The 144,179-nt window shown below is 37.3% G+C and overlaps 2 protein-coding genes across 2 annotated transcripts; both read left to right on the top strand.

Moving 5' to 3' along the window:
- The first annotated feature begins 36,409 nt into the window (after window positions 1-36,409).
- On the top strand, window positions 36,410-37,342 carry LOC131047866 (mitogen-activated protein kinase kinase 7-like). The gene has a single exon (XM_057981658.1). It carries the CDS (start codon window positions 36,410-36,412, stop codon window positions 37,340-37,342), a length of 933 nt encoding a protein of 310 aa, XP_057837641.1.
- Window positions 37,343-39,881: 2,539 nt separating this feature from the next.
- Window positions 39,882-128,539, top strand: LOC131047865 (vacuolar iron transporter homolog 5-like). The gene is made up of 3 exons (XM_057981657.1): window positions 39,882-39,890; window positions 119,962-119,978; window positions 127,973-128,539. Exons 1-3 carry the CDS (start codon window positions 39,882-39,884, stop codon window positions 128,511-128,513), a joined length of 567 nt encoding a protein of 188 aa, XP_057837640.1. The 3' UTR covers window positions 128,514-128,539.
- The last annotated feature ends 15,640 nt before the right edge of the window (window positions 128,540-144,179 follow it).

Here is a 144,179-nt window from a genome sequence, read left to right as displayed (position 1 = left end):
CTTCATCTTTAAATTCTTAATGGTTTAGTTGCTATAGGTTTTAAAAAGTAAATATCTGATGCAAAATGTTGATTTCAGTGTCAAGTTTGGCCAAAAAGTGTAGCCCAGTTTTATGGAATCACCCTTTGGGTAGAAGGGTTTTTTAAGAGAGACTATTTGCAGGACCACGTTCAAAAAATTGCAACGTAGTGTCATCTATCTTGACCTCTTGTTTTATTTCTCTGCAATCAGTTGATAATTTCATGATAGATGAACGTGTTTGTTGTAAGAGCTTTATTGCTCTGGAACAAATAATCGATGACTCTGCAGTTAGTAAATATGAGATATGTGGTTGTTTGAAGGGCATTGATGGTGAAGAACAAATGTTATTCAATGAAAAGTTGTTGGAGGTTCAAGTTCTCTATCAACCAAATGTTCCATTCCCTCTAAATTCCTTTTTTGATTACACCATGCCATTGAGGAGAATGTTATAGCAGAGAGATTGTAGTCAAACTTAGAATGAATTTGTAAAGATATTCCAAAAATTCAAAGAGTTTTGATTTTTTTTTGTATTTTTTGCCCTTCTTCTATATTAGCATATATTGTGTTTAGTTTCTTATGTTACGCTACTCTCATAAAAACTCATGTAGAAAGTAGCAATATTATGACTATGATGTATCCTGGAAAGAATAGAGCCAATATTGGATAAGATAGGAGTTTGTTATTTTTGATGAATATGGTCCATACTTATAATATTCACATTGAATAATGGTGACTTGCAAATGATGCACATGAAAGGGTCCATGATGAAAACATAAGTCCAAAGAGTTAGATGTTAGTTCCAACCAAAACAAACACAATCTAAATGGACAAAAACCTCAAATGCATACCAAAAGATATTAACAAGCATGTTTAAATGAAGCATGAAAAAAAATGAAGAGAGAAGAGACTCCCTTAGATGGTCCCAAGGATAGATCTCCCTTGTCTTTCTCCTCTCCAAGATCCAAATGAGTGTAGTTATAAGTTTTTAGCACTAACCATGGATGTCAAAAAGATATTTTAAACGGTTGAAAATGATGCTTCCTATTACTATGCAAATGCTAGAATAAGATTGATATGAGAAAGCTTAAGTGTTTATGCTAATGCAAGTATAGTAATGTAATTCTCTAATGTTTTTCCTTCTTTGCTTGAGGAGTGAGGTTCTATTTATAGGCAAAATAGAATATTGGATGGTCAAGATTGATTGGGCTTGTGAAGGGCTAGGATTGCATGAGAGGAGCATGATCTTCAATCCATGTGACACTTTCAACCAATCTAGTTATGACAAGTGTCACCATGAGAGGGCTTGAGAGGAGAGGGAAGAAGCATTTAATGCTTGAGATGACATGAGGGTTACATGGATGGTTGGGGTTATGGGATAAAGCTTTTATCCGAAGGATAAAATCTTGTGCAAGGGTTAAAGGGATAACCATGGTCAAAGCAATGAATCCTTGAAGAGATCCATGGGTTAAAAGGATGGTTAAGTTAGAGAGATAGTCTCTAGCTAAAGGTCAAAGGTAAGTTAACCATTAATGGTTATGTAAGAGCCTTACATGCTTTGGAAGACTTTGGAGGTTAACTTGTTGAAGAAATAAAGTCTTTAATGCTTTATGAAGGCTTTGCATGTTTTTGAGAAGTGAGCCCTTCTTAAGGAATGTACAAATGATTTGGAGGGGGATTAGGCCAATTAGCATGGATAAGAATATTCGAGAAGAATGGATTAGTGTCCAAGTGGATTTGTAGGGGAATGCAAGTGAGGGGATTTTAGGATTTTTAAATAAATATAAATTTATTTAAATGTGTGCAACTTGCATTTTGATACATATTTAAATAAAAGAAGGATATTTTGTTGTTCAACAAATGGTCAATCAAAATGCTCCTCATCATGCCTTTTTGTTCTATTGGAATAATTCAGTTTTACCTAAAGCTGGTGTTTTTTCCTAACTCGCGCTGCAAAATATAATTTTGACTAGTGACCATTTAGTCAAATTTAATATTGCAGCCTCCTTTTCTTGTGTCTTATGTGGTAAAGCTCTTGAAGATGTCAATCATCTTTTTCTTTATTGTGAGTTTGTGAGTAGTTGTTGGCATTTTGTCCTCCAGAAATTATCTCTTTCATTCCCTTTACCTTTATCTTTATGGGACATGTTTCAGTCTTGGCCAGTTTTGTATTCATCTTCTCTATTTGCTTGTTTGTGGTTTATAATTCTCTCTTCAGTCATATGGGCCATTTGGTGGGAAAGAAACAAGCACATTTTTAGATGTGACTCATCGGATTTATTGGTTGTTCTTGATATTTTGGAAAGAAGTATTATTGAGCAAGTTAATGCTCATGTTCAAAAATATTTTAATATGAATTTAGAGTTCTCTTCCTGGGACAATTTTATGATTTCTTCTTGGAAAAGTATCATTATTCCTCTATCACCCACCTTTCCAAGGATTCGGAAAACACCTGTAGACAGAAATTCCATAAAATGGCATCCTCCTAATGCCCCTTTTTGTAAATTGAATTTTGATGGTTCCTCCCGTGGAAATCCTGGTGATTCAGGAATATGGATAGGTTTTTGAGATCATTTGGGTTTTTTATTAGCATTAAAAGCTATGCCAATTTCTTCTGGCACAAATAATATGGCCGAGGCTTGTGCTCTTTTAGAAGGTCTTGTTATGGCTAAGGATTTTAATTTCAAATACCTTCATATTGAAGGTGATTTGGCTATTGTCATTAATGCTTGCAAGGCAAGAAAAGCTGATAATTGGCATTTCTGGTATATTCTTGAACAAATATGGACTCTTCTTGATACATTTGGGCACCTCATCATCTCACATGTTTACCATGAAAGTAATGCATTGGCTAATTGCCTCGCTAATATGGGGTGAAAAAACTGTTATTGATTCCTCTTGATTGGTGTGTGATTTGATGAGCTTCCCAAACCTATTAAGTATAACATGTAGAGAGTTGAGTATTTAATCTTTCTTATTATATGATTGCTTGTTTATACGATTTGATATTCTCTTCTCTTGGTGAGGTATTTCTTTTCATAATTCCATTTGGTTTTGATTTGAGGAACTTTGCTTTACTCAATCATCACTTGGCATTCATTACTAATGAGTTCATTGTTATTGATGTTGTTCATGTGTTTGGTACTCTCTTCTGGTGCAAAATTTGGAGATATTTATTTTCACATTAGGAATCCATCCTTCATATGCCATTTAAAGTTTGGCGTGGTGTTGTTTTCATGATTATCTCTGTATGCCGCTTCTTTTGGTTTGTCAGATTTTTTATGATATATCTCATCTTTCTTTTCATTTACGACATAAAAACTTTGGGCTTCATTTCTCTCTAGCATTTCCACATTCACCTCTTCTCCTTTGACATTTGTCTATAATGGCAGACCGTAGATCTCATGTCATTGGTGTCAGTCATGTTTTGAACCCTTGTGTTTCTTGTAAATTCTTTGTGTTCTATAGTATATATATATATTGGTTGCAGGTATTTTTTGGTGCAGGGGCATGTCAATTTTGGTTGTGGGAGTTCTTTTTGCAGGGCCTTCAAGATATCCTAGGAACTTATTTTGTAAATAAGCTTGCATGCTCCTATTCTATAAAATGAGCTTGCATGCTCCTATTTGTAAATGAGCCTGCATGCTCCTTTGTTGATCTCTATTTTGTAACTAGCTCTAGCTAGAAGATTGTTCACTACTTCTCTTCTGTAGCCATGTTGATGACCAATGATTGGAGTTTTTCTTGCTGGTTCTTTTCTTTGGGAGCTCAGTTTGAATCAGTTTTTAAATATATTGTAAAAATTATATATTATTAATAAAATATATCAAGTGGCATTGCCACCTTGACAATATATATATATATATATTTAAATGTGAGAGTGATTTAATTAAATGTGAATTTAATTAATTGTCAAAGGGAGATTTAATTAAATAAATAGGCTTAAGAGGACTCTAGAAGGAAGTCATTAAATACTTGAATCTACTTTGAGGGAAACCATTAAAGGCTTAAGCAGACTCAAGAAGGAAACCATTAAAGGCTTGAAGACTTTGAGGGAAACCATTAAAGGTTTAAGAACTTTAAAGGAAGCCATTAAAGGTTTCAAGTGGGAGAGGACAAATAGGATTTTAAATAAATAATTCATTCATTTAAAATAGTGGTGCTTTTTGCATTTGTAGGACAATGCAAGTGGATGGGGAGTTTTAAATAAATGTTAATTTGTTTAAAAGGGGATTTGATTTGGGTTTTTAAATAAATATTTAATTTATTTAAATAAGAGAAAAGGGGGATTAAATAAATTTCATAATTTATTTAATAATTTCGACTATAGTTAGCAATTAAATAAATTTATGCAATTTATTTAACTAGAATAGAAGAATAGGCTTATATGAATTAATTAAATATAAATTTAATTAATAGAGGAATATTAGTGCATTAAATAGATATTAAATATTCATCTAATTCATGGACAAATTTATATGTCTACAACAAAGATAGATGTAAATGTCATCAATGGTTTCCCTCCATAAAAAGAAAATAGTAATCACATATTTGAAGTAGAAATGGTTAGAGCTCGTGTTCACACATGATACCCAAATAAAATCCAAAGGCGAACACGGAATAGAATTGAAATAATTTGAGATCTATGAATGATACGCCTCATTTTGAGTCACTCTGGAGCTGTTTACTTTGAGTGATGTAAAAGAGCAAAATAGGCCTGAGTAGGAAAGAACAAAGCAAAGGATGAATTGGTGTATGTATTAAGTAGCCTTAAGAAAAACATGGACTTAAATTGATATAATTTGAGTTTTGTGAATGTTATGCCTCATTTTGGGTCTCTCTAGAGTTGTTTTCCTTGAGTGGTGTGAAAAAGAAAAATAGAGAAAAGTAGTAAAGAACAAAGTAGAGGAGAAATTGGTGTATGTATTTAGTAGCCTTAGGTGGCAAACGTAATAGTATGATTGAGAAAATTCAAAGCACAATTGTTGTTATTTTTTGTTATGTAAAAAGGATATTTTGTGAACATGCTCTCAAATCATGTGAACTCTGGTTTAGCCTAGGTTGAGAATTGCTCCCCTATTTTTGTTTTGTAACACAAGAAATTTTCTACCTCAAGGATGATGAATCCTACAGAATAAATTGACTCTCTGATACCTCACTTGAACTGGCACTAAGGGCAAGATAGGAGATGAAAATAACAAGTTAGACTAACAAAACACAACCTGAGGCTCTCAGATGGCTTTGTCAAGCCTCTATCTAGAGGACGAGCGTAGAGGTCCAAGACACTAGCGCGGTGTGTTGTTGTCCTATATAGACAAGGTACAAAACCTATACAGAGAGTACCAAACATGGGGATAACACGATAGAAACACAACAAACAATGAAACCAAGCTAGTAGATATGGAATACAAAATGAATAAAATAAAGTAAAAGGGAAAAGATGAAAAGAGCTCACAACCGGTCCACGATTGGAGCCTCCCACAACAAAATAGCTCTCCCATGATTATGAACTTGCATGCAAGCAAGAAGGGAAAATGTTGGAGGTTGTGTTTTAGAGTTTTCCTAAGTCAAACCCTCATCTTGTTGTTTCCACCTCTACAGACAACCCAAATAAAGACATGGGGAAATATGTATTGATAAAGATAAATAAAAATAAAATAGATTTCAAAATAAATGAATGTAAATGAGCAACAAATCAAGGAAAAGGCAAGGCAACTCCCCTTCTAAGATTCCTGAATATAGTGCTATGAGTTTCTTGAAGGATTGCAACAATGGTGGAATGTAGAGTGCTCGAAAATTTGTGATTATCACTCAAGAAAGTTACCAAGAACTCCAACTTGCAAGAAGAGATCTCAAAATGCCAAAAGATCCTCAAAATACCATCAAACCGAAGAGATATAGGCACTAGATGAAAAACTGATGTCGATGGGCACATGCAAGGGCGTTACCATTCCTTCCAGGCATAGGTGTAATGCTCAAATGACCACCTATAGGTTGTGAGATTCATGGGACACTAACGCACCGCGCTAGAGTCCTAAAGGTGACAGTCTGACAAAGTTGGTAAAATTGTAGTTTGAAGCTGACAAAGCGGTCCCGATGGACAAAAGGACAAAGATGTCGGCACCCGACCTCCGATGATATGGAGGAAAGTGCCACTTGTCACATTGCATAAGGTGCGACTTTTTATATTACACATTTCTAATCATATTCTTCTATCAATATACACTCTTTGCATTTTGATTAAAAAAAAACTATATTTTGAACTTAAAAAATTATACTATCTAATTTAATTGGTACATGCATAAAGATATTATATTAAACTTTAGATATTTCAAAAAAACATATTTTTAATTCAATTTTAAATTTTATGTTTGATAGCTACCTTTTAATAACTTTCTAAAAAAAATTAATTAATGCCTTACATCATTAGGTTAGGGTTAGTGTTAAATTTATAGAATAAAATTTGGGATCAAGGTTGCAATTAGCATTAAGGTTAAACTAGGGTTTAGGTTCAAGGTTAATTAAGATTAGAAGTAGAATAAAGGTTGTCATTACAATTAGTGTTAATGTTAGAATTAAGGTTAAGTTAGGGCTAGGGTTAAATAGGATTAGGTATCAATTAGGATTATAGAAGAAATCTTTGAGCTAGGGTTAGGACTAGGGTTAAGTTATGATTAGGGTTAGGGTTATATTATGAGTGAAGTTTTAATAGCATTAGGTTTAATATTAGATTAGGGTTGAGGTTAAGGTTAGGATTAAATAAGGAATAGGTTTAATGTTAGATTAGGGTTAAATTAGGGGAAAATATTTTAATTACAATTGGTGTTGAATCAAGGTTATCTTTAGGGTTAAAATTAAATTAGGGTTACCATTAAATTGGGGTTAAGATTAAAAACCAAGGTTATCATTAGGGTTCAATTAGAGTTAGATTCAATGTTAGACTAGGGTCAAATTTGGGGCTAGAGTTAGAATTAGAGATGGGATTAGGATTAGGGTTAAATTAGGTTGAGGTTTTGATAAGGGTTATGGCTAAGATTAAGGTTACTGTTCAACTTGAGTTGTGGCTTAACCAAGTGTTAAAGTTAGGATTCATTATTAGGATTAACATTCAATTAATGTTATTGATAAAGTTTAATTATGATTAGGGTTCAATTAGTGTTAGAGTTAGGGTTGTGATTCAATTAAGTTAGGATTTAGTTAAGGTTCAAATAGAGTTAATGTTATAGTTAAATTAGGGTTAAGGTTAGAATTAAAATTAGAGATAAGAGTTTCACATAGGGTTGGCGTTTAATTAGGGTTTTAAGAGAAATCTTAAAGTTAGGGTTAGGGTAGTGTGAGATTAGAGTTCAATAAGAGGTAGGGCTAGGGTTCCAATAGGGTTGGGATAAAATTATGGTTATAAGAAAAATATTTGATTTAGGGTTAAATTATGGTTAGGGTTTAAATAGGCGAAGGTTAGAGATTAATTATGGTTAGGGATACTATTAGATTAGAGTTTAAATAGGGTTAGCACTAGGGGTCAATTAGGGTTAGATTTCATATTAAATTACGGTTCAAGTTAGGTTTAGAATTAGAATTAAAGATAGGACTAGAGTTGGGGATGGATTAACATTAGGATATATGTTATATTAGGGTTTAAATAGGGTTAGTATCTATATTCAATTGGGGTAAAATTTAATAGTACATAAGGGTTAAGGTTAGGGTTATAATTAGGATCAAAAATACATTTAGGGTTAGATTCAATATGGATTAACTTTACACTTTTTTTTTGGAGAAAATAAATATATATATTATTATATCATTATAAATCAATTGTTAAATATTCATATTTTGAATTTTCCTTCAAGTAGTCTAAAGGATTTATTGAACTATTTCACATCAATCTCATTATAATAAACTCTTTACTATTATTTATGATTTATTGAACCATTTCATGTCAATCTCATTACAATAAAATCTTTACTATTTTTTATGAATATGCATACTTTACTTATATTTTCTAAAATATAGGCATGCTAGTATTATCCCCAAGGGCATCAAATTTATCCATTCCGAAAAATTATAAAAAGTGAATCTATTATTGTGACAATTTGATAGACATGGATTCTTATCCTTCAATAATCATTCAAAATCTTATGACATTCAAGAAATATTCGATATGATATGATGCCTTGACTTGATGCCTTAGAAAAAATGATATTTGCATTAGAATTAATATCTTAAATCACTCACTTTCTTGTTATTGTCCACATTTACCAAGGAAATAAGCCAACTATTTATGAAGATTGACTAAAGAGATCCCTTATCCCAAGGACCCTTATCACTCAAAATCTTATGACATTCAAGAAATATTCAATATGATATGTGATGCAAGGAAAAAGGGGCACAAGGCACAAACACAAGTTCAAACATTAATAGATTAGTTCCAACCAAAACTAAACACAAATGAACTCAAAAACCTTAAGATGCATACCAAGAGAGATATAAAGAAAACAATAAAGAGCATACATAAACGAAAGAGACTCCCAAAGATGCTCATAGATGTTTCTCCTTTGTTCCTCTCCTCTCCAAGTCCCACATGAGTCTAGCTCTTAGCTTTCAGCACTATCCATGGATGTCATATGAAGATTCAAGATGGTTGTAAATGAAAAAAAAGTGCTTATGCAAGTGTAAATGATTTTCTAAGAGAAAGATTCTAATTAATGTCTATGTGAATCTTAGTATAGTAAAAAATGCAAAAATGATTCCTCCTTTTCTTGAGAAATGAGGTCCTTTTATAGGGAAAAATGTTGATTGAATGGCCAAGATTGAGTGGGCTTGTGAAGGGCTAGGATTGATGGGTTTGTGATCCATGTGATGGCTTTCAACCCAATCCCACGATGTTAAGTGTCAAAATGAGATGGCTTGAGAGGAGAGGGAAGAAACATTAAATGCTTGAGATGACATGAAGGTTACCCTAGGAGGGTTTGGTTAGGCTTGAGTTAGTGGATAAATATTTTATCCAAGGGTAATGCTTTTATCCAATGGATAAACTCTTGTGCAAGAGTTTATGGAGTCAAAGCAATGAATGCTTGAAGAGACCCATGAGTTAAATGAGGGTTGAGTTAGAGGGAAAGCCTCTAACCATGTGGGTAAGTTGAGTTAACCATTAATGGTTATGTAAGAGCCATAAATGCTTTGAAAGACTTTGGGGGTTAACTTGTTGAAGAATGAAAGCCTTTAATGCATTTCAAAGACTTTGAGGCATTTTTGAGAAGTAACCTTTGTTTGGGAATGTGCAAATGATTAGAGAGGGGGATTAGGCTAATTAGAGGGGGGCTAGAAGAGTCTAGAAGGGGGTTAGTGAGCAAGTGGGCGAGGATAAAAGAAGATTTTAATTAAAATAAAATTCATTTATTTCAACTAAAATTGTGCAACTTGTATTTGTAGGAGAATGCAAGTGGGAGGGTTTTTTAGAGATTTAAATAAATATTTATTTATTTAAATGAGGAAAGGGGTTAATTTAAACAAATATGCTTTATTCATTTAATTAATTGTTAGAGTATGGTTTAATGAATTAATTTAAATAAATTATTCAATTTATTTAATTAATAGAAGAAGAGGTTTAAGATGAATTAATTAAATATCAATTTAATTAACTGTTGATCGATGGTTAAATAATCAAATAAATATTAAATATTCATTAAATTTAGTGGGTAGTATGCCCCCTCAAGAGATGGGCCAAAAAAGTTAATTTAGTGGGTAGTATGCCTCCTCGAGAGATGGGCCAAAAAAGTTTGAAAAATCAACCGATCTCTCGAAAAAGAGAAAGAAGTTGGGGGGAGGTAGAATAGAAGAAATTATAAATAATGGTGAAAGAATGAGAGAAGATGGAGTGAATACAGAGAAATGAGAGGCTTTTGAAGTTCACAGGGACCACGACGCTGAGTGGGGTGAAGTAGGGTTAGGGATGGGGGGTGTATAGTTGGAGGGGAAGGGGTAAAACTGTCTTATTTGCACCTATCTCCCTAGTAGTTTGGAGCTCTGATAGTGACCTTATGTGAAGGAGTGAGCAACATTCATCATGATCATGTCTATAGCAGATCACTAATTAGAGCAGATCCGTTGATACCAGTGGCGAGAGGACTGGACCGCCGGTATGCAAATGTTTAATTTTGCTTTTGATGCATTTTTAGCATGTTTTGCCAAGTGTCAAAGTCCAAGGAAGATAATAGCGCTAGACCTGTGTTTTAGCGCTTTTGTCCCATAAAGTAGCACTATGGTGCCGCAATGGTGCTTTTGCATAGTCGATTTAGCAATTTTGTTAGTGTAGTGCATTTGTACCATAGGTATAGAATTTTTGTAGTTCTAGCACTTTTGTGTGGTTGTTGTGGCACTTTTGTTACGAAATAGCGCAATTGTATAGTTTTGGTAGCAATATTGTCAGCAGAGTGGCGCGATTGTGATAGATGCCCCAGTGTTAGATAAAATATCACTTGATGCTCGTGTTGATTGATTGATTGGTTATTTTGGTGAATCATAGCAGCCTCGTTGAGACTAGGTCATTGTGATAAATGATTGTTGTAGTCTTGGATTGCCATTATTGATTACCTATTGAGACCTGAAGATACTTGATTAAAAAGTATATGTTGATAGTCTAGATTGAAACTTAAGAAATTTTGTAGCAAAACAACTAATATGTGTTGATATGTGTAGGAGGATCTACCCATCTTAAAGATGCGAGAGCAACATGCAACTACACAACAACTGCGTGAGAAGTTGTTCGAGTTGGAGATAGATTGTATATGTGCAGCCAGGTTATATGATATGATGCACCTACCCATGATTCATATGAATCATAGATTACTGACAACATTGACTGAGTGATGGCACAGCGAGACATGCTCCTTTCATTTGGCGATGGGAGAGATGACTGACACTGGAGGACATTTGGAGGATACTGCATATCCTGATTAGAGGGGAGATCATGACGTATGATTACCACCTAGGGACAACAGCCATACAAAGGATATTTGTCGAGGATATATATATTGAGGATGGCTATGTGGTGTAGGAGGACATAGCAGCGCTCTATGAGCCACTACCATTAGTACTAGTAGGTATTGTCGGGGGTTTGCTTTGCCCTGATCGACGTTCTCATGGATTGGCTATTGGTTGGGGCTAGGTTCTAGAGTAGATGGTTACAAAGGGGACCCATTATGCATGGGCTTCATGTGTGTTGGCACACCTGTACAAGTATTTGCATGAGGCACTGTATCAGGAGAGTAGATCACTAGGTGTAGGGATCACTTTGTTACATACTTGGGCTTGGGAGCACTTGCCAATCACACAACCAATGTGTATGAGGTTTAGGGTGATAGATCGGCCCTATGTATTTATGTATGGAGGTTTGATGACCAAACCCCATTTGGGGAAGTTAGATTTTTGGCGGCATGCATTAGATGACTTATATATGGTCATATGGAGGCCTTACACTGATTGTGAGCCCTAGGAGGATGATGGAGAGGCCTTACTGTATGTATATGTGACTCAATTTTTGATTGGTCTCACATCCCATATTGTGGAGAGATAGTTTCCAGGGAGAGTGATGAGACAGTGTGGGCGGAGGCAGAGTATGTCGAGGGGTTCAAGGGAGTATGCACGGGTAGTGCGAGAGAGATTTCAGTGGGGGTCAGTTTTTCCCTATGATCAGGCCCTTGTGGAGTTCCAGACATCACAAGTGAGACCATGGCAGATGAGGCCACAGATTGCAAATGCGGGGGTGACATAGGAGTATACACAGTATCGCGCATCGCTCAAATGATTCCATAGATCATAGATCCAACAGAGCCTAGACCATCGTTTGAGGATGATAGAGCACCGCGATAGGGGAGGAGAATGAGATTAGGTAGGGGTGGCAGAGGTTTTGGAGGAGGAGGAGCAGGTCGAGGAGGAGTAGGTGAGGGAGGTTTTGGAGGAGGCGAATGGTTATAGAGGAGAGGTAGAGGTGGGAAGCCTTTACGAATGTCATAGGGTTTTCTAATATAGGGAGTAGCAAGAGAAGGAGTGAGAGATGTTTATGGTGGAGAGGGTGGTGATGAGGTGATGGAGATGGGATAGGGAGTCATAGGTGGTGGAGAGGCGCCGATGGAGATGAGACAGGGAGTCGTTGTTGGTGGAGAGGAGCCGATGGAGATGGAACATGGAGCCATAGGTGGGGGAGAGGGAGACTTGCGAGATTTTATGATATTAAAATTGTAGACTCACCTGACAGTAGCTGAGGCACAACTAGACGACAAAGATGTAGAGATTGCAACTAGGGATGCCCATCTTTTTGTACAGGAGGTCGAGTTGACTACAGTTGTGCGAGATAGAGATGCTACAATGGATAGAGTAAGGGAGTTGCAGGATAGAGTGTGAGTTATGGCGGGAGCACAGGGACAGGGTCTGATAGGGGAGGTGCTAAGGGAGATGCAGTGGGCTCAGGAGGAGATAGATTACTAGAGGGGATTATATGAGTAGGTGGTACTGAGTAATCAGCGAGCGGTGAGATTTTTCCTGGATGTGGCAGGCGAGATCAGAGCAGTCTCAACAGTGGTGGTGTGATGGGTCCTCCTCAACGAGATGGTAAGGGTGGTGGGGGAGCGACATCTGGACAAAGTGTTATTTGAGGTGTTTCTATGCATTGTTACATTGTTATTAGACTGATACTTGAATGGCTCTTGGTAGCTGATATTTTTGGTACATCATTATATTCTAGTACATGTGTTCTTTTTGATGCGATATATGATGAGATCTCAGTTATAGCGACGATATGATATGTATCCATGTGATGATATGTTTTCCTTTATGCAGGATAATGATATGATTTATGTCTAGATACATGATATGGAGATGTTTTCTTTCTAGATGTACATGATGATATGATTTCCATATGTATGATATGAATGATTTGCTAACATGTGGATGCAGGTTAATAGATGGATGATTTTTTTTTGTAATGATATTAATATAATGAAATGATGATGATTTAAGCTAAATGATGAGATTAGATAATGAATAATGATATTTGATAAATAATATTGTATATGTTGAAATGATGAGATAATGATACGAGTAAACTGTGCATTTTTTCAAGATGAATCTAAATGAATGAAATGTTTATAAAAATGTCATGTATGTTTTTAAATGAATGCACTAGATGGATAAATGAATGCACTTTATGATGAATAAACAAATGCACTTAAATGAGTAAATGAATGCACTTATTGATTTGAATACACTTAATGCAACTAAATGAATGAAATGATTTGAAATGCATCTAAATGAAGGAATGAATGCACTTAATGAATAAATATGCTTAATGCAAGTAAATGATAATGAAATGTTTTGAAATGCATCTAAATGAAGGAATGAATGCACTTAATGCAAGTAAATGATAATGAATGAAATAATTTGAAATGCATCTAAATGAAGGAATGAATGCACTTAATGAATAAATGCACTTAATGCAAGTAAATGATAATGAATGAATACACTTAAAGCATCTTAATGGTTGAAATGCAACTAAATGGTAATGAATGCACTTAATGAATAAAATGCAACTAAGTGATAATGAATGTACTTTCATGAGTAAATGAAAGCAACTTAATGATTGAAATGCAACTAAATGGTAATGAATGCACTTAATGAATAAAATGCAACTAAGTGATAATGAATGTGTTTCATGAGTAAATGAAAGCAACTAGATGATAATGTCACTCTTACATGATATATGAATGTCAAGTTGGTGGGAAAATGTAGATATGTAATGGAGATGTGAGATGATGTATCAGAGAACTCCATTTTGATTGTACCCAAGACAAAGTTTATAGGATTAGCTTTCTCATAGAAACATGAATTAATTGCATGCGAATGATATATATGAATAATGAATGAGTAAATGAATGGGTGATATGCAACGAAATGCAAGATAAATAGATGAGATGAAATGGCAATCCATGGCTTATTCACAGTGCTTAATTTTCATCATCAAACATGGTAGTATTGATCTTGGCCGAGGTAGCAGAAACCAAGGGTGAGCATTTCACCTGTAAGAAAAACATTGTAGATAAGGAAAATTCCCCTCCATTCTGGTTCATGTACAAATGGTCGAGGTATACGTTGTAGTCAATAAGCCATAGTGATCCATGACTGTATTTTGCATAGGATCACGTAGCTTAGTGAACTTCCCACATAGACACCATTAGTATATGCCCTAGAAATTCATTGGAACAATCTATAGATAGCAAACAAAGAAAAAGATATCATGAACCATCCCAACTACTCTAATCATTTGTGGATATCCTGGAGTAGCATAGGAACCTGATATACATAAATAAATAAATAACCGACAAGTACTTATCAACCAAACAAAATTTTGTTGTCAAAGAAAATGTTACTATGTCGTGTTTGTGGGGAAGGATGTATCCTTCTGAAGATGGTTGTGTGCAAATGTTTTGATTGGTTGGTTGATTTGATAGGTGGTCATCGTTTGAGTAGCTCAAAATGTTGTTTTGTGTCTTTTGCGATGTGTATGTACAAGGAATAATATACTTTGAAATGTTTTTGATTGATGCTAATGTTTTTGTCATGTTTTTGGATTTTTTGAATGTCGTAAATGTTTTTGGTATTTTTTCTAGGACATTTTGCAAATGTTTTTGGATTTTTCTAAGATTTTATGAATGTTTTTGTTATTATTTCAAGAAATTTTTGAATGAGAAACTCAATGAATCACAAGCAATGGAGAATCCACTCCCATCAATATGTTAAGAACATTGCCCCCAGTTAGATATCGCTACGAAAGCATAACGCGGGATACATGAAGTAATAACTCTGATTGGAGATAAATAACAAGCCATGGTATAAATGATGGATGAATGGATGCAATGGATATGATTGCTACAAGTCTGAAAGAAAATGGAGCCATAGCCTTTACGAATGGCACCTCTTTACCAGGTTTTCACCATCGTACTTACCTAAGGCGCCACCGAAGTGGTTTTCACCGTTTGGATGAATGATTTTTCTTTACTATTTTCTTGATTTTTCTATTTTTTGTATTTTGTTCAAGACTGTTTTCTGAATGTTTTTGGTATTTTCTGATATTGGATGATCCTGATGCTCTGTACAGCTTATGTATGCAACCTTTTTAGATGCATTTTGTTTATTGGATTTGCTAGTGGTTCTCCTTCTGAAGTTGCTAATTGATATGCTCTAGACCCAAAGACGACAATGATGATATATGGACCCAGCCAATTGGATTCAAATTTTGCCCTGATGTTCTATGTTTGGTTGATTGCAAGGATTCTCCCTGAGAACAAGATCTCCTACTTCAAATGTGCAAGGTTTGACCCTATGATTGTAGCTTCTTCTCATGCACTTATGATAGGCTTTTAGGTGATTGTAGGCAGCTTGTCGCTTTTCATCAAGCAGTTCCAAGTCCTAAAGATGTGAGACTCGATATTCTTCATCATTTATTAGATTGTGAAAGGAGGCCCATAGAGATGGTAATTCAACCTCAATAGGCAAGATGGATTCTGCTCCATAAACCAATGAGTAGGGGGTTGCGCCTGTAGGGGTTCAAATGCTATTTTGATATGCCCTTGGTGCTGGATTCAAATGAATGTGCCAATCATGGTCAGCATCATTGACTGTCTTTTTGACAATCCTCAATATATTCTTATTGGATGCTTTTTCTTGACCATTGCCTTGTGGGTAATATGGGGTGGAAAAACGGTGTTGGCTATGAAACTTCTCACAGAGTTCACAAACATCTTGATTTTTGAAAGGGAGCCCGTTATCTATGATGATGGACATGGGTACACCATACTGATAGATGATGTAATTGAGGATGAATGAAGTGATCTGCTTGCTAGTGACTTGGGTGAGTGAAACAACTTTGATCCACTTGGTGAAGTATTCTATGGTGGTAATGATAAATTTATGACCGTTGGATGAAGATGGATGGATTTTACCCACAAGCTCAAGTCCCCATTCACAAAATGACCATGGTGTTGTGATAGGTTGTAATTCCTATGTTGGGGCATGTATCGGATATTTGTGAACTTGGTACTTCTTGCACTTTTTGAAAAATAATAGGAGTCCTTCTCCGTGCACAGCCAATAGTATCCGTCTCACATGATTTTCTTTGCTAGTGAAGGACCACTTGAGTGAGACCCATAAATTCCTTCATGTACCTCTTCCAAGGTTTTTGTTATCTCATCTTGTTCCAAACATCAAAGGATAGTACCATCAAGACTTTGTTTGTATAAGGTTTTAGAAATGATGGTGTATTGAGTGGTTTGGCAGATAAAGGCTTTTCGTTGGTTGTTTGATTGGTTAGGGGGAAGTCTATGGTCATGTAGGCAAGTGAAAAACTCATCGTACCAAGGGGAGTCGAAACTGATAAGGTGACATATCATTTTAGATTTAGGGATATCATAAGCAAGGATCCAAAGCTATTCCACCAAGAACTCATAGCATGTCAAATTTTGTGGAAGATCCAAGAGAGATGCGATTGTAGCCATTGTGTCGGTAGCTTGATTATGATCTCTTGGTACTTGCTTAAATGTGATAGTTGTAACTGATTCTTTGAAACTATCCACCATCCTTTTGTACGACATGAGCTTATCATCCTTTATTTGGTATTCATTAGTGACTTGTCAGATGACCAGTTGGGAATCTCCATATACTTGTAGCTCTTTTAGATTCCATTGTATGGCCAATTTGAGTCCTGTAATCAAGGCCTCATATTCTGCTATATTATTTGTGCATGGAAAAGTAAGTCTGTAGGACTTTGGGATACTATCACCTTGAGGTGTGATAAAAAGAATACCTACCCCTGAGCCATGTCTGGTGTATGAGCCATCAAAATATAGCTTCCAGGGTTGTGTAGCTGTGATCATGAAAATTTTCTCATCCAAAAAGTTGGAAATAAGAGGATGGTCACCTTTGAGTGGTGCACCAACCAACTGATCTGCAATAACTTGTCCCTTGATAGCTTTGTGGTCCACATACTCAAAATAAAATTCACTTGGGATCATAACCCATTTGGCCAAGCGGTCTGTCAATGCTGCCTTGCTGAGTAGGCACTTGAGTGGATCTATCTTGGAATTAAGTTGTACTTTGTACATTAACATTTGGTGGCTGCCAAGATAACTGTTAGGAAAACTCACTCAATAGGTGTGTAATTAAGTTCATAGCCTACCAGTGTTTGAGAGATGTAGTAGACATCACATTCTTTTCCTTTCGCATTATGTTGTGTAAGAAATACTCCTAATGTCGTGGTTGTAGCTGAAATATATAATAATAGAGGTCTACTTGGATCTGTTGGAATCAACAATGGTGTATTCATTAGGTAGTCTTTAAGCATTTGGAATGCTTGCTGGCATTTTGCATCCCATTGAAAGCAAATATTTTTATGTAACAGATGGGTGAAGGGATGACATTTATGAGCCAATTGTGCAATGAGCCACCAAATGGATTGTAGCCACCCTTGTAATGTCCTCAACTGACTAATATTCTTTGGAGGTGGCATTTCCATTATCGCCTTGACTTTCGTAGGATCTACCTCAATTCCTTTACTTGAGACAATGTATCCTAAGAGCTTCTCAAAAGTTACTCCAAAGACACATTTCTTTGGATTGAGACGAACATGGTATTGTTCCAATCTGTTGAAGATTTTATCTTGTACTCCAAGATGACCCTCTCTTGTTAATGATTTAGCTAGTAGATCATCCACATAATCTTTCATTATTGCGTGCATCATGTCATGGAAGATGGTAGTCATGGCTCTTTGATATGTTGCCCCTGCATTCTTTAGACCAAATGGCATTACATTCCAACAGTATGTTCCCCATGCACATGTGAAAGCAGTATTGTGTTGATCCTCTGGAGCAATTTTAATCTGGTTGTATCCTAAAAATCCATCCATAAGAGAAAGCATCACGTGACCTTCTGTTAGAACGACAATCATGTCGATGTTTGGTAAGGGAAATTCATCTTTAGGACATGCTTTATTTAAATATCTGAAATCCGCACAAATATGGATGCCCCCATTAGGTTTAACAACAAGTACAATATTGGAGATCCACTCTACAAAATCAAATGGTCTAATGAAACCAACATCCAAGAGTTTTTTAAGTTTAGCCTTGACAAGAACGATAATCTGTGGGTGCATCAATCTGAGCTTTTGTTTGACAGGTTTAGCTCCTTCTGCTATAGTTAGGTGATGCATGACCAAATCTCGATCTAAACTAGGCATGTCTGCATAAGACAATGCAAAGTTGAATTGGCGCTTCTGGAAGAATTACATAAATTTTGGCTCTTCTTCAAAAGTTGATAGAGATGCCAAATGTATTTTGTGAGCCATCTCAGTGGTCCCCACATTGAATTATTTTGTTTATTCTATTAGGATGGTTGATCTCTCCTAATTCATACTAAAGGGGAGGATGTCAAACCTTTCATCCTCGGGCGCCTCAGAGAAGTTTTCACCTTTGGATACGCTCTTTGTTTTTACTCTTTTAGGATCCAAAAGTGCCACCGTGCGGTTTTCACTAGAAGATCCATGCTTTATTGTAATATTTTTGCAGTTGAAAGGTTTGGCATCTGCCCCAAAGTATGCTACGTTGTTAAGTTCAATGGAAAACCCAGCTTTATGATCTTTGCTTGGTATGTTATCCCGTAATTCTAGAAAGTCTATGAGTGCCTCGTCGTTTTGGAAATGGTCAAGGCATGAGGGATTTGGTTGGTTCCATTCAATGAGTTTGGGATTAATGATAGGCATTACTTCATCAATTAAGTTGAGTTCATAGGAGGCATCAGTGAGGGTTAATATGGAGGCATGAATTTCATCGATGGTACTCTCCTTGTCAGATTCAGGCATAGGATTTCATGTAGGGCCTGTGGAAGTTTCTTCTAGCTTAGGAACCCAAAAAATTTTAATCCATGCTTCTCCATAAACTGGTATATCCTTACGAGGTGGAGGAGGTGATGTTTCCTCTTCATGTGAAATATTTAAATGCACTGAATCGCATTCCCACTCATGTGAGTCTGTCTCAGAATCACTGTCTAGCATCCAATTACTGTACCAAAGTGGGATGTCATTTGAATTGAATAGTACATTAGTTACTAGTTTATGTACTATTGGAGGTGGGGTTGCTGGTACTATTGGTGTTTCAGATATATTCAATGATTGCATACTTGGAGTAATTGGCTGATACATAGATTTGTCAGGTTTTCCTTTGAATCGAAGCTTAGGAACAGATTCTCTTTGAAAACCTAGTCCAGTTTTATCTCTTGGTTTCAAATCAGGTTGTAAGGGCTCTTGTCATCCTTTCTTGCAAGGTCCCAAAGCATTATGGCCATCATAGCCTATTCTTTGGATTATAGTGAAGCCTTTGTCATGTTTGTCAATGGGGAGCTTAGCCTTTGGGATTTCTTTATTGAGAGGGTCTGTGTAGATCCATTTTGCCAAGTCTTCATCCAGGGGTGAATTGTGTCAAAGTGCAAGTTCTTTTGGCCAGTGGTGATTGAAGTAAATTTTGGGGTTTGTCATGAGTCTTAGGGGGTGTGAGTAACTTCCCAACACAAAAGAGTTGGCTAAGATTATATCCATCAGGACCTTCCTCAACCATTTTCATTTTTAATTTCTCCTATTTTGGTGTAGGGGTTGTTAAGCTAGAAAGAGGGGTTGGTTTAACATATGATGAGGAAGTGAAAACTTCCTTGTTGTTAGGTATGGTGATCTCTGGCTAATGGTGAATATTATTACAATATGCAAATGGATTAGCATCACCGAGGATTGTAATTTCCACCCCATTATGTGGAAACTTGATACATTGGTGATAGGTGGATGGGATGGCTTGCATGGCATGTATCCAAGGTCTCCCTAACAAGAGATTGTATAGCAAAGGAAGGTCTAGAACCTGGTAATATATATGCTTCACCACTAGCCCAATCCTAATGGGTAATGTAACAACTCCTCTGGAAGAACGCTCTGCATCATCATATGCTTTGATGGTTATCTTCTTGCTGACATCCACTAATTTTGTTGCATAACCCAATGTTGTAACTAACTTCAAGGTGCATATGTTTAAGCCGACTCCATTGTCAATCAAGACTCGCTTGATTCTATGTTGGTTTACGAACCCTTCAATATGGAGGGAGGCATTATGGGTTTTTCGAAAGAATGTTTTGTCACTTTCGATAAAAGTGAGACATGGTGATGATTTTAGACTACCAACCATGGCTTGAAACTAATCAGTGTTGAGGTTGGTGGGGACATACGCTTCTTGGAGAGCTTGGTGCAAGATTGTTTTATGTGAGGGTGATAAGCGTAAAATCTCTAATATGGAGATGACCGTTGGTGTCTTATCCAATTTATCTACAAGATTATAGGTATGTGCAAGATCATGGGGGGGCAAAAAGTGTCAATAGAGAAAAAAATGTGTTTTAAACCTTTCCAAACATGCCAAAATCGGCTTTGACTTTTTGTTTGGGTTGGCCAAAATTTGAATTTAGTTTGGTAATACTAAACCAAATTGGATCTCCGTTAATATCAAATATCTGATTTATGATGTCATACTTTTTCTAATCGGATATCCATTTTTCTCAACATAAAAAGTATAGTTTAGTAAAATGGGCATAACTTTTGCATTTCTTATCAAAATTTTGCTTTTTTACAGGTGTTGGAAAGGTAATTCAGAAACCTATAAAATGGATAAGGTAGTTATATGATATTATAGACCAAAAATTAATTATAATCATTTGAAGTTATTCCTTCAATTTTAAAACTTTAAATACTCATAAATTTTGCATACAAAGTCTCATTTTTTTCCTATCACCTCCTTTATCTATCACTTGTTTATATATACTTATATAAATATATTTTATCTATCTCTTTCTTCTCTACTTATGTCACTTATTTTCTCATCCCATATAGATAAATAAATTCCCAAGTTACATGCATCTCTGCATATATCTCCATCTTTCTATTCCTATCTCTCCCTCTCCTACTCCATCATTGTCACTCCTTATTTCTATATTTCTCTCTAATAATCTCTCTTCTCTCTATTTATCGCCCTCCTCTACCTTATCCTACCTATACTTATATATTATGTATCTCTATCACCTCCTTTCTCTCCCTATCTTGTCCCCTCTATCTCCATGTCCCTATATATCTATCTTCATGTATATTTATATCTCATTATCTCTAAATCTCACTTATTCACTCCATCTCTCCCTCCATTTGTCTTACTCTCGCTATCATTTTCTATCCATATCTATCTCCATCTCCATCTTCACATCTCCATCTCTTTCCCTATCAATCTCTCTTTCTATATGTTCCTCTATCTTTATATATCTTCCTCTATACATGATTAATCTACTTCGATGTATCTTCCTCTATCACCCTCTTGAAGTATCTTTCCCTTTCTCTACCTTTATCTCTTTATTTACTCCATCCTTATATATATCTCTGGCTCTCTCCACACATCCTTCTCTATAGTGCCTTTATATATCTATATATCTCCCTCTTTCTCTCTCTCTCCCTCTCTCTCTATCCCTATCTATAATCTCTATCTCTCTTTCTCACACTCTTGCACTATCTATATCTCTATCTCTTCATTTTTTCATCTCACTCTCTTTACCCCTCTCTATCCATTTTTATCCATCTCTTTATATATTTATCTTTATCTTTACCTCTCTTTATCTATATCTATTCATCTCCCTCTCCCTTTATCTTCATTTTTTATCTCTATCTTCCTCTCTCCTTTTCAATATCTAGATATGTCTACCTCTTCTGTCCATCCTTGTCCTTTAGTTTTTCTCCCTCTCACTTCATACTCCTTAATATCTATATCTCTATTTATGTCCTTGTCCTTTAGTTCTTCTCCCTCTCTTTAGCTCTTCATCTCTCTTCACCCTTATATCTCTCCTTATTTGAAACTTAGTACATATGGTCTCCTAAGAGGTTATATGGTGTCCTAAGGGGTCATAGAACATCATATGACCCCTTAGGACACAATATGACCCCTAACAGCACCATATGGTCTCCTAAGAGGTCATATGGTGTCCTAAGGGATCATAAAAAACCATATGATTCCTTAAGACACAATAAGACCCCTAATGATACCATATGGTATCCTAAGGGGTCATAAGAGACCAAATGCCCCCTAGGAAACCATACGACCCCTAATGACACAATTTGGTTTCCTAAAGGGTCATATGGTGTCCAAAGGGGTCATAGGACACCATATGACCCCTTAAGACACCATATGACCCATAGCACCATATAGTGTCCCAAGGGGTCATATGGTGTCCTAAGGGGTCATAAAACACCATATGACCCCTTAAGACACCATACAACCCCTTAGGACACCATATCATAAGGGGTCATATAACACCATATGACCCCTTAGAACACAATAAGACCCATAACGACACGATATGGTGTCTTAAGGGGTCATATGACACCATATGACCCCTTAGGACACAATATGACCCCTAACGATACCTAAGGGGTCATATGGTGTCCTATGACCCCTTAGGACACTTATATCATGTCTTAGGAACCTTTAGGACACAATAGGACCCCTTAGCACACCATACAACCCCTAACGACACCATATGGTATCCTAAGGGGTCGTAGGACACCATATGACCCGTTAGGACACAATATGACCCATGACAACACCTAAGGGGTCATATTGTGTCCTAAGGGGTCATATTGTGTCCTAAGGAGTCATAGGACACCATATGAACCCTAATGACACAAAATGACACCTAACGATACCTAAGGGGTCATATGATGTTCTAAGGGGTCATAGGACACCATATGACCCCTTAGCACACCATACAACCCCTAATGACACCATATGACGTCCTAAGGGGTCATATGGTGTCCTAAGGGGTCATAGAACACAATATTATCCCTTAGGACACCATACAATGCATAATGACACCATATGGTGTCCTAAGGGGTCATAGGACACCATATGACCTCTTAGGGGACCATACGACCCATAAGAACATAATAAGGTGTCCTAGAGGGTCATATAACACCATATGACCCCTTAGAACACCATATGACCCATAACGACACCATGTGGTGTCCTAAGGGGTCATAAGACACAATATGAGACCTTTGGACATAATATGACCCTAACGATGTCATATAGTGTCCTAAGGGGTCATAGGACACCATAAGACCCCTTAAGACACCATACTACCCCTTATGACACCATACGACCCTTTACAACACCATATGGTGTCCTAAGGGGTCATATGGTGTCCTAAGGGGTCATATAACACCATATGACCCCTTAGACCACAAGAAGACCCATAATGACACAATATGGTGTCCTAAGGGGTCATATGGTGTCACAAGCCACCATATGACCCCTTAGGACACAATAGGACCCCTAAAAATACCTAAGGGGTCATATGGTGTCCTAAGGGGTTATATGATGTCCTAGGAACCTTTAGGACACAATATGACCCCTTAGCACACCATACGACCCCTAACGACACCATATGGTATCCTAAGGGGTTGTAGGACACCATATGACTTGTTCAGACACAATATGACCCCTAACAACACCAAAGGTGCCATACTGTGTCCTAAGGGGTCATATGATACCATATGACCCCTAACGACACTATACGGTGCCCTAAGGGGTTACATTGTGTCCTAAGGGGTCATAGGACACCATATGAACCCTAATGACATAAAATGATGACTAATGATACCTAAGGGGTCATAGGACACCATTTGACCCCTTAGCACATCATATGACCCCTAATCGCACCATATGGTGTCCTAAGGGGTCATAAAACACCATATGACCCCTTAGGATACCATACAATGCATAATGACACCATATGGTGTCCTAAGGGGTCATAGGAAACCATATTACCCCTTAGGAGACCATGCAACCCATAAAAACATAATATGGTGTCCTAAGGGGTCATAGAACACCATATGACCCCTTACAACACCATATGACCCATAATGACAACATGTGGTGTCCTAAGGGGTCATAAGACACAATATGACCCCTTAGGACATAATATGACCCCTAACAATGTCATATAGTGTCTTAAGGGGTCATAGGACACTGTATGACCCCTTAGGACACAATACAACCCCTTAGGACACAAAATAAACCCTAACGACACCTAAGGGGTCATATAGTTTCCTAAGGGGTCATAGGACACCATATGACTCCTTAGCACACCATACGACCCCTAACGACACCATATGGTGTCCAAAGGGATCATATGGTATCCTAAGGGGTCATAGAACACCATATGACCCCTTATGACACCATACGACACATAACCACACCTAATGGTGTCCTAAGGGGTCATAGGACACCATATGACCCCTTAGGATAGCATACGACCCATAGCACCATATAGTGTCCCAAGGGGTCATATGGTGTCCTAAGGGGTCATAGGACACCATATGACCCATTAGGACACAATACAACCCCTGCCAAAACCTAAGGGGTCATATAGTGTCCTAAGGGGTCATAGGACACTATATGACCCCTTAGAACACCATACAACCCTTTACCATGCCATATGGTGTCCTAAGGGGTCATATAACACACTATGACCCCTAAAACACAAGAAGACCCATAACAACACGATATGGTGTCCTAAGGGGTCATATGGTGTCACGAGACACCATATGACCCCTTAGGACACAATATGGCCCCTAACAATACTTAAGGGTTCATATGGTATCCTAAGGGGTTATATGATGTCCTAGGAACCTTTAAGACACAATATGACCCCTTATCACACCATCCAACCCCTAACGACACCATATGGTGTCATAAGGGGTCGTAGGACATCATATGACATGTTAGGACACAATATGAACCCTAACAACACCTAAGGGATCATATTGTGGCTTAAGGGGTCATAGGACACAATATGACCCCTAATGACACAAAATGACACCTAACGATACCTAAGGGGTCATAGGACACTATATGACCCCTTAGCACATCACATGACCCCTAATAGCACCATATGGTGTCCTAAGGGGTCATATGGTGTTCTAAGGGGTCATAGAACACCATATGACCCCTTACGACACCATACGATGCATAATGACACTATATGGTGTCCTAAGGGGTCATATGATGTTCTAAGGGGTCATAGGACACCATATGACCCCTTAGGAGACCATATGACCCATAACAACATAATACGATATCCTAAGGGGTCATAGAACACCATATGACCCCTTAGAACACCATATGACCCATAATGACACCATGTGGTGTCCTAAGGGGTCATAAGACACAATATGACCCCTTAGGACATAATATGACCCCTAACGATGTCATATAGTGTCCTAAGGGGTCATAGGAGACTATATGACCCCTTATGACACAATACGACCCTTTAGGACACAAAATAAACCCTAACAACACCTAAGGGGTCATAAGACACCATATGACTCCTTCGCACACCATACGACCCCTAACAACACCATATGGTGTCCAAAGGGGTCATATGGTATCCTAAGAGGTCATAGAATACCATATAACCCCTTAGGACACCATACGACACATAAAAACACCAAATGGTGTCCTAAGGGATCGTATGGTCTCCTAAGGGGTCATAAGACACCATATGACCCCTTAGGACATAATACGACCCCTTAGGACACAAAATAAACCCTAACGACACCTAAGGGGTCATATAGTTTTCTAAGGGGTCATAGGACACCATATGACTCCTTAGCACACCATAGGGTGTCCTAATGGGTCATATGGTGTCCTGAGGGGTCATAGAACACCATATGACCCCTCAGGACACCATACGACACATAACAACACCAAAATGGTGTCTTAAGGGGTCATATGGTGTCCTAAGGAGTCATAGGACACCATATGACCCCTTAGGAGACCATATGACCCATAACAACACCATATGGTGTCCTAAGGGGTCATATAACACCATGTCACCCCTTAGGACACCACATGACCCATAACGATACCATATGGTGTCCTAAGGGATCATAAGACACCATATGACCCCTTAGAACACAATATGACCCTTAACGACATTATATAGTGTCCTAAGGGGTCATATGGTGTCCTAAGGGGTTATAGAATACCATATGACCCCTTAGGACACCATAAGACCCATAATAACACCATATGATGTCCTAAGGGGTCATATGGTGTCCTAAAGGGTCACGAGACACCATATGACCTCTTAGGACATAGTATGACCCCTAATGAAACCTAATAGATCATATCGTGTCTAAGGGGTCATACGATGTCCTATGACCCCTTAGGACACAATATGACCCCTTAGCACACCATACAACCCCAACAACACCATATGGTGTCCTAAGGGGTCATAGGACACCATATGACCCGTTCAGACACAATATGACCCCTAGCAATACTTAAGGGGTCATATGGTGTCCTAAGGGATCATAGAATACCATCTAGCCCCTTAACACACCATACAACACCATATGGTGTCCTAAAGGCTCATAGAACACCATATGACCCCTTAGGACATCATAAAACCCATAACAACATCATATGGTGTTCTAAAGGTTCATGAGACACCATATGACCCTTTAGGACACAATATAACCCCTAATGACACCTAAGGGGTCATATGGTGTCCTAATGAGTCATAGGATGTCCTATGGCCCTTTAAGATAGAATATGACCCCTTAGCACACCATATAACCCCTAACAATGTCATATGGTATCCTAAGGGGTTATAAGATGCCATATGATATCCTAAGGTGTTATAAGATACAATATGACCCGTTAGGACACAATATGACCCCTAACAAAACCTAAGGGGTCATAGGACACCATATGAACCCTTTGGACACAATATAACCCCTAAAGACACCTAATGGGTCATATGGTGTCCTAAGTGGTCATATGATGCCCTATGACCCCTTAAGACACAATACAACCCCTTAGCACACCACACAACCCCTAACGACACCATATGGTGTCCTAAGAGGTCATATGACACCATATGACCCATTAGGACACAATATGACCCCAAACAACATCTAAGGGATCATATGTTTTCCTAAGGGGTCATATGGTGTCCTAAAGGGTCACAGGACACCATATGACCCCTTAGGACACCATATGATCCATGATAACACATTATGGTGTCCTAAGGGGTCAAAGGACACCATATGACCCCTTAGGACACAATATGACCCCTAACAACACCTTAGGGGTCATATGATGTCCTCAATGGTCATATGATATCTTATGACCCCTTAGCACACCATACGAACCCTAACGACACCATATGGTGTCCTAAGGGGTCATAGGATACCATATGACCCCTTAGGACACCATAGACCCATAACAACACCATATAGTGTTTTAAGGAGTCATATGGTGTCCTAAGAGGTCAAAGAATACCATATGACCCTTTAAGACACAATATGACCCCTTAGCACACCATATAACCCTTAACAACATCATATGGTGTCCTAAGGGTTCATAGGACACAATATGACTGATTAGGACACAATATGACCCCTAACGACACCTAAGGGGTCATATGGTAAAGTTAGAGGTGAGGATGGGTATGACAAAGAGATGGCATTTGGGAAAGAGAGAATTAGAGAGAGTTGGGGGTAATTAGAGGTTGGGAGGGGAGGGGGGATGAGAAAGTATCAACAAAGGGAGAGAGGGAGAGATGACGAGAGAGGTTCAAAGAGAGAGGTCTAGAGAGAAGGTAATTAGGGGAAGGGGGGGAGAGAGAGGGAGGGAGTATCAACAAAGGAAAAGGGGGAGAGATGGGGAGAGAGCCCCCTGATTACCCTCTCTCTAGTCCATCTCTTTGTTAATACTTCTCTCTTCACCTATGCCCCCCCTAATTATCCTATCTCTATCACTCTCTTCACCTCTCTCCACATCTCTCCCTCTCTCCTTTTGTTGATACTTTCTCTTCTCCCTCTCTTCTTATCTGATAATTACACCCAACCCTCTCTCACAATATTTAATTCCCTCAATTACCCTCGATCACCTCTCTCCTCGTATGGGTTTATAGATACTTCCCTCTCCCCCTATCCCCACCCCCTAATTACTCTCTATGTATTTCTTCACCTCTGACCCCATCTCTCTTTTCTCTTTGTTGATACTTTCCCCTCTCTTCCTACCTGCTAATAATCTCAAACTCTCCCTCTCATTCTCTCTTCACCCCAATCACCCCCTCCCTCTCTCTCTTCGCCTTCCACCTAGTTATCTCTAGCTCTCTTTCTCACACTCTCTCTTCCCCCCCCCAATTAATCTCTCCTTCTCACCTCTCTTTCTCTCTCCATTTTTCGATACTTCCCTATGCCGTTCCTTGTCCCCTTTGAATTTTGTTGCTACAGATGAGAAGGAAATGCACAGAGACTAGTCTAGATATTAGGGAAGAGAGAGTGACATAGAGGAGGAAATTATGAAGAGGTAGAAATATAAGTACCTTGTAGAGCTTGAGAGAATGAATGATGTATTCAATGATAGTTAGAGATATAGGTCTAGAGAGAGATGTATAAATATGGACAAAAGAGAGGGAGGAAGAAACAAATAGGTGGAGTGGAAGGTTTAGGAGAGAGAGGTGGAGAAAGGAACAAACATAGATAACATGGTTTATCAAAATTTATCAAGCTCAATAAAATTCATAAATTTTCTATTATTAATTAATTACTTATTTAGTTTATTTTGAGATGAGTGTTACAAAAAATTATGCAATAGGGAAATCATATGAAAAAGTCATGAGTTATTTTATGTTTTAAAAATGAAGGATTAATTTAAATTAATTATAATTATTTTTTAAAACAAATAATTGAAAATTTACCTATTCCATATCATAGAGCTCTAAATTACCTTTCCAATGCCTGTAAAAAATCAAAATTTTGATATAAAACGCAAAAGTTATGCCCAATTTACTAAAATATTTTTTTTATTTTTTCAAAAATGGATATCCGATTTTAAAACATAAATTTTTCCCTCCGTCTTTTCGTTCAAGTTTGCTTTGGGATTTGTCTTGGAAGTGACAAGCCTGGAAATTCAACTAAAAAAATGTGTTTTTCAATATTCTTTGATTTCCTAGACTTTACACTGGTGGCTGACGACTTTTTTTATAGCCAAAATTGATAAAATGAAAAGGGTTTTTTAAGGACATTCTCAGATTTCCAACAATATAAGGCTTGTATTATTTCGACTTTAATAAATAATTATTATTTATTTTCTAATTGAATTCTGACAAAAGTCTTGATTGATAGACTGATTGAAAAACACTCATAACTTTCAAACCACATAGCATTTTTTGTATTTGAAACATGCATCACATCCTATGCTTCATCTAATATAGGCAAAAAATTAAAAAAATGAATCTCATAAGGTGTTGACCAAGTTAAGGCGGTCAAATATAGGAGTTTCTGAATTTTTGAAAAGTTGTAGTAAAAAAATCATAAATAATTATTTACTTTATAAAAAATCATAAATAATTATTTACTTTATAAAAAATTATAAAAAAATATGTGTCACATCTGGACACGAGTCTAATACTTATATTATAAATGTTATAAAAAAATATTATGATTTGATTGTGATTAGGGTGGTCAGACATACACCTACTTCTTATCTTTTTCCTCAAATTTTTGTACCACTACATTGAAATTCAAAATTTTCATCAAATAGGATTTTTTTTTTTCAAAAAACTAGTAGCTTAGAAACTACATTCAATTTTCTATAGATCCCCTTCTTACAAATTTTAAAAATAATGTTCATAACTTATTCAATTTTTCATTTCAAGTTGCATAACTCTGATTTTCTGAAATTCCATTGCCACTTAAGGGCCCGTTTTCGCACACCATGATCCTGCACATACCCTTATATTGTTTGGGGAGAGGTGCCATTCTTGGTGGTGCCCCTCGAATAGTAATCTTTCTATGATGCATAACAATGTTGCATGTAGGATTTTGATCTTTTATGGTAAGAGTTGCAACTTGTTCATCCACATCATAAAGGTGATTTACAGTATAATTGTATGAGTCTTGTGTGTAATTGGTTGTGGTATCTGTGTTTCTCCCTAAGGCTGAAGGACGCCTTTGATCATGTGATGGAAGTGGATTCTTGAACATTAAGTGATCATCATTGAATGTTTTTGGGTCATGTCCCTCAATTTCGATCTCTCCTAGATCGATAAGATCCTGAACAAGATATTTTAGTGGATGGCAATTGCTTGTTTTATGCCCTCTTCCTTGGTGAAATTCACAATGCTCGTGATCTTGCCACCATGGAGGCTTGACTTGAGGCTCATAATTGGATGTTTTTGGTAAGGTCACAAGATTGGAGGATATTAATTGGTGTAAGATTATTTCGATAGGTTCCCCTAAGGGTGTATATGTGTGTTTTAGTTTGTAGTTTTGATGCTTTTATTTTGGTTCCTCTTGTTGTGTATTGCGACCTTGATTTTGTGTATTATTGTTGGTGTTGTTGTTAGGAGGGGTATTTTGTCCTGTAAACCTAACCACAATTTGTATAAATTTTCACTGTTCTTGCATCCACTATCCCGTCATTGACAACATTCTTGTTTTTGTTGCTATTATAGTGTGGACGAGGACCATCTTTTTGTTCATTTTAAATTTTGATAAATCCCTTTTTAATAAGGGATCTTTCACATTTGATCCCTTGAGTTATCATTTCTTCAAAGGATTATGTGCCCTTCATGTCCAAATGAAATTTCATTTCATCATTTAAGTTGGAAATGAAAATTTCCACTAATTCTTGCTCTGGTAGATGAAGGGAGCATCTGCTAGACAGTTGTCTCCACCTTTGTAGGAAAGTTGAGAACAACTCCCTTGGTTTTTGTTTTGTGTTGCACAAATCTTCCATGGCGACGTCACATTCTATGTTGTGTGCATAATGAGCGATAAATTTTTGGACCAGTTCTTCAAATGTTTTAATACCACTCGATAGTCGAGAAAACCATTATGTGGTTGTGCCTCCCAAACTTTGAGGAAAGAGGGCATTACATATGTGTCCTCATAGGCCACCTCTAAGCAAGCGGAGTGAAATTCTCGCACATGGTCCCTAGGATCTCCTTTGCCTCTATATTTTTCAATTTTTGGTGTTTCCAAACCCTCGTGGAAAAGGTGGCATAAGCATGTTCTTGTCAAATAGATATGGACAAATGTCGTTAAGTGAGAATTGATTGGTCTTCACACCACTATTCAGTTGTTGGGCAAAATTTTCTACTTGTTGCCTTAACGTGTCTATTTCTGAAGGAGGAGGAGGTGGGGGATTCCCTTGATGATTAGGGTCGTAGTGGAAGTAGTCTCTACCTCCTCCACCATTGTGATGGATATGTTGCTCGAATGTTTGTCATAATTGTGTTGTATCAAAATTGGAGGGAAGCTTGGCACCCTCTTGAGCGAGTCTCAAGAAATGAGCATTGGCATTGTTTCTAAGAATTTCATCAAAGAATATGTTGAATTTTGGATTATGTGCTACTCTTTCTAATTCTTCTGGAGTTGGAGTGTTGGGATCTTCATTATTAGTGCCTCCTCCAAAGGCCTCATGAAAGTCGTTGATGTTTTCATCCTCCTCTTCAATTTCTAGTTGTCGATTTTTCATTGCTCTTATTTGAGCCATGGTTTAAAAGTTGATGTTGTGAAAAATGACAATGAGGTGATCTTCCAAGATTTTGAAATGGTGAGGGCGCGATGAAATGGTTGATAAAAAACAAGTTTTGTGGGAGATATATCTCTAATACTAAAGGTTGGATGACAATAAAGTTCTTTGTGAATTGCTTTTATGTTTTTAAACAATTTGATGTGATGAGGTATAGCAAGGTTTGAGATGTGTTATAATCCAAGCTACTTAGTAATGAGAGGATGCACTCATAAACTAGTTTTAACCTATCTAGATGTGTAGAAATACCTCTTAGGATGATTGATCCTAGATGTAGAGACACCCTAAAAATGATTTGTTGGTTTGTTTAAGCAATATCTGAAAGGACTAAGGACAATACCTCTTTGTGTTGAGAGTTGAGTGAATTTGTGATGTTTGGATGTGCAAGTGGATAGGATATGTGTCTCAATAAAAATTCTTTCATTATGAAGGGAGTTTCTACTTCTTCCTCTCTTACAGGGGTTGGTGGTTCCTCTCAAACTTCATTGTATGTGATACAAATTTTAGGAAAGAAAGCGGGATTGATCTTGCCCCCTTTGTTCTTTCAATAATCAAAAGATTTATACTGAGTGAAATCTCTATTTCTCAAAGGCTCTTTGTCAATTTCATTGGATTTTCCCTGAAGGTACAAGCACATATGATGCAAGAATACTCTATGTGAGAGAAAGAGTTGCCTATTGATATAGAGAAATTTCCTTTTCTTGATAAGCTCCCTTGAACCAAGTTGTCTCTTCTTTATCTTAGTCTTTTTATTAAGACTTCTTTTTCTCAAGATATGAGTGATGGTCATACAAAATGATCAAGTTTGATGTAGATTTGTTGGATGGATTCTTTGTTTCAATTGTTTTGAATCCTTTGACAAGAAAACACATCAAGCACACAAGCACATAGTCTTGCCCCTTTTCAATAAAGGCACAATAGGTGTGGGTCTAAATCAACCCAATCATGAACTTTTTTACCCTTATGTATATTCTCAGGCCTAAGTTCGGCCCAAATTTTTATTGGTCTGAAACAAGACAAAGGCAACTCAAACACTTTTTATCCCTAAGGTAATGGCCAGTTGTGATATTGTCAGCCCACAACTTGATATTTATTCGACTTTGGTACTACATACCTTATGTATCCCATTGTGGGAGGTAAGGATGTGATATACTAAGTCTTGCGCGAGCATAACAGAGAGGTGATCCCTATGATGGGGGAGCCACCACTTTCATCAAGCTATAAGTAGCCTTTCAAAAAGCCCTGTTTTTACTCAAGGAAATATGTATGGTGAGTATCTTGGGAACAAAACCATCTATGTTCTTGCACTGAACTTTTCACAAATATCCTCAATCAATAGAATGGTTGGGCTTCTAAAATAAGAGGTGTCTAGTAATGTTCGATGTCTTTGGACGTAAGATAATTCTGCAGTGACTCATTTAAGAGCCTTGTAACTCACGGTGGGGCCCATATGTCCTTTCGGCAAGTTACACTATAGGAACAACTACACCCAAGGCTACAACTTTCGCTATCACCTGATTTCTATAGCGGCTCGAAGGATTTACCGCGCAAGATCGTCCCAAGAGTGATGTGTCTCTTGGAAGACCTCTCTTAAAAATAAAGAATATAGAGCGTTACTAACACTTTTCTCTTGCACCTAGGACCACAAGAGCCAATGGAGAGGATAGTGTATGTTAGAACTGGGACCACTCTACAGATTTGCACAAGTGTGCCAAACACAAAAGACACTTGTTCTTTTTAACCTTTTTATTGCAATGTGTGATCTATTTGCTATTTGGAGATGTTTCTCCAACATATATGGTGTTCTTTTTATTGCACAAAGCAATTTGTTTGTTTAACTAGGAATGGAAATTCTGGTCAACGAAATGAAAGCACGTTTGCTTGAAAGTAAATCGCTTTGTAAGTAAATGGACAAGTTGATTGTTCTTTTTATAGCCCAAATTTTGAAGTGTGAATCTAACTTGCAAAAATAAATGTTGAAGTTGTAAATGTTAGCTTTGCAAGTGATGTTCTTTTTAAGCCCAAAAGACAAGTTTTGATTTGTTTTTAAAGAACCAAAACTAAATTGTGAGGTTATTTGTACCAAAAAAAGAGGAAATATGAATTCTTTTTAACCAATCTTTGAAAAAAAACTAAAATGAAATCAAAATCCTAAATTTAATCCTCCAAATTGCAAAAAATTGTTAAAAACCTGCAAATAAAGAAGTTAGTAAAATACAAAATCTTATGTGGGCTTCCACAAGCCTAAATTCAGTTTTTCGGTTACGATTTTGAGCTCTCCAGAACAAAAGTGCTACTCTGTGAGAAAACCTAAGTGCTAATTCGGACAACAGCACCGAACCATTAACAAAAGCGCAATACTATTAACAAAAGAACTATACTATTAACAAAAGCGCTATAATATTTTTTTTAGACAGAATTAAAACTGGCAGACAGAGAGGGCAAAAGCGCTATATCAGTACAAAAGCGGTAATTAATGTGTAAAAGCGCTAAAACCCTAACGAAAGTGCTAAAACTGTCAAACAAAGGCACCAAACCATAGAACAAAAGTACTAAAGTGCAACCTGTGCGTGAAAATTCTGGAAAATCACAAAAAAAGTCAATCAGAAGGTTGCGTGTTCGATTCACGTCGATTTCACCAAATGATGCAAGGCAAAAGGGGTACAAGGCACAAACACAAGTTCAAATGTTAATAGATTAGTTCCAACCAAAACTAAACACAAATGAACTCAAAAACGTTAAGATGCATACCAAGAGAGATATAAAGAAAATAATAAAGAGCATACATAAACGAAAGAAAGAAAGAAGACTCCCCAAGATGCTCCCAAAGATGCTCATAGATGTTTATCCCTTGTTCCTCTCCTCTCCAAGTCCCACATGAGTGTAGCTCTCATCTTTCAGCACTATCCATGGATATCATATGAAGATTCAAGATGGTTGTAAATGAAAAACAAATGCTTATGCAAGTGTAAATGATTTTCTATGAGAAAGCTCTTAATTAATGTCTATGTGAATCTTAGTATAATAACAATCCAAAAATGCTTTCTCCTTTTCTTGAGAAATGAGGTCCTTTTATAGGGAAAAATGTTGATTGAATGGTCAAGATTGAGTGGGCTTGCGAAGGGCTAGGATTGATGGGTTTGTGATCCATGTGATGGCTTTCAACCCAATCCCATGATGACAAGTGTCAACATGAGATGGCTTGAGAGGAGAGGGAAGAAGCATTACATGCTTGAGATGACATAAAGTTTACCCTAGGAGGGTTTGGTTAGGCTTGAGTTAGTGGATAAAGCTTTTATCCAAGGGTAATGTTTTTATTCAATGGATAAACTCTTGTGCAAGATTTAATGGAGATAACCATGGTTATAGCAATGAATGTTTGAAGAGACCCATGAGTTAAATGAGGGTTGAGTTAGAGGGAAAGCCTCTAACCATGTGGGTAAGTTGATTTAGCCATTAATGGTGATGTAAGAGCCATAAAGGCTTTGAAAGACTTTGGGGGTTAACTTGTTGAAGAATGAAAGCCTTTAATGTGTTTCAAAGACTTTGAGGCATTTTTGAGAAGTGACCTTTGTTTGGGAATGTGGAAATGATTAGAAAGGGAGATTAGGCTAATTAGAGGGGGGTTAGAAGAGTCTAGAAGGGGGTTAGTGAGCAAGTGGGTGAGGATAAAAGAGGATTTTAATTAAAATAAAATTCATTTATTTCAACTAAAACTATGCAACTTGCATTTGTAGGAGAATGCAAGTGGGAGGGTTTTTTAGAGATTTAAATGAGGAAAGGGGTTAATTTAAACAAATATGTTTGATTCATTTAATTAATTGTTAGAGTATGGTTTAATGAATTAATTTAAATAAATTGAATAATTTATTTAATTAATAGAAGAAGAGGTTTAAGATGAATTAAGTAAATATCAATTTAATTAACTGTTGATCGATGGTTAAATAATCAAATAAATACTAAATATTCATTCAATTAAGTAGACAGATTTGGGTGTCTACAATATGATGTCTTGACTTGATACATTAGAAAAAAAAAGATATTTGCATTAGAATTAACATCTTAAATGACTTATCCACATTTATCCAAGCCACAAAGCCAACTATCTTATGATATTCAAGAAATATTCAATCTGAAATGATGTTTTAAACTAGATACAAAGAAGAAAGAAGAAATGATATTTACATTGTAATTAACATCTTAAATTACTTACGTACTTTATTATCATCCACCGACATGAAGATTGACCAAAGAGAACCCTTATCCTAAAACTTGTTTGAGGGTCACTAAATAGGGATATCAAGATTAAGCCAACTGGATGGATTCAAGCGCGCGATGCAGCTGGTGTGCTCCTCACGGCAGACCACTTCGCCCCTCCACAGGGAAAAGAGAAGCCGATGACTCGGAAGAGCAAGCTTAGAGGTATTTTCGGCCGGGGAACGAATAGAAAGGAGAGAGCTAACAAAGATGAGTCAATAACGAGAAAATTTAACAAGGAGCCCGGCTATTCCATCATGAATTTCACCAGTGAGTATGAAATCTTGTCCGCTGTCTTCTGTCGGGTTGTCTATTTAATAGTCCATACCATATCTCTTAAGAGAAGAACGTATTCCATGTATGTTTCTACTTGAAAGTTGACGGAGGGAGGGAGCAGTGCAAAAGAATAGAATATGTCTACACAGAAACGATTGCAATTGAAGGGTCCAAATCCAATCTCAATTCCGAGATGTCTGCCATTGCCAACTCCTCTGCAAAACAGCATTCAAGGCCTCTGCGATGTGGAAAGACTGAAGTTTCTGGGACATGGTAGTGAGGGCATTGTATACAAAGTACTGCAGCGCAAATCCTGCTCTTATTATGCTCTCAAAGTTGTGCACCGTAAAGCTGGTTCTACTGAAAAGATTATGAGAGAGGTTGAAATAATGAAGAAGATCCATTCTTCTAGGATTGTGCAATTTGAGGGTGCATTTGAAGAAGGTGGGAATATCAATTTTCTGTTGGAATACATGGACGGAGGCTCTCTCCACAGCTTGCTAAAGCTCAATAAAAGAATGGCAGTCTCATTCTTGGCTAGAGTTGCTAGGCATGTTTTGGAAGGTTTGGAATACCTGCAAAGTGAAAATATTGTGCACAGAGACATCAAGCCCTCCAATCTCTTGATTAACTTGAATCCACTTCAAATCAAGATTGCAGACTTTGGGGTGAGTACAATTGTATCAGAACTTGCATGTGACATCTACAATTCATCTGCGGGAACGTGTGCTTATATGAGTCCAGAGAGACTAAATCCCTACATTTATGATGGAGCCCCTTATGATGATTATTATTATGGAGGAGATATTTGGAGTCTGGGAGTAACACTCATGGAATGCTATGTGGGTCATCATCCCTTTCTACCGCCAGACCAGAACATAGATTTGGCTACACTTATGTGTGCTATTTGTTTTGAGGATTCGCCCACTTTGCCTCCTGCTGCTTCGACAGAGTTTTACAATTTCATTGAATGCTGCCTAAAAAAGGACGTTAGGAGAAGAGGGACTGCCTCTCAGCTTCTCAATCATCCCTTCATTGTTAATAATATGGCAAAGGAAAAGTTCTTATGAATATCTATCTTGCTTCTGGAAAGAGCTTTTCAATCTTATTAAAAGAAATAAGACTAGGCATCTTTTATCCTCAGAAAGGATCTGTAACACAAAAATATTATAAAAATTTAATTTTTCTATTTGAAAAAAATCCTGTTACGAAGTATCTAACTGTAATAGTATCTGAAGCATAGCTTTGTTCTAATATGAAAGCGATTTTAAAAGGTCAGTGAACTAAATTCTATAGAGCTTCCTAGAATGATTCAGTGAACTTTTGAAGACTCTTTATTTTTTCTATGTTTTAAAATAGGAAAGAGACTCTAGAATGATATGTTTTCCCTACCAGATACAATATAACACATAGAATATGAGATTTGAATAGTTAAATATAATTTGTAAGTATTAGTAATTAGAATATGAGATTTGAATAGTTAAATATAATTTGTAAGTATTAGTAATTATAAAGGACAAAAGTGTTTATTACTTATTTATTTTATGTTAATTTCAATGTTGTTGGAAGATGTCTTGGTATTTAGTTAAGGTTGTTTTTCAATATTAATTAATATAATCTTGAAAACATTTTTTCATTTGTTTATTATATCTTTTTTTATTCATATATTTTATATCTTGCATTTTCATAAATTCAAAATCATTTCTAATATTTTCCAAATCAACATCATCCCAAAATTAATTTGTTGTTATTGATTTATGTGTTAAAAGTAATTAATGTTTAGGTTGTTGTACTGTCCCTTGGCTTCTTATAATAAGAGCATGTATTATTAATTTTAATTTATAGTTTTGATTTGACTTTGATTTATAGATATTTAAATACTCTAACTTGTACTCAACCTAAAGTATAATTCTAATAGTCACTTGAATTCAATCTTGTTTTTAGACTCTAGATAATTTTTATTAAAGTAATGGTTTGAGATAAATTCTTTTAAATTAATATCAATGTAGATTAATATAAATTTAGTTTAACAAATAATTAATTATTAAAAATATTTTATTTCATATTGTGATTAATTTATTATTATTTTATAAAACTTGGAGTCTTGATAAACTACTTTGATTAAGGCAAAATCTAGTAGAATTGTTAAGTCATGATTCACAAGGATTTTGTTGGTATCTAATAGACAAATTTAAGTAGATAAAATTTTTGTAGTGTTTCTTAAGAGGTAATTACTTGTATATATAAGAACTGATTTTTAGTTGAGTTAGATTTTAGCAAGATGTGTGTTTTTAGGATCCATCGGGAGTAATCACTACATGAATTTTAAAACCAAAGGAATTGAGTAAGTTAGAGTCTAAGAAAGCTTGTGGCCCCAAGAATTTGATGAGCCCAACAGTCAAGTGGCCTTAAAAATTAGAATTATCCACATGTCCTTTTCATAGGGATCATAGACTTAAACAATTTGGAGTTCTTGAAACCCATTCTCTTAATTCGAGACAAGACCATAGAATCACTAAAGAAAACTTAAGATAAATAAGTGTTTATTTTAGAGTGTTAAATTGAGTTTCCAATGTGTTATCTTAGATCAATATGGGATTGTATCATTTTGAATCCCTAAATAAACTATATAGTAGTCAAAATAAAATGAAGTCATATGTAGTATTAGAGATATTCAAATTGATTAAATCTCTGTAAATGAACCTAGTTAAAGCAACAATGAGGAGTTTCTATATCTAGTAGATTCTTTTGAGTGATCAAAATCCCTACAAAGATAAAACAAAATTAAAACTTAGTTATTTTTTTTTAATTTTAGTTAAACTTAATAAAAAATTTAAAAGAAAAAAAGGATAATTTGAAATATTGGACTGTATGTTGGATTTGATGATCAGATCTCACAAATCCCAACAATCACTTGTAAGAAAAATACATTTCATAAATGAAGATCAAGAAAAATGGATTTTTTCAGCAACTTGAAAATTGTATTGATGCATAAACCATAATGATGGTCAATCCTTACAAAGAAAAGAAATAAAGATAGGAACCCTAAATCTAAACCCCAAGTGAAGACTCATTAGCCAAAGATAGTCCATAAATATATGCAATGAGGCAAGTGTTATATTTATCTAATTCTAATAAAGTAATAAGGAATCTAACTAGAGATAAACTTAATTAGGTGATTTTTCTAATTACTCCAACAAACCCCTTAAAATTAACTTATGGTGAAGCTAAAACCATAATATTTAATGAAAATATGATTGCATAAATGAATGGGTACCAGCTACAAGGCATTATGAAGTGCCCATGCACAAGCCAATGCAATCTCTCACAAATTAAAAAAAAAAGGGAGAAAACTTCATGGGATAAAATCCTCTCCAAAATAGTGAAAAAGAAATAACTACTTTACATGTGATAAAGAATGTATGACTCAATAAATCCCCCCAAGTAATTCAATCACATAAATACAATCAATATTCCTCCCATAAGAGAGATAATTAATCCACCTATATCGAAGAAGCTCTAATACCAATAATGAATGCTCGAAGATGAATATTTATGATGATCCAAGATCAACAAACAATGTCCCTCCCCTTAGGAAGAAAAACTATAATGACGAAGGTAGAATAAAATCTATAAAATGATATGGGAGGAAATGCCTCATGATGTGTGTCATGGAAAATTGCTCAATTGTCCACCTTGCTTAATCAAAAGATGCCAAATAACTATGAATATACTTGTATAACAACTTTCAAAGGAAATGATGAAGAGACAAAAGGTGGGATGTAGCTACCATAAAAGAGGAACTGACCTCCCCTTCTTGAACTCTAGTGATTTGGGGACAAGTGGACACAAAGTAGTGAAATATGGTTCAAATTTCACTTGTTTTGTGGCTATGGGGACCTCTATGGAAACAAGATTGTAATAAAAGAAAGGGGAAACCACCCTCTTTAGGAATTCATCAAAAAGACCTTAAAAATGGTGCTTCTGAGAAGCCTCCTAAGGTGGGAAGGAATAAAGATCAAGAAAAGGTGAAGTTAGTTGGTGAGACATTAGTGGAGTCTAGCTTTGTGAAGACCACTGATTCCCATTTCTCTCAATCTCATAATTGATTGTATTATCATGGAATGTTAGAGGGTTGAATAATTTCCCTAGACAAAAGGCTACTTAGGAGTTGATTGGTTCTAATTCTCTTGATGTGGTGTTTATTCAAAAAACTAAGCTATTTTTTTATGGTAGCTAAATAATATGTCAAATATTTGGGCTCAAAGTTATTGTCAGTGCATTGGGGCCCAAGGTGGCTTAGTGAGTATGGCTTTGGGATATGCATAAGATTTTCCCACTTTTGTGGATTTCTAGTGGGTCTTCTATCTCTTTTCAATGGCTACAAGTTGTGAATCTAGTGATACTCTTCCTCTTACTAATATTTATACTCCAATTGATTTTATGGGAAAATAATTACTTTGGTTAAATATCATATATGTTTACCTTCTTGCCCCTTTGTTCCCATGGATTTTGGTAGGGAATATAGATGTCGTCTTAAGTCTAGATGAGAAGAGGGGAGGTAATATTAGGCTTGATCCTTTCTTAGGTCCTTTAAGGAAGAATATTGAGTTATTGAAGGTAGTAGATGTGAAACCCAAAGGATCTAAACATTGGTAAATTAAGCTTACTGCTACCCATTTTTGGGTCTCAAAAAAACTTCTTTTAAATTTTTTCTTATATGGCTTTGAGACCCTTCACTTCAATTTCCATTCTTTCATAATGTAGTGAAGGATAGAAGATATGGGAATTGAATTATATCTCTATTTTCCTCAATGGAGGTTCATCTCTCTTCTAATAGGGAGATTGTCTAGGAAGCTACTAGATTCTTTGCAAATTTGTTTGTTGATGACTCTCCTCTTGCCAGTGTGGCAGAAGGCCTTGTGATTGATTGTATTAAATCCATTGTTTCTAATGAGATGAATGAGGATCTTAATAGACATATCTCTTTATCTAAGGTTGAAGATGTGGTTTTTGGAATGAATAAGGATAAAGCTTCTAGTCTGGATGGTTTCGCTATAGAATTTTATCAAGAATTTTGGGAAATAATTAAGTTAGAACTCTTGAAAGTGATGAAGGAATCTCATCTAAAAAATTAGATTCTCAATGCTACATTCCTTGCCCTCATTCCTGAAAAGGGAAGGAGATAACGCTCTTGACTCTTTTCGATATATATCCTATGTAATTTTATTTATAAAATAATAACAAAGTTGATTTTTAAAAGGATTAAGTCATGGATTAATAAATTAATCTCTAAAGAAAAAGGAGGCTTTATTTCTGGAAGATAAATTATGGTACCTTCTAAGGAGAAGGCTATGTTCATAAGGTTGGACATGGCCAAAGCCTATGATAGAGTCAAATAGAACCTATTGCATAAAGTGCTTGCAACCTTTGGTTTTGGAATTGAGTGAATCAATTGGGTCATGAGTTGTGTCACTTTCCAAAGTAATACTCAATATTAGTTTGTCATTTGGTACAATGTCTTGGTCAAGTTTAATAGCTAAATGATTACACAAATGTAAATTTTATCCTAATTATGTACTCATGTAGGTGATGATCATAGTAATATAATACTCTAGATGGTGAACTTTATGATTGTTGTTAATTGATAAATATTTTTGGTTAGAATCGATGGATGTGGGTTTTAATTTCTAACAAATTTATAAAAATGATTTATCATTATTTTGTTAAACTAAATAATTTTGATCATAAATAAGGTTAATATGATTTAGTCTTTATTTTAGAAATAAAAATGTAAATGATGAAGGTGAATGTTATACAAAAAGATTGAGTGACTTTTGAATATAATTTTTATTGTCAAGATACGTCGAATTTAATTAACTATGTATCTCTAATTCTAAGAATGAACATAAATAAATTCAATTAAAATTTTAAATATGTGATACTTTTGACAAAAATAGTCTCTTATACATTTCACTATTTACATAAAAAATAACTTAATAAAAATTAGTCCAAATTAAGAAAAAAAGAGTAAAAGATATATAATTTTTACCATTACAATTAGAAAATACTCTTTATGTAGAAATATGCATAACTATAAAGGACAAACCTTTAACCAAATACAAACTCTTATGTCTTGAGACAATAACTATCTAATATAGTAGCTAAACTTGTGAGGTATGTATGCATGTTTATATTGTTGTCCAACGTGTACTTGGGAGTTTGAGGATGAGACATTAGATTGTGCACATATTCTTTATTTGTTAGAGTAGAAACAAAAATACTGTTTACGGTGAAAATGGATACAACAATGATAATATTGAAAGACTAAATGAATTCAACCACAAAACCCTAGCCTAACAACAACAAAGATCTACCATAACATATGAAGATTACCTAAGACAATGCAAATCAAATGAAATCACAAAGATTATACAATCACATGTCCAATAGGGTTTGGATCTCCATTCTTCCTATCTCCATTGATCTTGCTTGACATATTTGCTCTCAAATTTTATGTGCACAAGAGCTCAACAAAGAATGGAAATGTGGTTGCAAGTAGGATCGCATATGAAAGTTCAAAAGTGTAGTGTAATCAAGTGGTCAACCAGGGTTTGATAATGAAGGAAGCATCTCCTTATATAAAAGACACTATAAGAAATGGAGGGATAAAATTGAGAGGTGTAAAAGAGGTCGGCTATGATTAGAAGGTAGGTAGAGGAAATAACAAAATAATGAACTTGGGGTAGGTAGTGTAGGAATTAAGAGATGAATGACATGTGTCATAGGTAGAAAACGTTAATGAATTAATTAAATAAATAAAGATTTATTTAATTAATAGAAAAAGTGTGATTAATTAAATAAATAAGATATTTATTTAATTTAAGAAAAGGATAATTTAAATAAATAAATGTATTTATTTAAATGAGAAATAAAGCTCAAAGAGGATAAATGAATTAATTAAATAAATAAAGATTTATTTAATTAATAGAAGAATTAGGCTAAAATAATTAAATAAATAAAATATTTATTTAATTAGACATGACAATTTTAGGTGTCTACATTTTGCCCCTCTTTGAGACAATGCAGCTTGTCGCGTTGTTTCAAAGAAGATAATATGAATTGATACAAAGTTGCCCCAAGATGGGAATGATATGCCCCCTTGAGAGATTGGATGAAAATATCTAAAAAGATCGCAGACAATCTCTCGATAAGAAAGAATGGCTAGAATGGACTGACCAGATAAAGTGACAGAGTCACGGGATAACGAAGACTGACTCGGGAAATGGGGGCTAGGGTAGTCTATAAGATAGACCATGAGGGAAATACATCCTCATTATCATCCACACATCCAAGAGATCAGAGTGCAGAGAAAGATAGAATAGTAGCAGTCAGCAGCGATGGCAATGGTTCATAGATTCGATCGCATTCGTCGATTTCAGAGGCTAGCAGAGGCAGGAGAGCCGGTGAGTACCACAAAACCTCCTTGTACCTTGTCACATTAATTATTGTCATTAATGCATGTTAGGTAGAGCAATAAATGCACTTTTAGGTATTGTCAAAAAATGTCAAAAACATCGAGGTGCATCTACGTTGGAGCCAGGCACGTCTGGGTTGGCTAGGCGCATCTGGGTTTGTGCTAGGCGCATCTGTGCCAGAAAAGGCATCTGTGCAGGATGCGATCGTGTGTGTGTTTTGCAGGCGCGTGTGTGCTAGGAAGTCATGTTTGTATCTCTCAGGTGCATCTGTGCAGATCATAGACACGTCTGTGTCTTTTAGGTGTGTCTGTGAAGAGCAAGCACGTTTATGCAGGCTCTAAGCGCGTTTGTGTAATGAAAGCGCGTCTATGTCGTCAAGGACAAATCAACAGTTTTATGATGAACATACATTGTCGATTGGATAAGCTGCTAAGAGGATTCACTCAAGCAGGTCCTCTAGGGAAGATGTAGGATAGGTCGAGGCACTTTGTGATGAACATTGAGTGCAAATGTGAGTAGCACTTTGTGATAAACAGTGAGTGCAAAACACGTAATACTTTGTGATGAACACTGAGTACCACTAGGATAATCAGCAACACTTTGTGATGAACAATGAGTGTCACTAGAATAGAAGCAACACTTTGTGATGAACAGTGAGTGTTACTAGAATAGAGTACCATACGCACTTAGATAAAAAGTAGCATTTTGTGATGAACAGTGAATGCCACTATGACTGACATGATTGATTTGCATGACTGCAAGAGTATTTGCCTATGCTGGAGTCATGGGAGAGATTCCCATCGACTCAAAGATTGCGAGCTGAGCTGACAGTTGTTGAGAGAGCAACCATTGATGCTATTGGCTTACGCCACATTTTGTATGTGCCTGAGTTTCAGGCGAACATGGGTTTGCTGACTGCACTTGCTGAGAGATGGCATTCTGAGACATGCACTTTCCATTTGTCGATGGGTGAGATGACAGTCACCTTGGATGATGTATACTGGATTCTGAGGATACCAATCGATGGGGAGTTAGTACCCTATGATCAAGACGGAGATAGGGATGCCCTGAGATGAGTATTCCGAGACCCAGGACTGGATATGAGGGCAGGACATGTCGCATGGGACATGGTGACAGCGACAGGACTAGCACTACCAGCAGTGCTAGGAGGAGTGATCAGTGGATTCCTGTGTCTAGATAGGGCAACAGGAGGGTTGGCTATGGGCTAGGGGAGCACCTTGGAGACACTAGTTACACAGCACACCAGATAAGCTTGGGGACCGTCTGTGCTGGCACACTCGTACTATGAGCTGCATCAGTTTGTGTATCATGGATCTGTAGGATTGGGCTGCGGAGTGACCTTGCTGTAGGTATGGGCCTATGAGCATCTTCTGGTTACCTGACCGATACACTTCAAGGGCAGGGGTCATGGATGCAGCTTCGTGCATCTATATGATATGATTACCTCACAGCCATGGATTGGCAGGTTGGAGTACTGGCGTCAAGTCTTGGATGAGATCGACACTGTGATATGGAGGTCGTACCTTGGGTGCGAGTAGTGGGAGGATGATGTAGTAGAGTTAACATACACCTTCTAGAGAAGATATCTGATTGGGCAAATGCCCTATGTATTGGAGAGGCAGCTGGTAGACAGAGTGGGCAGACAATTTGGCAGAATTCAGCGGATGCCACGGGGTTCCGGGATGTATGCTCAGACAGTCAGAGATCAAGCACACTTTGGGCCATTGTTGTCATATGATCAGGCTGTGATGCAGCTAGTGGAGATGGTTCCCTTGCCATGGGATATGTGGCTAGAGATTGAGAATGCAGGGATGGATGTAGAATACACTGCATACTGGACTGAGCATCCATTCTCACACCTTATAGATCCCGGAGAGTTGATAGATGGGGATGGTGGAGGAGAGGACAATGATGATGGAGATGGTGGGGGTAGAGGCCGACGGAGGAGGTGATGTTTGGTAGGAGAGAGGAGAGTGGCTCCACGAAGGGAGGGTGGAGAGGAGAGATAGGTTCGGCTGGTGAGGGGTCGCGGTGGGTTGCCAGTATAGGTGCTAGCAGCACAGGGTCCTAGACAGGTGTAGGGACAGAAGCAGGTACAGGTATCGACACAGGGACAGGCATAGGAACCCATATAGGGGGAGCCACAAGCAGAGGTATAGGGGGGCGAGGAGGAGGATGAGCTACTTGAGCTGAGGGAGATCTGCCAGGGATAAGCAAATGAGATTCAAGTCTTGGAGAGGGAAAGGGATAGACTTAGGAGGCGGCTCAAAGATACTAAGCAGGAGTGAGATCAGGCTATATAGCGCTACACTGAGGCTGAGATAGCACTGAGGACTAGGAGGCAGGCGACAGAGGACACTGGGGCTAGATATGCCTATGTTCTACGGGCAAGGGAGGAGATTTCTTATTGGTGGGATCTCTATTATGGTGTTGTGCCAGTGAATCAGCGGGCTAGGAGCTTCCGGAGACCATCACGTATAGCGACGGCCACTGGAGGGAGTCAGAGGAGACAGGCATCCAGCGGTGGGGTTATGAGTCCTCCACCACCACCAGATAGAGGGGGCAGGAGAGATGATCCTGAGGCGGGTCCTTCTAGGGCTCAGACTCTGTCGAGGCCAGGCGGCTCTGAGGGAGGGAGTTCATCATAGCCTTAGAGGGCTCCCTATGTATCAGTTTTTGTACCATTTTGTATTATGATGTTGACACCTGCGGGTGATTGTAGCCATATGATTTTGACATCATTGTATTATGACACTTTATGATTATATATATGAGATGATTCATCTTTGCGGCAGCTATATGCATGTGTACCTATGTGATGCTTCTATATGTTTCTATGATGTATGTTTCTATGTGATGGATTATGATATGGATGCAAATATGTACATAATGAAGTGCAATATTTTTGTTCTTTTATGTTTTATATGTTTATGAAAATGCAATTGTAAATGTATGGAATGCAAATGAATATGATAATGCAAATGATCATTTACATGATGAAAATGTAAAATGTACTAATATGTGTTGTGTGCAGGATGTGATGCAATTGTGATATCTATATGTATGTATGTAATGCTAACATGTGATAATGTAGGTGCAACTACATGAAATGTAAATGTTTTTGGTGTGTCATTATACTCAGTCATGTGATAGTGGGCTACATGGACTCAAGAAGGATGATGAAAGTCAATCAAGAAAGGGGGATGAAAGATAGAAGATATGAAAGTGAAAGAGCTGCTTGTGCATTATCATCATTGAGCTTTATTATGGAAAAATAGGTTATGACAATTGAGGCATATGTTCGACCCAGAAAGTCATTGTACCTATTTGCATGGAGATAAGACAGTCACAAACAAGGAATACCCCAGTTCATACTAGACTCTCAGTGTCCTCATATCCTTGGACAAGTCATAGCATTACTAAGAGACAATCCACAGACAGTAAAGAAAATAGGTGACGATACCCCATCCTCGCCTTTCTAGTCAAAGACATCTTGGAAAAGCTAAAAGACATGTCACCAAAAAGATAAAATCAAAAGAAAACCAAGACTCGACACCAACATCCACTGTAGTCCTCAAGTTTAGTGTCTCTTGTCACTTGTATAAGTCTTATTTGATTGTGGTCACAAAGGATAGATAGCACTGAACCATATGTTATCTGAGTCTATTGAAAGATTTGATTTGTTGAAGCCCATTGTTGCTACTGTGTCTCATCTGAAATTGGCTAAATCCATAAAACTGATACTTTATTACGGAGAAAGCAAAAATTTATTGTGGATTGGCGATGCAAGTGCTGCTTTATTGCAGATTGTGTGCAGATAGACTGAAGAAAGATGGAAGAAGTTGTACTCCTCAAAACATGTAGTGCTCTTAGTTCCACACCCATTACTAGACGTAGGATTTGCCTTAGCCATAGATAGGAGCTGATTTATTATGAATGGAAAGGGATGGAAAGGAAGGTTTATTATGAATGGCGAACCAATCTTGGGTAGATCAATAACAAGCCATGATGGGAATGTGTAAAGTTTATTATGAATGTATATGCTGTGAGTGTGTGCAAAGTGAAGGTGAAATGGAATCCTGAAGGAGGGAGGAGCAATGTCTCTACACATGGCGCTGGTGACCCATTTTTCACCATGGTACTTGCCCAGGGTGCCACCGAAGTGATTTTCACCATTGGACGAAATTATTTCTCTTTACTTTTTTGATTTTTTAATCTTTTTGTGTCACAAGGCACCTGTTTGCCAGGTTTTCACCAAGTAACAATTTTTATGTTTTATGATTTTTTTTGTGTTTTTGAATTGGGATACTCTGAAGAGCTATGTGTAGAACCTGCGAAGGTGCATGCTATTGATAGGATCCTCTAAAGGTTCACCCTCTGTGGTTGAGAGTTGATATGCACCAGATCTGTATGTTGTTGTAATGATGTAAGGACCAAGCCAGTTTGATTCAAATTTGCCCTTCTTCTCTCTATCCTGTTGATTCTTAGGATTTTCTTTGAGAACTAAGTCCCCTAGCTCAAATGTGTGAGGCTTGACTTTATGATTGTAGCTACGACTCATTCATTGTTGATAAGCCTTGAGATTATTAAAAGCAGTTTGTCTTCGTTCATCCAATAGTTCAGGTTCTTGTAAGAGAGAGACCCTGTATTCTTCATCACTGATAATGTTTTGCAAAGAGACTCATAAAGAGGGTAACTCAACCTCAATAGGCAAGATAGCTTCAACACCATAGACAAGTGAATAGGGTGTAGCTCTTGTAGGTGTGCGGATGCTTGTGCGGTAGGCCCAAAGTGAAGGATTTAGTTGTATATGCCAATTACGGCTAGCGTCGTCAACTGTCTTTTTTAAGATTTTGAGGATTGTTTTATTAGACGTCTCAGCTTGATCATTACCTTGGGGGTAATATGGTGTGGAGAAATGATGAGTAATATGGAAGTGATCACAGAGTTCATGAACATCCTAATTTTTAAAGGGACGCTCGTTATCAGTGATAATGGAAACAAGAATACCGTATCGACAAATGATATAGTTGAGAATGAAGGTAGCAATTTGTTTTCTAGTGACTTGAGAGGCACGACTTTGATCCATTTTGTGAAATATTTTGTGGCAGTGATAATGAATTTATGATCATTGGAAGAAGGAGGGTGAATCTTGCCTATGAGATCAAGTCCCCACTGACAAAAAGGCCAAGGAGTCACAATCGGTTGAAGTTCCTGCGCTGGTGCATGGATGAGGTCTCCATGAAGTTGACATTGCTTACATTTCTTGACAAATTGATATGAGTCTTTTTCCATATTGGGCCAGTAATATCTAGTCCTGATGAGTTTCTTGGCTAAGGTAGGACCACTTGAATGTGGACCACATATCCCTTCATGTACTTCATGTAACACAATCTAAGCTTTGTCGCTTTCCAAACATCTAAGAAGAGTGCCATCTAGACCTCGATGGTATAAGATATTAGCTAAAATGACGTATCGGGAAGATTGGCGAATGAAAGTGCGACGTTGGTTATTGGATAGGTCAGGAGGAAAGGTATTATCACGAAGGTATGTGAAAATGGAACCATAGAACTGGGACTCGGGACTGATGACACATATTATCTCAGTAGGAGTGATTTCATATGAAGGAACCAAAAGGTTATCCACCAAGAACTCATAGCGGGTCTCATTCGGAGATAGCTCGATTAGTGAAGCAATTGTAGCCATGGCATCTGCGGCTCGATTCTGCTCTCTTGGTATCTGCTCAAAGTCTATCTTTGTGAAATGTTGTTTCAAGTCATCTACCATTCTTTTGTAAGGCATTAATTTCTCATCCTTTGTTGGGTAATCATCAGTTGCTTGATGAATTACAAGTTGAGAGTCCCCAAAAACATGAAGTTCCTAGATCTTCCACTGAACTGCTATTCATAATCCAGATGTTAATGCCTCGTATTCTGCTATGTTATTAGTGCAGGGAAATGATAATCGATATGATTTTGGTATAGAATCTCCTTGAGGAGTTATGAAGAGGATGCCAGCTCCTGCCCCATGCTGTGTGTATGAGCCATCAAAGTATAGTTGCCAAGGCTTCACGTGCGACACTGTTAAAATGGATTCATCTGAAAATTCTGAAGTTAGAGGAACATCATCTATCATGGGAGCATCCGCTAACTGATCTGTGATAGCTTGTCCTTTTATTGTTTTTTTGTCCACATACTCAATGTCGAATTCACTCAGGAGCATCACCCATTTGGCTAGTCACCTAGTAAGTGTTGCTTTATTGAGAAGGTATTTCAATGGATCGATCCGTGCAACCAACTTAGTCTTATGAGTTAGCATGTAATGTCGTAATTTCTACCAAGCAAAGACCATAGCGAGACATGCACACTCAATTGGTGTATAATTCAGCTCATATCCTACTAATGTGCGACTGATGTAATAGACTGCCTTTTCTTTGCCTTCAGTAACCTGTTGTGCTAAGAGTGCCCCAGTGCTGTTGAAGTAGCTGATATGTACAGTAGTAGAGGCTGATTTGGAATTGGTGGCATCAAAACTAGCAGATTCAGAGGATAATTTTTGAGTGCCTGGAAAGCTTGTTGATAATTATCATCCCATTTGAATTTGATGTTTTTATGTAGCAAGTGTTGAAAAGGATTACACTTATCTGCAAGTTGTGCTATGAATCTTCATATAGATTGAAGTCTCCCTTGCAAAGATTGAAGTTGATTGATGTTTCATGGTGGTTGCATCTCTAGGATGGCCTTGACTTTTTCTAGATCGGCTTCAATTCCTCTTTTTGACACAATGAATCCCAGGAGCTTCCCGGAGGTTGCTCCAAAGACACATTTCTTGGGGTTTAATCTTACTTTATATTTTTCCAACCGATCAAAGACGACTAAAAGTATGTCCAAATGTGTATCTTTGTCTATTGATTTGCCCAAGAGGTCATCAACATAATCTTCCACAGTAACGTGCATGAGATCATGAAAGATAGTAGTCATGGCTCTTTGATATGTAGTGCCTACATTTTTTAGCCCAAAGGGCATGACATTCTAGTAGAAAGTTCCCCAAAGACAAGTGAATGTTGTTTTGTGCTAGTCTTCGGATGCAATTTTTATTTGATTGTAACTAGAGAATCCATCCATCAAGGATAACATCACATGACCTGCTATGAGATCGACAATCAAGTCAATATTTGGTAATGGAAAATCATCTTTAGGACAAGCTTTGTTGATGTCTCTGAAATCTGTACATATTCTAATGGTACGATCTGGTTTACTGACAGCCACTAAGTTGGAGATCCATTTAGGATAATCAATTAGGCGTATGAATCCAACATCCAATAATTTCTCAAGTTCTGCTTTGACTAGTAATGCCACTTGTGGATGCATCTTTCTTAATTTCTGTTTCACTGGTTTTGCCCCCGGTTTAACTATCAAATGGTGCATTACCAAATCCAGATCCAATCCAGGCATATTAGCGTATGACAATGCAAAATTTATTTGTCGTTCTGTGAAGAAACTTCTGAATTTTGACCTTTCTGACTCTATCAAAGATTGAGCCAAGAATATGTTGTGTGGAACTTCTTCTGTACCAATGTTTATTTTGATAGTCTCCTCTACCAACATGGATGACTTTTCTTCATATGATGCTGGGAGAATGTCGAGCCTTCCATCTTTGGGTGCCTCGAAGAGGTTTTCACCCTTAGATAAGTCCTTTCTTTTTACTTTTTTGGGGTCAGAAAGCGCCACAATGTGGTTTTCGCCATAAGACCCTTGATCTATTTTTATCTTTATATTTTTGTGACTAGAAGGCCCGACACCCTCACCAAAATATGCCATGCTATTGAGTTCTATAGTGTATCCCGTTTTATGGTCCCCAAGGGCAAGATCATCTCGTATGCCAAGATAGTCAATAAAAGCTTCATCATTTTGGAATGTGTCAAACTATGCAGGTCCTTCATGGTCCCACTCAATAATTTGGTGGTGAACAAGGGGAAGGCATTTGATGTCCTCAAAGTTAGCGAGGTTAAGAGTGAGGATGTAGTTATATTCAGGTATGTCGAGGTAGTTATCGAGGCCATCGTTGGCACTCTCTTCATCAGTCTCGATCATGAACGAATCCAGATTATCATCACTAGTAGCACATTCCAGGACAGGTGTTCTCATTCTATGTGATTTCAACCTAGAACCTAGAGGCAAGGGTTGTATGGGATCCTCTAGGGTTATTTCTTGACCAACTTTGAATTTCTTATTAAATTCCTCTTCTTTTGTTGGTTCACTTGGTTCTCTGAATGTCTCGATGAGCTCATAGTCACTAGAGGATTTGTCTGAACCCCATTCCCATTCATTGGAGTCTGTGGAATAGCGATTTTCTTGTTGAATTTTGGCAGCTCTGATTTGTAATGCTTCTTCTATCTTTTTAGTATGAACCTTGGAAGTCATGAAACCAAGTCCTTTGGAACGTTCCTTTTTGAATGTCAATTCAGGTTGTAAAGGTTCAATTACGCCTTCCTTTCTTAACCCAAGAGGACTTTTGCCATCATACCCAATTTTTTGTAGAATCTTGAACCCTTTGCCATACTTCTCACATGGTAAACTAATGTGATCTTGTGTATCATTTTCAAGGTCTTTGTAAAGCATTTTGTATAAGTCTTCTTCTTCCAGTTCACCCCATTTTTGGAAGATTGTAGGATCCCATTCAAGTGTAATGATAGATACCTGCTTAGTAGGATGTGGTCGTCCATATTCTTTTGGTGAATTCATCACTCGTTGTAAGTACATGGTCTGATTCAAAGTGTATTCACCCATGCCCTTGTCCTAGAATTTCCCTTTAAGCTCACCTTGTTTTGATGTTGAAGGTTTTAATGATTCAGGATCAATGTACGCAAAAGAAGGAACAGCTTCATGATTACTTGGAATGATCGTCTTAGTTTTTTATCTCAAGTTATTGCAATATATGAATGGATTAGGATCGCCATTAACTGTTATTTCAACTCCATTGTGGGGAAACTTAATGCATTGGTGATATGTAGATGGGATTGCCCTCATTTCATGAATCCAAGGACGTCCTAGCAATATGTTGTATGTGAGCTCCAGGTCTAGGACTTGACAAACCACATCCTTTGTAACCAGCCCAACTCTGAGAGGTAAGGTGAATATGCCTTTGGATGAATGCTCTTTGTCATCATATGCCTTGATGGTAATTTTTTTTGTAGCATTCACAGCTTTATCAGAATATCCCAATTGTTTAATAGTGCTCAATGTACAAATATTTAGACCTGCTCCTCCATCTATTAGGACTCATTTTATGCGGTGTTTGTGTATGAAGGCTTCAATGTGTAAAGGAGCATTATGCGGTTGACTTATGGAGGCGTCATCAGCTTCTATGAATGTAAGGGAGTGTGGAATGGAAAGGTATCCCACCATGGCTTGAAACTGGTCCACATTCAGATCAGTAGGAACAACAGTTTCTCTCAAGATTTTGTCAAGAATGGATTTATGTGTGAGGGATATGCATAGGAGCTCAAGAATGGAGATGAGCGTGGCTGTCTTCCCTAACTGTTCTACAAGGTCATACTTAGGTTTGGTGGATGAAGAAGCGGTGTTTTTGGTTGGAGCACCTTGCAAAGTGAATTTACCTCGATGGGTTGTAACATGACATTCAGAGGTAGGTTCAGAAGAAGATCCAATGCATTTTAGGACAATCTTGGGTCTCTGGGCAGAATTCTCAGGTGTTTTGTCCTTGATGATAATGGTAGAGACATAATTGTCCATCAAGATGTGATTGATAGTTGAATCATAGTTATAGGATGCTCTGGTATAGTTGGTCTGATCATCTGTGGCTTTAGCTTTTCCCTTGTCATGTTTTGGGAATGGCTCCTTAAACATTTCATGTTCTTGATTGGCTGAGTGTCCTTCAATTTCAATGTCACCTCTATCAATGAGATCTTGTATGATGCTCTTCAGTCGATGGCAATTTCCTATCTTATGACCCTTTCTCTTATGAAATTCACAATATTCATCATCATTCCACCAATTTGGTTTCACCTTTGGCTCATATTGAGGAAAATTTGGAATAGTGATTACCTTGTTTGCCACTAGCTTTTTGAAAACTGACTCAAGTGGTTCTCCCAATGGAGTGTACTTCCTTCATGATTTGGAAGTTGTTTGAGTATTCACCTGATTGTTTGTAGAGCTTGATCCAAAAAAAATGATTTTGGGTTGTACTGAATTGGCGTCAACGACACCATCATTGACTATGTTCTTGTTTTTATTCCAAAATCTTGGCTTATCTTTTCCTTTAAAGTCATCTTTGTTTTCCTTGAATATCTTAATGACTCCTTGTTCAATTAGGACATTTTCTGTCGCTAATCCTTTTTCAATGACATCCTTGAAGGTAGACAAACAAGCTTTCCTTAGATCATAGCTAATGTCTTTATTAACATTTTGGGTGAACATCTCTACCATTTGTTTTTGTGGAATTTCACAAGAGCATATGTTGGCTAGATTTCTCCATCTTTGTAAAAATGATGAAAAAGATTCTTATGGCTAGCCATGGGGTTTTACCCCTGAGGCTACACTATTTAGAGTGGATACTTAGATGCTTGACCCCACTGGCTCCACCCTCGACACTCACTTCTCAGGGCAGCCAAGCATGAGTCCCCACAAAAACTCCTTGTGGCGAACTTTGTATCTCTACTAAGAACCATATGTGTGTGGGCCGCTACCAAAGGTCCGACCTCCTGCCCCAACAACTAGAAGGATTTGGGCTTCTAAAACAAAAAGGTGCTAGTAAGGGCATCTGCTCATGTGGCCATACATGCAGCACTTTCAACTCTGTAAATACAGAAGGCTCCCAGCTGGTAAGGGTTACACCCTACAAATGATCACATAAATTTGATCAAACGGGTGTATGGGGAGACATAGTGTCGGTATGAGCTAATCAACACACGTTATTCATAGTTTTCACCATGAATACAATTATTTATAGTGGTTTGGAAGAAGATGGCTTTTCTTTTGCTACCACTTGGGTCAATCTCTCCTCACTAGTAGTCCTAATGACCACACAGGGAGATAGGCCCTCTAAAGATTAAACAAAAAGAGCCTATTGCTCAAGACACAAAATACAATGATTCAATTTTAGTGCACCAATTGAAGTGTTTGCTAGTCTATGAAAACAAGGCACTCAATAAAAATCAAAAATCCTTGCCAAGGTCCTGCAACAAAGATTTGTTAGTAGTTTGGATTGTTTGAAATGATCACCCCTTCCTACAAGCACACAAGTTAGGTAAATTTTAGATCCAAAAGACTTTGTGAAATGGGAGCCTTTGACAAAATGATTTTTCTTTCAAGACAAGCTGCACCAATTTCATTAGCTAGATCTGAATATATTAGCTCAAAATAAACCAGATCTGAAAAACCGAATGACTAAAAACTTGAATCAATGAAAATCCAAAATGCAAAATAAGTGCACATAGACGTGGTTACCATAAACACAAACACAACTTCTGGACACAGACGCGCCTGAAAATCCCATAGATGCAGTTTTGGAACGCAGACGCGGCTTTTGGACGCAGACGTGCCTGAAAATCCCACAGACGCGATTAGGGAACACATACGTGATTTCTAGAATCTGCAAAAAAAAAAATTGTCGAGGGTGCAAACGCAATCCCAGATGTCATAGACGCAACAGAAAACCAAAAACACGATCCCAAAGTGCTCAGATGCGAAAATACCAAAATACACCTGAAAATGTCAAATCATCAACTTCAAAACACAAAATCTACAACAAGGATGTTAAATGCAAAAGGGACAAGAGTCCCACCGGGCGTGCCAAAATGTTTACGGTGAAAATGGATACAACAATAATAATATTGAAAGACTAAATGAATTCAACCACAAAACCCTAGCCTAACAACAGCAAAGATCCACCATAACATATGAAGATTACCTAAGACAATGCAAATCAAATGAAATCACAAAGATTATACCATCACATGTCCAATAGGGTTTGGATCTCCATTCTTCCTATCTCCATTGATCTTGCTTGATATATTTTCTCTTAGATTTTATGTGCACAAGAGCTCAACAAAGAACGGAAATGTGGTTGCAAGTAGGATCGCATATGAAAGTTCAAAAGCGTAGTGTAGTCAAGTGGTTAACCAGGGTTTGATAACGAAGGAAGCATCTCCTTATATAGAAGACACTATAAGAAATGGAGGGATAAGATTGAGAGGTGTAAAAGACGTCGGCTATGATTAGAGGGTAGGTAGAGGAAATAATAAAATAATGAAAGGGGTAGGTAGTGTAGGAATTAAGAGATGAATGACATGTGTCATAGGTAGAAAAGGTTAATGAATTAATTAAATAAATAAAGATTTATTTAATTAATAGAAGAAGTGGAATTAATTAAATAAATAAGATATTTATTTAATTTAAGAAAAGGATAATTTAAATAAATAAATGTATTTATTTAAATGAGAAATAAAGCTAGAAGAGGATAAATGAATTAATTAAATAAATAAAGATTTATTTAACTAATAGAAGAATTAGGCTACAATAATTAAATAAAAAAAATATTGATTTAATTAGACATGACAATTTTAGGTGTCTACAAATACTAATCAAGAAACATACTCTTAATAAATCTACATAAATTTTCCTTAAAAAATTATATGAATTTAATGTACATGCCTCCTTCCTTTATGGAACACACTTAAGCTCTTTAAAAAAAGACTTTTAAGTTTTTAAAGATGAATTAACACCTTTCACACTTGGAAATATGGCTGACAATAAGAATTTATTGTATTTAGGTTATGTTATGTAGTTATAATTATAATAATTTAGTATTATTACATTATTTAAAAATATAAATTATTTATTATATTATATAATTATTTTTATTACATTTCAATAAGTTTTGTTTAGGTTAATCAAATTAAAAAATATTATTAAAATTTAATAATTAATTTAGATAGTAAATTTGGGGTTGATTGTTGTCATTAATTGTATGTGAATGCTAAAGTATTTTAAATTTTTATCTTTTGCCTTAACATGTTTTGCCTTACTTGGACGTTAATATTTTAGTGTTAAAGAGATTGATAATTTTGATAAGTTTTTAAGAATTAGTTTGAACCTCAAGGACAACATTTTTCATAGTTTTGATGTTTAAGATTTGAATATAGAAAGAAACAATACAATGGATCTATTATAATATGTTCTAATAAAAAAATCATAAATATTTTATTGATAAATGTTAATATGTTTTTCTTGACAATCTTTAGATGATCCATTTTCAATTGTTACTTGATTCTTTAAATACACAATGTTAGTGGGTAATTTAGTGCAATTCACACTAAATAGTTAGCTCATGTAATAGCTAGTGAAAGAGGCTAAAAAGGTTTGAATTTGAATTTGAATTTTGAAATTTTATGGATCATATTTATGGTCATGGATATAATCTATAGATAAAATTTGCACGTGTGTATTTGACACAAAGAGTGGAAATAAACTATTTATGAAATGAAATGAAATTTTAGGATGTGTGATGATGGGACTCATCAATAGGTGAGGCTATTTTCCAACTTCTATGCAAACTAGACTGTCTTACACATTATTTTATGCATTGAAGACAACCTCATTATGGGCCCATAACATAATCTAGAAAAGGGCATGGATACATGCAATTTTTACAATTATAATATAATTAAAAATATAGTATACTAGAGTGAAGGCATCACCCTTAAACATGGAAGATTAACTTGGAGATTTTCTTCACTGTAGCATTCAAAAAGTGCATAATAGAGAATAGATACATTAATTATGCAACATAAGGACTAATTAGATAAATAGTACATGGAACCAACAAACATTAAATATTCTTTTTAATTGAGTGAAGCTAATCTCACAACCTTCAAGTTAATAGTTCTAAAGGGAAGTTTCACCATGTTGAATTAAAAGTTAGGAACATTAAGATAGATACAAGACAATTCTCCAGACTAGAATCTCATCATTCTAAATGTCCCATATTGTCTAGATAGAGGAACATTCAAAAGAATATTTTATATTTTTCTAATCACATTTCCTATCTAGAGAACCTTTAAAAAAATAGGTACTCAGCACTATGTTCCACTTGTTAATAAATTATTTATGAGAGAACCATAATAAAAATATAAAAGTATTTATTAGATCACCTCACCTAGGTTCGTTCTACTCTTTCTTTTTATGTTGAAATCTTTATCGAAAGAGGTTTGACTTAGGAGTACTTGACCTTTGTAATTTGACAAATTCCTAAATATTTATAAACATTATTAATCCTTACAATACTCAAATATCAACCAATTGAAGCAAATAAGATAAGACAAAATGTTGGGGTTCACCCCGCAACATGACAGTAATGTCACGAGCCCCAGAATGGGGAGGTCTTTGGTTCAAATCCCTCGGTAGGCTGACGCGTTGGTGGCGGACGAAGGTAGATAGGCTATACTCTCCATGTAGGAGCACATGGGCATTGCTTCCAGGTGCCACGACTTAGCCCTGCATTTGGCCAACGGAGTGATAAGGGAGGCCCTTGATGCGGAGCGATAAGGAGATGTAGTGGAGCGATAAGGAGTTGGTTGTGGAGTGATAAGGTGATGTGTGTGGAGAGATAAGGAGTGGGAGATATAAGGCGATTGGAGAGATAAGGAGCGGGAGATATAAGGTGATTGGAGAGATAAGTAGGGAGGCATAAGGATTCTTGTGGAGAGATAAGGAGAAGGGAGATATAAGGAGATTTATGGTGTGACAAATTGATATGTTGTAGGAGACAAAAATTGGAGGCATTAATGCTTCAGACATGTTCACCATGGGGATGGCGTCCCCCTTTGTGACCACACTGGTTCATAGCTCCAGTCACAAAAAAAAAGTGAGTATTATTGTAGGGGCGAGACCCCATTGTCCTAATGTTTGTGGAATGTTGCAAAGCAACTGAAATACCTGTTATCGATAAAAAAAAAAAGATAAGACAAAATGTTTAAAATAAAACAAATAAAAAGAATACTTTAATTGTAATACTAAGAAAGCATGCACTTGCTACTATGCTACTTGTTAATAAAATATTTATGAGAACATCAAAACAAAATTATCAACTCATCTTACTTTCTATCTTGAAATTTTTGTTCAAAATCATAAAGTTAATTTGCTAGAGATTTTACTTAGGATTATGCGGCCTTTGACAAATGCCTAAAGATTTGTAGACATTATCAAGCTTTACAATACTCAAATATCAACCAATCAAAACAAATAAATGAAAACAAAACATAAATATACTTTTAAGATAACAAACATTAAGTTTCCACAATCCATATGATAGGAATCAGTGCTTTGGATTAGATTGTGTGAAGTTTTTTTACATCAATGTTTCGGATTACACTTTGTGATCTATCTTCGAGTTAATAGTTCTAAGGGGAAGTTTCACCATCCTTATTAAAAATATGGGAACATTAAGACATGTACAAGACAAGGCTCCAAACTAGTATCTCAACAATACAAATGTCCTCTAGAATCTCAACATTCTAAATGTCATTTATTCAAAAGAATACTTTATATTTCTCTACTCATATTTCCTATCTAGAGAACCCTTCAAAAAAGTAGGTACTCCGCACTATGTTCCTTATTAATAAAATATTTATGAGAGAATCATAATAAAATTAAAAAAATATTTATTAGATCACCTCACCTAGGTTTGTTGTACTCTTACTTTCTATATTGAAATCTTTATTCAAAATCATAAAGTTAATTTGCTAAAAGTTTGATTTGAGAGTACTAGACCTTTGTAAAATTTGACAAATTCCTCAATATTTATTAACATTATTAATCCTTACAATACTCTAATATCAACCAATTGAAACAAATAAGAGAAAGAGATTGGATCCGGGTAAGTGCACAAAGATGGTGGTCAAAAAGGGGCGTATAAGTGGACACTTTTTTTCTGAAATCAGGTGAACCTGAACTTGGAGGCAAAATTTAAAAGTCATCCACTCAAGATATGAAGATAATCAAAGAACAAATATCGTATTACTCTGAATCTAGTTTCTAAACTAATAAACTTTTTCAAAATTGGATAAGATTAAGGGGGTCAAATCCTTTGCGCACAAAAAATAAACCCTGATTTTTTCTAAAAAACATAACATAGTGTTTGACTTGCACATCAAAAAAGTCATAGTTGGATTTAGTATTTTGACAAATCCTTGGGCAGAAAGATAGTTAAGAGTGAGCACTAGAAGATGTGTATTTCTTGTAATTTTTTGTTGAGTATTTTTTTTTAATGATTTTTTCAATCGAGCACATCTTGAAAATTAGGTACCTATTCATGTGCGAAGCATAAGTTGCACTAAACAAATCAAAAATACATTTTTTTTTTAAGTTGTAAAGAATCAAGTGCACTACAATAATATATAATTTTTTTAAAATTTGGATAAGTATATCAAAAGTTATTAAAAAAATGGTGCACCTATGTCTGTGAGAACTATGGAGACACTAGTAAAAGAAATTCAATAATAATATGTTATTGTTGTTCAAATTTTTTTTTTAAATATGTTTAGAAAGATCAGAAGATGGGTGAAAATATGGTGGAAATTTTAGAAATACCCACTTGATGAAGTGTAAACCTGATGATGACAAAGTTGAGAAACCAAGTTGATAAAATAAAACACATCAAAAAGGAGGGAAATGGAGGGAAACCAAACTTCCAAACTATAACTTTGTCATCCAGGCCTATTTCCAAGCCTAAACAATCAAAAGCATGTATAGGGTACTTATGGTGTAAGAAGTGTGTATGCTCTATCTTAACTATAAATAGCACATACACGTGTTATATTTACTATAAACAGCACATACGCACTACATTTGTTTAAATTATGGGAGTGTGTATAATATAATATTGTATATATAATATGTGTATATACATATAATATATAATTTTTATATATAATATATAATATTTATATATATGTATATAATACTATATAATATATTAAGTCTATATATACACACGTATGAGTGTATTGTCTTCCCCTCTCAAGCGCATACAAGGTGCCTCTCTTTCTCTCTCTCTCACTCTCTCTATTTCTCTCTCTCTCCCTCCCTATCCCTCTCTCCCCCTCTCTCTCCCTCTCTCTCTCTCTCTCTCTCTCTCTCCCTCCCTCTCCATATCTCCCCTTCTCTCTTCCTCCATACCCCATCCCTCTCTATCTTCTTCTCTCCCTCCCTCCCTCCACACCCCACTGCAACTGTGTCTACAATTCTATAGAAGTAAATGAGTTTATTTCTTGTCTACAACTTCCTCTTTGTTTTTTATCATGTATGCTCTCCTAAGAAAATTTACTGATGGATTTGTGTGTGTATATTGAATAGGAGGAAGAAGGGTCTGAAATTGAACCATGGGTGCATTACCGTGACAAACAAGGAAACCTACATCAATATTCTTCTCGAATGTGTTTTTAATTAGCAGAGCACATGTGGAAAATAGTGTCAACAAAGAAAAATGATGAGTCAAACTACCTGCAATATGTTTTTCAGAAGGAAACAACTGGTAGGAAGAGAAAGAGGGAGAGTAACACAAATGATGTCAGAGAGAATGATAATGGTGGGTATGTGAGAGTTCCCATGTTGTTACACAATGCCTGTCATCTAAAGAAATTGAAGTTTGTTGTAAGCATGGCAGTGGTAGTATATGATGATCATCACTTGTCAAAAGGCCTTGAAGGGTACATACCCATGAAAGAAATCAAGTATGTAATTCCTATAGGCACAATAGAGATCAGTCCTATAGCCTTGCAAATTTGAGAGCATCATATGTTTTAGAAAGGTAGTACTCTTAGGGTTAGGTCAAGCTCTTAAACTTTCTTTTTAGCGAAGCCTCGTTGTTTGTTCGCTTGGAGTCCCTCTTATGCTGGCAATGGTCTAACTTAGCTATATCAAAACTAAACTACCGATGTTCTATTGTATGATGTTCTATTCATAACTTTAAATAATATTGTGTGGGGGAAAAAAGCGAGACTAGGTTAATCATGCCCTAATCCTACCTTTTGACACACATTACGGAATACGAAAGAGCCTAGAGATATCGCACAATTGGCTACTTCTTTTGGTAAAAGAGAGAGCCACAGGATATCTATTAGGATTTCTATTCCCTTGTTGAAATTGTAAGATCAAGTAATGCAAGTTCAAACCCTAATCTCAAAATGCAAGTATGAACTAATAACAAGATTGCAGAATTGAGATTAAACAATGAACAGCTGTAAGTGTAAGGATAAAATAAGAATGCAGATATGTACCCAGAGTCAAAATCGGACTGAAAATGTTCGGGACGGGGGCGCGGGCGCCACTGTCCTGAAAACTGCACCGGAAACCACTGTTCTGCACCCTGAAACACTGTCGGAAAGTCGTCGGAAAGCTGTCTGTCCGGAGGACCAGGGCGCCCAGCGCCTCTGTCCCAGGGACCAGGGTGCCCAGCGCCCCTGTCCTGGCAGGACCAGGGTGCCCAGCGCCCCTGTCCCGATCTTCTGAGCTGCAATTTCACACAGGGTTCTGCCTCAGCCTTCTCTCTCCGGATCTGTGTCCCGCGGCGTCGTCCGAATCCCGAAACCTGCAATAATATCTGAAAAGGGGGAGGGGCGGCTATATAGGGTTTTGCCTTAGTCAAACCCCCGCCTCGGTGATTTCCACCTCCACGAATAGCCAAGTTGTTTTGTAAAAATGTATTGTGTGTGCAGACCTAGTGTGTGTGCAAGGTCCAAAATGCAAGAAAGCAAACTAGAGCAACCTAGAAAGTAAACCCTAATTGCTTGTAAATGATAATGTAAATGCTCTAAATCAAGATGCAATGTGATCTAAAGCATAAATAAATGATGTATCAAAGCTTATGCAAAGACATGAAAACAATACGAAATCATACCCAACCCTCAAGGGAGGAGTACAAGCCAATCTTCAGTCGGTAATCTCCTATTGTTCTTCAATGTCTTCCAAGCCCTAAGTGGATGAATGAATTTGATAGATGCTTGATAAAATGATGTTGAGTGTTGTTGAAGTCCTCAAAGATCTGCTCTTTCGCTGCATCTGAAGTTCCTAGAAACAAAAAGTCGATCCCCTTCAAATGAGAAAAGAGAGCTCTTATGTATGAAACCCTAGGTCGTAAATTCGTATTTTGGCCAACCTAGAGATTGAATATCCCGCCAATTTCTTGGAGTTAAGCTTTATTTTATGATTGGATCGTGCTCCCAAAATTTCGAGAAAAATGTCCGGGACCATGTTGCACGGGCGCCATGGTCCCGACAACTTTTTACCAAATTTTCAGGGCCGTCGGATATGATGATTTTAGAGAGAATCCCGAAGTTACAGGTGATTTCGAGATGTTTAGACCCTGAAACCAAGCCCCCAAGTTCGAAATAGGACTTAATTAGGGTTTTTTGATTAAGTGGTGTATTGGAAGAATAAAATGCGAAGGGCACGCTTTAGTGAAAGGGCCCAACTCTATGATATAGAAAATGATGAAATAGGGCCTTAGACCTAATTAATTTGATTAATTAAGTGCTCAAGGAGAAATGCAATGCAGAATGCAAAATGCACTAAGGCAGGTGCTAAACTAGGTGCGAAATTGTACCACCCTAGCGAGTGCGTACAATTTACGACGCTACATTTAGCCCCCACTTTAGCGGTCATATGAGTACTACGTGCATATGCAAGCTAAAGTACAGAAAAGTAAACATTATTTGAAAAAGGATATATCCATAAGTCGTCGGACGAAGCCCCCAGCGGTATCTGCAGTACACAGTTAGGAACCGCACCCTACAAAACAAATGTTAGATCACAAAATCACCTAATGCTTACTAGGGAAAGTGATGAAATCTGTGAGTAGCTATATGCCCCCCCTGTTTCGACTTGCTTATTTAGGGAGGTGAAACAGGGTAGCATGTTTACTTGCGACAAATTGTGTAAGAGAGTGTTGATGAGGAGTGTTCACTAAATAGGCTTCATCAGAGCACTTTTTGGAACATCCCGAGAGTAGGAGAAGGAAAGTACGATTCCAACGCAACAAACGGCTCAAAAATCGCATCTCCCAAACTCAAGTTATGATAAAATGAATAATAGAAGAAAAATTAGGGTTTCAAGGAGTAAGAATAAACAAACAAGAGTATATACCTCGAAAGTGACACTTGTATTCGTCACTTTGTCGATTTCAGGATACTATTCAGTGCAGCGGAGCCCACCTAGCCATCACCATGCCTTCACGACGACCGGAGCGTCCCACGAGGATCGAGATCCTGCGCCAGGCCGTGATTGACGACGAGCCACTGGACGAGGTGAGTTGACTGAACGTTTGACTTTTGATTTTTTGCATGTTTGACTTTTCCGTGATCGAATGCGGACCTTGAATGCCGACCGGGACCCACCTAGGGTGCCATGGTCCCTGAGGGGCGCCCTGGTCTCCCCAGGGCGCCATGGTCCTTGACAGGGGCGCCATGGTCCCTGCAGGGCGCCATGGTCCCTGACAGGGCGCCATGGTCCCTGTAGGGTGCCATGGTCCCTGACAGGGCGCCATGGTCCCCTCAGGGCGCCATGGTCCCTGACAGGACGCCATGGTCCTCAATCAGGGCCTGGCGAGGGGTTACAAGGCGAGCATACAATGTACGACAGTTTGCATTTGCGATTTTGATGATTGAGTACTAATTATGGTCATGTTTTCATTTTGCAGGGTCTCCCGTACATGAGAGAGCATACAGCGGGACACATTCTTTGCACTTTGCGAGATCAGATTCCACGGCTGACTCAGTCAGAGAGAGACACCCTATCGATAGTAGGATTGTGGTACGTGATTCTTATGCCGGCCATTCGATTTCATCCTGCGATGCTGATGGCACTGATGGAGAGATGGGATCCTGACACCTCTACCTTTCACCTTCCGGTAGGAGAGCTGACGGTCACACTCGAGGATGTGTACCATATACTGCGTCTTCCTATCAGAGGAGCAACAGTCACATACACGACTGATCGGGTAGCGGAGGATCATCAGAGGGAGCGGATGTATTGCATAGGGAGAGTCATGCCGAGCGAGACGAGAGGCCGTATCATGGTCAGCTGGCTCTTACATCCTACAAGGGAGATACCACTTCTGAGACGCCTCATGATAGCCATCATAGCACTAGCTGTCTGCCCTAATGGGCGAGGGACACACATGCACGGGGGCCTCACATGGTGTATCAGAGCGATGGAGAGACATAGGAGAGTGTATGCATGGGGTCGGAGTATGCTTGCACATCTCTATCATGACCTGGAGGAGTATGTATTCGGACAGGGTTGTAGTTTGATGACATGCACACTTTTGCAGGTGTGGATCTTAGAGCACCTCACATGCACTAGGCCTGTCGACTTTCCACTGAATATAGCTAGCGAACGACCTAGGGTGTTCGCTTATCCACTGACCAACGAGTGGAGATTTGGAGATTTGTTATATTGGAGAGTGATTATTGACAGACTGACATCCGAGGTGATAGTGTGGAGACCTTACCTACTGATGCACAGATGGGATGGGATGGAGAGACAGTTAGCATGTCTACAGAGGAACCGCCTACTGCAAGGACGATATGCACACATCATAGTCCCTTTCTACTTTGACCGAGTACGGAGGCAGTTCGGACTAGAGCAGTGTGTTCCAGCCGATGTGCCCATCTATACTCCACACTCACGGGTCCTTCCCAGACCTAGAGCAGTAGCGAGACCGACGGTAGATGATATCGAGATGATAGACTTAGAGGGATCTGATCAGGACATAGTCACTGACTATTCTACAGAGCTTGGAGCACAGCGTAGATATGTTTCATGGTTCATGAGATCATATCCAGGTCCTATCTTTCCACCAGATCATCCGATAGGCTATCCAGGCCCATGGAGACATGGAGACCGAGACGAGGATGAGGGATCCAGGTCAGAGGAGTCAGAGGAGGGAGAGGATCATGAGGAGGCGGAAGATCCTGATCCACCTACAGGCGATTAGCCCAGTGACGAGGAGGAGGAGGACGAGGATGCAGATAGAGAGGAGGACGAGGAGGATGCAGGTGGTGACGCGGATGAGGATGAGGATGATGAGGACGATGAGGAGGAGGATAGAGATGATGAGGAGGAGTCGGATGCAGCTCCCCATCATTCAGGAGATGATACCATAGCTCTAGATCCACCTCCTATTCTCCAACAGGGGGAACAGGAGGCGATACAGAGACCTGTCACCAGTACCGTCCAGCCTACACCCATTGTGGATAGAGTATATGAGCGAGGGGAGCCTAGCGGTTCTCAGTCACAGATACTACCATATCATGATCCCTACTAGCGCGAGGGAGATCCAGGTATAGTAGGTTTATATTGATTGATTAATGTTTTGATGATAAAGAATGGTACTAACAAAGATCTGTTCTACTGCCACAGCTAATGTGCAGGAATGGCGTTCCTTGATTTAGCAGGCAATGACAGACATTTCCATGATAGCACAGATCCCCAGTTCCTCACAGATTGCCTATAGGCCTCAGGGGAACGCAGGTCGGCATGAGAATTTGTTTTTCCCATTTCGAGTACAGGTAGATATATGGAGGGAGAGAGAGAGAGTCCTATCAGAGGACCTCCAGCAGGCGTGGCAGAGAGAGAGAGTCCTATCAGAGGACCTCCAGCAGGCGCGGTAGAGAGAGAGAGTCCTATCAGAGGACCTCCAGCAGGTGCGGCGGGACCTAGAAGCGGCTCAGACCGAGGCTACCACCTATCGTGCGATCCTTATGGATAGGGATCGTAGGAGTTCCTCTCGGAGTCACTCACGATCTGTATCGCGCTATACACCCATGGGTCCACCTCCACGGCCAGATCAGGAGGGAGCATCCAGTCGACACTCTCCAGCCACTAGCCCTAGGGATAGGAGATGATTGTATGATGTAGGAGAGGTCACATTTTGGATATACAGTGACCTATGTTTGTATACGATTCACACATATATATATGTATATATACATGCTTCTCTTTTGTCTCAAATGTGTTATCTCTAATGCTTAAAACAATGTATGTTTTGTTTTGATTAAATCAAATACATTTGGTAAATGTACATGTACGTTCAGAATTTAATTTCTATGTGATCGATTTCTCAATGCTCCATGATTAAATTGATACATGTTTGACTTCATTAAAATATTTAATCAAGTACAACATTGATGATAAGGAAGAAATATGCATTAAGTCTAAGAATCATATAACTAATGTGATTTAATTTTGAACTTAAACACAACATGATACGATTCTACTTAACACACATAAAGACACTGTATAATATGCTAGCATAATGGAAATGTAAATCTTTCACAATTTACATAAATGAATTCAAGACAAACTATAAAGTAAGAAGGCACGCTTGTCAGGAACGAAGCAATATAGATTAAACAATATAACATTTAATTCTATTTTGCTTTAATTAAGAAACACTAACATATTATCCAATGTTGAAGTTTTGAAAAGAAGATAGATAAGAAATGAAGAATTTAAGCATAATATCTACGCAAGTGCATAGCATTGATAGGTTCTTTAAGAGGCGTACCGTCTACATCCGCTATTTTGTAAGCACCTGATCCATAATCCTCAATGACGATATATGGTCCAAGCCAATTAGGACTAAATTTTCCCTTTTCGGCCGGCAAGGCATTCACATTGCGCTGATTCTCATAAAGGACTAAATCACCTACTGAGAAGGAACGTTGAATAACCTTATCATTATAGCTTCACTGTAGAGTTTTGTGATATACTTGGATATGCTCAAGAGCGTTTATATGCTGTTCATCAAGCATCTCAAGCTGTTGAAGTCGTTGTTCTCTATAAGAGTCATCATCTACTATACCTTTGAGAGAAACCCTAAGTGATGGAATTTCTAACTCTAAGGGCATAATAGCATCAGCACCATAAACAAGATTATAAGGAGTAGTTCCCGTAGAAATTCGTACACTCGTTCGGTAGGCCCAAAGAGCGTAGATTAGCTGGTTACTCCAATCCTTACCATGCTTATTTACGGTTTTACGAAGAATTTGCTCAATTATCTTATTGGATGATTCGGCTTGACCATTTGACTGAGGGTAATACGGTGTAGAAAATCGATGTTTGATATGATACTTCTCGAGGAATTTCTTCACGTCCTTGTTCTTAAACGAAGTTCCATTATCTGAGATAATAGTGGAAGGTATCCCAAATCGAGAAATAATGTTTTCTAGAAGAAATTGACAAATCACTTCAGCAGTAGTAGAGCGAAGAGGAATAGCTTCTACCCACTTCGTAAAGTAATCCATTGCAGTTATAATGAAGCTGTGTCCTTGAGATGAAGGAGGAGAGATTTTTCCAATAAGATCCAAACCCCATGCGGAGAAGGGCCAAGAAGCTACTTGAGAGCGGAGTTCTTGGGCAGGAGCATGAATCAGGTTATTGTGTTGTTGACATTGATGACATTTTTTAACAAATGAAAAGGAATCCTTCTGCATAGTTTGCCAATAGTATCCCATACGAAGCAGCCTATGAACTAGGGATTTGCCCCCAAAGTGCCCCCCACAGGCACCCGAATGTGCCTCTTCAAGGGCAATAGGGATTTCCGACTTGTTAAGACAACGAAGGAGAAGACCATCATAACCCCTTCGATAAAGGACATTAGAAAGGATGATATATCTAGCAGACAACTTACGGATTCTAGCCCTAGTGTTCCTATTAGCAGAATCAGGGAAGGTACCATCGGTCAAATATCTTACAATATGCGAGAACGATTCATCTGAGTCTACAAAGTCACAACATGTTACCAAGCTAGAATCATCTTCAATAGCTGGAGAAATAAGATTGTGAATAACGAAGTTAAGATCGACCATAGGGTCCTCTAAAGATACTAACGAAGCCACACATGCCATCGCATCCGCATGTCGATTATCTTTTCGAGGAACAGGTTCCATGGTATAAGAATCGAAATTTTGTAATAAAGAGATAGCTAGGTCTTTATATTGTGATAATTTGTCCTGTTTTGCTTGATATATTCTTGTTACTTGTCTTATAATCAATTGCGAATCTCCATAGATATGTATGTGTTTTATATTAAGAGCTAAGGCTGCTTTTATTCCTGCTATAAGAGCCTCATACTCAGCAATGTTATTAGTACACAGGAAATTTAGACGATATGACAAGGGAATAGGTTTCTTTGTAGGAGAAACCAGAACAACACCTGCCCCCGATCCCGTACGACACTTAGAGCCATCAAAGTATAACTCCCAAGTTTCATCTTTCTCTATAGAAAGAATGAAGTCATCAGGAAAGGACTCAGGGTTAGGGAATGAAAAAGGTGAAGGGGCCTCAACTAAGTGATCGGTTAACGCTTGTCCTTTAATTGCTCTTTGTGAAACAAATTTAAGGTCAAATTCAGTTAACATCATAACCCACTTAGCGAGACGTCCTGATCAATCAGTTTTAGAGAAAAGATGCTTCAACGGATCAAACTTAACCATGACGTGGACTTCTGAATTTAAAAGATAATGTCTCAATTTCTGAGTCGCAAACACCACGGCCAAGCATTGTCTTTCTATCACAGAATATCGGGTCTCATAATCGAGTAAAGTACGACTTATGTAATACACCGGACACTCCTTACCATCTTTATCATGTTGTGCTAACAATGCTGCGAGAGCATGAGAAGAAGCAGCTGTATACAGGATAAAGGGTTTAGAAGGTTCGGCAGGTTGAAGAATAGGAGGATTAGCCAAATACACTTTTAAATCTTCAAATGCTTGCTGACAATCCTCATTCCACTGAAAAGTGATATCCTTTTTAAGAAGTTGAGTAAAAGGAAAGGTACGATCCGCAAGTTGAGACACAAACCTACGAATAGCTTGAATCTTTCCTTGTAAGCTTTTAAGTTGAGATACATTTGGAGGAGGTGGCATGTTAACAATAGCATCTATTTTCTTAGTATCCACCTCAATCCCATGATGCGAAACTATAAATCCTAATAGTTTTCCACTATCCACACCAAAAACACATTTTCGGGGATTCAAGCGCATGTGATATTTACGAATTCTTTCAAAAATTTGTCGAAGGATTTTAACATGATCCATGCGAAGAAAAGATTTGGCCAGAATATCATCAACATAATCCTCTAAAATCTTATGCATATAATCATGAAAGATAAGGGTCATCACTCATTGATAAGTTGCACCGGCGTTTTTAAGTCCAAAAGGCATCATTATCCAACAAAACGTACCCCAAGGAGTGGTAAAAGCGGTTTTGAATTGATCTTGAGGGTTAGTGAAAATTTGATTGTAGCCTAAAAAACCATCCATGAAGGATAAGAGGGCATGTCCTACCGTAGAATCAACTATCATGTCAATGTTTGGAAGAGGGAAATCATCTTTTAAAGAAGCCTTATTTAGATCCCGAAAGTCGGTACACATTCTTATTTTGTTATCTGGTTTAGCCACAGCGACAATGTTTGAAATCCATGGGGAATAGTCAATAGGGCGGATAAATCCAGCCTCCAATAATTTTTCAATCTCAGCTTTAACAAGCAAAGCCACCTTAGGATTCATTTTTCGAATCTTTTGTTTCACGGGCTTAGCGTCAGGAACTAAGACAATATTATGAGTAACGATCTTAGGATCTATACCAGGCATGTCAGAATATGCCCAAGCAAAGATCTCAGGGAATTCATGCAATAGTTCTTCATATTGTTTATGTTCCTCTTCATCCAAACATTTCCCAATTTTAATGACTTTCTCTTTATTGCAAGGATCCATCTTAACATCAGTGGTGTCACTTATGAGGAGATTACTTTGTTGAGGAGTATCCTTTAACTGAGGGAATTCTTTCACAATCTTGTCATTATCAATCTCTTTTCCAAAATAGGCTTCAGTGTTCAAACAATAAGGGAGTCCCCTATTGTGATGATAACGAGGAAGAGTGTCATAGGCTCCCAAGAACTCAGCTAAAGAATCGTCGGTAGGGAAGATATCTAGAGCACAATCACCCGAAGAATCCTCATCAATATACTCAAGGTGTTGTATTGATGAAGATGTAGAGATAGCATTAACACTAATGCATGGTCTTTTAGAGGCTTTAGTATGTCTGCAGGGATTATAACCAAGTCCAAAGGCATAATGTTGAAAATTAGTCTCTAGAGGAACTCTTATCCCTTGTTCATTAGCACCACAACCTTTTCCATGATACCCATGCTTAGCAAAAATGCGAAAACCACGACCATAACGATCAGCCATTTCAGGAAGAGAAGGTGGTTTTTCATAAGACAAAGAATCAAACTCTTCATAGTTACAGATGTGAGAAGAGGAAGTTTGAGAAGCGGTCACAAAATTATTACTCATAGCTTCAGGCAGGGTTGATTGTTTTTTAGTTTCTTCTTTCTTTTCAACTTTGTGATTTTCAGCTTCTTCCTTCTTTCCAACTTTAATTTCTCTAGAAGGAACCTTATATTCACCTACAAAGGTAGGGTTAAAATCAAGAGATCCCCAATCATCTTCTGCGAGATCCTTCTCAGGATCAAAATCCTTTTTATGTGTAGTTTCAAGTCGAGAAGGATTTTCTTCAGGAGTTCCAGATTCATCCAAAGGATTTTGATCATCGGAAAGCGAAGACTCATTGATAGGTTTCTTGTTTAAAGAGTCATCACTAGACGAGGATGGCTTAGAAGAATCTCCTCTGGAATTAGATGTTTGTAGACAAGCTTGAAAATTAGTATCTCCTATCAAAGTATATGTCTTATTGTTATAAATGAATTTAACTTGTCTATGCAATGTAGAGGGGACAGCTTGCATGCTATGAATCCAAGGCCTCCCTAATAACAAGTTGTATGTTAAATTTTCCGGCATAACATGGATAGGAGTAGGCAAAGTAACAGGTCCCACTGTGAGAGGTAAGGTGATGATACCCAATGAAGTCTTAGCCACATTATCAAAGCCACGAATGGAACGAGAGTCAGGCTCCATAAGAGATGTATCCACATTCATCTTATGCAATAGATTGATGCTACATACATTAAGGCCAGAGCCATTATCTACTAGTGTTCGTCTTATAGCAGTGTCTTTCATGACAACCACAATCATCAAGGGATCATATTGTTGTTGGACTTCACCAGTAGGCAACTCATCTTGCGTAAACACAATTTGAGGTTTAGGATTCATCACGGAGTTAACAAAAGATGCTATATTACTAGATGTATTCGGTGGAGGAACATTCAAATCTTTCAAGGCATCTTGTAACATTCCATGATAAGCAGAAGAAGTTTGAATCAAATCCCAAAGGGATATCTTAGCAGGGGTAGCTTTGAGTTGTTCTATGAGATCATATTCCTTACCCATAACTTGCGAAATACGGGGAGCTTGAGGGAGAATTGGTTGAGGATTAGGAAGAGAGACTGGAATAATAGGAGGAGGATTAGGTTGCCTATTATTTCTGGTATGATAGGTATGGGCAACCGCATGATAACTCTCTCTAGTTATTTGCTTAGCATAATTGTAAGGAATTATAGGTTTTCTTCCTTGTACGGTGATGATTGGTTTATTCGGAGTACAAAAGGAATCATGATCATACCTCCCTTGGACAGTAAGGAGAGGAGTCTTAGGAATTTGAAAGGTGGGAGAAGGATAAGCACCTTGGACTTCAAAGAGAGGTTTGTTATATTCATTCAAATTTATCATGTTAACCAATTTAGAGGTCTTGTTTTTGTTTAAAGGTTTCGACAAAGCCACAAAGTCATCAAGAGCATCATCCAATAAAGCATGATCATATAGATTAAAAGGTTTGTCTTTTGATTCAAAAGGAGACATCTCCTCATAGAGGGGATTATTGAAAACAACCATGTTACTAGATTCAGGGGAAGAGTGGATAGGAATGTATCCTTGAGAGGAATCATTCGACTTATCTTTCTCATCACACCTAAATGGCATAGTAACAAGGTTTATGAGTTTTTGGTAAAATGAAGGTTTAGCATCCTTAGGGTTTAAAAACTCATCTAAAGCTTCATCTAATTCATCTTGGCTATAATCATAATAATCATCAAATGCATGAACATTTTGCAAATAAAAATCTGACATTTTGAAAAGATTACATAAAATTTAAACACACAATGCAAAGAAACACAAGTTTTCTCTCTTTTTTTTTTTTTCTTTTTCTCTTTTAATGAAATGAAAACACACTAAATCTAGATCTAGATCTAACACATGCAATGCAAGAGGAAGCAATGATAGGTTCACGTCGGGTTCACCAAAATGTGTGGGGGAAAAAAGCGAGACTAGGTTAATCATGCCCTAATCCTACCTTTTGACACACATTACGGAATACGAAAGAGCCTAGAGATATCGCACAATTGGCTACTTCTTTTGGTGAAAGAGAGAGCCACGGGATATCTATTAGGATTTCTATTCCCTTGTTGAAATTGTAAGATCAAGTAATGCAAGTTCAAACCCTAATCTCAAAATGCAAGTATGAACTAATAACAAGATTGCAGAATTGAGATTAAACAATGAACAGCTGTAAGTGTAAGGATAAAATAAGAATGTAGATATGTACCCAGAGTCGAAATCGGACTGAAAATGTTCGGGAGGAGGGCGCGGGCGCCACTGTCCTGAAAACTGCACCGGAAACCACTGTTCTGCACCCTGAAACACTGTCAGAAAGTCATCGGAAAGCTGTCTGTCCGGAGGACCAGGGCGCCCAGCGCCTCTGTCCCAAGGACCAGGGCGCCCAGCGCCCCTATCCTGGCAGGACCAGGGTGCCCAGCGCCCCTGTCCCGGTCTTCTGAGCTGCAATTTCACACAGGGTTCTGCCTCAGCCTTCTCTCTCCGGATCTGTGTCCCACGGCGTCGTCCGAATCCCGAAACCTGCAATAATATCTGAAAAGGGGGAGGGGTGGCTATATAGGGTTTTGCCTTAGTCAAACCCCCGCTTCGGTGATTTCCACCTCCACGAATAGCCAAGTTGTTTTGTAAAAATGTATTGTGTGTGCAGACCTAGTGTGTGTGCAAGGTCCAAAATGCAAGAAAGCAAACTAGAGCAACCTAGAAAGTAAACCCTAATTGCTTGTAAATGATAATGTAAATGCTCTAAATCAAGATGCAATGTGATCTAAAGCATAAATAAATGATGTATCAAAGCTTATGCAAAGACATGAAAATAATACGAAATCATACCCAACCCTCAAGGGAGGAGTACAAGCCAATCTTCAGTCGGTAATCTCCTATTGTTCTTCAATGTCTTCCAAGCCCTAAGTGGATGAATGAATTTGATAGATGCTTGATAAAATGATGTTGAGTGTTGTTGAAGTCCTCAAAGATCTGCTCTTTCGCTACATCTGAAGTTCCTGGAAACAAAAATCTGATCCCCTTCAAATGAGAAAAGAGAGCTCTTATGTATGAAACCCTAGGTCATAAATTCGTATTTTGGCCGACCTAGAGATTGAATATCCCACCAATTTCTTGGAGTTAAGCTTTATTTTATGATTGGATCGTGCTCCCAAAATTTCGGGAAAAATGTCCGGGACCATGTTGCACGGGCGCCATGGTCCCGACAACTTTTTACCAAATTTTCAGGGCCGTCGGATATGATGATTTTAGAGAGAATCCCGAAGTTATAGGTGATTTCGAGATGTTTAGACCCCGAAACCAAGCCCCCAAGTTCGAAATAGGACTTAATTAGGGTTTTTTGATTAAGTGGTGTATTGGAAGAATAAAATGCGAAGGGCACGCTTTAGTGAAAGGGCCCAACTCTATGATATAGAAAATGATGAAATAGGGCCTTAGACCTAATTAATTTGATTAATTAAGTGCTTAAGGAGAAATGCAATGCAGAATGCAAAATGCACTAAGGCGGGTGCTAAACTAGGTGCGAAATTGTACCACCCTAGCGAGTGCGTACAATTTACGACGCTACAAATATATCATTTTATTAGCCCACCAGATGACCCCTTAGGTGTCATTAGAGGTCATATTGTTTCCTAAGAGGTCATATGGTGTCCTATGACCCCTTAGGATACCATATGACCCCTTAAGACACCATATGACCCATAATAACACCATATGGTGTCCTAAGGGGTCATAGGATTCCATATGACCCCTCAAGACACCATACGACCCATAACAACACCATATGGTGTCCTAAAGGGTCATATGGTGTTCTATGACCCCTTATGACACTATTTGGTGTCGTTATAGGTCTTATGGTGTGCTAAGGGATCGTATAGTGTCCTATGACCCCTTAGATGTTGCTAGGGGTCATATTATGTTCTAAGGGTTATATAGTGTCCTATGACCCCTTAGGGAACCATATGGTGATATTATGTGTTTTATGGTGTCCTATGACCCTAGGACACCTTATGACCCTTTACAACACCATATGGTGTCGTTAGGGGTCATATGGTGTCTTAAGGGGTCATATGGTCTCCTATGACCCCTTAGGACACCATTTGACCCCTTAGGACTCCATATGATGTCATTATGGGTCCTATGGTGTCCTAAAAGGTCATATAGTGTTCTGTGACCCCTTAGGACACCATTTGGTGTCATTATGGGTTGTATGGTGTGCTAAGGGTTCATATGGTGTCCTATGACCCCTTAGGACTCCATATGACCTTTTATGTGTCGTTATGGGTCATATGGTGTTCTAAGGAGTCATGTGGTGTCCTATGAACCTTAGGACACATGCATGGATCCCTAGGATACCATATGACCCCTAACAATACCATATGACCCTAGAGAGGGAGAGAGGGGGAGGAGAAGGATGGAATGAAAGAGAGATACACCTAAGGGAGGAGGAGTTTGAGATAGATAGATAGATAGATAGAGACTGAGAGGGAGAGACAAGAGAGAAAGAGAAATGGAGAGAGAGAGAGAGAGAGAGAGAGAGAGAGGAGAGAGAGAGAGAGAGAGAGAGAGAGAGAGAGAGGGAGGGAGGGAGACATAGATAGAGAAAGGGAGAGAGAGAGAGAGAGAGAGAGAGAGAGAGAGAGGAGGGGGGAGAGAGAGATAGGGAGTGGGGAGATATAGAGATATCTAAGAGGTGGATAGAGGAGGGAAGGAGAGATAGGGTGAGAGATAGAGAGAGTCTGAGTGAGAGGGAGGAAGGGATGGAATGAGAGCGTACAAGAGACTAGAAAGAGAGAGGTGTGAAGAGAGGGTGAGAGTGAGAAATAGAGGTAATGAGAAAGGGAGGGAGGGAGGGGGAGGAGAGAGGGAGAGAATGAGAGAGAGATACACCTGAGATAAGGGGAGAGTGAGATAGAGAGATAGAGGATGAGAGGAAGAGACTTTAGAGATAAGCAATTGGGGAGAGGGAGAGAGAGAGAGAGAGAGAGAATTAAGTGAAAAATAGAGACTTGATTCTCTCCCCTTCTCTCTTCCTCCATATCCCTCTCTCTCTCTCTCTCTCTCTCTCTCTCTCTCTCTCTCTCTCTCTCTCTCTCTCTCTCTCCTTCTCCCTTCCTCCATACCCCTTCTTCTCTCCCTCCCTCCCTCTCTCCCTCCCCCCTCCTTCTCTCCCTCCCCCTACTCTCTCTCTCTCTCTCTCTCTCTCTCTCTCTCTCTCTCTCTCTCTCTCTCTCTCTCTCTCTCTCTCTCTCTCTCTCTCTCTCTCCATACCCCTTCTTCCCTCCCTCCCTCCCCCTTCTTCTCTTTCCCCCTCTCCCTCTCCCTCTCTCCCCTCTCTCTCCCTCCCTCCCTCTCTCCCTCTCCCTCTCTCTCCCTCTCTCCCTACCTCCCTCCCTCCCTTTTCCTTCACATTTTCTTTACTACAAATAGTGTGTATGGGGTATTGATCCTATTAGTTTGCTGCCCTACTATAACATTTTTAAGTCATAGGAGCACGTACGTGCTACTTATTACTTGTAAGCGCATACAGGGTATTGAGCCTATTAGTTCGCTGCCTTGCTATAACATTTTTAAGGCATAGGAGCACGTACACACTAATTATTAATACAGGGTGGAAAACAAAAATACTGTTGGGCTTGCCAAAATTTTATGGACTAACAATGTGCATGCAGTTATTAATATAGCACATACAGGGTACATAGACATAATTTTATTTGGCTGAGCCTCAACGGCCTCAAAAGAAGTTTTTAAGGTCATTTAAGGCCCCACTGCAACTGTGTCTGCACTTCTATCACTGTTTTATACATAGAAGTAAGTGATTTTTTTGTTTTTGCATGATTTCAAATGATTGAATTGTTGTTCTTATTAGTTTTCTCAATGTTATTGTGATTGTTTAATAGTTTTGATTTAAAAAAGTAATGATAAGATGCATATTTATGGTTATTTTTTTGTTTATGAACTTTTGTTTACATATATATGTAATATGATTCTATTTAGGACAACTGATATCAACCATGGGAAAGAACAAGCAAGGAACAATGGAACAACGAGAGACTGAAAAGGAAAGACAAAGGAAATGTATGAAGAAATTGCGTGACATAAGAACAATGGGAGAAGAAGGTATGTCATCCTCAACATCTCACACTAGTACATTCAGAGCTGATTTTCGACGGCCGTTTGTTGGATTTTCGACGAATTTTCGTCCGAGTGTTGACAAAATCCACCATCAAAAACTCGACATTTGATTGGTCAACGATGCCATGCCCGTCAAAAATTCGACAATCCAATGGACTCTGCCGATGGTCAAAGAAGTCGTCGGTCGAAAGCTTGGTATTCGTTGTAATTCTGACGATGACCATTTTTATAAAAAAAAAGTAATAATTATCATCGATATAAAAAAAAAAAAATACCTAAGAAAAGCCCTTTTGGTTTCTAATTTGGCGTTACTGTACTATTCACTTAAGTGATGGATCCATTTATCATAAAAGTGTTCTCCCCTTGTCATTTACCTAGGCAGTCCCTTTAAATATTTTATTCTTGTTCGCTTTTAATCTACCTTTTCTAATGTCCGTTGGGCCTTATAAGTATCATGCAATTTTTTGTTGATCTGACAGCCCACGTTGATTTGTGACCAAAAAGTGCTTGAAACTTAGTTTCTACGAAGTAGCGAAAGGCGAAGGTGGACCCGGCATATAAGTTTGGACCAAAGCTAAACACCGATCAAGTTTCATCTGATCAGATGGACAACATGGTTTTGTGAGATCAAGCTGAACGTGTTTTAACCTTCGCAAAGTGGCAAAAGGGTTTGGCGGGTCCCAGAGATAAGTGGTCTTCTTTGGTTAAAGAATGATCAGGTTGGAAAAAGATCAATGGCTTCTCGTTGTTTCGTGGTCAGGAGATGCACAAGCTATACCTTCAACAAAATAGCGAAAAGGTGGAGGGTCCCGCTAAGAGTGGTAGTAAATGTGGTAACCCTAGTTGGTGATGACATGGCGGTGACAAGGCACTGAGTTGGTAGTATGTAGTGGGTCCAGGCAAGGTTGTCATAAAAAGAGTAAACAACGAGCAATTTCTTGAGATCTAACGGCTCGCGTGAATTCACGAAGATAAGATGCTAGCAAGTTAGTCATTGCAAAGTAGCGAAAAGGCTGATGGGCCCAAGGGACAGGCATGGCATGAAGTTAAAAGCAGATCAGGTCTGTTTTGATCTAACGGTTCTTATGGTTTCGTGGCTACAAGCCAAACGAAGAATAATGTTCGCGAAGTCACAAAAGATAGGTGGAAATCACACGGAGGAGTGGCGTAGCATAACAGCTGCTGCTTTTTGTAGAGCTTGGAAAAAGATCAATGACTTCTCATTGTTTCGTGGCCAGGAGATGCACGAGCTATACCTTCAGCGAAATCGTGAAAAGGTGGAGGGTCCCGCTAAGAGTGGTACTAAATGTGGTAACCCTAGTTGGTGATGACATGGCGGTGACAAGGCACTAAGTTGGTAGTATGCAGTGGGTCCAAGAACAGTTGTCATAAAAAGAGTAAACAACGACCAAGTTCTTGAGATCTAACAGCTCGCATGAATTCGCGAAGATAAGATGCTAGCAAGTTAGTCATTGCGAAGTAGCGAAAAGGCCGATGGGTCCAAGGGACAGGCATGGCATGAAGTTAAAAGTAGATCAAGTCTATTTTGATCTAATGGTTCTCGTGGTTTCGTGGTCACAAGCCAAATGAAGAATAATGTTTGCGAAGTTGCGAAAGACAAGTGGAAATCAAACAGAGGAGTGATGTGGCATAACAGCTATCGCTTTTTGTAGAGCTTTTTGTAGAGCTTGGAAAAAGATCAATGGCTTCTTGTTGTTTCGTGGTTGGGAGATGCACGAGCTATACCTTCAGTGAAATAGCGAAAAGGTGGGGGGTCCCGCTAAGAGTGGTAGTAAATGTGGTAACCCTAGTTGGTGATGACATGGCGGTGACAAGGCACTAAGTTGGCGGTATGCAGTGGGTCCGGGCAAGGTTGCCATAAAAAGAGTAAACAACGAGCAAGTTCTTGAGATCTAATGGCTCGCGTGAATTTGCGAAGATAAAATGCTAGCAAGTTAGTCATTGCGAAGTAGTGAAAAGGCCGATGGGCCCAAGGGATAGGCATGGTATGAAGTTAAAAGCAGATCAAGTCTATTTTGATCTAATGGTTCTTGTGGTTTCGTGGCTGCAAGCCAAACAAAGAATAATGTTCGCGAAGTCGTGAAAGATAGGTGGAAATCACACGGAGGAGTGACGTGACACGTGGTTTAAAAAAGTGGTTGAGGGCCCACCTAGGTGTAACCGGCAGTTATGTGGGAATAGTAAAAGGGAACACGTGGCGGATTAAGGGTGGAACCAAAAGGAGTTTCCAAGGCTAATGGTTGACTACCATGTGATGTTTATTAACCAGATAACAAGTGGGGTAAGTAATTCCTAGATAAAGGGCCCACTTAAAAGGCATTCATCTCAAGATTGATCCAACGCTTCTCATTGTTTTGTGACCCGAAGATGCCCGCAACTTAACCTCAGCGAAATTATGACCCGTTGGAGCTAGTTTTGAATTCGATTTGGTGAATTTAATTCTGAAAAGAAAGCCGAAGCATGCAGAGTTAATTTCTAAAAACTTAAATGCCAACTTGCCCTTTTCAGTTCGCATCAACTTGATTGCTAAGTATTATTTCATCGAAGTTTGTTGCAGAGCAAATTGTTGCAAAGCGATTTTCTTCAGGTGAATAATCAGGTTTCTTGTGCTTTTCTTGATAACTCTTGGTTTGTTCTCAAATATTGTTGTGTGAATTACTTCATTAGAGGTCTGTGCTAGCTTCTAATGGTATAATTGTTTGACCAGAATGGCACCCAGAAGAGAATTTACAGGGAAAGTGAATTACCAGGACCGAAATATTTGTGATGATTTTTTAGAGCAATTAACCATGTCCACCAATGTTGGGGCTAAGGCCAAAGAGCTAGTACCTAAGAACCCTCATCTAAAAACTGGAGATGCCCTTTATGATAAGGGTAATTGGTTGAGGGACCCTGAAATAGGATTCTCGGGCTTAGGACTCTTCAAAGTCAGTTTTGGGCAGAGGAATTCCCCATCTCCTTTGAATGGCATATGGGAGCAGGATGTAGGAAAGCTTGTGGTCCCAGGTGTTTTTATGGATGTAGATCTATTAGCCCTGATTGCACAGAATTATGACTCTGTGGCAAGATGCACCAGGAACATAAAGGGATTAGTCTTGATTGAGATAAATGAAGATGAATTTAGGAAAGTGTTTAAACTCAGTGAGTCCTCCAATTTTTTAAAACCTATTGACTTTGAGTCATTAGCCCAGGTTTACAACACACAAAGGGATCATCTTAGAAGTGGCCCATTGAAAGAATTCTTTGTAAAGATAGGGGGGTTAACAGTTGTAGGCCCCAGCACAATGGAACCATTCTCTCTCAACCTATTCACTCTGAGAGTTAAGGGTATGTATTGGACATTATGCTAGATTTTTGGAGAGGATGCTGAAAAGAATATGCCAACCCATTATATGTTAATGATTGCACAAATTCTAAACCCCACCTAGCAATAACATTTGATTATGCCTCATACCTTGCTGATGCAATTCATAAAGGGCTAGTAGGAATCAAAAATGGTAAGGTGGATAGGCCATTTGGATGGTACTCCATGTTAATGCATATGTTTTTGTTCAAAGGGGCTGATTATTTTGGAAAGGAGATGGACCTAATTAAGGTCAAGGATAAAGAGGAGATGCCAGTGCAATTGTGGAGTACTGTTCTATCTTGGGATAGAGAAGATGCAAGTTATTTAAAGTTTGATAGATGATTTGCATCTAAAATTAGGATTCTTCTATGCAGAGAAAACCCTAGAATTCATAAGGCTCTTTTGGAGTTTCTCATACCAAAGGAGTTTGCAGAGGATATCAAGATTGTTCACAATTGGGGAGACATATATTTGTACCCTGTGTCTACTATTTTTAGAGTGTTTGGATTTAGAGGCACCCCCTTTTTACTACCCTATCAGGTCCCATTGAAGATAGGGATTGCAGAAGTCCTGAGACAAATTGGGGGGGTAAAAGAAGTAGAGCTAACCAATAGAGGTAAAGGGACTATTTTCCCAACTATTACCGTGGCTCACCATTTTGTGATCACTAAGGGTGGATGGAGATTTTTTGAAGAATTCTTTAAGCCATATAGGCTATCTACTATAGTGTCAAGATGTGCAGACCCGGAGGATTTTTTTAATGGCATGTTCAGAAAAAGAGCAGTGTGCAGAGGTAGGCCACATCAATTTCAGTTCCCAGAAGATCTGATTAGAAATAAATTCAGCTTAGATGAGAAAGAATTGAGGAAGGAGAAGTGGGTGGCATATAAGAAAGCCCTTAATTTTATCCATCAATTTGACACTGGCTATGACCCCCTTTCTAGCTTGAATCCATTTGAGGAGAAAATAAAATTCCTGATTCTTTATTTTGAATATCTCATGCAAACCTTAAAAGAAAAGAGGGAGGCCATAATGCAAAATGAGCCTGATAAGGCTAAGATGGTATTGGCTAAGCCTGCCTTTGCTAGAGATATCCCACGTGGTGACTATGTAATGCACAAAAGGTCAAAGTACACTGTGATAATGCCAGTGACAAGTGAGCCTTCCACTTCAAAAGGGAAGAGGAAAATTGAAGATGTCATTGACATCCAAGATTCCCCTAAGAAGCACGCATGCTAAGATTGCGACAAGTTCAAATGGTTAACTCCAAGGTTCCTTCATGCAACAAACGTGACTCAATTGGCAGATGTGATATATTGTAATCCAAGGGGCCTTACGTGTTCTCAAAGAAGATTAGACAGTTTTGCAATTTCAAGGAATTGACTTGCGAATGATTTAACTTTGAATGGCTCGTTTTTAGGATTTTTTGAGTTAAAGGGCCAAGAAATGGACCTTACTGTTAAGAAAGCTAGTGAAGAATTCCTAGCTGACAGTAATTTTGTCACATCAGGAGCTTTTATACAGTTTCTATGGAAGCAAAATATTAATCAATTCAAGACTAGATGTGAACAGAGAAAAAGTGAATAGCCTCTTAAAATTACAACTTAGGTAGAAGAAGAGGTTAAGCAAGAAATGATGGAGGAGTTCAAAGAAATCACCCCTAAGAAAGGAAGACAAATGGTAGCAAAGGCTGGTGTGTTGATTCTCTCTGAATGGGATATAGTTGATGCCTTAGTGCTTGATGCAGTGAGGAAGAAACAAAGCCTATGGAAGGAGTGACATTCAGAAAAGATAATGTTGCTCTTTTCATGTGGTCTTTAAAGAAGGATGAAAACAAAAGAAGGAAGGATGCATCAGATTCTAGCCTCTTAGGAGGCATGATAGTTAAAAGAGTCCAAGACACAAGGGTAGTGGAAGCTACAAGCACAGTCCTAGAGACTGCAAAATTTAGTGTTGCGGTGGCAGAGAAAGAGGCACAAGAAAAGGATAATCTCCAATTGAAGTTGGAGACTATTTTAAAAGCTTACAATGATGCTAAAGAAGGAATAGCCAACAGAGACAGCATAATTGCTAGACTCTAGAGTCAACTGGCAGGTCAATATCATCCCGATGAATCTTCTACACTCATGATAGCCTCCTATCCAACAAGACCCCCTCCTACTAGTCCCATCATTGAATATCCCCCTTCTCCTATGCCTTCTAGTTCCCAATTACTTGAAAATGTCCAACATGAGTTGGAAAAATTGAAACAAGCTCAGACATTGTATGCAAACAAATATGAGGAGAAGGTGAAAGCCACCATCTTGAAGTTTGATGACTCAGTCAAAACCTCCAATGTATACATAAATATGAAGAGGATTCTTGAGATTTTGATCAAATTGAGAGAAGAAGAAGCCACTTTGGAACCAATCCTGAATAAGTGGGTGCCTAGAGGTAAAGAGTTAGAGCTCATGTGTTCTTCCCATGCAGATGCAAAAGAGAATGACAATCTAAGGTCCACATGTGAGTTTATAAAAGAGATGAATATTCTTTCAGTGGAAGGAGCAAGTATAAAAAGAAAAGCCCAACTTTATAGGAAAGAATATGCAAATCATAAATTTGAAATGTTTTCAAGAGGTTTCATTGGTCCTATCCAGCTAAAGGAAGAGAAGACTTGGTTAAAGGAGGTGGACCACAATTTGTCCCTAAGGATCAATTAGATTATTAGTACTGATGACACATCCTTATTTGTCCAAACAATTGAGGAAATTGAAAAAGTGAAATCTCATTAGGGTTTCATAGAAATAGAGATGGGCATGTACGAGTCACTTGGAAGCGGCTAGAAGATATGAAATAGAAGATTGCTAGTTTTACTTGGCCTGGTGATGATGTGTATCAGGAGTGGAAAGATAAGTATATGGGACAGAAAGAAGATGCTCTAGAGCAGTTACAGGAGGTTGCAACAGAACAACAAGTAGAGGAAGCCGCAGATGCTGAAAAGGACTTATAACCGCTTCTTGAAAAGGACCGCTTGTTTGTAACAAACTTTCTTTTGAAGGGTCCAAAGCTTGTATGCATCCATACTATTATAAATGGATACTAAGACTCCTAAAAAAATGATCGCAAGTAATTGTAAGAAAATGCTGTAGAAATTTATCTAAGCTTTTTTCTAGTCTCATGGAGAATACTCTGAGTTTTGTAATATTTTCTCCAAATTAATATCAATATATAGACTAGAAATAGTGTATATACATAAATGTGCATAGCAGTCATAGGGAAACTCATGCCAAATGTGCAACTCAATACAATAAATAATCTTAGTTTGTAGCCCTATAGCATCATAATGTAGTCCTTGACCAAGTATACATACAAGAAACATCTAGTTCTATTAAGGCACAAGCATCAAAGTCAGAGGTTATGACAACTAGTGAAAAACATCAAGAACAAAAAGTTTAGTCTCAAGAATTAGGAGTTGTAATAAAAAAACTTACAAGGATGAGGCATATTCATAACTTTTGCAGTCCCACCTTGGATATCAACACTAGAAGCAACTCATATTGTTCGTGTAAAGACAAGACAATATGGGAGTTCATTATACCCAGCAACTTGTGGTGTTGTTGTTCGTGTTGGCTCTGTTAGACCCTGCAATTAAGATTCAATATACATTATTCAATAAGATTAACTGTGCAACATAATGAAAAATTGAAAAGTGTGTTACCTTGTTGAGCTTCGCTTGGTTTCGAGAATAGTTTAATATTCTCTACTTAATAGGGCCAACCACGTGAAGGTGGAAGCTCATTTGGCCCCTCCCCCCCCCCCCCCCCCCCCCGCCCCCCCAACATCACTCTAAATTCCCTGTTAACATCTTATAACATTCATTCATTCATTCTTTCTACCATTAATAAAATATAGCATTCATTCATTAATATCACATAACGTTCATTAACACATAACATTGATTAACATTAATTAACATGCAACATTCATCAATATTAATTAACACATATCATCCATAACCATTAATTAGCACATAATTACATTCACTAACACATAAAAATCAGTCATTATCAAATAAGTTAGATTACAATCATTTCTTTCTTTGTTTTTTCTTTGAAGCTATAAAAAGACTGAGTGGAACATCAGTGTCTTCATCATTTCCCCCCTCTGCAGATGTTCTTCCAACTGCTCATGATCTCAATGTATGCCTAGTCCTATACTGAGGACGACGACACTGAAGCGAAGGGGGGTCCTCTGCAATAACAAAGAAATGGGTTAAATTCAAAAAAAAAAAAATTATTGTTACAAGTATTTCATTAATTTAGAGAACATAATTGTTGTGCTCTTTACCTGATGGGGCCACATCATTTTGTGTAGCCTCAACCTCAACATGCTGAACACCACGGTCCTCTTCACCTGAGTGGGAAACATCATGTTCTTGAGGTTGTGTACCCATATCATGCTCCACTTGCTCACCACCGACTACATGCTCTAAAATATTAACAAGAAAGGTTACATTAATTACTACTCTAATTACAAATTAAGATGTTTAATTATATTAATAGCTAAATAAATAAATTTGAATAGCAAATGAATACCTCCACTACTGGGATGCACATCTGGATGTTCATGTGCAAGTGGTGTTTCACAATTAGCAGGCTGCATTCCAATGACATGCACATTGTTATCATTGCTTGCTTATTTAAAACAAATATAGTCACTTTATGTTGGAACTCAACATCAATTAGATTATTGGTAAAGTATTCAATTTGAAACAACTTCCATTTACCATATTTACCTGTGTGACGGATGCACTCAAATTTTGTGTATGCCCACTCAATTCTCGTAGCCGATCAGCCACAGCTGAATAGCCTTGCTGGTAGGCAATTCTCTTGTCATCTTCTATGGGCACTCTATTGAATTCAGAGCCCTGCATTTTTGGTTGGTACCGTGAATTTTGCTTGCATTGTTTGATAAAAAAAAAACATTTGCAATTTATTAATATTTTGAGACAATATGGGAGTTTACATGAGATACTTACAATTCATGCAACAAGTTTCATGTAACCACCAGAGTCGAGTTTGTGTTGCTCGTTCTTTTCTTGCCTTGCCTTGGTTGCCTTTGATGTGTCACTTAGTCTATACAAAGTTTGAAATATGTTAGATTATATAAATATAAAGAGTAATTAATTAGTACATAATTACATTCTTAATAGTATCCTGTACCTTCTTTTAGCATCTACTGCTATATTTCCTTTTTTCCTTTCAATCCTCTCCTTGGCATCCAAAATCAGGTCCTTCTACTCCCTCTCTGGAATCATGGGGGGATGCTTGTACTTTAGGTTCCTCTCCAAATGGGTCCTATATTGGTCCCTCACATACTTTAGATATGTGCCGACTTTTTCAAGGAGCTTGGTTTTGTCAAAGGTGTCATTTCCAAACCACTCAACCATTTGGTTTGTCAATTCATCTTTTAACCTTTTTTCTTGGTCATTCCACCTTTTAAAGCAAAAACAAACCTGTTATATTCAGAAATGAACTGAAGCTACATTTATTACACTTCAAGAAATGGATCAAAGCAAAAGTATTCTAGCAATGATATGAAATCAAAAGTGGATAAGGGTTAGTTCACATATGATGTACCACCTTTTACGTATGGTGGGCCCAAATATCTGCAATGCAATGTCACTAAGATGTTTATAGAAAATATCATTGCCTGCAAAAAATTCATGTGATCAATATTAGTCCAAAATGAGTGATCATAAAGTAAATTACAATTAGAGTATATATAATAATAATTTTAAAGTACCTGGAACCTTTTGTATCTTTAAGGGAAGCATTTCTTCGTCGCTCACCATGAAAGTGGCCTGCAATGTTCCCATACTAGCAATACGAGAAGATCCAAGAAATGATGCTATGTTATCAGCAGTAGTCACCTGTGACACATCCTCATGTGCATCTCTTCCTGTAAAAAATGAATCCACTATGAAATGGCATTAGAATTCAAGAAAGAACGCTTGAAGGGAAATAAACACATGACAGAAGATAGAGAAAAAGAGGGATCTACCAACAGTGGGCGGGCCAATATGATGTGCACTAGAGGATGTCTACATGCTACGTGTTGCCGACATTACAGTCGGAAATATAGGTGAGGGTGACCTCTGATGAGGCGGTGTCGGCATTTGCACAGTAACATTGACAGCACCTAAAGAATAATACATTAAATATATCAAACATTAAATATATGAAAAGTGAAAGAATTGTAAACAAGGATGAACCTTTATTTTGAAAAGTGATAGTATCAAGTATGATGTGTTTTGGGTACTCAGAGTGATAAGCCAAGCAAGTGATAATACAAGAAAATCGTCATCACCTGATCCTGCAACACCCTGATCGTAGGAATGACTTTCATGAGGGCAGATAAATTGTTGTAAAAACAATACGTACATATTTTAGTTAATGACATAAAAAGAGAATAAAATATAAACCATTATTGAACTTTTGTTATAATTAAAGCTTTCATTACTACTTACTTGCAAGTTTTCTATTGTCTTATACAATAACTCCACCCTCTGGCATATCTCATCAATGGTAGGATGCACGGTTGCCAAAGCAACAATCTCTTTTCTAATTTTTATAAGAGGCATTTTAAAGAATTTCACAAGGTCTGTGGGATCTTCAGGGTCATCATTGCTTAACCCTAATGATTCCACATCCATAGAAAGGTGCTCAAGTACTGCAACTCCCTTTCCCTTTCCCCAAACATCCGTCTATCAAGAATATCATTAACAATTACAAAATTAGTATAAATCACTAAAAAAAGAACATAATAATGTAATAGTTTGCTTCTACCTAATTTGTACAATTACAATGAGGTTGACCTGCTCGGTAGAAGTGTCGCAAGGTACATCTTTGTCTGCGATATGTGATGGATCCATGTCAGCCTATGACAAACAAAAAATATAAAAAACATTAGCGAAATTACATCATACACAACATGAACAACATGAACTTTGTAGACAAAAAGAGTATTAAATAATAAAAAGATGTCATCAAAACCATTGTAAATTTTGTAATTCCTTACCTTTACTTTATGTAGACTATGCAAGATCCTCAACTAAATGGTCATATAAATAGTCACATAGCTAATAAACAATCCAATTTCCATAAATAAACACAGTTTAAAAATTGTCACATAAATAGTCACACCCCCTATCTCCATCTCCATATTAAAAGGTGCATCATGAATTAATTATGTAATGGCATTAGAAATCAAAACAGAATGAATTAATTATGTAAAAAAAATTCTATCAAGAAGTCAATATTCAATAGATAATATACTAATCGCATTCCTCATACATTTCATTCCTCATCATCATGAACATCAAGGTCATCATCATCATCATCGTCATCATCGTCGTCGTCGTCGTCGTCGTTGTCATCATCATCATCAACGTCTTCGCCATCATCATCACCATCATCACCATCACTGTCATCATCATCATCATCATCATCATCATCATCATCATCATCATCATCATCATCATCTTCTTCTTCTTCTTCTTCTTCTTCTTCTTCTTCTTCTTCTTCTTCTTCTTCTTCATCGTCATTGTGAAACTATCGATCGTGATCATAATCCACTTCATCTTCTACTTCTTCGGTATCTTCTTCTTCCATCACATTATACTTTATCGGCCTTCCTCTTGGATCATGTCTAACATCAAATGACCAACCCGGTTTATGTGGAACCTCAGAGTAAAATACTTGCTCACATTGTCTTGGAAGAACATAGGGCTCATCCCCAACTAGTTCAAATGACCTTGTATTTAGCATTATAAAACCATTATCATGTTCAATAACAGTTCTATCAGGATCATTTTTATTCAATCGTAGCCTGTACCATTTGACGACGAACAAAACTAATTTGAAGGAATTAAAGTCACACTCAAGTATATCATCCAAAATGCCATAGTATCAATTTTGAGACTGTTGAGGATGAATATCATTTCTTGATGAAATATTTGTCACCTCAAAGACTGCAGTGATGCCAAAATGACAAGTTTTCTTCGTGTCATCCAACATTTTTATGCGAAATTTATGACCTTTGTAGCACATAGCGTTGTGGTGTTTGACCTGCGATATGTCAAACATGTAAAATTTATTGCATTGTGAGTTGATAAACATATGGGTGATTAATAAATTTATATGTACCTGTTTATCTCTTAAACCATATGCTAAATCAATTTCCCTTTGCGTAACATTGGAATCTCCATTACGATGTGCTTCTTTAACCAATGAAGCCACACCTTCCCATGTTAACGTGCATCCAGAATGTTGACAACGTTCAATCCATACCTTCATCCAATCAAGATTGTTTGCAATATACAAAAGTAGTGCATCCCACTCTCGACCAACTATACAAAAAATAAATAGACATCTTACAATCGATTTATTTTGAAGATTAAGAATTAATTAACTACAATAACATCTTATAATTACCTCTCACTTTCCTCAATCTACCTTTCCCCATCAAGTACTCCCCTTCGAATTTGTTAATGGTGTTGGGATCCCAAATGCGATCCATGTGGATCTTTGCTGCAAACTTAGGAAGATATTCAGAAATGTACACCATAGTCTTGTATACCATATATCCCTCCACCATAGAACCCTCAGGATGTGCTCTTTGTCGAACCAAAGCCTTCAAAAATTTCAAGTGCCTTTCAACCATCCACATTGACCTAGTGTGTACAGGTCCACACAATTCAATCTCCTCAACTTGGTGTATGAGGTAGTGTTCTTGTGCATTGAAAAAAGCTAGAGGTAGACACTTTTGCATTTCACACATTAAATGAGGAATTTTTCTCTTCCAATATTTTATATCATCTTTATGGATTTCTTTACATGACAACCACCTACAAGGTATTCAAGACACAAAAAAATATATTACATAAGAAGTAAAACAAATCGCAAATATAATATCTATACAAAGAACTAAACAAATATCACTACTTACCTTATGTATTTTCCAAGATCATATATGACTTGCTTGACATTATTGTCGAAGTCGTCTGGGAGAGATAGAGGTAGAACGTACTGCAACAATTATAAAAGACATCTGGGAGAGATAGAGGTAGAACGTACTGCAACAATTATAAAATTATCTTTTCATTTCTTTGTAATATAATGAAAAGTACACGTACGCTCAGTACTTAAATACATACTAAAAACACAAGAACATGAGTTACCTTAATGAAGGTATGCCAATCATGCGTTTTCATCCCTAGCCCAAATTCACTTTTCTTTGATATGAGATTGTTTATGTTTGCAACAAATCCTGTGGGAAATTGAATTTTTCGTATGACTTCTTTTATAGCATTGCTTTGCTGGTCCATTAATAACCAAGGAAGCTCACTTATATTAATTTGGTCTCCATGACTATTTGATTGAATGACATTTATCATTGCATGATTGGAATCCTGAATGTCACTACATATTTTGACAATTTTTTCTTTGTCACGCCTTCCATCCAATATTTTCCATAATGTCTCTATTGTATTCTTTCCAATATGCATACTATCAAACAAATGAACAATTTGAACTACCCATAGTAGGGCAACCTACTAAATTGTCCTACTAAATTATCAGGGATAACTTTTTATTCCCTTAGGAAGGTGGTCATTTATGCCTTCACGACCATCATGATCATCAATCACATCATCAGTAAACAAAACAAAATAGAAAAGATGTTTTATGACAAACCAATAGATGGAATGGCATTACCTTGATGATTAATTCTATTATATTCCAACTTACACAGGTGAGGTGTCATTCTTTGTGGCTTTGATGTATTCTCTTCTTTCCCATTGAAAAGATGTTTTTCAGTATTTTGATACTTATGATTTTTGTGGAGAAAGTGCCTATGCTCATCAAACACTTGCTTTCCTAAACTTTTTGAATGACAAGATTTCATCTTTGGACCACAAACAGGACATGCAAATTTTCCCTTTGTTTGAAGACCAACAAGATAATGTATAATTGGATTAAATATGATAATTTTTTGAATTATAATATTCATGCACAACTTAAACACTATAACATACCACAAAAATGTGTTAGCACCAGAGCATCGTGTATTGTCCATAGAAGCATCGCATGGAATTGAAATTGTCTTTTTCCTATTGGTCTAGAGACATCATACATAGTGACACCATTCCATAACTCCAGCAACTTGTCGATAAGAGGCTCGATATATACATTCATATCTTTAACTTGGTACTTACCTAATCAAATGAACAAAAACGTTACATAATTATTATGACCATTTTACTGCAATATTTATAATTAAATTTAGATGACTATATTTAAATGATAAAATACCTGGAACAATCATTGCCAACATTATGTGCTCCCTCTTTATTGACATCCATGGAGGAATGTTATTGTTGATAACAAAAATAGGCCACACTGAGTAAACAGATCTCATCTCTCCAAATGGATTGACATCGTCCGCTGCCAATGAAATCCTGAGATTACGAGGTTCTTCTTTAAAGTGTGGCTACTTTTCCTCTATGTCCATAAATGTTGAACCATCTGTAGGCATTCAAATAATGTCATCTCAACTTCTATTGTGTGCATGGTAATCCATAAATTGTGCCAAGGTAGTGCACTTGAATAATCGTTGCATACATGGAATAATGGGAATACAGCGAAGAACCTTGCGAGGAACCCTTTTTGTTATTTGATCTGTTCGATATCTACTGATATGACATTCAGGGAATTTAGTTCGAAATTCATGTTGTTTGAGATATATAATATGATCATTGTGACAAGCATTTATTGCTTGATACTCCATTCCAATATCTTTCATAATGGCAGATAATTCTCGGTATGAGCGAGGTAGAATATTTGATGGTGGTAACAAAAACTCACCTATCAATCTACAACAACAAAATATAATTTGTTATAATTAAGAATATTAATGGTACAGCATGATTCACAGTTTATTATGACATATATGACATGCCTTAACATACGTGACATTGTTATGTTGGATAAACCATTCATAACCTTCAAGTTCACCAACAACAATACAGCGGAGAAAAGAGTTGCCTGTGAGCCTTCATAAAGGGCCTCAGATGCCTTCTCAAGTAGAGGGACATCATGAACTATTAGGCCCAATATGGAAAGCTAATGTACTGAGAGGGGAGGGGTGAATCAGTACTCCAAAACTTGTCTTGAATAATAACCTTACTGTTATGCATAAACAAAATAGTGCAGTAACATAAAATAAAGTTAAAACAAATAGATAACAATCACACATGATTCACTCCATAACACATATATTTTGGTTACGCAAACACTGTTGGTTAGAGAGAAAAACTGCGGTGGGGATGGCACCCACAACTTCACTACTGCAATAATAAAGAATGCTCGGTTAGAGCTACATTTTAGCTATTTCTGATAGCTTACCCTGTTAGGAGTAACAAGATCTGTTAGATCTACCTTGCTAGAGGATTTTACAACATTTATTTTGAATGCAGCACCTGGTTAGAGGCTTTACAATTTATAGACTTGATTAGAGTCTTTTACCTTGTTAAAGGTTTCTCTTTCAACTTCACAATATTACAATAAAATCATTACAAATATCTGCAACTTTACATCTGAAATGTTATAGTAGATTCTATGTGCTCAGAATAGATTACCTTGCTTATAGCATACCTCGGTAACCCATATAGTAACTCGGTAAACCCTTCTGTTTACTCTGTTCTTCGACTATTCTCTGAAAAACCTTCTCGGTGACCACTGTGTCTCTGTAACAGTCTTCCTTCATGCATACATACATTTCACTCATGCTGTATATATAGATCTCTTAAAATGGTGATCCAATTCATTGCTTTGATCTTACAAACAAGATTCCTTGAATGAATAACTAAACAAAATATTTCATTGGTTAGATTGTCCTTGTAATCATACACAATCTTTTGGTGCAATTTCCAATGTAATAACAGTTAGATGTGCCTCAATCTTGTAACACATTTTCATATGCATGTCTAGGTTCAATGTATCTGGTAACACATTTCACTTAGTGAATATCAACTCGGTGTGTCATCTTTGCTACTTGGTAGTCTCAAAAAGATACTTGGTAGACAGCTCGGTGTATATTACGTTCTGTGACTGCTTTCCTTTGTAACCAACTAGATTGTGGATACCAACTTCTCTATGTGTACCGACTGCATGATTCGGTAGTGCTAACCAACTAGAATATATAGTATGACTTTGAATATAAAAACTAATGGCAATTTGATAAGTAGTAACAATCTCCCCTTTTGACATTAGTTGAGATGTTTGACAAAAACTACTTTCAAATTCATAACTCAAAAATCTATATACTTTGCAAAATGACTATACTTTAATAGTAAATACAATAGTCAATGAAATAGTATATTCAGATATACTCCCCTTATCATTATACTATACATAACTCTGATTTTTGCATGCTCAGTTCTGTGCTTGTGTGCTCTGCTTACTGTCCTTGGATATTTTACATACTCTGCTTGGTATACTCCCCCTGTATACAATACTCTGAATATAGTATCAAAACTTTATTACAAAACTATATTACCAAAACTGTATCTCCCCCTATATAGTATCACTCCCCCTTTTTGACAAACATCAAAAACTTAATTTCCATCCGGGGGCGGTAACTGATCACAAATAGATTTATACTTCTTCCGGGCATCAGTGAGTGTGATAGAGAGTGCATCCTTTACACTTTCCATTAAAGAATTTTGTGCTTGAATATCAACCAATAGTGATATTAAGCCATCAAGAGTGCTTCCCTCTTGTGTAGTAGATAGGCGTGTAGCTCTATTAATCTGTTCTTGAACTGATGAAAGATGAGGAAGGAATAATGTTTGGAGTGTCATTATATCCATCCTGATCTTATGTTCTTCATTTCTTAGTTCTAACTATTGAGCCATGAGCTGTTGAAGCTTGGTATAAAATTTTTGAACTAAATTGGGCTCTGTGGTCAACTTATTTGAGAGATCGATGATCTCTTTCTTAATTGCATCAGTTTTATTCTTGATATCTTTAATGAATATGGAAAATGTACAAAGTTTCTGAAATAAATAAAGAATATGCTTGAGTTGAGGGGACAACTCAGCAATGAATTTGACAAGCTTGACTTTTCCAATAGCTAGAGCTTTTTGTACCTCTTCAATCATTTTTGCAGTAAGCTCCTTGTCTTTTAGCTTGCTCAGGTACTCAGATGCATCAACTCTAGATGTTTCTATTTGATTAAGGAGTTCATCCAGTTGAATGTGGATGGCTGCATCGATTGACACTATAGCTGTAGGTAGCATATCTGTTAGCAGTGTCTTTACCTTCTGAAGTACTTTATTCTTCTTTTGTATGGCCATTTGTTTTTCTTGTTCAGCCTTTGCTTTGCATAGTTCACCTAGTCAAATCAACTTTAAAACTATGCTTTTTCACCTTATTTTCTTTACCTTTGGTCGGGTGAACTAAGACAATAGCTTGTGAGGCTTGCTGACCCTCGGTAGGTTGCTCGGTAGAGGAAACACTTTGGTCGGTTCCTGTAGCCATTGTGGTGTCTTTGGGTGTCTTGGTATTGGGTGTCTCAGCTGCTACATTTCTAGTGCTTGACGGTGCTTGAGAGGTCTTTTCTTGAGTTGTACCTTCTGCTGCTTCAGATTGGTGACCTTCAGTGCCTTGTGTTGTATCCTTAGGAGCTTCGGTAGAGATAGGTTGCTTGACCGGTGGATAAGGATGAACTTGTACTAACATGGATTCACTAGATACAAGTTTTGCATATGTAGTGCCTTCTATCATCTCCTGCTCTTGTTCCTCTGTATCCATGACATCTTCATCAATTTGAATAGTGTCAGTCGGGTCTTGCTCGGTAGCATCAGGACCATGCTCGGTGACATCAGGATCTTGCTCGGTGACATCAACGATTTCAACTTTAGATTGTTCACCGACATCTTTTATTTTGAATATTTCCTACCATTTTGCTTTTGTCTCATTTTCTACATCGATATATAGTCCATTCATCAATTTTAAGGCTCTTTGTTTGACAAGAAATTTAGAATTGTAGGTTGTCAAGTGTTCTTTAATTTTTGCTACAAACATATCAGGAAATAGATGGACTAGACTTATTTCTCTAATTTGTTTCTCTAAGTCCATTGCATATTTACACCTATTATCAATATGTAAGTAAAGTTCATTTGGAAGTGACTTTACTAATTCTAATGGAGCTAGCCGAAACTTTAGAAGTGTACAGATGACAGCTTCTTCAATTTGTCTTTTCTCATCATTATTCCTAGTCTCATACTTGACATATCTAAAGGAACCAAATCCACCATATTCTTTTAGATTTGCACAAAAATTTTCAACACTATGTATATTTACCTTCTTGCTTTTGACAATTTGAAATTTGTTGGCATCATCAAATTCTGTATCACTACTCTTTTGCCAGAATGAGTCTCCGAGTAGATTTCTTGTAGGTCTTGGTTACCTTGGGAGCAGTAACACTCTTTTGTTTCTTACTCGGTGATGTAGCTGAGGCTCTTGTATTAGGCCTTTTTGTTGGAGGAGTCGGTAGGACCTTTGAAATGTCTTGTTTCTTTCTTTTCAATATTTTACCCTTAGGCAGTTCGGTGCTCAATGTTATTGCTGCCTCTTGAGCTTCTGATTCCTCTTCAGTGATGGCAAGAGTACCTTTGATAGGTGTGGAGGAATATTCTTCTCCGAATTTCTCAGATAATGCCTTAATCATCTTTGTAGCCTTTCTTGTAGCTTTAGGTACTACAATGCTCATTTTTACCTTTTCCTTAACTTCTTCATAACTTCCATATCTCAGTTTGGTAACATGCCTTGGCAATGTAAGAAATGCATCAATTTGTTGTTGTGTGATATCATAGTCAATCTCGTAACCCATTGGTGGCAAAGTTTGAGTCCTTGGTTCCATAGCATTCACATAACAGTAATCAGTGTCTACCTCAAAGCATATATCATCTTTATATTTCTCTACCAGCTGGGGTGGAATCCGGTACTTGTTGTGTATCTTCTCTTGAAATTTGTTGAAGTAGTCATCCATGATATCATTGAAATTATCTCCCAATTTCTTAATAAAGTCATTAATTTGATGGGTGATTGGTCGGTGTAGCTCCCAAACTACTTTGCCGACTAACAGAAAGAATTTCTCAAAATAGAAAAACATGCATACAAGAAGTAAACCAAACTTCAGTGTATTTACCGAGTTGTTCTTCTTCGGCTTCCTTATTGTGTTCAGGTTCTCAAATAGATTCTTCAATAACGCTTCACATAAATCAACTTTCATTCCCTTTTTCACTATTTTATAAGCTAAGTCAACTACTGCATAGGGTACAATGTTTTCCCTTGCTGATTGGAAGAAACAACAACCAATTACTCTAATGGCAAACTCAAGTTCTGCATCAGTGACATTGCTTAGTTTCACTCTCTGAAATCAGATTCTACTCCAGTTAAACTAATTAACTCCTTCTGTGATATCATCTTTTGTGCTCATGCATGATCATAGATAGGATAACCGGTGATCACATGAATGATTTCCTTAGTGATTTTGAATGGTTTCTCTTCTAGCCACATGAAATCATCATGAACTCTACTCAAAACAAACTTAACCCACCGGGGTTTGAACACACGGGGATAGCTTAGGGCTTTAGTTAATCCCTTGATTTTGATATGCTTGTATTTGCTATCCATTTTGCCATTGGTACATAGCTAATCATATGTGTCACTTATCTCAATATGATCGAGTTCTTCAACACGGCATTTGGTGAAGAATCTAACATCTTCGACTAACAAGACTCGATCCAGGATGAGTGAAAAGGTAGTTTTATCATCCGGTTTAGAGGCAACTTTAGGAGTCAAAGTGTACTTCAGAGAGGGCTTCTCGACATTCTTGACAACTATGGGATCTTGGATCTTGGGTGCCATTTGTAAATTTCAGGTAAAACTTAGCAAATTATCCTTAGGGTTTGATGGTTTACAAACGGCAGATGCTTCACACTCAGTAGATAATAGCAATTTGACAAGATCGATAAACTAGCTTAACAGTGTGATGAGATTTATGTAAATACCTTGGATTCACTTTGAATGAGGTTTGATCGCCTTGATTCGCTCTGTTCTACTCTCTTGAAAACTTGGTGAATGAAAATGACTGCGAAAATACCTTTAAGTACACAAAATACCTTATCGAGCTCCATGCGGGTTAGGTCAAAACATTAAATGCACTCGGTTCACCTTTAACCGATTTACTCTCTTTTTTTTTTGTTTTAACCGAGTAACCAAATTTCCTTCATTTACCGACTTGACAGGCTTCCTGTATTCACCAACTTGATAGGTTTCCTATAAAGTACTTTTGATAGAATTTCAAACTTACTAATGCATCTTAACTATGCAGATTTTGAATTTAGTACATAATAGAATAGGAACTGTTATGATTTTAACCTTCAGAGAATGCAGTCCCTTCATACCTTTGCTGATTAATTTGGAATAGGTGCACCTAACTCGGTAGGTAAGGTGCTTTCTTCATTTGATACAATTTCCTTGTTTTTCCAAATCATCTTTAATTTTTCTTTTATCTCTTCAGTGTCTCCTCTAGGTTGATCTCTGCAATCTCCAGCCAAGTGTCCAACTTTATGACAATGAAAACATGTCATACTAGGGTTTCTCCATGACCTTCGGTTGTTCATTCCAAACCTTATAAAACAGTTGGCACTAATATGTCCATATCTTCCACAACATTCATACCATATCCTTGTATTGTAATCCCTTGGTACTGCGGCATATTATTAGTAAGGATCTGTGTGAGTTTAGTAACCTCTAGTGTTTTCTCGATGTGCATACCACATGTGGTTCTTTTGCTTAAGCTAGCACTTCTGGGTACTATGTCCATATCTATTGCAATTTCTACAAAACCCTTTGAATTTTTCCTTCTGATAGTTGTTAACAGACTTTTTCCTACATTGATTAGATGTGTGACCATATTTATCGCAATTGTAACAATAATCATTGGACTTAGTGGTATTTGGTTGCTTACCTTTTCTGATTTGGCATATGTTGGCAGTATTACCTTGATTTCCATAGTAGTAGCAAATAGGCTTCTTTCTTTTGATGTTATTCCTATTTCCAGCTTGCTTTGATGATTCTCCTCTCTCGGTAGTATGAATTCCTTTCTCAATAGATTCTTTTCCTTTGTAACTGAGTCCTGCATCTTTGTTGGGTCTTCTTGTATTCAGATGCTCATCCAACATCTTTGATGCTTCATAACTTTTCTTCAATGTTTCTTTGGGTTTCTTCTCGATTTCAAGTTCATTGGTCAACCTTGATACTTCAAGTTTTAATGCTTGATTTTCATAATTCTTTAGAATTGCTTCATGATGTCCATAACCTAGTTGATCTGTCATATTTTGTTGAATCCCAGTTAACCTTGTGATTTCATCATTCTTATCAGATTCTAAGACTTCAAGTTGTTGTTTCTCTCTTTGTAGATCTCTTGCTTTATCCTCTGCTATCCTCGATGCATCTAGATTTTCAGTCATCTGTGTACTGAAATGTTCATGTTCTCTTTTCATTGCTTTTAATTGATCAGCCAATGCTTTGTTCTTTTATTTCAATACTCCAATCATTTCTTCAGTTTCTTCATAAATACTATTCTCAGATGATGTCTCAATTTGTTCCACTAACTCTTGAGAATCCTGCAAGTCATCAGATAATCTTCTTCTTACTTTCAGAGATTTTTGCATTTGCCTTTGCATGTCTGCAATCACTTGATTAGCATGATCTAGCTCTTCATGCAGATACACAATCCTCTGAGATTGTTTACAACCTTCCATTGATAAGATCTTTCTCTTTAGGTAGTTAAACCCTTTTCCAATATTCAAGCTCTGATACCAATTGTTAGGCCCAATATGGAAAACTAATGTATTGAGAGGGGAGGGGGGAATCAGTACTCCAAAACTTTTCTTGAATAATAACCTTACTATTATGCATAAACAAAATAGTGCAGTAACATAAAATAAAGTTAAAACAAATAGATAACAATCACACATGATTCACTCCATAACACATATATTTTGGTTACGTAGAAACTCTTGGTTAGAGAGAAAAACTGCGATGGGGATGGCACCCACAACTTCACTACTGCAATAATAAAGAATGCTCAGTTAGAGCTACATTTTAGCTATTTCTAATAGCTTACCCTGTTAGGAGTAACAAGATCTATTAGATCTACCTTGCTAAAGGATTTTACAACATTTATTCTGAATGTTGTACCTGGTTAGAGGCTTTACAATTTATAGACTTGATTAGAGTCTTTTACCTTGTTAAAGGTTTCTCTTTCAACTTCACAATATTACAATAAAATCATTACAAATATCTGCAACTTTACATCTGAAATGTTATAACAGATTCTATGTGCTCAGAATAGATTACCTTGCTTATAGCATACCTCGGTAACCTATGTAGTAACTCGGTAAACCCTTCTATTTACTCTGCTCTTCGACTGTTCTCTGAAAACCTTCTCGGTGACCATTGTGTCTCTGTAATAGTCTTCCTTCATGCATACATACATTTCACTCATGTTGTATAAATAGATCTCTTAAAACGGTGATCCAATTCATTGCTTCGATCTTACAAACAAGATTCCTCGAATGAATAGCTAAACAAAATATTTCATTGGTTAGATTGTCATTGTAATCATACACAATCTTCTGGTGCAATTTCCAATGTAATAATGGTTAGATGTGCCTCGATCTTGTAACATATTTTCATATGCATGTCTAGGTTCAATGTATCTGGTAACACGTTTCACTCGGTGAATATCAACTCGGTGTGTCATCTTTGCTGCTTGGTAGTCTCAAAAAGATACTCAGTAGATAGCTCGGTGTATACCACATTTTGTGACTGCTTTCCTCTGTAACCAACTAGATTGTGCATACCGACTTCTCTATGTGTACCGACTGCATGATTCGGTAGTGCTAACCGACTAGAATATATACTATGACTTTGAATATAAAAACTAATGGCAATTTGATAAGTAGTAACATGAACAAATCAAGGTCATCTTCATAATCATGATCAGCTGCGTGAGTACTAAATGAGTCATGGATCAATGTATTTGTACCATCATCTTCAATTGTGTTTTCTAGCTCATGATCATCATCTTCCATGGGATCATTATCTTCATCTTCGATATTCACACCTCCATGTTCATCCACTTCGAAAACCATATTCTCAGGGTTGTGTTGATCCATACCATGTGCTCCGGGGTGCTCAACCTATATAAAATTGATATACATAAATAAACCATGATCATGATCTCATCATCATGTGATTTATTATGTATATAAATTGTCAAAACGATATAATGAAAAAATTACCAATGGATGATAATCATGTCCACCTTCAATGTGACCATGTAGCCTATAGTGTTTCTTTGTTGTTTTGATTAGAAGTCTTCTAGTCTTTAACCCCTTACAAATTTTGCACGGATAATAAAATTTTCCATCACCTTTTCTTTTCAAGTTAGACCACAATCTAGCAATTGTCTCCTTATTTTGTTGTTCATTGATATTGTCTGACATGGTCTTTCTTCGCAGGCAAGAAAATAGAAATTATTGTCTGACATGGTCTTTCCCTCAGGAGCTGGCAGATCCTGCTTCCATACTTTAATTCTATTTTCTCAAAGGACAATCTTAAAAATCCATGCATTGCAAACAACTTTTTACACCTTTGTTGGTTGTGGTGGCGTCACAGAGAGTTTACATCAATAAATGAAGAACATGCCAATGCTTTTAATGTAGTAGTAGAAGTCTATCTCTTATTCAATATCTCTAGTGAAACCCCCATGATTTTTTGTTGGAGTAGAATTTGTTATATTCTAGAAAGGGTCTTGTCCTTTGTTGATAGGATATTCATCTACCTCAAGAAATAATTGTTCTTATCTCCAACAAGAAGTGGAACTAAATGAAGATCTAGCACCATGAAATTAATACTCAAAAGGATTACTATAGTTAGTTTTGATAGATAATGATCTGGGTAAAATACTAATGTGGCTTTACAAAACATTATGTACTAGCTTAGCATACTCTAACAACTTTGGTGTGACATGCTACATCCAATTAAGTCTCCATCGATATCTCTATTGTGTTTATGGATTGGGATTCAATGTACTCTTTTTATACATAGCTTCTACTTTCAACTGAGGAGGTTTGTATGTACTTACTTGTCTTTCGATTGTATCCCTATTTCAAGAATTTCTTCTATCAACAAATCATTTGTTGTAAGTTGTACAAGTGGAAGCTTGAACATGCCTTCCATGCTAGCCTTGTTGATACGTTCAACACCATCTTGTGCAACAAATCTTTAGAACTCCATTTTTTCGAATTGAAGAGTGAGTAGTAGGGACAATCTAGGACACTTACAAAGGTTTTGCAAGAGAGATAAATAGACCTAAATATTATGGCTTAATAATAATCAATAGGTAAACAGATAAGAAACTCTCAATATCAAAATGACTTTCTCAATTGTCTTTACTAGAAATGGATAGATCTGATAATAATGGCTTTATGACTGTATGTCAACTTTAGACTCAATCCAAGAAGAGCTATAACTAATATGTGATATCTAGATTTATGATCTCTATAATATAACAATCCAATAATTATGTTTTCATGCATCTATACCACAACACAAACATCATGCTAGTGTTCAGCCATAGCGATTGATATCCTAATTATAGAATGTGAAATATGCACATAACTATGAATAAAGATTAAGAAAAACAAAGAAAGATGCTTATTGCAAACATAAATGACTAATGAACAAGAATTGAATTCATTGTAGATAGTTTTGAATATCAAATTCACTTATTTGTGTGCATTTAGTAACTCATGTACTTGTGGCCAACCATTTAACTCTTTCATAAATTAAACACTTATTAATAACATTAAATGGCTGAGTAATTATGTTTTAGTAGAAATTAAAAATAAAATATTTTATTTCAGGACAGCTCACACTATTCCCTATCATATTTTAGACTCTCGGTTTTGTTAGTAGTGGTTTGATGTCTTTGGAGCTGATCATTGAATTTCTTTAGTTACATTTGCCAGCCTACTCCCAGCCTATGCCAAAATGGGAGCTTTGGAACAAGGTATGGACATCCGTCAAAGCATAAAAGATAGAGGAATTTTGTCAGATGTAGTTGCAACTGCACAAAATGGATTTATTGAGAAGGCTTTAGAAACTTTCAAGCAAATGCAATCGGAAGGTGTAAAGCCAAATTCCACGACCATTGCTACTATCCTCCCTGCCTATGCCAAAATGGGAGATTTGGAATAGGGTATGGACATTCATCGAAGCATAAAGGATAGATAAATTTTGTTAGGTGTTGTAGTTGTAATTGCCTTGGTAGACATGTGTGCAAAATGTGGAAGCATAGACAAGGCACGTGAACTATTTGATAGAATGCCTGAAAGAAATGTTGTCTCGTGGACTGCAACGATTGTTGGATATGCACAAAATGGATTTGTCGAAAAGGCTTTAGACACTTTCAAGCAAATGAAATTGGAAGGCATAAAGCCAAATTCCACAACCTTTGCCAGCATCCTCCCTGCCTGTGCAAAAATGGGAGCTTTGGAACAGGGTATGGACATCCATCAAAGCATAACGGATAGAGGAATTTTGTTAGGTGTTGTACTTGCAAATGCCCTGCTTGACATGAATGCAAAATGTGGAAACATGGACAAGGCTCATGAATTGTTTGATACGATGCCGCAAAGAGATGTGATCTCATGTGAACAATCAACACATGTGTATACGGGAGGAAGGGATTGCTAATACAAAATTGAACGCTCACTCCTCAATCACAGTTCTATGGTTTTACGAGATTAAACTAGGACAATTAACCACCACATGTATATTTTTTGCAACATGAAATTAAAAACTAGGGCAATTTGAATCTACCTCCTGCGTGGGATTGCCTTTGACGTGGGTTTGATGTTCTTGGGGGTTGAAGTCACCACGGACGCCTACGCGGGATTTCAATTCACAAATGAATTCCCCGCCTCTTTTTTTATTTTATAATTGCCACTGTTGTTGGAATTACGACGAACTCGAGCACTTTTTTGAAAAAAAGAAAATTCTCATTGCTAATGCCTTCTTCGTCGAAACCAAATGGGTAATTTCTATCGGAATTACGACGAATGCAGGCATTTTTTCAAAAAAAAATCAAATTTGGCCACAATATACCTTCTCCATCGGAAACCTCAGTCAAAAATCTAGTCCAAATGTATTAGTGTCAATTCGATTTACCAAACAAACATAATGCACCTAATGCAATTGAAGAAGATACCACATTGAATAGTCAATTAAATGATGAACATACACCTTCTCTATTTGATGAATTGAATGTACATAATGCACCGATGTTAACACCTCCTAGAATCATTCGTAGGAAACAAAAGTATCTAATTGACATTGATGAGAATATATTGAAGCCAATGCCCGATAAAATAAATGAACGAACTTGTAGGAGAATGGTTAAAAGAATATGGAAAAACTATTTTGAAAACTTAAATCAAACCACAAGATGTCAATTAATTATTCAAATGATTAAAAATTTAAATTTTAGAGAGAATGAAAATTCTAGGCCTAAGACCATCTAAAAGTAACAGTGAAAGAACTATTGTGAGAAATCTATTTGATGCATATCAAGCTATTGGTTCAAAATTGCATACTAAATATTCTAATGCTACTCAACATGTCATTACATCAACCATAGTGAGCAATAAAATAAAAAAAGAACGTTTGATAAGAAAAACAAGTAAGTCATTAATCATTAGTAGAACAACATTAAGTAAAGCATTACATAGGCGAGAAAAAATAGAGGAACCTAACAATAATTCTCTTTGGGCATTCTCAGGTAGACTACCACACAAAGACAAGGTTGTTGTTGATGCACTAAGAACATTAATTGAAGAATTTTGGCATGACAACATAAGAGTTTTTCCCAACCAAAGAGGTGTTGTTAGAAGGTGAATCAGGTCTACAAATCATGAGCCACATGCTAAACACTATTTGGATATGACTCAAACTAAATTTTATGAAAGATTCCTTCAAAAGTTTCCTCAAATAAGAATTTCTCAAAGATTTTTTGAAATGACAAAACCTTTTTATATTAAGATTAATCATATATGCACCACATGTTGTTGTAGGATGCATATTGAATTTTCCATGCACTATGATATTTTTCATCATATTTGTTCTACTTTGCACACTAAAGATGTTTTGTAGGAATGCAATATACAAGCACCTCCTAAGTCAGTAAGAGAATTTATTTCAAGTGTGCTTTGGAATAGACATGATGGTTGCATTTATTAGAAGATGCCTTGTTTGGAAGGTTTTTATGCTATATGTGGTGGTTTGCAACATTTACCAAGATGTGTACATTTGGAGAGCACATGTGAAATTGGTAGGAAACTGGTTTCTTTTGGAAAATATAAGACAGTCACATATGGAGTTAAAGATGGAAAAGATTTGAAGAGATGTGAGCTAGTGAAAAATGATATATGTGTAGCTGAATTTATGAAAATGTTTCAAGAGAAACTAGTTTATGAGTACATAATGCATACACAAAGATCAATGGTTAGATGAGCAATTCAAGTTATGTAAGGACACATTTCCTCTTGGCACCATTGTCTCTATTGTTGACTTTGCTGAAAATTATACACTACAACCTCAAAATGAAGTGCAATCTATGTATTATCATTCTACACAAGTTTCTATTTTTTAACACATAGCATTCATGCATGCAGATGATAGCATAGAGGAGGATAGAAAGGTTGTAAGAGATTATCACTTCTACATAAGTGATGATCGTACTCATTCATCAGATTTTTTACAAGGATGCTTTAAAGTTTTCTATGATAGTTTAAGGGAAAGGAACATACGATACAACTGACACTTAATATGGTCAGATAATTGCACTGCACAATTCAAGAATGCAAGGATGTTTTATTGGTTGAAAAGGATGCATATGACAAGTGGTGTACAATATTTTTGGAATTTCACTGAGGCTGGACATGGTAAAGGAGAGCACGATGGTGCAGGAGCATATGTAAAAAGAACCCTAGCTAGAGAAGAATTGAAGTACAAAGGTGGTGTTGAGTTGATAGATGCATAAACAATTGTGTGATGGTGTAACTCTATGATGGGTCCAAATAATCCAAGTATGTCAATAGTTCATAGATATTTTTGGTTGATCACTGAATCTAACATTGAAAACTATCTAGATTGTTGTATAGTTGCAAGATCGAGTGACATGCACTCATTTATGAGTTCACTAGTAATTTATACGAGACAGATGGTATGTTTTTTCTCTTCATGCATGTATTGTTTGTGGGAAGAATGTGAATCACAAGAGTGGGTTGACAAATGGTCTTGTAGATCATTGGTTCCCATTGATACATATCAAATTCCCAAAGCACTAAAATTGAGCCAGATGGAGACATCAGTGGATTTTGACTATGTATCTGACCTAGTGGATTTAGTTGGTTTTTTGAGTTAATTTTTTTGCAAGTATTCTTTTTGATTCATTTTATTGTACATCACATTTTATTTTTGGTATTAATTACCACTTTATAAAATGAAAGTCATGTGTATGCAATTGTTGCAGAAGAGAACAATAAAGAAGGAATGAATTACTATTTGTGTCGTTGTGTTGAGCCTAAAAGAAAATTGACAACCACAATCATTGACAGAGAGGGTATTGAGTACCCAATAGGGTCTGTTGTTGTGATAGGAACATGGCTTAGGAGATACCCTATCAAGAATTCTAATGTTTGGTTATTCGAGGACTTTGAAACACACAGACATATTCTTCATTTCTCTGACCTTGTTGTTGCAACAAATATTCATTTGATGAAGTATCGTGGTAGACACCATAACAAGATTTTATGGAAAGTTTGTGAATCTGACCACGAGGCAATACTTGACACAATATGGGTTAGAACCAATCCTGAAGGCTCACTTGATTGATTCTATGGTTCAAAGTAGAATGATTTTGAGAATTTTGTATATATCGTCGACGAATTGTTCTATATTCATTTTTTGTATATATAAATTCCCATGAAGTTATTTTTACATGTTTAGGGGCATAATTTTGTATATTTAAATGGCAATGAGATGATTTGTACATATGTAGATGCCAAATTTTTTATATTAAAATGGCAATGAGCTGATTTGTACATATGTAGATGCCAAATTTTGTATATTAAAATGGCGATGAGCTTAATCACACATATTGTAATGCCAAATTTTGTATAAAATCCCATGAGATGATTTGTAAGACATTTTTTTGTATATTCAAATATCCAAGAGCTGATTTGACCATATTTAGAGGCAAATTTTTGAATAATATGTGACAATGTTCTGTGACTATTTTTTGTGTCTATGTTTTGTGACTATGTTTTGAGTTTATGTGATGTGATAAGGTCAATCATGAGCATTCTTGATTCTTGTATAACCATGGAGAATTATTTGAGTCATTATCAAGTCATAGGGGTCATAGATTGAGTCTAGATACAATTTGAGCAAAAATTATCATTATTGTCAAAATAATTGTCAAGCAACTTGTACATCACGTCGGTAGGGTATGACTCTCAACGTTCTAGCATTTTGGGATGCACAAGAGGAGCATGCCTAGTGTAAACCTACCCACCCGAACACGCTCGTGACATCGGTTTATGCATACGATGAAACAAATCAATTCTATCCTATCTTGCAACTTTGCATTACATACAACTGAAGGTTTTTGCAGGAGGCGAAAAAATGCTACCAATTGAAAATGGCTCTAAATCGTCAAAAAACAAGATAGAAAAATGTAGAGGATCCTCATGCAACCCCACAGGTTCAAATGGATCGATCATATGTATCTTGGATTGGAAGAAACAGTCCATCAAAGTTTGACAATTTTTTTGACTTAGGGCACTTGAGAGATTGCGTCAGTAGGGTATGACTCTCGACGTTCCGATGCTTTGGGATGCACGAGAGGAGCATGCCTAGCATAAACCTGCCCACCCAAATGCTCTTGTGACATCATTTTGTGGACACGATGAACCGAATCAATTCTATCATATCCTGCAACTTTGCATTGCATGCAATCGATGATTTTTGCAGCAGGCAAAAAAATGCTACCAATTGAAAATGGCTTTGAGTTGTCAAAAAATAAGATAGGCCATTATAGAGGAGCCTCATGTGACCCCATAGGTTCAAATGGATTGATCATATATGTCCTGGATTGGAAGAAATAGTCTGTCAAAGTTTGATATTTTTTTAGACTCAGGGCACTTGAGAGATTGCATCGGTAGGGTATGATTCTCGACATTTCGATGCTTTTGGATGCATGAGAGGAGCATGCCTAGTGTAAAACTACCACTCGGACATGCTCATGATGTTAGTTTGTGCACATGAAAAATTGAATCAATTCTAGCCTATCCTGCAACTTTTCATTGCATGCAACTGAAGGTTTTTGCAGCACGCGAAAAAATGCTACCAATTGAAAATGGCTGAGTCATCAAAAAATGAGATACACCATTTTAGAGGAGCCTCACATGATCCCACAGGTTCAAACGGATTGATCATATGTGTCCTGGATTGGAAGAAACAGTCTGTCAAAATTTGATAATTTTTTGGACTTAGGGCACTTGAGAGATTGTGTCGGTAGGGTATGACTCTCAACGTTCTAGAACTTTGGGATGCATGAGAGGATCATGCCTAGCATAAAATTTCCCACCCAGATGCACTCATGACGTTAGTCTGTGCACACGACGAAGCAAATCAATTCTAGCCTATCCTGCAATTGATAATTTTTTCAGCAGGCAAAAAAATGCTACCAATTGAAAATGGCTCCAAGTCATCAAAAACCGAGATAGGAAATTGTAGAGGAGCCTCACATGACCCCATAGGTTCAAACGGATCAATCATATGTATACTATATTGGAAGAAACAATTCATCAAAGTTTGACAATTTTTTGGACTCAAGGCACTTTACAGATCGTGTCGATAGGGTATGACTCTCGACATTCCGACAGTTTGGGATGCACACGAGGAGAATTCCTAGCATAAACCTTCCCACCCAGATGTGCTCATGATGTTGGTTTGTGCACATGATGAACCAAATCAATTTTAGCCTATCCTCCAACTTTGAATTGCATGTAACTGACAGTTTTTGCAACAGGCAAAAAAATGCTACCAATTGAAAATGGCTCCGAGTTGTCAAAAACTTAGATAGGCCACTATAGAGGAGCCTCACACAACCCCACAGATTCAAACAAATCGATTATATATATCCCAGATTAGAAGAAACAGTTTGTCAAAGTTTGACAATTTTTTGGACTTAGGGCAATTGAGAGATTGTGTTGGTAGGGTATGACTCTCGACATTTCAGGGCTTTGGGATGCATGAGAGGAGCATTCCTAGCGTAAACCTGCCCACCCAGACATGCTCTTGATGTTGTTTTGTGTACACGACAACCAAAATTTGACCATTGCGAGCGTGAGGGTGTTCTCACACCACACACGTATTGTTGTTTATATTCATATTGTCGATTTTTTGTTATTTATATTCAAGTATGTGCACCAAGTTGTGGTACCAAAAGGAGGTCTTAAGATGCCACTTTTTTTTTTTTCTGAAATCAGCAAAGTCTGAACTTCAACGACAAATTGAAGATAGTTACACTCCAAATTTGAAGATGCAACAAGAACAAGAGTCAGAGTGCTTCGAGTCTACTTTCTAAACTACTAATTTTTTTTTTAAACGGTGGAGATTAAGGGTTTCAAAAAGGGGGGCCACAAAAAGTGGTCCTGTTTTTATGCAAAAAACATAACATAGCATTTGTTGTGGCCCCCCTAAAATGTTAACTTTTTTTTTAATTTTTAAAATCACTTCAGTGAGAAATTAGCTAACACCTTGTAGTTTATGCCAGAATTTTCAGCTAATTTTTTAATGAGTATATGATTTTTTACTAATTTTCGAAGTGGACACATCTTGAAAAACAAAAATTTGAGCATGCTCCCCCCTAAAATCATTGAAAACAAATAAAAAATCAAAACTTTTTTTTTTAATTGTGTAGAATGGAGTCTAGTTTCTAAAAATGTAATTTTTTTCAAAATCTGATGAACGTGTAAAAATCTAGACCCAAAATAGTGCATGTTGGTTTCTGACAAAAAACGAACACACTAACAAAAGAAATTATAGATGAAAGACTTAACGAAATCAAAATTTGAAATAAATTACATTTTTGGATAGCTAAGAGGGAGCTCAAGTTTACCACAGTATTTTTTTAACTTCATTGAAACACGTGCAAACCTGACAGCAAGCACGACCAAAAATATGTCAAAATTTTCAATGTTCTAACAAAAACATGCCTCTAGCCTGAAATGGTTGTCCAAACCTTTAGGTTGGATGCACAAGGTAAATCCAAACCATAGGTTTGGTGTTTCCCAAAGCGGGCCATTTGGCGCTCCCCAAATATGGCGAGTGCCCTATTTGGCATGCACCAAATGTGATGAATGGATATTCCATTTGGCGCGCGCTAAATGTGGTCCATATTCCACATTTGGCACATGCCAAATAAGGATGAAGAGGGAGATAGCTCGAGGGATAGTAGAATAAGGGAATTGTGAGAGCTAGAAAGGGGATGAACAAAGAAGAGTATATATCTATAAGAATGAAGAGCCCGAGAAGAGGTAAGGGGAGAGAGAGAATATGAGATCTAGTTCATAGAGAGAGATGGAACTATGAGGGAAAGGAGATAAAGAAGGGAGAGGTGAGATGGGGGTTTCTATGTACACATTTGGCACTCTCCCTATTTGGCACATGCCAAATGTGGAATAGATACAAACTCTTCTTTGTCCCTCTCCTCTCTAGCTCTCACAATTCCCTTATTCTCCTATCCCTTGAGCTATATCCCTCTTCATCCTTACACCCATCCAATTCCCTCTCTCACCTCTTTCCCTCAGTTTTTTCCTCACTCCCTCCTCTCTCTAGGTCCGAAGGGGTCATAGGACACCATATGACCCCTTAGGACATAAAATGACCCCTAATGACACCTTAGGGGTCATATGGTGTCCTAAGGGGTCATAGGACACCATATGACCTCTTAGGTTACCATAGGACCCATAACGGCACCATATTTTGTCCTAAGTGGTCATAGGACACCATATGACCCCTTAGGACACCATACAACACATAACAACACCATATGGTGTCTTAATGGGTCATAGGACACCATATGACCCCTTAGGTGTCGTTAGGGGTCATATTGTGTCCTAAGGGGTTATATGGTGCCGTATGACCCCTTAGGACACCATATGACCCATAATGACACCATATTGTGTCCTAAGGGGTCATATGGTGTCCTAAAGGGTCATAGGAAACCATATGACCCCTTACGACACCATACGACCCATAACAACACCCTATTGTGTCCTAAGGGGGCATATGGTGTCCTAAGGGGTCATAGGACACCATATGACCCCTTACGACACCATATGACCCATAACGACACCTAAGGGGTCATATGGTGTCCTATGGCCTCATAGGACACCATATGACCCCTTAGGTGTCCATACGACCCATAACGACACCATATTGTGTCCTAACGGGTCATATGGTGTCCTAAGGGGTCATAGGACACCATATGACCCCTTAGGACACCATACAACCCATAACGACACCGTATTGTGTTCTAAGGGGTCATATGGTGTCCTAAGGGGTCATAAGAGACCATATGACCCCTTAGGACTCCATATGACCCATAATGACACCCTATTGTGTCCTAGGGGTTCATATGGTGTCCTAAGGGGTCATACGACACCATCTGACCCCTTACGACACCATACAACCCATAACGACACCTAAGGGGTCATATGGTGTCCTATGGCCCCATAAGACATCATATGACCCCTTAGGTGTCCATACGACCCATAACAACACCATATTACGTCCTAAGGGGTCATATGGTGTCCTAAGGGGTCATAGAACACCATATGACCCCTTAGGACACCATACGACCCATAATGACACCATATTGTGTCCTAAGGGGTCATAAGACACCATATGACACCTTAGGACACCATACGACCCATAACAACACCCTATTGTGTCCCAAGGGGTCATATGGTGTCCTAAGGGGTCATAGGACACCATATGACCCCTTACGACACCATACGACCCATAACGACACCTAAGGGGTCATATGATGTCCTATGGCCCCATAGGACACCATATGACCCCTTAGATGTCCATACAACCCATAACGACACCATATTATGTCCTAAGGGGTCATAAGACACCATATGACCCATAACAACATCCTTTTGTGTCCTAAGGGGTCATATGGTGTCCTAAGGGGTCATAGGACACCATATGACCCCTTACGACACCATATGACCCATAACGACACCTAGGGGGTCATATGGTGTCCTATGGCCCCATAGGACACCATATGACCCCTTAAGTGTCCATACAACCCATAACAACACCATATTATGTCCTAAGGGGTCATAGGACACAATATGACCCCTTAGGACACCATACGACCCATAACGATACCATATTGTGTCCTAAGGGGTCATAAGGCACCATATGACCCCTTAGGATACCATACGACTCATAATGACACCCTATTGTGTCCTAGGGGGTCATATGGTGTCCTAAGGGGTCATAGGACACCATATGACCCCTTACGACACCATACGACCCATAACGACACCTAAGGGGTGACATGGTGTCCTATGGCCCCATAGGACACCATATGACCCCTTAAGACGCCATACGACCCATAACGACACCATATTGTGTCCTAAGGGGTCATATGGTGTCCTAAGGGGTCATAAGACACTATATGACCCCTTAGGACACCATACGACCCATAAAGACACCATATTGTGTCCTAAGGGGTCATATGGTGTCCTAAGGGGTCATAAGACACTATATGACCCCTTAGGACACCATACGACCCATAACGACATCGTATTGTGTCCTAAGGGGTCAGAGGACACCATATGACCCTTTAGGATACCATACGACCCATAACAACACCGTATTGTGTCCTAGGGGGTCATATGGTGTCGTAAGGTGTCATAGGACACCATATGACCCCTTACGACCCATAACAACACCATATTGTGTCCTAAGGGGTCATATGGTGTTCTAAGGGGTCATAATACACAATATGACCCCTTAGGACACTATACGACCCATAACGACACCTAAGGGGTCATATGGTGTCCAAAGACACCATATTATGTCCTAAAGAATCATATGGTTTAATTTTTATGGTTGTGGCTATCAAACTATAGGGTATAGAGTAGAAATTTATCAAATGTTAAAAAATTTCAATGGAAGTCATTTGGCTAGCAGCGCCATATTTGGAGCTAGTCAAATGAGCTACACAAAAAAAAGTTTATAGGGTATAAAGTAAAAATTTATCAAAGGTAAAAAAATTTAATGGAAGTCATTTGGCGCTAGCCAAATGAGCTACACAAAAAAAGGTTATAGGGTATAGAGTTAGTGTTTAGTTTAAGGTAAAAAATTTCAATGGAAGTCATTTGGCGCTAGCCAAATGAGCTGCACTAAAAAATGGTTATATGGGACACTTGACCCGTGATCCAAGCCCACATTCTCTCATTTTGTCTTCTTTCTACGCATGATCAGACAAAAAAATGCTTTTTGCATAGTGTTGACATTTTATGCAAGGTTATTTTATACATTCCATTAGCTCTCCACCACCTTTTTTTTCATTTGGCAACGTCAAAGAGGAAGAACGTAGTTTTTCTTATCAAATTTGAATAATTGAGGTAATATTTTCTTTTTTTTAGAATTCAAATACTTATTAAGTGTTATTTTGTTTAAATGTTAGAATAAAAGTGTGAGTCAAAATTTATTATAATCCTATTAGATTTACATTTGAAGGAAGTTGCATAAGAAAATTATTTGTTTAGTGGTTTAAAACAAAATTTTCAATTTCATACATCCTTTTTAAGATCTTATGAAATAATTTAGAAAAGGAATACATGAAATAATTTCAATTTCATATATCCATTTTAACATATGCATAATCATCATCATGTCGAGGAAACGACCAAAAAATGTAACACCAAAAGAGCACAAAGCTAAGAATGCAAAAAAAAAAGAGAAGGAATGAAGCAACTTCGTGAACAAAGGAAATTGAATACCATAGAAGAAGAGGTGTCAATTGAAGAGGTGCCAATTGAAGAGGAACATGAAATATCCATCCAATCTAAGAGAGAGACAAAATTGGCCACACAAAGGCAACAGATGCAAAACCTTCGTGCAATGAGACAATTGAATCCCGAGGTTGAGAGCATGTCTACCACAATTCAAGTTGAAGGCACCCCATCTCTTACATCTCAAGTTGAAGGCACACCATTTCTTATTGGCACACCTTTGGTGTCTACAACATCTCATATTGAATGCACTCCCTCTATGACATTTCACGTTGCAAGTACTTCACAACTGACATCAAGTATTGGAGCTACACCATCTTGTACACCTCAATTTCAAGGCATGTCATCATTTTCATCTCCGGTTGAAGGTATGCCACCTATCCCTAATGTTGTTGAAATTCCTAATCTTGAGATAACTCAAAGTTTGAGAACACCTCTTAGAGTTTTGCATATAAAGCCTAAGTATTTGATTGATATTGATGCTAATGTTTTGATACCAATGGTTGACAAGTTTCCGAAGCGTACTTGTCAAAGACATGCTAACTGGATATGGAAAATATTTTTTGAGCCTTTAAATGAGACAAGAAGATGTCAACTATTTGTTGAAATGATGAGAAATCTGAAATTTAGGCCTATAATGAAGATTCTTGGGCTAAGAACATCGATTGAATCAAGCGACAAATCTATTGTGAAGAATCTGATAAATGCATATGATAATGTTGGTTCTAACTCACGCACAAAAGATAGTAATGCCACATGACATGTCATTACATCAACAATTGTAAGCACTCAAACTAAGAAAGCTCGCCTCCTTCGAAAGACAAGTAAACAATTGAAGATAAGTAGACAAACTCTAATGAGAGCTTTGGGAAGGCGACAAAGAGCGGAGGATCCATATAACAATGAGTTATGGGCATTTTTTGGTAGATTACCACGGAAAGATAAAGCAATTGTTGAAGCCTTGAGATCCCTAATTGAAGATTTTTGGAAGAATAACACAAGGGTCTCTCCAAATCAAAGAGATGTTGTAAGAAGGAGGATTGGTAGTAAAATCTGTGATCCACATCCGAAACATTTTTTGGATATGACTCAAACACAATTTTTTGCCAAGTTTCAACATATGTATCCTCAAATAAAAATTAGTCAAAGGTTGTTTGAAATGGTAAAGCCTTTTTATGTCAAAATAAATCACACATGCACAACTTGTTGTTGTAGAGTACATATTTAATTTTCTAACCATTATGATGTTTATCAACGCATATGTATAGATTTGCATGCTAACAATGTTTTGCAAGAATGCAACATAAATGGTCCACCAACATCTTCAAGGGAATTCATATCTAGCATCTTATGTGAAAGAGTAGATGGTCAAGTATATTACAATAAGTGTTGCTTGGATGGCACATGTGTTGATTGTGGTGGATTGTGACATTTACAAATTTGTCAACATATGGATATTGGACAAGAAATTGGTAATGAATTAGTAGAATTTGAAAAATATAAGACAATGGCCTACATGCTAAAAGATGGAAAAGAAGCAAAAAGGTGTGAATTGGTTAGTGAGAAGATTCCAGTGTATCAGTTTATGGGCATCTTTCACAATTTAAGCTATGCAAGGACACATTTCCACTTCATACAATCATTTCAATTGTTGACTTTGCAGAGAACTACACACTACAACCGCAGAACGAGGTGTAATCACAATATTACAACTCCACACAAGTTGCCATATTTGTGCTTATAGCATTCATTCATGCACATGATAGTATGGAAGAGGATAGGAAGATATTGAGGGAGTATCATTTTTACATCAGTGATGATCGCTCACACTCTACAGAGTTGTGCAAGTTTGTTTTCAAATATTCTACGATGATTTGGCTAGCTGAGGCATATCATTCTGTCAACATATCATATGGTCAGATAATTGTGCATCGCAATTTAAGAACTCTCGGATGTTTTATTGGTTGAGTAGGATGCATAAGTTGACTTCTATTCAACATATGTGGAATTTCTCTGAGGCTGGGCATGGAAAAGGGGAGCATGATGGTGCAGGAGCATGTATTAAAAGAGCTTTAGCACAAGAAGAGTTAAAGTACAAAAGGGAATGCAAACTTGAAAGATGCAAAATCAATTGTTCAATGGTGCAATGGTACAATTGGTCTAGGTAATCAAGGTAAGTCTTTAGTTCATAGATTTTTTTGGTTGGTAGATGATACTAACATTGCAAAATTAGAAGATTGTTGTACATTGATAGGATCGAGTGGGCTACACTCTTTCAAAAGCTCTAATGCAGGTTCATGGACTATCCATACACAGTGGATGACATGTTATTGTTCTTCATGTAGAGATGGTGCCTATAATGACTGTGAGTCAAAGGAGTGGGTGGACAAATGGTGTATGAGACCTCTAATCCCACTTGAGACATACTGACCTCCGAGTGCACTACAACTCACACAGATGGAAGCATCAATTGACTTTGACCATGTGTCAGATTTAGTCCAACCAAGTTATCCACATGCAATTTTTTGTACTTCAATATTTTATCTTAGTTTTTTGCTAAATTCTTCTCACTTTATCATTGCAGGGCATGTTTATGTAGTAATTGCAGCTGAAGACAATGAAGAAGGAACATATTATTACCTGTGTCATTGTGTGGACACAAAAAAGAAATTGGATCACCTTGTGGTAGATGGATAAAATATTGAGTACCCCATAGGATCAGTAGTTGTTATTGGTACATGGCTTAGAAGGTACCCAGTGAAGAAGTCTAACTTGTGGTTGTTTGAGGACTTCGAGAAACATAGGAAGATTCTTCATTATTCTAACCTTGTTGTAGCTTCAAATGTTCATTTGATCAGATATGGGGGTAGACCACTAAACAAGAACCTATGGAAGGTTCGTGAATCTGACCATGAGGCCATACTAGACACAATAAAGAGTAGAGAAGATCCAAATGGTTCATTGGATTAAATGTAAATGTAAAAAATTGTAATATCACTTATTTGGATATATGTACATGACTTGTATTTTTGACTACTCGAGGCATTGTAATATAAAAAATTATGTTTTTGTCTTGTTTTGTGTGATTTTATGTAAATAATGTCATTTTGGACCATTAGAGATCACATGGGATCATTTCGTGAAGTATACCCTGCTAATATGGTAAAAGATGTAAAAAATGCTCATTTGTTGTTAATCACTCAAAGTGTGAAAAAATATCAAAATTCGGCATGGTTTTTCTCGATGTTAGTGACATATAAGATCGATCCATCTGATCCTGCAGGTTCATGTTATGGCACTCTAAAAAAGCCTCTCTCGGTTTCGGTAGACTCGGATCCAGTTGCTCGTGGTGACTCTTTCTCGGTTGCGACAAAAAGTGTCAAATGAGTTCAATGAAAAGTTGCACAATGCCCCATCTTTCAATCCGCTCGTCGCAACACCGAACCGTCAGCTCGTACGTGTCGGGGTGGCCAATTTTATGCTAGGAATGCCTTCTTTTTGCTCTCCAACTCACCCAATTGTTGCGGGCCACACCCTAGTAGCCAAATCGCCCAAGTGCTCAAATTACTTAAAGTTGTCAATATTCGGCATCACGTTTCTCCGTGCCCGTTAATCATAAGAACGATCCATCTAATCCTTCGAGTTCGTGTTATGGAACTCTAAAAAAGCCTCTCTCTGTTTCGGTAGACTCAAATCCAGTTGCTCGTGGTGACTCTTTCTCGGTTGCAACAAAAAGCGTCAGATGAGTTCAATGAAAAGTTGCACAATGCCCCATCTTTCAATCTGCTCATTGTGGCACCAAACCATCAGCTTGTACATGTCGGGGTGGTCATTTTTACACTAGGAATGCCTTCTTTTTTCTCTCCAACTCGCCCAATCATTGCGGGCCACACCTTAGCAGCCAAATCGCCTAAGTGCTCAAATTGCTCAAAGTTGTCAATATTCGGCATCGTGTTTCTCTGTGCCTGTTAATCATAAGAATGATCCATCTAATCCTGCAGGGTCATGTTATATCACTCTAAAAAATCCTCTCTCGGTTTGAGTAGACTCGGATCCAGTTGCTCGTGGCGACTCTTTCTTGATTGGGACAAAAAGTGTCAGATGAGTTCAATGAAAAGTTGCACAATGCCCCATCTTTCAATCCGCTTGTCGTGGCACCAAACCATCAGCTCGTACGCGTTGGGGTGGCTAGGTTTATGCTAGGAATGCCTTCTTTTTGCTCTCCAACCCACCCGATCATTGCAGGCCACACACTAGCAGCCAAATCGCCCAAGTTCTCAAATTGCTCAAAGTTGTCAATATTCGGCATCACGTTTCTCCGTGCCTGTTAATCATAAGAATGATCTATTTGATCCCGTGGGGTCATGTTATGGCACTCTAAAAAATCCTCTCTCGGTTTTGGTAGACACGTATCCAGTTGCTCATGGCGACTCTTTCTCAGTTGCGACAAAAAGTGTCAGATGAGTTCAATGAAAAGTTGCATAATGCCCCATCTTTCAATCCACTCGTCGCAGCACCAAACTGTCAACTTGTACACATCGGGGTGGCCGGGTTTACACTAGGAATGCCTTCTTTTTGCTCTCCAACTCGCCCAATCATTGTGGGCCACACCCTAGCAGCCAAATTGCCCAAGTGCTCAAATTGCTCAAAGTTGTCAATATTCGACATCGCGTTTCTTTGTGCCCGTTAATCATAAGAATGATCCGTCTGATCCTATGGGGTCATGTTATGGCACTCTAAAAAATCCTCTCTCAGTTTTGGTAGACTTGGATCCAGTTTCTCGTGGTGACTCTTTCTCGATTGGGACAAAAAGTGTCAGATGAGTTCAATGAAAAGTTGCACAATGCCCCATCTTTCAATCCGCTCATCGCGGCACTGAACCATCAACTTGTACGCATTGGGGTGGCCAGGTTTACACTAGGAATGCCTTCTTTTTGCTCTCCAACTTGCCCGATCGTTGCGGGCCACACCCTAGCAGCCAAATCACCCAAGTGCTCAAATTGCTCAAAGTTGTCAATATTTGGCATCGCGTTTCTCCGTGCTTATTAATCATAAGAACAATCTATCTAATCCTGCGCGGTCGTGTTATGGCACTCTAAAAAAGCCTCTCTCGGTTTGGGTAGACTCAGATCCAATTTCTCGTGGCGACTCTTTCTCAGTTGCAACAAAAAGCGTCAGATGAGTTCAATGAAAAGTTGCACAATGCCCCATCTTTCAATCCGCTTGTCGCGACACCGAACTGTCAGCTCGTACGTGTTGGGGTGGTTGGGTTTACACTTGGAATGCCTTCATTTTTCTCTCCAACTCACCCGATCGTTGCGCGCCACACCCTAGCAGCCAAATCGCCTAAGTGCTCAAATTACTCAAAGTTGTCAATATTCGGCATCACATTTCTCCGTGCCCGTTAATCATAAGAACGATCTATCTGGTCCTGCGGGGTCATGTTGCGGCACCGAACCGTCAGCTAGTATGCGTCGGGGTGGCTTGTGTCTTGGATTACAAACACATATTTAGGTTCAAAGCTTAAGTAATAATAGACTTTGTGCAATTATTCATCTAAGCATTTGTACTGCAATTATGGATAACCATGATAAATGATTTGCATTAACCAAAAAGCTACAAATCCATGCAACATTGTATACCGTTAAAACTATCAAATATATCCAATACAAACAAATAGGCTTTCCAAAAGCCATATGGACTTAGAATTTCACATATTCATAAAACCAAACAAATGTTCAAAATTGCTATAAAGGCATACAACATGATATCCAATAAAGTCAAATAGGGGCTTGCCAAAAGCCATATGGACATAGAATGTCACATATTCGTAATACAAAACATATGTTCAAATTTTCCATATAGGCATACAACATGGTATCCAATAAATTCAAATAGGAGCTTGCCAAAAGCCATATGGCGATAGAATGTCACATATTTGTAATACAAAACATATGTTCAAAATTGTCATATAGGCATGCAACATAGGACCCTATTCTATTCATTTCCCTCTAGGGGAAGGAAACAGATCATGAGATATCTTTGCTGTCGAGGGGATGGAGATGTATATGATGCAGGTGTCTTTCGAGTACGTCCACTCGACCTCCTCTCCAAACTTTTTTGTAACTCCACCTGATACAATGAAAAGAATGATGTTAGCATATACAAAAATTGCATTTTAGAATGACATATATTAGAATAGTCACTTACCGCATACAAATAATCACGATGTTCATCCACAACAGGTGCACATTCATGATCTGGAGTGACAAGCCCCTCCTATAAGCATCACAATATAAATTAAACTAAATACAAGTGTCGTTAAAATTTTCAATAACATATTATTAAGATAACAAATGTAATGCTAAATTTACTAAATTTACAAATATGTCTCATACTTTTGTTAAAGCAGTTGAACTTGCTATTGCTGCAGCAACACCGTGCTCCATTGACGCGTGGATAGCAGGAGGAGTCTCTGAATTCAACATCTAAAAATTAAACAAAGTATATTGATTAATCACCAAAACTATCTATATTATTTAATAACAACATTAAAGATAAATTGTTTACTTGGGTGAAAGATTGTCGATGAAATACACTACGAGGTGTTGATCTTGAAGCTCTAGCATCAAACTATTTGACATCCAAAATGAGTAATTAGAAAATCATTCACATAAGGTTCAACTATCTACATATAATAATTATATTTTTTCACTCATTGTATACCTGTGGAGTCGACGAAGTAGTGAAAAGGGGTGCTGCAGGAATGTTGCTAGTATTGTGAACACTTTGACCTTGATTTTTTATCATAATAATTTACTAATTTAGATATATTCTCAAATTTACATATAAGATTTAATAAAAAGAATGAAATGAACTTGTAATGAAATTCACCTGGGTATCAATGCCAAATGTTTTGTTCAACAAGGATTATTTCATGACAATGTTCTCTGTAGCAAACTCCGCTCGTGCACGTGCACTCTCAGAACTATTAGGATCATAAGTGCAAAGAGAACCACAAGATCGACAAAAATGAGCTGTAACTCGATGCCTAGAAAAATCAACATCATCACTTGCATCACCCTCTACTAGAGGACTAGCATACTATATAAGGGTCTGAGTGAGTGAGCTAATCGAGTCTAGAGTTTCGACCTTAATACTCTCCTTCACAATGGAAGGAATAATAACATGCTCCACCATAGGTCTGGCCAAGGGTCTTGGTCGGATATTTGGATCATGTTGTGCACCCTCTCTATCATGTCTACCTTAGAAATCTAGAAAATCAAAATAGTTTGGGAGCTCATTAAGGACAAACTCACAGTACAATTTACTCAAAAAGTATTGGGGTACTTCATGATTATTGCATGGGAGCTGATCAAATACCATCCACCACCTATCCCAAAAATTGTTCTTAATCCCTTCATGATGACACCAATGAATAGGGAATCTCCTACATCTAGGGTGTAAAGGTTGATTCGTTTGGGGGTCCGTAAAAAGAGCACACGAGTCAAATTTGTCAGCATAAAATTGCTTTTGTTCTTCCTTCTTACGGGACCAAAAAATTATTTTCCCACTCACAGATTGTATGTGAGATACAATAGATTGCAAATAATTGGCAAGGTTTGTCCTATGGGAGTTTGTTCCAGTGGGATCTTTTAGCCTTGTGATTAAACCTTCAAGCTCTTTTTGGCTATTTTCTATTTGACCTAATAGGTTTTCTTGTGTACCTATGGGGTGTCTAGGGATTGTAGGAGGTTCTTGATGTGCTTCTTCTTCAATATGGTCTTCATGAGGAGATGATTGATGTGCTTCTTCTTCAATATGGTCTTCATGAGGAGGTGATTGAGTGTTTTCAACATTTTCTTGTCTAATCTCATTTCCTGATAATGAAAATAAATTTAAATCAATAAACCTAGTTTAATCTTCAAATTAATAAAAAAAATGACAATAAGAAAATAAAAATACATACCTCTTTGATCTCTTCAATGGTGTGGTAGCATTTTGATGAGAGATGGACAACTTAGTGCCCAATTTCAAGCTTTTACAAAGGGCGAGTGCAAGAAAATAGCACCCAAAAATGCCAAAACGTGGGTTTGGAATGTAGAATGCATCCAAAATGCGGAGCAAGGTTTTTTTTAGGTTTACAATGCACATAAGGCGCATGCCTTATAAGGAGTGCGCACTATAGGGCGCGCATCCTATAGTGTGTGCGCCTTATGCACTTTTTAAATTTTTTTTGAAGTGTGGCACCTTTTTGGTACCACAACTTCGTGCATATGTACCCATTCATATTGTTGATCACATAGGTAAATATTCATTTAAATTTATAAAAGGGAAACCACCAAATACAATGAATAGACAATAATGAACTAAATACAAGGAGTTTTGTAGGGTTAATTCAACATTTTAGAAATTTTATCGAATCATATTCCATGATTACAATGTTTTATATCATAGAATTTTGTTGTTTATATTCATATTGTTGATTACATAGGCAAATGATCAATTAACTTTATAAAAGGACAACCATGAAATACAACGAATACACAATAATGAACTAAGTACACATTTATTGGATCGAATATCAACATTTATATATATCAAAAAAAGGCATGTCTGCCAAGTCAATACAAGTATTACAAAAATGTGGCATATGCCATGTCCAAATCAATATAAAATAAAAATGTAGAATATATCTATATGTATTGGTCATTCTATGACCAAAAATAACACTATATGATCCTAAACAAATCGATCCTCTTCAATGTAGTACGCGGCTCTGTAGATGGCTGCAAAACCACAATTCAAAAGCCAAGTTAGAATTCTTTTGTAGAAAATAGTTTACAATTAACAACATAACTATGAATTTAACTATAATTACTTTGAAATTGAAATGTAGATTACCTCATCGACTAATCTCGAATCTAATATCTTCGCTCTCCTCTCCTTGTCACTCTTAGGAGTTTTCTTGAAGACATACTTAAAAGGATCCACGTATGGCGGTACCGCGAAGGGGCCTATTGTAGATTAAATGTATAATTAATAAAATGTACTAACATAAATACATAAAAAATACTTAAAATCTATAATATAGAGAACAATGGCGTACCGATGCCTGAGAGATTCTCCAATGGACTAAGGATGGCTCACCATCGATGGAGAAACTATCGCTATCACCTATACAAAAAATGATCAAATATTAAATATAGTTAATATAATGATAAGTATTGTAGGTTAAAAATAATTAATGTAATATATCAAACAAAAGTGTACCAGATCCTGAGATTATTCTCTAGTGCATGGAGGAGGGCTCGCCATTGATGAAGCAACTATGGATATTTCCTATATGAAAAAATTATAATATTATAATATATCACAAGTTCACATGTACGTGTGCATATAATCATGAAATCAAGAAAATAAAGTAGAGATACATACCTCCACCCTCTTTTGATCCACAAGCAAATCAAGTGCATTCAACAAATCCACATAGCTCAATGGTCGTTGTACATGTAAAATAGACAAAAAAACACTAATCAATCTACAAACCCCAACTAATACTTGATTTCAACATTTTAAAACAATTGTACAACTAAAAATGTGTTCAATTACCTTCTTCCCACATTTTGGCATCTTCAAGGAATTCTTTTTCTTAGGACGAGGCCTAGATGCAGAGGGGGTACCCTAAAAAAATAAAATTAACATGAGATATTAGTACAAATAATATATTAAACATAATTTTTAAAATCTAAAATGAAATTACTTGCATATTCCATCAAAAAAATACATAAAAATGGTTGTACAAAATATGATACTGTATAACCTTGTAGGCCAAAATCGATCGTTGAGAGCATGATGTCATCAATCTAGGAGATTTGGTCCCCTGTCAACACCTACAAACCAAAAATTGGACCAAGCATTAAAGATAATAGTATATCTTGTAATATTTTTGAATTCAAAGTGTACTATTCTATTTTAACATGTTACAAAATTTAAACCCCATGCATCAAAGTTGTAGTTGTAGTAACTACAGGAGGTGTATGGGATACCGTTGCTGCATCCTGAAATGTATATTATTTATCTCAATTTAAATCGATGTATAATTGAAAACTCATTTATGTAATTACAAATTTAAAGTGAGTAATAAATAAAATGCTATGAATTCAAATCAACACACCTGTGTCTATCACTGATGGGCAAAAACATGTCCATCAACTCATCTGTCAGTGCCAAATCCTCAGTCATGTAGGCCTGACATCTACTCCTGCAAATCATGCACGAATGAGATGTGGATCCATTTGCACTGGCTGCATCATCTATCCCTAAGCATATCTCTGAGCAACTGGGACAACCTGATGCACCTTGGGTTTGGGTGCTAGGGGGCAACGACTCTCTGGGGCTAATCGCCTACGGGCTCCAAGTCTATCTTGGGCAGAGCCGCCACGTCTACCATGGAACTCTCTCATGTCAAAATAGTTTGGTCGCACATTAAGCACAAACCCACAGTATACTTTTCTCAAAAAATACAATGGCACCTCATAATTATTACAAGGTGGATCATCAAAGACCATCCACCACCTCTACCAAAAAAGATTCTTCATCTGCACATTGGTACACCAATGTATGGGAAACCTCTTTGCATTAAGAGGTAACGAGTGACCAGTTTTAGGATCAACAAAAAGGGCACATATTTGTTGTTTACTAATATTTTTATTTTTCACTCCCTTGTATGATAACCCATCAACATAGTATTGACGACACCTTCCCCATTTTTTAATTTGTGTGGAAACGACTATGGCACCACTAGCTAATGTTTCTAGGCTAGTGGCGGAGGATTTATGATGCTAAAGTTTGAATATTTTCAATTTATCAATCAGTCTATTTATTTTAGATGTATTTTGCCCTAATTAATTAATTAATTGCTCCTGTGTTTCAGGTGTGCGGTTAAAAGGAGGAATTGGGGGTGTATCTTGTGGGTTTTCAGGAGGTGCATTTTGTAGTTCTTGTTGTGGATTATCAGAATCTGATTTTTGAAATAAAAAATGAAAAAACCTAATCAAAATTAACAAAATTAAATTCAAAACGTAAAACAAATTGAACAAATAGGAAAGAAAGACAAAAATTAAGAAAACTAACCTCGATCCATAGTGTCTGGAGGAGAAATGAGGCACCCCGTTAGCAATTTCATGGAGGAAATGGGGAAAAAAACGTGGTTGTCACGGGAAAATAAGACCCAGTGTTTTTTAAAAAATGTTTTTTGACAGGTACCACGTACGCGGTCCTTTAGGGCTTATTAGCGCATATGTGCTCACTTTCCTAGAATCAGCACGTATGCGCTTACTTTCTTAAAAGCAGTGCATACACACTACCTTTTTTAGGCTCCAGAACAACGGACCTAAGCGTGTACACAGTGATTTCAAATTTTATAACTATGTACGCGCTGCTTGTTTTTTCATGTTTTTTTTGGGTGGTGTCCACTTTTCTTACCACCATCTTTGTGCACATACCCATCCCTAAAAGATGGGATTAAAGGAATTGTTAACACCTTCACGGAATCCCTTGGGCCCAACAAGTCTGAGATGATCATAAGTATGATCCAGAAAATTCCGCAAGATGTGGAAACCATGAAGGTTAACCAAGAGCGCAGAATTGAGAAGCTGGAAGAGGATGTGATTGAGATCAAGGAAAACCTGAACAATTTGGTGGAAATCAGTAGACAGATGATGAACAATAGCATTGATGGTTTGGAAAAGATTAATTCCATGATGACTAATTATAGAACCAGGACCATCGCCAGTGACCCTCCCATGGGTGAAAAGTAGAAAAAGATTGCTTCGAAGGCTGGACAGAGTGTTGCTGGTAGGAAGATTAGTTCGGGTCTGTGTACTAGAACTAGGAGCCAGAGCCAAGACCAGGGAACCTCCAGATTCATCATGGAGGACTTCGAGAAGATTAATAGGAGTATTATTCAGAAAAACATTGATTTGATGCACTCTCTTAGTTGAGTGTGTGGTCTTGTTTTTTGGTTCAACTTTTTTGTTTTTTGTTGTTGGTCTGTGTGGGGCTCGTCCCCTGTTCTTCTTAGTTTTTTGGTCCGGTTGGCTGTTGGCCTTGGTTTGTAAAACTTTGAGTTTCAGGTCCTTGTAAAACCTGTTTATCTTTATAATAAATAAGATAGGCCATAAAATATTTAGAATAAAAGCATATATAAAAAGAAATGCTTTAACTTTTAAAATTAATTTATTTTAATTTCTTTTAGACTTTTTAATTAATTTTTATTGTTTTTTAAAGTTTATAATATTAAAATAATAATAAATATAATATATTAATAATTAATTATATAGTTACACTTTATGTTTATGATTTATTAAATATTATTTTTATTTAATTTAAAATTATTATATTATATTTACATTATTAAATAATAATAGATATTATTTACATTTTATTTAATATTATATGATAAATTATTTAAATACTATTACATATTTATTTATTTGATATCATTTTTAATATTTTAAATAATATATTTTAGATAATAATTAAATTTATAAATAATATATAGATACAATAAAACAATTTAGATTAATTTAAACTTAATGGTTGTTGGACATAAAATCAAAGCTAAAGTTAATTCATTTTAGAATGTGATTATCAACACATGTCATTCGAAGGGTGCAAGTTGTATGGAATTTAAGATGGCTTGACCTCATAATATCAATCATAAAGTTGAATGTTAAAATAAAGAAGGGCAAGTATGGATATAAGAAAAATAATGACATAGTGTAATTTAAGACTCCCAAATGTGAGAAACATGTACAAATAAAAGAAGCAATTCTAAGTAGCTTCTTCCCTTGGCAATCTCTCTAAGAAATTCCTTAGATGTATTATGTCTTGAGAAGTATAAGTGGATAAGGGCACTAAAGGATAGTGGATAAGTGACCAAAAAAAAATGAGGTTATACATGTCAGTTACAAATAATTCAATATTTTGCAAATAATGCTTTAGTTGTTTGTTGTAGTTTTATCTGTGTCAGATTCAATTCAAAACATAAAACATGTCTTATTTCTCTTTATTTCATAGATACCCTTTTCTACTTCTACATTCTAATTCAACAACATTGACAATAGAATCTTTATTCAACAAAATTTGTATTCATAAGAGCATAATCAATGGTGACTTGACTTGGCAAACTATAACTATTGCTATTTATGATTTGTCCTTTTTTGGTTGACTGATGTGGAACGTAGATGAGTAGATGTAGCCCACATGAAGACCCAAAGTGCACACAACTTTAAATACATCCACCAATGTTTTTGGGAAATCCACTCGTACTTAGAGAAATTCAATGGTCAGGATGCCTGCGATCGTCTTGCATCATCTTTCTCATAATTTGCACCATTGATGTTCAAAGTCAACCGATTCATCTCAGATAAGGAGACACACTTGACCTCATAATGTGTGACCATAAGGTTGTATGTTAAAATAAAAAAGGGAAAGTATGCATATAAGAAAAATAATGACAGTGTAATTTAAGACTCCCAAAAGTGAGAAACAAGTACAAATAAAAGAAGCGATAAAGTAAGCAATTTCCAAGTAGCTTCTTCCGTTAGCACTCTCTCTACAAAATTCCTCAGATGTATTATGTCTTGAGAAGTATAAGTGGATAAGGACAATAAAGGACAATGGATATGTGACCAAAAAAAAAAAAATGAGGTTATACATGTTGGTTACAAATAATTCAATATTTTGTTAAAACTATTACCATTGGCTCAAATATTTACCGAAAGTATAACCACCATACTAAGTGTCAACCTCTCTCTCTCTCTCTCTCTCTCTCTCTCTCTCTCTCTCTCTCTCTCTCTCTCTCTCATTTATCGCTTTTATCTCCTAATATTTTTCTCTATTTCTCCTTCTCCCTCTACATTTATATTCTCTTTATTCCTCTCCCTCTTCCTCTCTCACTCTATCTAGACATGTGTCACTCTCTTTACCCATCAATATCTCTCTCTGTCTCCGTCCCCCTCTCCTCCTTCCTAGAATTCTATTTTTATATTTCTTTGCTCCCTCTATCTCTTCATTTCCATCTCTATCTCTCTCTTCTTCTCTTCCCCTATCTCTAGACATGTCTTGCTCTCTTTATCTATTCATCCCTCCCCTCTCACTATTACAAACATAACATGAGCCTATTGGTAATGGAGTCCAATTATCTTCTTGATTGAAAATCAAGAAAGGTTTTATTCACTTAAATGTTTGGTTTCATATTAATGAATGCTCAAAGCTATCACTTCTTCATTGATACCATTGTTACATAAACGTCATTGTTTTTTAAATGACCTAGCAATTAACCTTATGTACTACATAAAAATATTGCCAAAAAAAAAACAATTTCGACATACCCATTGCACACCAAGGTGCAATTCTAGTATTAAAAATTATTACAATTAATAGCCTAACTTAAATACGATCTACTCTTGGGACAGAAAGTATCTGTAAGGGTCCGACATCCTCACCTCGTGCAGTGCTACTGACATCTAGCCGCTGCCGTATCGGGTAAATATGTTTTTACTTTCCTCCGCACGCTTTTCATAAAAAGAAACAAGCGTGATGCAGAGAATTAAAGGTTGCACATTAAATGAATTTTGCCCTCATTTTCAATGTTTTGCAACCTAGTCCAATTAAGGTTCTCCAATTTCTGTACTTGTATTACCAGCATTACGCCAACCTGGTTTCCGAAGTGCTCCTCAAGATACACAGAATCTGCTTTTTTAAGATTTTTGTACTAATTTGTATGCTTGATTATCCCAAAGTCCCATAGACTGTTTTACGTCATTAAAAAACCAACCTTTATTCATTCTTCTTCATATTCTTCCTCTCGACGCTATTTAACTGCATCCACACTGGACCATTTGAATGTACACCGATAAAATTGAACATGGCAGCCATGAAGCCCTTTCAATCCAATGAAGTAGAGGCAGTCACTGCAACAACACCAACTGTAAGTCCACCTGAAACATCCAACGGGCGGGCGAGAGAATATCATGTGAAGAGGGCTCAGTGGCTTCGGGCGGCCGTGTTGGGAGCCAACGACGGGCTCGTCTCCACAGCATCGCTAATGATGGGTGTCTGCGCCGTCAAGCCGGAAGCCCGGACCATGGTACTCTCCGGCCTCGCAGGTCTTGTGGGTGGAGCCTGCAGCATGGCCATTGGAGAATTTGTGTCTGTTTGCACTCAGCTTGACGTTGAGCTCTCTCAGATTAAGAGGGACAAAGCTGGCGATGAAAAGGAGAAGGGGCTGCCCAATCCTTTTCAAGCGGCAAGCGCTTCGGCCCTGGCTTTCTCGGCCGGCGCAGTGGTGCCGTTGCTTTCGGGGGCATTCATTGAAGACCACTGGGTGCGCATTGGAGTTGTGGTGGCCGCATCCAGTGTGGCTCTGGTGGTGTTTGGAGCAGTCGGAGCTTGTTTTGGAAAGTCGGCGGTGGTGAAGGCATCGGTGCGGGTTCTGCTTGGAGGTTGGGCTGCCATGCTCGTAACTTATGGTGTCCTCCGCCTCTTTGCCACCTTCGGAATCTGATCAAATGACGTTGTACTATCTTTGCCCTCTGTTTTGACTAATTTCTTGCTAAGAAATTCCCAGCGAAGGGTTTTTTTTGGGCTTCTCTTTGGAACTGCTGAAATCACATATACTAAGCGTGCATTTCTATTTTAAAAGTGTTAAATATTTACATTTCTATTTTAAAAGTGTTAAATATTCAAAGTTGAATGATATTTTTTAAACTTAATATGTTGCTTAAGGTGTGTGGTCACACAACACTTCTAGACTTAAAAGTGTTAAATATGCACAGTTGACTAGCATTCTCTATACTTAATATTGCTTAGTGTGTGTGGTTTAAGGCTGATCATTTATTTGACATGCATTTGTGTCCAGAGTAACATACCTCGCTACAGCTATACTTCTACTGGATCATCCATGTAATTATCTACTACATGACCCATGCAATTATTATTGAAAATAGTATCACCGATGTTCAAGTTCGCATTTAAGTTATAAGGTTTTGTCAATTAATTTTATGGTTTTTGTCATGATTACAAATTCTAGCTGGTTTTTTAATGGATCTTTGAGTTATTGGTGAAGATGAATGGTTCTAAATGAACGATCAGATATTAAGTCTTGCTAAGCACAAGACTCTAACATCGTAAGGGGGACAAGCAAATGGATACCCGTAATCCTTGGTTCTCAATTGAAGAGGTTGCAGTCTAAAGCCTCATGCTACCTTGATCAAATTGCAGCTGGTATAAATCCTCCATTAATTTTTTTTTAGAAAGGTTATTCATTCTCATGAGAATTAAGTTGACGAGGTGACACTATAGAGACATTAATTAGTGTTTATTTTATAATATTTTGATCCATCTAAAATGGCCACTCTTGTTTTGAGTCATGTATCATTAATTGCTCTTAATTATGCCTCTACAAAACATGATGCCTTTACAAAATGTTTTCTTTTGACTAAAAAAGTGGTGTGCAACGTTTTATACTCAAGACTTACGTAGTTAACAAGTGCATTAACAATTGTTGCTACCATATCTTGTTAATATAGTGATCTAACAAAGTTGAAAGGAAGTCTTTTGTTATAAATGCAACGAGCAATGCTCTCATCTATAGCCTCTTATGCATTATTCTTGAAGACATTTTTCAATGGCCTCTTCATGCAAAGGAAAAGGGGTAATCTCTTTTTAGCAAAAGATGATAGTGGCATGAAAGTATGTGGGCATGTTGGTTGTGTTTAGTCGCTAGAAGGTTTATGTGATCCTTTCTTGAAATGATGATGCTCTTTTTATTTTGGTTTATTACAGTAGATGAGAAATATCTGAAATCTTATGGGACAAGACCCAGATTTATTTTAACATCCTCAATAGAGTACCTACAAAATATACACATGCAAACTAAAATCTAAACTAAAAACATACATGCATGCTATAAACTACTTCATTTCACTTCTATCAACCAAGATCTTGTATTAAAAAATGATGCTTTGAGAAGCACACAAACAAGAAGCTATGATTTATGAAGATTTGAAATATGATGGATGCAACATAAGAATGCTAGAATGCAAAAAGTGCGCTCCAATGCTAGATTGCTAGATTGCTAGATTGCTAAAATTGCTCATTAGGATTGATAAAAGATGAAATAATCCTCTTATATAGAGAATACCTTGGAAAATTGAGAGATAGGATTAAGAGGTGAAAGAATAAATGGTCGGCTAGGATTGAAGGGTAGGAATAAAAAATGATAAAATAATAAGAGGGCAATTAGGAAAAAATAATAAAATAATGAAGGGGTAGGTAGAGGAAAATTAAGAGATAAATGATGTGCCATAGAGTCAAAAGCTAATGAATTAATTAAATAAATAAAGATTTATTTAATTTATAGAGGAAGTGAGATCAATTAAATAAATAAAATATTTATTTAATTTAGGAAAATGACAAATTAAATAAATAAAAGTATTTATTTAAATGAGGAAATGCTTAGAAGAGGATTAATGAATTAATTAAATAAATAAATTATTTATTTAATTAATAGAAGACTTGGAATAAAATAATTAAATAAATATTTATTTATAGGACAATTTTAGGTGTCCACAATTACTTATCAAGTCGACATCCTCTTCTTTAATATATCTTATTATTTGTTAACCATTTATTATTTGGTCTTAGATAAACTCTTATTGCTCTTTAACTCATTTTTATATTTGTTGCAATGTCATCGATAACCCCCACCACCAATAAAAGTTATTCAACCATAGTTATATCTTACCAAAGAGTTGATGTTGCATCAAATTTAAATATTTTATTTATATGTGGATCAATTTAAACAAAACTAGTCATTTTGTATGAATAAATAAACAAAAAAATATATCTCAAGATTAACATTAAATTAAACTAAAATAAAAAAATTGGTAATATACATTAAATACTATGTGAAAAAGGGTTCAAAGAATAGTTAAAAATTTGGTAAAAAAATAAAGTGAATCTTGAAAATTTTCTCTAAAATATAAAATAAATTATAAGACTCGTTCACCTATGATAAATAAATCTTTTACATGCAATTATTTGTCTTATTAGTCTAGAAATTTTCATTCTATAACATTGACTTCCAAAGAAAATTGCAACAACTTTCAAATTTCAACATCAAATCACCTTTGACAAAACTTAAAAGAATAACATCAAATCACATTGATGAAGGGAAGAGTGGTGGGATGAGGGTTTTGAATGGAGAGGAGTTTGCAAATGGCAATGAGGATGCAAATGATGATGCAGATGAAGATCTCGTGTCTTCTCTTGCTATAGATTTATTTCCTTGGGGCTTGGTTGGGAGATCAGTTATTGGTTTTGAGGGTTTCAAAGGTCTCTATGCGAAGTGAATTCTAGATGCTCTTGGCAGTGCTTTCCTCTTTGTGTGGAGTGATGTTGCCTCGATCTCTTTGGTTTTCTATGCGATGGTTGGGGTTGTTGTTGTGGGAAAGATTGAAGCTTATTCTACCCCAAATCTATTCCCTCTATTGATGCGAGGGGTTTCTTTTGCTTCTTTTGTAGCTTGGAGCCATTTGTTTTCGAGGGTTTTTTTTCCTGTGCCTTCTCTAGGAGATTTCTATGTGGTGATCATAGGCCCAATCCCATGCTTTGATGATTATGAATCAATGAATTGAGGACTCAACCATTTTTGTTGATTAGGGTCTTATGGAAGTCCTGTTTTATTTTAGGAGATAGATTGTGATGAATCATTATATTTACCTCGAATGTGTATGAGGTTGTTGTGATCCTTTTGTTGTACCCATAGGTTAGTGATGTCTAGGGGAAAGTTAGGGGGAGTGGTTCTCAAGTGGGTGTCAGGGCCCTAAAGTGGTTGCGATTCAATATCTCATTGAGAGTTGGATTAATCAAGTGACGATATTAAATTAAATTAATTAAGGGGTGGTAGAACACATACATTAATAATATAATTAACGGTTCCCATGTCATGCCTTATGTTACTGTATAGATAGAGGATGAGATCTCATGGCTTGGAGTGCTCGTTTAGACTCGGGATGAGATTGGGAAGGCCTATATGGCAGATTAAACTTCCATGCCTCTGGAAGGATTGTTCAGTTCCATGTGTGCAGTCAAATGGGTCTTGGGGTCTAGAGTTTGGAGAGGGTCGGACTACCAGGATAACTCATGTTGATTTCATGTAATGACACTCTTCCCTAGTTGTATCTTGGTACCCTATCCTATACAGTGTTGTGTAGAAGCCTCTGGTAGTCTATGTTATGTTTTGTTCTAGTTCTTATGATTTTTGCATTCATGTATTCATTGCATTTCCATGGTTGTTTGAGGGTCAGCCTTAGTGGTTTTTTTAGTGTGTCACAACTTATGTAATTCTCTGGAGCATGAGGGGTGGTCCTTAGGGTTCCACATAGTTAGGTGGTTGATGTTTTCTTCCATTGGTATTTTTGGTGTTATGTTTGTGAGCTTCATGGATGCACTATGTCTTCTTTAATTGCAAAAGCTTTGGATTTAGGATGCAGTAGTAATCTCTTATGTATTGTTTAATTCCTATTCATGGAATAGATTTCCATTTATGTTCATTATGTAATAAGATCACTCTCTTTGAAAGGAAGATGCAATGTAAATTTAATGAAATAATGTTAAGTATGTGGTTGTTTTGTGAGTCTAGATTGTATGGTGTCAGTACTATCTATTGCTTATGAATGATTAGGTTCTTAGTGAGTAGATGTCAGTTGTAATACATAAAATGATATTTCATGAGCATAGTTTCATTTATCTAAGTTTATTTGTTATGATTATATGATAATGTGGATAGTAATCTTAGGAACATTTGGATTTGGGATTTAAAATGAACCTAGTTCCTAGGAGTAATCATGATACTTAGTTCATTTATGGTATCATTGTTATGTTTAATTTTCATATATTTATGTTGAGGCATTATGTTGTGTAATGGATAGAATAGCTTATATTCTCATGACCTACTATGTTTTAGCATTGCCATGTAGTGACATTAGGGAACCTTAGAGGACATAGGTATTATTGTTCTAATTTGTTTCCACTTGTGCTTGGATAAGTTTTTTTCATGTTAAATATTACGTTATTCGTTATTATAGTTTAATGAGTTAATGTATCTTTTTATAGAAAAAAATGTGTCTCCTTAAGGTTGGTTAGTTAATTGTGTTATCCTTTGGGGTTCTCTATCGAGGCATTACATAAGCACTCTAGGCTATCTTAGTATAGAGATTTATATTTGACCCTCCTTAAACTCTTCTCCTCTTATACCATTGATAACATATCAAGGAGAGAGTATAATCATACAAATGCAATGGCAAGCACAACCTCCCTTGTATGCCCTAACTATAGAGAAAATAATTATCACTTTGTGGTACATGTTCTCTGCTCTCCTACAGTTTCTTATCAACCTAAAACACTATAGTCTTATGTGTGCTCAGATAGACTCAAGGGAGTGATTTTCTCATATTTATAACTACCTTAAATCTAGGAGTTCTCTCGATGATGCTAACAAGAATACTTGTTTGAATTCAAAAACTTTATGCTCGCTATATCATCTTATCCAACATCCTTTATCGCAAGTCTTATAATGGTCTTCTTCTTTGATGCTTGACTAAAGTCGAGATACCCCTCGCCCTCTAAGAGGCTAATTTGGGTTTTGGAGGTTTTCATTTTGGTGTTATCTTTGGTTCATAAACTAATTCATATGAGATATTATTAGAAAACAATGAACATGATTATTTTGACTTTGTCAAGAAATGTCCTTAATATCTACAACATAGTAATCTCATTCAGGCTTCTACACATGAACCCTGAGATCAAGATTCTTCTTGGTTGTTTCGAATGTGGGGGCTTGATATTATTGAAAAGATATTTCCCCTTCTTCTAAAGGAAATACCTTCATCCTCATGACTATTAATTACTTTACAAAATGGATTGAAGCTATCCTATTAAGATCCACCATCATTCAAGAAATATGTGGTTTTCTCCTCAACAATATCATTTGTCATTTTGTATTGCTTTCTACCCTTGTCTTTGACAATGGTACTTCATTTAAGAACAAGGAGGTGAAATAATTCCTCAAGAAATTTCATATTCAACATCACTTCTCTACACCTTACTACCCTCAATCCAATGGCCAAGTTGAAGCATCAAACAAGACCATTGAGAAAATCCTATATAAGAGTTAATAAGCACTATAAGGACTGGCATTTTCAACTAACATGTACACATGTTGTGGTCTTATTGCACAAGTGTTCTTACAACTACTAGAATGAATCCCTACAACCTTGTGTATGGTGTTGATGCTATTATGCCTCTACAGTTGGAAATTCATTCTTTGTGAGTTTCCCTTAAGGGATTGATTAATGATGGCACCTATCATAAACACCATCTCAGTCAACTTGAATTGCTTGATGAGCGTTGATTAAAGGCCCTTCAACATCTTCAAGCTTATCAAAAGTCTTTATCAAAACAGTATAAACAAATGTTATTTCTCAGATCTTCAAAGTGGGTGACCTCGCTCTCTATGAGAATAAAAAAAATGTGAATGCACAACCTAACCAAAAGGGAAAGTTTAGCCCTAACTGGTCATGTCCATACATTGTCACCTATGTCTATGGTTTTGGTGCCTATAGTCTATCTAAGATGGATGGTACACCACTTAAAGAAATGTCATGCATTCAAGAGTTGATATTATGCATAGAACTATTATGTCATGTGCATAATTCTTAGACTACTAAGACCATATGGCTATGACATTCCTTCAATAACAAGTTTGTTTGTTTCATGTCTTATGATGTGTGTGCCTATGTATGATTAATTTCTTAGAATATCTATCTACATCATCATATCATATTAGATCATCATAGAATTTAATCAAGCATGTGTATAACATATGTAAAATTAAATCATGATAGCATCTACTCTAATTATAAATTATATAAACATCCATAAAGACATAATTGACAACCGAATCAAAATCTCATGTACATATATCAATGTATAAGTCTCAATACACATGTGTCACATCACTACAAAAAAATGTGATATTGATATATGTGTATATGATTCTATAAGTGTTTATATATGGGTATGTGTAGGATCATGGTGTGCCAAAACAGGCCCTTAAGTGGCAATGAAATTTCAGAAAATCAGACTTATGCAACTTGACATGAAAATTTGAATAAGTTGTGAACATTATTTTTAAAGTATGTAAGTAGAAAATATAAAGAAAATTGAATGTAGTTTCTAAGCTACTAGTTGTTTTTTGAAAAAAAAAATTCTTATTTGATGAAAATTTCAAATTTCAATGTAGTGGTACTAAAATTTCATGAAAAAGATAAGAAGTAGACGTATGTCCAACCACCCTAATCACAATCAAATCATAATATTTTTTTATAATATTTATAATATAAGTATTAGACTCATGTCCAAATGTGACACATATTTTTTTATAATTTTTTATAAAGTAAATAATTATTTATGAATTTTTTACTACATCTTTTTCAGAAATTCAGAAACTCCTACGTTTGACCACCTTAACTTGGTCAAAACCTTATGAAATTTAATTTTTTTTTATTTTTCCCTATAGTAGACGAAGCAAAGGATGTAATGCATGTTTTAGATTCAAAAAATGTTATACCGTTTGAAATTTATGAGTATTTTTCAATCAATCTATCAATCAGAACTATTGTCATTTGTCAGAATTCAATTAGAAAATAAATAATTATTATATATTAAATTTGAAAGAAGACAAGCCTTATATTGTTGGAAAGTTGAGAACATCCTTAAAAAACCCTTTTCGTTTTATCAATTTTGGCTACAAAAAAAGTTGTCAGCCACCAGTGTAAAGTCTGGAAAATCGAGGAATACTAAAAAACGCGTTTTTCAGTTGACTTTCCAGGCTTGTCACTTCCAAGCCAAATCCCAAAGCATTCCCAAGCCAAAATTTGAAATTTGAAAATTGTACAACAAAAATCAGATATCTTACTTTAATAAGTAAATAAACTAACTAAATTTGCACATAATTAATCTATTGTTTATTAATATATTAATATATAACATTTTAATATATTAATTTATAAATAAATTAGTATATGATATTAGGGAGAGGAAGCAAGAGAGGGGGGGACTAGAGAGAGAGAGAGAGGGGGGGGGGGAGGGAGAGAGAAATAGAGAGATTAGGGGAGAGGGAGAGGGAGAGAGAGAGAGAGGGAGGACGGAGGGAGGGAAAGGGAATAAGAAGGGAGAGAGATAAAGAGATTAAGGAAGAGAGAGAGAGAGAGAGAGTGAGAGAGTGAGTGAGTGAGAGAGAGAGAGGGAGGGAGACGGAGAGGGAGAGAGGGGGGAGGGGGGAGAGAGAGAGAGAGAGGTAGGGAGAGAGAGTGACCATAAGGGGTTGTATGTTGTCCTTAGGGGTCATATGGCGTCCCATGACCCCTTAGGACACAATATGACGCATAACGATACAATTTGGTGTCTTAAGGGGTCGTATGGTGTCCTAAGGGGTCGTACGACACAATATGACCCCTTAAGACACCATAGGACCCATAACGACCCAGTATGATGTTGTAAGGGGTTATATGGTGTCCTAAGGGTTTGTAGGACACAATATGACCCCTATGAACACCATACAACTCATAATGACCCAATATGGTGCCATAAGGGGTCGTATGTTGTCCTTAGGGGTCATATTGTGTCCCATGACCCATTAGGACACAATATGACCCCTTAGGACCCATAACGACCCAATATGATGTCATAAGGGGTTGTATGTTGTCCTTAGGGGTCATATTGTGTCCCATGACCCATTAGGACACAATATGACCCCATAGGACACCATAGGACCCGTAACGACCCAATATGGTGTCATAAGGGGTCGTATGTTGTCCTTAAAGGTCATATTGTGTCCCATGACCCATTAGGACATAATATGAACCCTTAGGACACCATAGGACCCATAATGTCCCAATATGGTATCTTAAGGGGTCATGTGGTGTCCTAAGGGGTCGTAGGACACAATATGACCCCTTAGGACACCATAGAACCCCTAACGACACAGTTTGGTGTCTTCAGGGGTCATATGGTGTCCTAATGGGGAGTAGGACACAATATGACCCCTATGGACACCATAGGACCCATAACGACGCAATATGGTGACATAAGGGGTCGTATGTTATTCTTAGAGGTCATATGGTGTCCCATGACCCCTTAGGACACAATATGACCCATAACGACACAATTTGGTGTCTTAAGAGGTCATATGGTGTCCTAAGGGGTTGTAGGACACAATATGACCCCTATGGATACCATAGGATTGATAACGACCCAATATGGTGTCATAAGAGGTCATATATTGTCCTTAGGGGTCATATGGTGTCCCATGACCCCTTAGGACACCATATGACCTATAACGACACAAATTGGTGTCTTAAGGGGTCATATGGTGTCCTAAGGGGTCATAGGACACAATATGACCCCTTAGGACACCATATGGCCCCTAACGATACCATATGGTGTCATAAGGGGTTGTATGTTGTCCTTAGGGCTCATATGGTTTCCCATGACCCCTTAGGACACCATATATGACCCCTTAGGACACCATATGAACCCTTAAGATGCCAAATTGTGTCTTTATGGGTCATATGGTGTCCTAATGGGTCGTAGGACATAATATGACCCCTTAGGACACCATAGGACTCATAACAACCCAATATGGTGTCATAAGGGGTTGTATGTTGTTCTTAGGGGTCATATTATGTCTCATGACCCATTAGGACACAATATGACCCATAACGACACAATTTGGTGTCTTAAGGGGTCATATGGTGTCCTAAGGGGTCGTAGGAAATAATATGACCCCTTAGGACACCATTGGACCCATAAGGACCGAATATGGTGTCTTAACGAGTCATATGGTGTCCCAAGGGGTTGTAGGACACAATATGACCCCTTAGAACACCATAGGACCCATAACGACCCAATATGGTGTCATAAGGGGTTGTATGTTGTCCTTAGGGGTCATATGGCATCTCATGACCCCTTAGTATACAATATGACCTATAGCGACACAATTTGGTGTCTTAAGGAGTCGTATGGTGTCCTAAAGGGTCGTAGGACACAATATGACCCCTTAGAACACCATATGACCCCTAACAACACCATATAGTGTCATAAGGGATCGTATATTGTCCTTAGGGGTCATATGGTGTCCCATGACCCCTTAGGACACCATATGACCCATAACGACACAATTTGGTGTCTTAAGGGGTCATGTGGTGTCCTAAGGGGTCAGAGGACACAATATGACCCCTTAGGACACTAAATGACCCCTTAAGACACCAAATTGTGTTGTTAGCGGTCATATACTATCATAAGGGGTCGCAGGACACAATATGACCCCTTAGGACACCATAGGACCCATAATGACCCAATATGGTGTCATAAGGGGACGTATGTTGTCCTTAGGGGTAATGGGACACCATATGACCCCTAAGAACAACAGACGACCCCTTATGACACTATATGTTATCGTTAGGGGTCATATTGTGTCCTACGACCCCTTAGGACACCGTATGACCCCTTAAGACACCAAATTGTGTCGTTATGGGTCATATGGTGTCCCAAGGGGTCATGGGACATCATATGACCCCTAAGGACAACATATGATGTCTTATGACACCATATTGGGTCGTTATGGGTCCTATTATATCCATAGGAGTCATATTTTATCCTACGACCCCTTAAGACACCATATGACCCCTTAAGACACCATACTGAGTCGTTATGGGTCCTATGGTTTCCTAAGGGGTCATATTATGTCGTACAACCCCTTAGGACACCATACAACACCTTAAGACACCAAATTGTGTCGTTAGGGGTCATATGGTGTCCTAAGGGGTCGTAGGACATAATATGACCCCGTAGGACACAATATGACTCCTAAAGACACCAAATTATGTTGTTGGGGGTCATATGGTGTCTTAAGGAGTCGTAGGACATAATATGACCCCTAAGGAGAACATACAACCCCTTATGACACCATATTGGGTCGTTATGGGTCATATGGTGTCATAAGGGGTCATATTGTGTCCTACGACCCCTTAGGACACCATATGACCCCTTAAGACACCATATTGGGTTGTTATGTATCCTATAGTGTCCTAAGGGGTCATGTTGTTTCCTACAACCCCTTAGGACACCATACGACATCTTAGGACACCAAATTGTGTCGTTATGGGTCATATGGTGTCCTAAGGGGTCATGGACACCATCTGACCCCTAAGGACAACATACGACCCCTTATGACACCATATGGTGTTGTTAGGGGTCATATTATGTCCTATGACCCCTTAGGACACCATATGACCCCTTAAGACACCATATTGGGTCGTTATGTGTCCTCTAGTGTCCTAAGGGGTCATATTGTGTCCTATAACCCCTTAGGACACTATATGACCCTTTAAGACACCAATTGTGTCGTTGTGGGTCATATTGTGTCCTAATGGGTCATGGAACACAATATGACCCCTAAGGACAACATACGACCCCTTATGACACCATATTGGGTCATTATGAGATATATGGTGTCCATAGGGGTCATATTATGTCCTACGACCCCTTAGGACACCATATGACCCCTTAAAACACTATATTGGGTCGTTATGGGTCCTATTGTGTCCTAAGGGGTCATATTATGTCCTACAACCCCGTAGGACACCATAGGACCCATAATGACCTAATATAGTGTCGTTATGGGTCATATGGTGTCTTAAGGGGTCATGGGACACCATATGACCCCTAAGGACAACATACGACCCCTTATGACACCATATATGGTGTCATAAGGGGTCATCTTGTGTCCTATGACCCCTTAGAACACCATATGACCCCTTAAGATACCAAATTGTGTCGTTATGGGTCATATTGTGTCCTACAACCCCCTTAGGACACCATATGACCCCTTAAGACACCAAAATATGTCGTTATGGGTCATGGAACACAATATAACCCCTAAGGACAACATATGACCCCTTATGACACCATATTGGGTCATTATAAGTCATATGGTGTCCATAGGGGTCATATTGTGTCCTACGACACCTTAGGACACCATATGACCCCTTAAGACACCATATTGGGTCGTTATGGGTGTTATGGTGTCCCAAGGGGTCATATTGTGTCACACGACCGCTTAGGACACCATACGATGCCTTAAGACACCAAATTGTGTCATTATGGGTCACATGGTGTCCTAAGGGGTCATGGGACACCACATGGCCCCTAAGGATAGCATATGACCCCTTATGACACCATATGGTGTCGTTAGGGGTCATATTGTGTCCTACAACCCCTTAGGCCACCATATGACCCCTTAAGACACCAAATTGTGTCGTTATGGGTCATATGGTGTCCTAAGGGGTCATGGGACACCATATGACCCCTAAGGACAACATACAACCTCTTATGATACCATATTGGGTCGTTATGGGTCTTATGGTGTCCATAGGGGTCATATTATGTCCTACGGCCCCTTGGGACACCATATGACCCCTTAAGACACCAAATTGTGTCGTTATGGCTCATATTGTGTCCCAACGGGTCATGGGACATCATATGACCCCTAAGGACAACATACGACCCCTTATGACACCATATTGGGTCATTATGGTGTCCATAGGGGTCATATTATGTCCTAAGACCCCTTAGGACACCATATGACCCCTTAAGACACTAAATTATGTCGTTAGGGATCATATGGTGTCCTAAGGGGTCATAGGACACAATATGACCCCTAAGGACAAGATACAACCCCTAATGACACCATATTGGGTCGTTATGGGTCCTATGGTGTCCTAAGGGGTCATATTGTGTCCTACGACCCCTTAAGATACCATATGACCCCTTAAGACACCATATTGGGTCATTATGGGTCATATGGTGTCCTAAGGGGTCATATTGTGTCGTACGACCCCTTAGGACACCATATGACCCCTTAAGACACCAAATTGTGTCGTTAGGCATCATATGGTGTCCTAAGGGGTCGTATTATTTCCTACGACTGCTTAGGACACCATATGACCCCTTAAGACACCATATTGGGTCGTTATGGGTACTATGGTGTCCTAATGGGTCATATTGTGTCCTACGAGCCCTTAGGACACCGTATGACCCCTTAAGACACCAAATTGTGTTGTTATGGGTCTTATTGTGTCCTAATGGGTAATGGGACACAATATGATCCCTAAGGACAACATACGACCCCTTAAGACACCATATTGGGACATTATGAGTCATATGGTGTCCATAGGGGTCATGTTGTGTCCTACAACCCCTTAGGACACCATATGACCCCTTAAGACACCATATTGGGTTGTTATGGGTCCTATGGTGTCCTAAGGGGTCATATTGTGTCGTACGACCCCTTAGGACACCATAGGACCCCTTAAGACACCAAATTGTGTTGTTATGGGTCATTTGGTGTCCTAAGGGGTCATGGGACACCATATGACCCCTAAGGACAACATACGACCCCTTATGGTCACTCTCTCTCTGTCTATTTCTCCCCTTCTCTCTTTGTCTCTCCCTCTACTTCTCCTTCTCTCTCTCTCTCTCCCCCCCCCCCTCTCTCTCTCTCCCCCCCCTCTCTCTCTCTCTCCCCCCCTCTCTCTCTCTCCCTCTTCCCCCCCTCTCTCTCCCTCTCCCATAATCTCTCTCTCTCTCTCTCTCTCTCTCTCTCTCTCTCTCTCTCTCTCTCTCTCTCTCTAAAATATGAGTAATTAAATAGGATATCAGATTTTATTGGATATCCGATTTGTGTCATTGCCATTAATGTGGTAACATTAAAAAAAAGGTGGCAACGGGAAAAAAATTTTGGGACCCACAAATTTATATATTAAAATCGGATATTCGATATAATCCGATATCCCATTTTATCGTATATCTAATTTTTGTAAATAAAAAAGAGCCTTGTGGGCCATTTTGTGGATTCCGATGGCCCCTAGTCTTCACATTTTGTTTTTTGTCGACGATCACTGGTGAACAAAAAAAAATTGAAATCTGATTTGTATGCACTATTTATTGACCCAAGAACCAATAAACCTCTACAAGGTTATTTCAAGAGGTTACCTATCCATTGGTGCCATCACCAAGGGATAAGGGATAATTTTTGGGATAGGTGGTGGTTGGTTTTTAACTATCCTTCATGCAGTAAAAATGATGGTCCCACAATACTTTTTGAGGAAACTCTATTGCAAATTTAACTATCCTCCATGCAGTAACATAGGGTCTCAGTTCCATGGTAGAGGTGAGGGCTCCACACAGGATAGAGTAGGGGCACAACGTACTCAAAATTTGGCACCAAGACCCCTAGGTAAACCAAAGATTGCACATATCACTATCCCTTCTGTTGTAAAGGAGGGTGTTGAGGTAGAGACCTTAGAGTCCATTAGCTCACTGAATCAGTCTTATATATCACACTAGGCCTCTAGCACAGGGTGATGTGGTTGAATCTTCTAGGAATCGAGTTCGACCTCACTTATGTCAAAATTGTGGGTCTCATTGTGTTTATGATTATTAGTTTGCAGTAAGTAATTAAGGTCCTTTGTTGTATGCCTATATGGCATTTTTGCATATATATTTCCAGATATATGACATTATGCATCTATATGGATTTTTTGTAAGACTATATGGTTTTATTACATATATTGTACTTTAATTGACATATAACAATGTGTTATGACTTACTCCTGCACAGTATCTATAGAAAAAATAATTTAAATTTAAATAGATAAGAAAAAAAAGGAAAAAATGTTTCTAAGAATTTCCAGGAAAGTATGAAATTGTTTTCCTTTAAGAAAATCTAGGTCATATTAGTTTGAAGAATAAGAGATACAGGGAAGACTAAAATAATAATTACAAGGGGATGTTGGCATCATATTTTTGGAAAGATTGAAAAGAACCTAATTGAATTAATATCATTTTATTTTAGATTTGTCTGCAAATTCTTCCTTCCTGTGTAGATGATAGGGATACTATAGCTTTAATTTTCTTACAAACAAGTAGATTTGATATTTATTATTGTTAGTATGCTGTTAAAAGAATACGTCATATCCAAGTGGTGGTTGGCACGAGCTTGATTATGGTAAGTGTGAGTGTAAGGTGTAGAAATAAATATCAATTACTTTGAAAGTCATGGGTGGTTGTCTTGATATGATAACTACCGGATGGTTGTGCCTTATGAAGAAAAGATGAACATATAATAACTAATTGAGAACATCAATTGAAATTCATAATATAGAGGATACTAATAACATATCTTTGTATATTTTATCTTCCTAGTTTTTCAACCACTGACCTTCATGTCTGTTTACATGTTAAGCTATGTGGTCATTTCCTCTTATAGTTTTGTTCAACATCTTGATGTTCTAAGATTAAAATTTCTTTTCTTGGACATTCAAGTGAGTTTGGCTTAGAGAATATCAATGTAGTCTGTTTTGTACTAGCCATGAAATGGCCTTGGGTTATTCTGGCAACTGATAGATATTAAATTAGGCTGAAGTGTAGTGTGGAACTTATTTATTTTTTATAATAATGAAATAGGTACAACTGTATTGAGATAAATTGAAGCTTTTTGCTCATATGAAGATGTCGCATTGGCAAATTGGTCTTTATTATAATACACAATCTCATAAGTAAAATCAAAACACTCTCGTCAAATCCTGCTAGATGCTATGTTAACTTGTGACTCATTAGTGTATGTTGGGAGAGGGAAGAGTGTGTGGCTTCAGGGTACAGTTTTGGACTTTAACCATATTGCATAAATCTCAAGGCTTCAACTTGATTATCATTAAAGGTTTTTGATTGTTTACAAAATATCTGGATTTCTAGCTCAACTTGCTGGCCAATACTGCCTATGAAATTTATCATATATTGGAAATTAAAAGCATAGTTAGAATGTTAAATGATATACCTCTGTACATTACAAAATTATGAACATAAGCTTGTTCTGAAAGCCTTTAGCCAAATTGATCAACAAATGATGCAGTCAAAAATAGGAAGACAAATTAATGGCAGCCTCAACCTTACAACCAAAATCCAAATTTAATACACATATCCTTGATGCATGATAAAGACACAAAAAACCATAGTTTTAATCCAAATTTGCAAACATAGAAATCAT

The sequence above is a fragment of the Cryptomeria japonica genome, chromosome 3 (assembly GCF_030272615.1).
Source record: "Cryptomeria japonica chromosome 3, Sugi_1.0, whole genome shotgun sequence".
In the NCBI taxonomy this organism is placed as follows: Eukaryota; Viridiplantae; Streptophyta; class Pinopsida; order Cupressales; family Cupressaceae; genus Cryptomeria; species Cryptomeria japonica.
The sequence above is the reverse complement of the archived record's forward strand: the minus strand, read 5'-3'. Positions and strand labels throughout refer to the sequence as shown.

Excerpts from the sequence above, each read along its gene's own strand:
- LOC131047866 (XM_057981658.1), top strand. The coding sequence starts at position 36,410 with ATGTCTACACAGAAACGATTGCAATTGAAGGGTCCAAATCCAATCTCA.